This window comes from Convolutriloba macropyga, chromosome 1, assembly GCF_964194025.1.
Source record: "Convolutriloba macropyga chromosome 1, txConMacr16.3, whole genome shotgun sequence".
Lineage (NCBI taxonomy): Eukaryota > Metazoa > Xenacoelomorpha > Acoela > Convolutidae > Convolutriloba > Convolutriloba macropyga.
The window spans coordinates 16,449,872-16,577,511 of record NC_134468.1 but is presented as its reverse complement, the minus strand read 5'-3'; the positions used below and the strand labels follow the sequence as shown (position 1 = coordinate 16,577,511).

Here is a 127,640-nt window from a genome sequence, read left to right as displayed (position 1 = left end):
GCAATTAAGTTATTTACTTAAAGGGTTTTTTGTGCATTGGAGTGCGTAAAATAAAACAAAAACTTTTGTTTTGAAAAACATAGTAGTATTTCAAGTTAGATTACCTGCAATTTGAACGAAACCAGGGGGACATCCGGGTGGAAGGACATACATTGGGTACAGGCCAGAATCATCATCATCACCTGCTCAAAAAAACACAAACTTCGAGTAATACGAAAAGAGGGACTGAAAAATCAGAAAACCTCAAATGTTTGCGAATGAATCGGTTGATAATATTCATCTCATAACATTTCGGTACTTAATTAAACCATTTCGATTCTGTTTTTTTTCCTTATGCCATGAGTTGTCATCGTTTTTGTATTGTATTTCAATTCACATTCAGATCATTTCTTTTGGAAGAAAGTTTCAAACTCAAGATTAAAGGTAGCCTCGTAGTAAACTTTCGTTGCTTGTTTATATTTGTTTTGTTGGAGAAATTCAAGAATTAAAAAGCAACGAAATGATTGAAACTAGATGTTGTGAAAATAAAACTTCCTACTGGGTTTCCTTAACACCAACCTTAAATAACACCAAACTTAAATTATGAAAAAATAATGAGCTGCTATATACTACTTAATTCTAATCGCGTATATTTGCAACCAAAATTCCATCTGATTTGGTTATTTGATATCGAAAGAATTCAAAATGAACGTTAATTATATTTGATAAAAATAACAAAATCTTACCCAAAGACATGCATGACAAGAAGACAATGACCCCCACAGCCACACCTACAAATCGCTCGAATTGTCTCATTCTATCTCTATAATCAGTTGTTTTCACCGACCAACTGATTTTCACGACCAATTTCAATCGAATGAAAATTTAACCCAGTTCAAGCTTACCATAACTACCCTCAATGTGTTGCGTGGAACAGATTGGGAAATTGTATTGTTGTATCAAACATGTGTCGATTCACAAGTTGCGACACGCGATTTTCCGGCTCGAATCTTGACAATGGCACGAATGATGAACAGACACGGTAACGGATGTTAAAACATAGACAGTAACAAATGGCAGCAGAAAACCTAACTTTATTGAACTGTTGGTTTAGCTCAGATTCAATAGAAAAAGTTTACAGGAAAATCACTGCCTTTGGATTCAAAAAATAGTGATTAAAGTTTCCATATATGGAACTTAGAATTAATTACAGTGGGCTCTATTTACTATCCATAAACATTTTTTTTTACAGATGTACATAACTTTTATGTCCTTTTATATGACTGTACGCGGTCTTATTGGACAATTTTGGATAGTTGAGTTATTGGAAACGTTTTGTCATGTACGGCTGTGCAATTAAATTAATTAGACTGATTTTAGACACTCGATCCACAATAACTCGATACCCAAATAGCAGCAGTGTATTATACAATTAAGATGGTACCTACGAGTGTCTACAAGGCATCGTACGTTCCAACATTACTCAAAATTAATTCATTTACAGATGTGGTTAATTGTTCCGACCCCACTTGTGGGGGGAGGAACTATATACTCAAATGGGTTTTTTTTTTGTTCCGTGAATTTTGGCCGACCGATATATTCATCGTAGAGAAATGTGCGTGGTATCATTAAAAAGCTCGTCCAGCGTAGAATTCGAAATTAAAAAGATTTTTTTGAATTTCCTTTTTTTCGAGGAGTTATCGAGGTTTAAAGTTTCATGTGAACACTTGATATTTGGTTCACTTTTGTTCACTTTTACCGTAATTTTCGTTCGAATTAACGTTTTTTCTACGAAAAATTTAATTCAAAACTAGATTTCACGCCAAAAAGTAAATCAATTTTAGGTTTTTAATAGACGAAAAGAGATAATAAAGACTAGTTCTAGTCTTAGAGGGAAGTCTAATATATAAAAAAATTCGAATTAGGTTGGGAGCTCTTTTTTTAGAAAATTTTGCAAATTTTTTGTGTTCTCAAGTCACCCAGAGACTACTAGACACTTTTAATATCCAAGTTCGGTTAATGAAAAAACTCTTTTACGATCAAATGAAGCCCAATGAACAAAAAATTTGTTTCGAAGGGATCCCTCATTTTTTTTGGACTCGTATCTCAAATTTCGTAATTTCAAATGAAATTTGGATTTATTTTTTGAAGTTTTACTAAAATTTTATAATCCTATGGCATAAACTTGTTGACTAAAGGTGAAATAGATTTGCTAATGAGCCTGAAGTGAACCTATCTAGTGCTGTGAGTAGACAGCTAATGGCTGTTAAGACTTTGAAAATAAATTTTCGAAAGTTTTTTAAATTTAGTAAATCATAAACTTATTTTTGTGAACAGTAATTTCGTCTAAGTAAAAACAGGATTGAACTCCTTCATACCACTGCAACATAAGTTAATCTCATTGGCGGCTTTATCAAATAACTATTGGTTATACGTCTTCAATGCCACAAGATTTCAAATTTTTTAAAAAACTTTTTGGACATTTCGTTTTATTGGTTCATTTCGAAATCTTATCACGTCATCCTAATATTGATGGCCACATCTTCTTTTAGTGAAGACGTCCAAAGGATCATAGATAGAACTTTGTGAGAAAAAAATATGGTTTAAATGGCTTCAACACTTTCTTCTCCCATTTTTCTAAAGAAATTTTGGTTTTTGCCTGTATTTGTTGTTTTTTTTTCATAGCCATAAGACATATTGTGATGTCTTATTGATTACCTAGGCATCATAAACATCCTTGTATTCACATCGTGGCATAGCTGAGCGCTTTCATTGAATTCCTATGAAAGCTTTTGAGTTTATTGGCTGTTAAGACTTTAAAAACATTTTTTATTTTTTTTTTGAACATAAATCAATCTTAAGCTTATTTTCGTGGGTTATAAGTCAGTCTCGGTAACAACAGAACCGCTTTTTTTCGACATCAGCAACAATTTATCTAGTCAGCGGTTTTGTCTTCTAACTATTGGTTTTTTTTTACTTCGGTGCACGAGTTTTCATAATTTTTTTTAATTTTTGGATTTTTTTTAGTAATTTTGGTTCCTTTTGAAATCGTATTACATTATCCTAATATTGATAGCTCCCATTGGCTTAGTGAAGACGTTTAATGGATCGTTGAAAAAGTTTTCAGAGAAAAAAGCTTATGGTTTAAATAGCTTTGACGCTTTCTTCTCTCAATTTTCTACCGAACTTTTGGATTTTGCCTGTTTTTTGTTGTTGTTTTCATAGTCAATGACTTGTTGTAATGTCTTATTGATAAATTTTGAATGACAAACATCCTACTCGTCACATCATCTAGGCATAATTTAGCGTATTAAATGCCTTCCTTTGAAAGCTGTAGAATTTTTTGACTTTGATACTATGGGTTTTCTCAAAAATTTCGTGGTTTTGATGTATTTTTTTTGCCATACGACTTATTGTGATGAGTTCTTGATGTCACATGAATGAAATCTATGATTGCTATTTCATCAATTTAGTGTGTTTAATTAACTTAAAATGTAGCATTTTTTTTAAATTCAAACATCTATTTTTGTTATCTCTTCATTTGATTGACAATTAAGTCAAAAATGTAGATGAGCTCGGGTCGGAACATCATGTGCGAACGCACATTAACGAGCCGCCTTGTTTTTTATCACCTAATAAAGCGGTACTACAAACAAAACTGGTCATTGATACAAAATATTACGTCAGATATCCAGTAATACAGCTGCCTGTTACTTCAACTATCTAATGATGCTAGCTACTACCTAAATTGTCCGATAACAGATAGTAGTCGTAGTATTCTACGACAGTTGGCGTAGTCTTCATTATCATTGATTAGTTTCGTTCGTAGGACACATATGCTACCGCCTGCAAAAAACAACTTGTATATTAACCACATTGGACTACTGCTCTCAAAATTTGATACTAATGGTTTCACTCGGCATTCGGCTTTGTTTCAAAGAACTGTGGTCTCAATACGTCAAAAACAACCACTAGGCTAAAATACGTTTATAGTCAACAACTTATCTCATAAAAGCGTTGAGATTGACAATTCTACATGTAGAAAGTTGAATGACATATCAATGAAATCAAAAAATGTTTCATGCCATCAGATAAATCTTCAATTGATGAGAGCGAGTGTTCATGCATTGGAAAACGTATACCACATACAATGAAAATCTCATCGTTCCATCGATCTGACGAGCACTCGTTAAAAAGTGTAAAAAATGACGGAACTGAATAATATTTTGATAAAAAAAGGGTTTAAAGGAGCGAGTACAATAACAGCTTCAACAATTTTTCGATTAATATCTTTAAAAAATGCAGCTGACCGGTCAGGAAGCAAAAATGTAGTATTACCGAGAAATATTAAAAGCTCGATCAAAACAATTTAGCACAGTTTTTTAAATACCTTTGAAAAACAAGATTTGAGCCAATTAAAACAAAAAGAAGTAGTTCAAAGAGTTTTGCGTTGGTAGTTGATATGTTGAGATTCAAAAACTCCAGAAGACGAGTGATTTCAAACATTGAACGACTATTTTTGATCCACTTGATAAGCAAGGCGTTAGGTTGCTCAAAATGAAACGTGTTTAATTGTTTGAGTCTCGAAACCTTGTGCTAATATCATTGTACAAAAGTGTTAAAGATTGATTTCAATTTCGGCAAAGTAAATTTTGCAAAAAAACATCATTCAAAAACTCATAACCTTATTTCTAGGTTAATTGACACTAACGAAAGCAATTAACTTTTATTTAATTAATGCAATGTTTTTCTTCAGAAATTGAAATTACGGGAACATTTTCTCCTGCACGTGAAGTCAAAATGAGCATTGGAACACACCAAATAAAATCAAAAATACCTTAAGATCTTGATTTGTATATTGATGTTTTGTTTGTAAAAGCTTTCATCTGGAGTCAGGAACTGACTAGAATTTTTGGGGAGCCACAATGCTTAGCCATCAAATAATTAAAAACGTAAGCCCCACATATGCTCTGTGCCATATCATGAACAACAAAACTTAAATAAAACAAGAAAAGTGGATTAAAATTTGCAATTTTCATACTTAAAACAAAATACAAATTTGTTGACTGCTTGCTACTAAGAACGATATTAATGTAGATTTCCCGAATTTCAGTGATGTCTGTAAATTGAAAAATTATGTCGGAAACGCAGTTTACTGTTGCCTACATTTCTTCATTCTTCGCTGAGGACTTCAATTCAAAACCTGGGACATCATCAAAAAAGAACAAATTTTGTTATAATTTTTATTATAGTAGCAGCATTAAAATGTCTCCAAGCAACGAACGGGACGACCAATTGTTTGTCGGTGCTAAAAGGTTTTGTTATTTTAAAGAAAATTTAACAAAAAAGCAGTGGGAACATGATACATTGATAAAACCTATGCTACCGACTGAATGAGGATTTTCATTAAAATGCAAAATGTTTGAAATTTGTGCCTCAGTACAATGATAGTCCATTGTTGAGCATTGCGCTGAACATTACTCGCAGATGGGTAGACAGAGCAAAAAATGGATGGAAAACAGAAATTTAGATAACATTTTGCCACAAGTTCCGAAATACTGGTTTTAGTCTTTGAAGCAAGTCAGTATTGCCATTAAAGTTATTGAGTGATTAATAATTTCAACCTCAATATTTAAATTCTTGGTAATTGTGAAAAAAATCAATTGTGTTTGAAAACACCACAGAAGCGTGTGTGTACTTCATAACAAAGTTCAACTATATCATAACCTCAAAATCATCATGAGCATAAATGCGCCGTGATAACAGGAATATTTATGTAACAAGGCACGACAGAATGCTTTAATTTGGCACGAGAAATCAAATTAGAAAAACAAAACATATAACCAAAAATTTAAAAAAAATCTGTTTTCCAACCACTAAAAATAAGACACTAGATCCATTGCTGATGAAATGACGATAGCTTTGAGCTACGCCATCTAGTTGCATTTAGCCGAGTAAACTAGCTATTTAGTCTGCTTGTGAGAACTCATTGTTCCGACTCCACTTGTGGGGAGGAACTATGTATTCAAATGGGGTTTTTTGTTTATACAATTTTGGCCGATCGATATATTCATCATAGAGAAATGTGAGTGGTATCATTAAAAAGCTCGTCCAGCGTAGAATTCGAAACTAAAGAGATTTTTTCGAATTTCGTTTTTTTTGAGGAGTTATCGAGGATTGAAGTTTTGTGTGAACACCGGATGTTTACCAGCATTTTATTCACTTTCAGTGTAATTTTTCATTGAATTAAGATTTCTTTCAATAAAAACTGTTTATTCAAAAATATATTTCACACCACAAAATGAATTAATATTGAGTTTCTAATGGACGAAAGGCAATAAAAAACTAGTTCTGGTCTCATAGGGAAGTTTACTATAAAAAAATCGAATTCTATTTGAAAGCTCTTTTTTTAGAAAACTTTTCAAATTTTGTTTGTTTTCTTAAGTCATCCTAGAGACAAGTCACTTTTCATATCGAGGTTCGTTTGATGACAAACATGATTTGCAGTCTAATGAAGCCCAATAAAGAAAAAGTTCGTTTTCAAGGCACCGCTCGTGTTTTTTTTTGCTTCGACTCTGAGTTTTCGTAATTTTGATTTTTTTTGAAGTTATCCTAAATTTTGAAGTCCTATGGTATAAACTCGTTGATTAAAAGCGTTATAGGTTGCGTAATGAGCATTAGAATAACCTATCTAGAGTTTTGAGGGGACAGATAATGGCTGTTAAGACATATTAAAAAACATTTCGAGTAATTTTTTTTTATCTTTAACCGATCATAAATTATTTTGAAAAAATAAGTCAGTCATAGTAATAACAAGACCCCTTCCTCTCTATTGCAACCAGAATAACCTGGCTAGCCATTTTTTTCTTCTAACTATTTGTTATATGACTTCAATGCCATACGATTTCAAACTTTCTTAAAAAAAGTTTTGTAAATTTCTGCATTTTTGGTTTCTCTTGAAATCTTATCACTTTAACCTGATATTGATATCTCCCATTTGCTTAAAGAAGACTTTCAGTGAATCTTGGATAAAAAATTCAGGAAAAAGTTTATGGTTTAAGCGGTTTCGACACTTTCCTCTCGAACGTTTCTACCGAATTTTTTGTTTTTTCCCTGTATTTGTTGTTGTTTCCATAGTCATAGGACTTATTGTGATGTCCTATTGAAAATCTATGTATGAAAAATATCCTTGTACTCCAATTGAGACATAATTGAGCGTGTCTATTGACTTCCGTTGAATGCTATTGAATTTAATCGCTGTTGAAACAATAAAAATGATTTTTCGAGATTTTTTAACATCAACCGACCTCAAACTTATTCATGTGAAATGAAAATCAATCTGATTAAAGACTGGACCCTCTTCTTCAACTGAAATTAATCTGGTTAGCGGATTCAACTTCTAACTAATAGTGTTATGACTTCGATGCACGGTTCTTTTTTTTAAAAAAATTTTTTGATGTTTCTCCGTAATTTTGTTACCTTTGGTATAATAACACATTATCTTTATATTGACAGTTGCATTGGTTTAGAGAAGACGTTCAATGGATAATAAATAATGTTGTCAGAGAAAAGCTAATGGTTTAAATTTTTGGATTTTGCCTGTATTTGTTGGTTTTCATAGTTAATGACTTATTGTAATGTCATATTGATGACTTATGAGTGACAAACATCCTTTTTGTCTCATCTGGGCATAAATTCAGGTATTTATTAGCTTCCATTGAAAGCTATTGAATTTAATGTCGTTGTTACTAGGGTTTTCTCAAAAAATTTGGTTTCAATGTATTTGCTCAAATTTGTTGATTTATTAGAGCCGAATTGTTAAAAAGAACAATGGCGTTGCCGCTAGAAAAATGAACATAAACTAGAAAACATTTTACTGAAAAACTCATCTTTTAATAGCTTCCACACTTTTCTCGCTCAACTTCTTTTTTGAAATTGCTGTTTTTGCCTGTTTTTTTTGTTCTTTAGGTAGCCGTAAAATGCTGACCGAGCTGATACGCTTTTAATTGAGAAATTATTAAATGATATTACCCAAAGTAACCAGTTTATTACTAATAGTCTTGAAGTATATGATATTGTACAGTTTTACAATTTTTAAGGATTTTTCAATTTTTTCGGTTTTTGTTGTTCTGTTCGTCAACTTGTAACTTATTCTCATTGTTGATAGGTCCCATACAATTTCTTATATTTCAAAAATGAACAAATTTACTGATATTATGACGTAACTGATGTTTTGTTTGTTGAACAATATGCGTTTTTATGAAAAATTATGTGAGGGGTGTTTTTGTGTTTCTTTTCCTCGTTCTTTGGCATTCGCGTATTAACAGTTCCCAATGATTTTCAATTCTGGCCCAATTGAAACTATTTAGTCATTCAGTATAAATTTAGCTGAGTTAGTATAAATAGAAATTGAAATAAAAACACATAATTTTCAGATAATAGCTAAGGGTTTTAATGTCTTCGCTAATTTGCGTTTTCAAAATGTTTGTAATTTGTTGCTCGTAATTTGTTGAGTTTTTCTGCATCTTTAGTCCGCTCCTATGGCTTAGTCTAACCAAAAACAGGTCCTAATGGTTTCATTCTGACTTTTAATTTTATTTGATTTTCAAAACAATTTTGATTTTTGAATTTCGCCTCATTACTTCTACTTTTTGTTGACTTGATACTTAGTCCCATTACGCAAGATTTTCGTCTGCTGTATAGTTAGGAAAAAGTAATGTTGTGTTGTTAAGGTTTTATCTGATTGCTTTTTGACGTTGTTACTAGGTGCTTTTAAATTTAAATATTTTTAGAGTTTTTTGCCGCAAAAATTTTAGTTTTGTTTTTTTTTGGGATTGTTTTTTTTTCTCGTAGTCTTTTCAGTGGCACATCTCGTTGTAAGCAGGCATGGTATTATCTAATTCATTGTTAGTTTGGTTGTGTAACGATTTTTTAAAACTCAATCATCTTTTTTTGATTATCTTTTTGTCAAAAACGTAAATCAAAAGACAGTTAAGTCAAAAATGTAGAAGAGCATACGGGTCGAAACATCATGTACGGACGCACATTAACGAGCCTCCTTGTTTATCATAACAGATCGATTCGTTCGAGTTTTGTGGAACGAATTGTCAACCGTTTTGCTAAGTTTAACTGCGTACTGTAATGTTGATCTCAGTATTGCTCGTCGATGCTTGTGCATCCGAAGCGGAAAATGAGAAAAAACAACAAAAAAAACCAATCCGAAAAAATCAGTTCCTCGACTTATGGAAAACCAACGCTCGACTTTTATTGCCTATGAAAAGATCGATATCCACCTTAATTTGCTATGCAAAGACTCCGTCTCGACATTAATTAGGTGCTTGGATTTTTGAAAATCCTCCTCCTCCAATAAGTTTTTAAAGCCTTTTCTTACGCCAAAATTTAGACTTGAGATCGCTCCATTTCATTTCTTAGCCCATGAAAAAGATACAGAACAGTCAGCTGACTTGCAGTTTGTCAACACAGCAATTATATTTCCCGAGTTTTAAATTATCTTTACACAGATTACTGTTACGTACTGCCAATAACTGCTGTACCATTTTGCCGTAACGGTTATAATACTCAATTCAATTTAGTCTGATCACCAAAAAATTATTACAAACATGCATTTTTTCCACCAATATGATTTTCACATGACTTCAAAAGTATACATATGGAAAAAAAAACAAAATAAAAGCAATTTTTTACACCAAATGTGGCTAACCAACAACAGCATTTTGTCAGCAAGAGGATAAAAATTTGAGTTAAAGTTCCTTGTTGTTAAGTTTGAAAGCAGATTATTTTCCAGGGACTCGATGGAAAACATAATCCTTGGAACACATACGGATTAAACAAATAACGACTATATACACTCGGTAGTATATGAATAGTTTCGAGTTTTTTGTCAATGGAATTTCTCCAGTGAAATTTTATTTACAAACAACTCAATTTTGATGCGCCAAGTCAAACTCAAATAGTTATCTGGCAAAAATTAGTAGATGCTATGCGCAATGTTTCAACCCCGTTATTTAAAATTTGAGGCTTCGGATAAGTATAATCGTACATTGGGTTTATTTTTCGCTGTAAATTAAGACATGCAAAGAGAGTGAGAGCATTTGGTTTTTCAGTTGATCCAAAGCAAATCAAAATATTTACGCATTTAATGCAAAGACACCAATCTTAGTTTTCAGTGAAGATCAAATTTTCCCTGAGCAGCTGAGCAATATAATTGTTAAAATCAACTGGATGACAAAAGAAAACAAAGTTGGTTTTTTATTTTAACTTAAACGTCCTCAAGAAAAAATTTTTGGCAGAAGTTTTTTTGTTGTTCGAATTATATATTTTTTTCAATGCAGACGTAAAATGCAGCGTTTGCTCCAAATTTTTTAGACCCCTTAAGAGTAGGAGTTCGGGCCATCACTCAACAGGAACCGTAAGAATTTTTTGAAGAGCTGGCAGCTGGATTGTAATTGTCTGTTGCCGCTTGGTTAGATTAGCATTGCCTCCAAAATACTTCAAACAACTTGTTTTTGCCTTGTTTCTTTCTAAAGTACCAGTTATAACAAAATCTAATGCAATGAAGCTCTTTTTTCAATTTGAGAAGGAAATCTTTAAAAAATTTTTAAGAGCTTATAAAAACTGAACGTTATTGGATTCTGAAAATTTGAGTAAATAGGTTTTCAGCAGAACTCAAGAAAAAACAAAGAGGGACAAAAGCATAACTTTAAGCCCGCTGAGCAAAAAATAATTGCCAAAATTTTATATCCCTGTGAGATTCAAAGTTGAAAACTTGAAAGCAAATCGCCTTTCAAAATTTTCAGTGATCTTAGTAGGAGATCTATTCATTTAAATTTTATGACTGCCATTAGAAGTCCCACCACAAAGCCAAGAGATATTCAGTAAATCACATCTAATTACTGCACAGTTGCTTGAGCAATACAACACGTTTTCTTCTTTCATTTTATCAATGCTCTATTGCCATTTTTGTGTGTGTGTCTCTGTTTGTGTTTGTTTGTTTGTGTGTGTGTGTGTGTATTTGGTCGACCGGAAGCTCAGTTTGACAAAACGATGTTGCCCTCAACCTGTTCTTGGCTCATTTTTTTTGGTATGGAAACTGAAGGCGCCATTAACTCTTCATAAAACCCTCAAAGAGTCAGCTTGCTCCGTTGACGTTTTTTTCAATCAGTTTTTTTGGCTCCTTAATGAATTGGCTCAATATTGATCTACAGAAAAAATCTCACTGACAAACAATTAAATAAGAAAGGCAAAAAAATCTGAAAATAGTATGGAAACGTATCTAAAAAATTATCCCGGATTATATCTTTTCGTCACAATTAAACTCTCATTCCTTCCTTATTCTAAATGATTACTTCTATGAAACCCTTATATCAAAATGAGCTTATATCATTATGACAAAAAAGAAAGAAAAACTGAAGAAAAAAACTTCCAAAATTTGAAAAAGTTATTACAAAACAATTATCTAAAAAACTTGCAGCGTTGGAGTTATGCAGCTTTCTCTGTCCAAAAAGTGTGCGGGTTCTTATTGAATCAAGGAACAGAAAAATTCTTCAAACAATTGACTAGAGAATATGATAAAAAAAGTAACGTCTGATAAAACTTAGAAAAAAGATCAATCAAAAAAATACTTTTTATCTTTGATAATTACAATGTTGAAAAACGGAGCAGTTTAAATAATTTTATTTAGATTGTAGTTTGAACACTCTAAAATTTCATTATTCAAGCTGAATGACAGGAGAGAGATCTGTTAATAAAGTATCCTATAAAAAGATTCCAAACAGATTACAAAAATTTTTTAACAGGTTTCCCAAGATATTGACTTTTCACAATTGATCAATCAAACAGATCAATCAAAGAAAATGAGAGAGTGCTAAAAAATGATTAACAAACCAATTAATTTTTTTTTCAAACATTTCCCTCTACTCGTACTCTTAGAATTAAAAATTGACAGTAGTAGGTTTTTAGAGTGCCTATGATAATTAAGTCTGATCGAAAAAGAACATTTAAATAATTGTTTGGAAAAAATGGCCAAAAAGGCAGAAAAATGGCCAAAAATGTCACTGCCGTTCCTTAGAATTATTATAGTAGTACGAGCTCCACCTAAACTATTTTCAACCCGCCTTAGAATAAACGTAGTTGAGAACAGTCGAAGTACTTTATAAAATGAAAAACATCGCTATCGAAAATGAACAAATCATCTGAAAACATGACATTCTTGAGCTTTTTTTTCCAACAAAGAACAGTGGAGAATCAATTAGCTTCAAATAAATTTCTGCCAGTTAATTGAATATCCGTTAAAATATATTTAAAATCAAAAAGTCATCAACTCAAAGCAAGGCATCAAAAAAACTTCTCTCGCTAAGAAAAAATTTGTTCACTTTGGCATTTTTTCAGGTCAAAAAAAATTCTACATAAGGATAACTTCTCCCAGTGAAAACTTAAAACCGGGAGACGTCCAAAACGATGCCAAGAATCATAAAAGCAATCATTCAAGTAAGTTATTTCAGATGGTAGTAAATATTAGAGACTTGAAAGTCATGATCCTAATTGAATTTAAAGAAAATATTTAGATGAAAACTACGTTCAATGAAAACAATTACAAGCTCAGTTACGTTTTTAATCTTTGCAAGTAGGAATGTAATCCGAAACAAAATTTCATTTATATCAACAAGACCATGAAATTGATCCTTTAACTTTAGAAAAACAAAAATTAGTACATAAACAAATCTAATTTTGATAACATAGCAGGACAAGTCCTGACGTACAATTCAAAGAGGTTTCATTGACTAAACAGAAAATTAGACCTAAAATGGACTATGAATGGATTGGGAACCCCATTTAGAAAAATCCGATCCAAAAAACAAAAAAATCGAAAAAACAGTAAAAATCAAAGTGAAAGTGCCGCATGTGAACAAAAAACCACTAGCAAGAAAGTGAATTTTTGTTCAAACACCGTTTCCTAACTCTACTTTAAAATTAGAGCAAAAAAAATTCACGTCGCAAAACCACTCGTTTTTTCGCTTCCTGTTTCGGCGTGACCAAAATCGCTACTCCAACAGCGCCCCAATACAATTCAAATTCTTTGAATTCTAATAAAGCCAAAAAAACTGTAATCAATTCTCAGCCCTTCGAATTCGTTCACGAAAAAAAAACTTTTTCGAACTTGATTCACTCCATGAAGTTCCGGTTTTCTTGTTCGCTTACTTTTAAAACAAAACACAAAAAAACGTAACTCCTCTTCAAGTAGTAAAAACGGAAAACCAAAAATCTTCTTAGAGTCGCAAATAGACAGTTCCCAAGAACCAATATTGTTTTTTGAATTGTAGTAAACGCGTTATCTGAAGTTTACAAGTTCTTTCACTTTAACATCATCCACTCCAAATCTCACCCCTCTCAGAAAACACTTCTGTCTGAAAATGATAATAACCATCTTCCCACTGCCTGTTGACAGAATTAAGCAAATACGGGTCCCTATTTTGATTATCATAATGTCATACAGCTATAATTTGTTCATTTTCTGTGAGCTGCCATATATTACACTTTTCAGGAGGTTACCCTTTTTGGGTTCAGCTGGCCCATTTCAATGTAAACCATCTAAATTTAGAGAAAAACCGGCAGCCTCCTTAATGTGCGTTTGCACATGATGTTCCGACCAGAGCTCATCTACATTTTTGACTTAATTGTCAACCAAATGAAGAGACAATTAAAAATAGATGTTTGAGTTTAAAGAAATTGTTACACACACAAACTAATTAAATTGCATAACTACATGCCTCTTTAGAGCGCTCACAAAATCTACCATTAATAAGACTACGACGGAAAAAACAAAAAGAAAAAAGCAAAAACACAAAACATTTTTTACGACAAAAACTCATTATCTAAATTTAAAAGCACCTAGAAACAACGTCAAATTACAATCCGACAAAAACACTAACTACACAAAATTATTTTTTTTCTCTATTTGAAAGCAGATGGGGCATGTTAATTAATGAGACCAGGTAACAATTCGAAAACAAGAAGAAATAGTGAGGCGAAACTCAGAAACAAGTCAAAATTTTTTAAACCAAGTAACTTAAAGTCTTAAATTCCAGTTGTTTTAACAAATAAGTTCTAGGAGCTGTCTTTGGATAGACTAAGCCGTAGAAACGAACTTAAGGTGCAGAATAACGAAAGAAATACAAACAACTTCCGGAAAAATAATTTTTTAAAGTAATTCAAATGATCAAATATTATCTGAATATTATATTTTTTTAAATTCAATTGTTATTTATACTAATTCAGTTAAAATATATTGAAGGTTTAAATATTTTCGCTTGGGTCACCTGGGTTTCATTCGATAATCATTGAGAATTTCATTCGCGAATTTGATAAAAGAAGACAAAGAGAAACACAAACATTGACCACTCAAAAAATATTTATCAAAACGCTTAATGTCCAACGAACAAAGCAATAGTATGGACATAAGGTCAAGAAACACAAGAAAAATTGAACTACAAGGAAACGGATGGGACCTTTTAATGATGAGATTAGGTTTCATGTTGAAATAAAGAACATCAAAAACAGAAAAAGTTTTTAAAAATTTTGAAAAAAGTATCCGAAAACTTAGGATCGTTATTTATACACTGACTGCCTTGAGAAAGCTGATTCAAACCTCAAATAAAAGTTTATTAGAACTTTCAGCCGTTAGAAAAATTTCTACGCCTACATAAAGAATAAAGAAACCGGCAAAAACAGCAAACTCAAAAAACCAAAAAATCAAAAAATCAAAGTCGAGAGAGAAAATTGAGAGAAAATTGTCGAATAAGAAATGATCTATTCAGTGATTCCTATCAATTAAATCTGTAACAGAAATGGGATTTTTTTAAAAGATGGCTCAAAAAACAACAAATATGAATAAATATATTTGAAATCGCAAAATTTTTGAGAGAACCCGTCGCTTCAAGTCCATTAAAGTCAATAGCTTTCAACGGAATACAAAAAATACGCTAAGTTCTGCCCCGATGGGAAAGCAATGATTTCGATATCTCTCGTTGTGAAGTCATCCTTAAGGCATCACAATAAGTATTTTTCTCAATTAACTTCCTAACCTCACTTTGATTGCGATTGTTTTTCTAAAAGAAAATGACTAAAAAACAACAAATAAGAACAAATATGTTCAAAATCGCCAAATTTTTGAGAAAAATTGTCATTTTAAATCCATTAAAGTCAATAGTTTTCAACGGATTACAATAAATACGCTAAACTCTGCCTCAATTGGAAGGGAATGATATCGATATCTCTCATTCCTAAGTCATCATTAAGTCATCACAATCAATATTTTTTGTGATAATTTTTTAACATCAAAAAGATTGTTTTTTTTGTAGGAAAACAACTTCTAAAAACAACAAATACGAACAAAAATTTTCAGAACCACCTATTTTTTGGACAAAATATTCGCTTCAAGGCCATTAAAGTCAAAAGCTTTTAACGGAATACAATAAAGAGGCTAAGTTCTGCCTCGATGGTAAGGCAGTGACATCTCTCATTCAAGTCATCATTAAGTCATAATTGAACACAATAATTCATTTTTCAATTAACTTGTTAACGGTAACTTTTTAACAGCATTAGAATTGTTTTTCTGCAATAAAAAGACTTTAAAAACAAAAAAAATGTGAAGAAATATATTAAAACCACATTACTTTTGAGAAAACTCGTCCCTTTGAAGCCACTTAAGTCAACAGCTTTCAACAGAATACAGAGAATACGCAAAGTTCTGCCTCGACGTGAAGGCAATGATATATGTCTGTCGTCAATCATTGTTAAGTCATCACTATAAATCTTATGACTACGAAAACGACAACAAATACAAGCGAGAACAAAAATTTCATAAGAGAAGTGCGAGAAGAAAGTGCGGAAGTCAATAAAAACATAAGCTTTTCTCTGAAAATCTTTATCTATCTTTTTTGAACAATCGCATTCCTTCTCTAAGCTAATGGGAATTGTCTGTCAAATTTAGGATAAAATAATATTATTGCAAAAGGAACTGTGAAGGCCGAGCAATAATATTTTCCTCAAACATTTATTTTATTAAAGATTAGTTGAAGCATGCAAGGCACAGTTGAATCACGATATGTTGACCTATTTCGTTTCTAGATTTAAAAACACAGAGAACACTTTATCTTAACTTAGATTATTACGTCAATTCTACACCGAAATCCAAGACTAATTCCATGGATAATATACATGGTTAACAATCAACTCCTGACGTCATTTTTGCATGGAAAAAGTGACGTTTTGGATTTATGTCGACATAGTTTACCCAATCAACGGTTGACAACTGACATGTACAACAAAAATAGCAGGCTATAGAGAGAACTGAAAAACAAACGTAGAAAACTTTAAAGTTTGAATGTTAAATTGATAAAATTGCAGATTGTTGCGATCTCACTTGAGCAGTTAATACTGTGTCTTGTTAACGTGTACCCTGTAGTTTATCTGACAGTCGATTTCGTCTTGAAAACTTAAGAATCGAGAGAAAAATGAAATTGAAGATTCTGATAGCTAAACATTAGCGTGATAAAAATCTCCTTTTCTTTGAACAAACGAACTATTTATAATCATTTTTTATTAAAGTATCAGGCGGTGAAAAACAGATTTGTAGTTCAAATACTTGCGTTTTTCAAGCGAAAAATCTAGATGCTACGTCGTCTCTATGACTTCGGCCTCAGTGATTAACCAAGGACCTCTGTTTTGACCGATAAGTCAAGTCCTCTTATGGCAAAGGACGGGTTCTCCTTTGTGATCTGTATTCTATTCTGAAATTGAATGTAACCCTTAATCATTTTTAACTTTTACAATCAAATGTAACCCTAACAACAGAATGTAACCGAATGTAACCAGTTAAATTTGGTTACATTAAGGGTTACACGAATGTAACCCTTAATGTATCCCTTAATCCGAATTTGAATTATTGAGTTATTAACCAAAACTCGTAAAAATTATTTGATTAGTTGATTCGGACTTACTGAGTAGTTCCAGCATTCGAAAATATTATTCAGCAAAGCTGAACGATTAACTATTTGGACTAATATAACAACGTTTAATGCGACGAATATTTACAGTATAGCGAATATAAGGTTACAAAATCGGACTTCACAACTTAGTATCCCGACAGCTTGTAAACCACTAGTAACGAACTGAGCTGAGTAAAACTTTCCTTGTCATTGATATGAAAGCAGCCCTTACAAGAACCAAAAATATGACCAAATAATGGAAAACTTTTTAAAAAAAAAATTGAAAACTTGTGGCATCGAAGTCATAAAACCAATAGTTAGTAGAAAAACTCCGTGTCATTGATAGGAAAGCAGACGTTACATTTGGTCCGCCAACCCGGACAGTGGAATATAAACCGCTGCATAATGTTGGACAAAGCAAAAAGCCTACGAGGCGTTCGAGTTGCACATTGGAACGACTTTGAGGTGCCAACTTTGCCTAAAACAAAACCAAGGGACAAAAAGGCGTCAAAGTAAACAAATTGTGACTCGGTCACGTAGTCACAGCAATCTCGATAGACAAATCATCCACTGCATCAAGCAGATGGAGCTGAAGGAAAAGAAGGTTATAAACTGAACAAAAATAAGGATTGTCATCGCAAAGTTAAAACAGTGTATAACCAAATTTTGCAATTTGATATTAGCCTGGTGAAGCTGCTTCAAGTGATCTGATATCTTCAACAATTTGGAACCCTACCGACTACAGAAAATCTGACAACAAGAATGTATATTTCGCCAACTTAGACGCCGATTGGTTGCCATATTTTCGCAGTCAAACAACCATGGCTGATCAGCCTAATCAGACACCTCTCGAAAGCAAGGCCGCAGAGCCAAATAAAAAGGTTTCAAGATCTAATGGAGAAACTTCCCAAGGCAACCCAAGGGAAAAACCAGGACAACAAGTCCAAAGCGTCTTCCGACAAAAAACGCAAAGAAAGCAAAGAAGCTTGCAGCTCTGGGAAAAAGTTTAACTCCAAAACGTGTTTAAAAAAATTGATTATAAATGAAGCAAAAGGACCTTGTGATGGAATCGCATCGTTTGGAGGAAGAAGGTGCGCACAATCTGGAATACGAAAACGGAGCACTTGATGCAAGAGACTCTGGTTCTGTTGAGGGTGCCGCGCTTAGTATAAGAAGCCGATCGCCTTTCAATTGGAAATGTCCAAGAAGCAAGGACGTTTTTGGCTGGCTCCACAAATCAGAAGTTTGCAAACTTTAAAGAATTCAGTTTTAATTATGAAAAAACGGGCACAACAACTATCGAGTCAGTTCTGAACGAGAAAGCTTACTTGAATCCAGATAACAAAGTGGCGAGCGTTTCAAATTTAACCGTTTATCGGAACACTCTGAGCTCGACACACTGAGCAGTAGTAGTCAGCTACCAAAAATAAAGTTAAGTCATTTCGACGGAAATTCCCTTGAGTGGCCGGAATGGTCAAATATATTTGTGGCAACAGTTAATAATTGTGACATAACCAACACAGAAAAAATGAACCACTTGAAGACATTGTTGACTCTCAAGGCAAGAGGGGCTATAGCAAGGGATAAGGACAAGCAATCAACGATTGTAAAGTCAACTCTTGTGGTATAAATGGCTGTACTAAAAAGCACTACCGATTGCCGATCTCAGAAAACCAAATGGACGAGGGCAATTACGCTGTCAACGTAAGCGCAGCAACAATCAGGCAAAGTAAGGAAATCACGAGCTTTCTTCAGATAGTTCCAGTCTCGATACACAGCGTTAGCAACCAGTTAAACACATATGCTTTTCTCAGTAGTAGATCAACGGTATCATTCGTAGATAAACACGTTAAATAGAAGTTGTGAGCCAAAGGCACCGATGTTAGGCTTAACATAACTGGCATACACAGAACAAAAGATGCGGAGACAGAAAAATTGTCCATCAAAAAAAGAACCGCATTCAAAAGTGCAGTCAATTGAAGCGTTTGTACGCCCGTCAATTTCGTTGGGAACCACGAACTACGACTACAATAAACAAGCTGGAGCAAAGCTTCAACCACTTGAATATTCTCCACAACAAAACGCTAAATTTGATGGAAGTCGGAATCATTCTGGGTCAAGAAGCTTACGAGCTGCAGAGACCATTGGACTACAGGCTAGGAACACGAAGTTAATCTTCCGCCGTTCTAACAGATTTAGGATGGGTAGTCAGTGGACCCATGACGGGCAAAAGAAGACAAAATGTTTGTCATTTCGCCTTTGCAGTGGATACACATTTCCCATCGCAAACAACAGTTCTTTGTGGCCGATCGACTAGCTGAGATATTGGATACAACTAATGTTTCACAGTGCAAAATTGTGAGCGGTTTCATCAACCCAGCGGACATTGGCACGAGAGCAATCATCATTGAGGAACTCAGGAGTGAATGGCTCGCTGGACTGGCCTGGTTAAAGTGAACACAGAGTGAATAAACAGAGCAAGTCAATTTAGTCTTTGCCTCCATTGAAGTGAACATACCCTCATCAGCCTTCATGACACCAGCTGAAACAAAAAAGAAATCGGTTATGAAATGGGAGCAATTCAGTAACTTTAGTAGGCTAGTAAATACAATGGCGTAAGTACATCGAGCATTGAGCAAAAACAAACCAGCCACATTTCTAGTGGGCGTTGAAGAGAGAGAAAAAACAAAGGTATTCAACTTCAAGTTACTACAGCAAGTCATGAATAGTTCGGCAAAGAAACTAAATCTCGGAAAATTGGGAATTTCAAGAAAGCAAAATCCTACAGTTCTCACCTTTTTTTGATGAAAAAGGACTCGATCGCACCAAAAGCAGATTAGACAAAAGTCAAATGGACTTCAATGCAAAACATCTATTATTGCTACACTGGAAACATCATGCGGTTGAATTGTTCTTGCGAAACGAGCACAATAATTGTGGTTCCCAACGCTCAATTTCGTTGGGAACCACAAACTACGACTACAATAGGCTGAAGCAAAGCTTCAACCACTTGAATCTTCTCCCCAACAGTACGTTCAATTTGATGGAAGTCGGCATCGTTCTGGGTTAAGTTGCTTACGAGCTAGAGACTATTGAACTACAAGCTAGGAATACAAAGTGAACCTCTCACCGTTCTAACAGAATTGGGAAGGGTTATAGAAAGTTATTTCGCCTTCATAGATGATGTGAAAGTGGCTACAAATGTACAAAAACGGTGGGGCATAGAAACCTATGCTTCCAAAACCGACGTCGTCAATAAATCAAAGAAGGCAAAGCAGGCAGATAAAATGGTAGAGAGGACGACAAATTTTACAGGGGAGTTATACAAAGTGGGGATGCTATGGAGTGAACCAGAGCGAAACCTGCCGAACAGCTGCAGCTTAGCTTTGGGTCAAATTCATTCACTGGAGCGAAGATTCCAAAGAGATCCGAACTTCGGAAAGAACTGGTATTTGCTACACCATTCAGTGCTAAACCCAAACGAACCCGGCAAAGTGAGACGCGTTTGCGATGCTGCATCAAAGTTAAAAGAAGTATGCATAAGTGAAAAGCTACTAGCAAGACCTGATCTTCTGCACGTGTTGATTGAAACAGCTTTCAGATGTCGTGAAGGACTAATAGCCCTGGCAGCAGATATCGAAGCAATGTTTCTGCAAGTGCAAATTCCCGAGCAGGATAGAAGTTGCTTGAGGTTTTTACGGCGCCCAATAACTAATGAACTTGTTCAAATATACGAACATCAGCGTCATGTGTTTGGAGCTATGAGTTCTTCAACTTGCGCAAAATATGCTCTCAAACGAGTGGGAATCTATAACGAAGGGATGTATCAAACTGCAGCAAAACCAATACAAAACAACTATTACATGGACGATTTCATTAAATCAGTAGACACGCCTGAAGGAGTAATTGAGCCCTTCAGTCAGTTGCGACATCTTCTTTCGAACCAAAAACTTGAATTGAAAAAGGCTTTCAAAGCAATCCCTGCAGACTTGAAATCAATCAGCAATAAAAATTATGTAGAGATTGAACCCAATTTTGAGGGACCTTCAGTGCTTGGACTACAATAGACGGTTACTGATTATAGTCTTCAAGTTTGCAGAGGTAACAATAAGGAAGTTGAAACACCCATAACTCAGAGGAAGATTCTGTCATTGTTGTCTTCAGTGTTCGACCCGATCAGATTGTTCGCTCCGTTTTGTATTCACATGAGACGGCTTCTCAAATGCATCTGAAATATGGATGGTTAACATGGGGACAACGAAGTGGAGCTTGGTGAAGAAGCACAGTTCTTGATGTGGAAGGAGCAACTTCCAATTGTAGCTGAAACAAGCATCGATCAAGGATACTTCAATATAGCGAGGAACAAAACGGAACTTCATGTGTTTGCTGACCCATCTGAAGACACGATGTGTGCAGTAGCCTATCTGCGATCCCAGTCAAAAAAACACTCAGTCGACTTAGCATTTGTAATGGGAAAATGCAGAGTGGCACCGATGAGGCATTTTTCAATACCACGACTGAAACTGCAAGCGGCGGTCATTGCAATACGGTTGAAGGAACATATAGTCAAGGAACAGGAAAAAAAGATACAATACTGCAGTTTTTGATTTGGACCCAACAACAGTACTGCAGTACTACAGTTCCCATCGCGAACAACAGTTGTTTGTGGCCAATCGAGTGGCTGATATATTGGATTCAACTAATTTTTCACAGTGGAAACATGTGAGTGGTATCAACAACCCAGTGGACATTGGCTCGAGAGCAATCAACATTGAGGAACTCCGGAGGAGTGAGTGGCTCACTGAACCGGTCTGGCTAATGCGACCACAGAGTGAAAGGCCAGAGTAAATCAACTCAGTCTTTGCCTCAGATGAGGAGAAATTACTCTAATCAATCTAAGTGACACAGGCTGAGGAAAAGAAATCAGATATTTAATAGCAGCGATTCAGTAATTTTAGCAGGCTAAAAAAATTACAATGGCATAGTTATAGCAAGAATTGAGCAAATTCAAACCAGTCACAAGTGTAGTCAGCGTTGAAGAGCGAGCAAAAACAAAGGCAATCATCTACAAGTTACTACAGCAAGAACAGTTCGGTGAAGAGATGAAATCTCTGAGAGCTGAAATGGAAATTCAATAAAAAAAATCCTACAATTCTCACATTTTCTTGATGAACAAGGACTCAATCACGCCAAAGGTAGAATAGATAAAAGTCAATGGGATTTCACCGCAAAACATCCATTATTGTTTCATAAGAAACATCGTGAGGTTGAGTTGTTCTTGCAATACGAGCACAAAAACAAAAAACACGTAGGCACAGAGCATGTGAGAAATATTGTCCGGCAGAAAATATGAATCCTAGGCATATAAAACAACTTGCGATCAATGAAAAATAAGTTTGTCACCTGCAGAAAGAGCAGAGCACAACCGATAGCACCAAAGATGGCAGATCTACCCAAAAACTGGTTAGATACTTCAGCAGCCTTTACAAACGTTGGAGTTGACTACATTGACCCTTTCACTGTGAGGATTAGCGAAGAAACAAAAAACGATGGTGTTGTCTGTTCTCATGTCTAACTGTGGAAACGGTGCATGTAGAAGTGGTACCTAAGTTCAACACAGATAATTGTCTCAATGCAATTATGCCATTTTATTGCACGAAGAGGCAAATCGAGTACAATAATCAACGGCAATGGGACAAATTTTGTTGAAGCTGAACGAGAATTTGCCGAGTACGTTTCCGCACAGAACAAAGAACAGATCAAAGAACATCTAACTCAACAAGGAATCAGATGGAAGTTCAACCCAACCGCAGCACCTCAATTTGGAGGGTAATGGGAAAGGTTGGTGAGAAGTTGAAAAAAGCAATGTATGTAGTACTGAGGAACTGATCAGTCACAGAGGACATTCTTTCAAATACGATGTGTATTGTGCAATAAACATTGAAAGCGAGACTGTTGATTTCAGTTGACTTAGAAGTATTGACCCAAAATCGTTTTTTGATTGGCGACAAGAATGCTTGCTTACCCTACCTACCATGCAAAGGGGGGAGAATTCATCGATCATCAAAAGCTCTTTCAGCAAACTCATGCCTATGCAAATCCAATTTGAGACAGATTCCGCAAAAGAAATTTTTCCCAACGTTGAATTACTGACAAAAATGGCGCTCTACAGCGAACGAAAACTTTAAAAAAAGGCAACCTTTTTTTGATCAAAGACGGCGACAAACTATGATATTAAAAATTAGGTCGAGTCGCAGAGACAATAGAAAGATCCGACGGATTGATTCGGTCAGCGAAAACTCGAAGGAACGATAGAGTTTGCAGGAGACCAGTGGTGAAGCTGGCCCCTGTGTTACCAAACAAGACAGATCTTTTCGTGATGGAAAACAGGGCCGACGATGTGAAGGCCGAACAATAAAAATGTCTTCAAAAATTTGCTTTTTTAAAGGAACAATTGAAGCATGCAAGACAAAGTTGAGTCACCATATGTCGACATATTTGGTTTCTAACACTTGGTTATTAACATGGAGTACGCTTTTCATTAACTTAAATTATTACGTCAATTCTAAGCCAAAATCCATGGATAATTACATGGATATTCTACATGGTTAACCATCAACTCCTGACGTCATTTTTGCAAGGAAAAAATTAAGTTTTGTAGTTATGTCGATAAAGTTCACCCAATCAACGGCTGAGAACTGAAATGTACAACAAAAAAAGCAGGCTATAGATAGAACTGAAACAACAAACGCGGATAACTTTAAAGTCTGAATGTTAAATTGATAAAACTCCAGATTGTGGCAATCTCACTTGAGCATTAAAATAGTGTGCCTTGTTAACTTGAACATGGTAGTTTGTCTGACCATGGATTTGGTCTTGAAAGTTTAAATATCGTGAGAGATATGAAATTAAAGAGTGTCTGATAGCTAAACATTACGATGACGAAACTTTTCTTGTGACCAGACGAATGATTGATAATCAGTTCGTTGAAAGTAATAGGCGCTGAAAGATAGATTTGCAGTTCACAGACCTCAGTTGTGACCAATTTTTCAAGTCCGCTTATGGCAAAAGACGGGTTCTCCTCTGTGAATAGTTTTCTAACCTGAAGCCAAATTAACCCCTAAATTGATTTGAAAACTCAAACATTGAACAAACTATAACGATACAAAAGTTCAGGTTTCGATAACCGCAACTTGAATTATTGAGTTGAATCAAAACTCAGAAAAGTTATTTGATTAGTTAATTCGGAATTACCGAATATCTCCAGCATTCGAAATTAATATTCAGCAAAGCTGAACGATTAGCTATTTTATTTGGACTATTAAAACAACGTTTGATGCGACGGGAATTTTACAGTATAGCAGATATAAAGTTACAACAGCGAACTGCACAACTTAGTATCCCGACAGCTTGTAAACCACTAATAAAGAACTGGGCGGTGTAAAATTTTTCTTGTCATTGATAGAAAAGCAGCGGTTACAGGAACCAAAAAACTGATGTAAAATAGGAAAAATTTTAAAAAATTATGAAAACTTGTGGCATCGAAGTCAAATAACCAATAGTTAGAAGAGACTGCCAACCATTTTCATTTTGGTAGCAGTGGAAAAGAAATTAGTCCTTTCATTATCGAGATTGTCTTACAAGTACGCTTAAAAGAAAAATTTAAGATCGATAAATGTTCTTCGTCAAGTTAAATTTCGTCAAGTTGTTTTTGAAGTCTTAACATCCATTAGCTGTCCACTCAAAGCGCTAGATAGGTTTAATTGCGCTAATAAACGAGCCTACTTAAATTTTAGTCAACTCTACTGCCATTGGAATACAAAAAACTTTTAAAATCTCAAAAAAAAGTTTAGAAAAGAATCTCAAAAGGAATTTCATTAGAATTTACGAAAAGTCAGAGTTGACGACATAAAAAAATTGGCGATTCCTTCAAAACATTATTTTTGTTCATTGGACAGCGTTTTACTGCATATTAGGTTTATGTTTTTATCGGAACCTTGATATGAAAAGTTTCTAGTTTCTATGTGACTTGAAATAAAAAACTAAAAAAAAACGTTTTTAACAAACAGCACTCAAATACCAGTTGATTTTTTAATAGTAAAATTCCTAATAAGAATATAACTAGCTTTTTTAATGCCTTTTGTCTATTCAGACCCCAGAATAGAAAAATTTTAATTTGAACAAAAACTCCTCTAAAATTGAACAAAATCATGCCAAATATCACGTGGTATCATAAAAATTTAGACCTCGGTAACTCCTCGAAAAAAAAATGAAATTCAAAAAAACTTTAATTTTGAACTCTACGCTAGACGGGCTTTCTAATGGTACCACTCACATTTCTTTGCGGTGAATATATCGATCAGCCAAAATGGACTGGAGAAAAAAAACCCATTTGAGTGTATAATTCTTCCCCCACAAGAGGGGTCGGAACAACATGGGCTTTAATAGCAGCTTTTAATTGTTACTGTGACAAACTACTACAATTTTCAGACAATTTTTTCGAAAAAAAACAAGTTTTTTTTCCAATTCGATATAATTGAGTTTTAAAAGCGCTCAGTTAAGATTTTGTATTAAAAAATTATCAGAAAAAGTTTAATTAAAATAAAGTCCGCCACAACTAATACAGTTCAGTAGTTTTATTAATTTTAACAGCAGTCAATTCTGAAAATTTCCAAATTAGCAGAAAACACATTATTAGAAAAATGTGATAAGTAACAAATAAAGTTTTTTTTTCATTTTTTATTGCCATAGAGAGGCGCAAAATGAAGCTAACAAACGCTTTTTTCCTGCCATTTTTGCCTAATACAAAAACATTTAGCTGCCGGGTATTAATCCATCGGTCAAAATCGGCTCATCAAAAAAAATCAGGTCGGCGTAAAGTTGCTAGAGCTCAAGTTTGCTAGGCTGGAATAATGATTTGAGAAGTAGTTTACAAAAACACTGGGCCATCATAGCGCCTAAACTTGTTTTTAGTTCTTTGTGACCATTTGATATATACCTTCATCGTGATTTTATCGAATGTCAAAAGAAGTCTTTGACGAAAATTAGTAAAAGTAAGTGAAAAGTAGCAACACTTGATAAAAACTTTCAAAGCAGTCCAGCGTTTTCATCAAAATAATTTCGAAAAAACGTTATGGTTAGTTGTTCTTTTTTCCACACTTTGAGCAACGTTTTTAAGAGATCACACAGAGACTAAGCGCCTGTTGACTTTTGAACATCACTGGAAAATAGTACGTGTGCATTTTATAAAACCAGCCAAATTTTAGAAATGTATTGGAAAAATAGCTCGCTGGCTATAATACATGAGCCTGCTCTGATGTACTTTTCATTTCACATTTATTAAGATCCAAAATTTTTCCAGTATTTTCCAACACAAACAATGACAAATAATGAAGTCGAAAGAATGGATGCAAGCATATGTTAAAAAGAACAGATCTATGAAGAGATATGTGGAATTTACATACATGGACCACTTGACAATATGGTGTTGCTTATAGCCACACTTGAATAAACAGTTGAAGACATTAAACATTATGGGAATTTTGGAGAAATATAGTTTGCGGCAAAATTCTCTCGTTTTCCTTGACTAACTTCATTAAATTTGACATTTAAAGTTCTCGCTTTCAAGCGATTGCAGTTCATCAAAATCAAATTGAGCTCTCTGGGAGCAAATTTCGACAGTCAATTTTTACATAGAATGTGAAAGGAAGTTTCGTCACCTGTTTGAATCAAACATGGCCGAGAACACTAGCGATGACGAGTCACTTTGGGAGGCCACCAAAAAGGTTAGTGTGCCAGTAGAGGCACGTTCAATATCACAAAGTCAAAACTTCCACCAACTAAGTCATAATGTTGACCTATTTGAGTGAAATACTCCCCTGCAAGTTTCGAAGCGCCAGATCCCACTCTAATAGGCTCGACATTGGCAGTTTTTCCTATTTACAAAGCCGCATTTCAAACCTTCAAGATCGTGTTTCAAGCATTGTTACGTGACTCCCGCTAAAGTAAATTAGAAAATGAGGCTTGAATCTCAAGCCGCCGTAGGAGAATAGGAGACGTAGGGCACTGAGAAAAAATTAATATTAATATTAATCGTTTAAGCAAATTTTTGTGTTTCAGCATTGGGAATTCTTCAAACACAAGGTAAGTTTTTTCTTAATAATTAGTAGATTTCACAATAAACACCAGCCACTCCAACCGAGTTAATCAAAATCGCATGATCTCTCTGAAGCAATGATCTAGCTAAATTTATAGTTACCTGACAATTTACCCAATTCCATTTTACCCCATGCCGACTCACCCAATGCTCTTTGATCTTTTCGTTCAATCAGTTGTGATAGTTATATATCAAGTCTCACGGGCCGTTGAATTATATAATTTGTCCCGACACCAAATTTATGTCGAAGACAGTTCCCAATCTCCAGTTAGAACAATTCAACAACGAGTTTCAACAAAATTTCAGGCAAAAGAAGTAGGCACTACAATCCAAACCGAAACGCAGAAATTCAGTGATGAGGTCAATAAATTTGTGCTCACACCTACAAAACGTGACGACGATAACAACCAATCCAACACTGCCGATGATCAATCTACCCACGAAACCCAACTCGCCATACCCAAATTTCTACCAAAGTACAGTTCAACGGACCCAAAAGTTATAACGAAAGCTCTCGTGTTTCACTTGAAGAGAGAGCGGGTTTTGAAGCAGCTAAACATGTTCCGACTGGGCACGAAAGAGTTGAAACCTCACGTGTTTTCGGACATTTGTCCAGAAGAGAGAGCCGAGAAGTTCAAGTTGATGAGGCGGACTTCCCAGCCTTTGTTCATTATTGAGAAAATGAAAACAACTGAACAGAGGGATAAAGAGGTCAGTAATGTGTAGTTTATACTACAATTTGATATTTGATCAGATCATGTTTGAATATCGGATGGTTCAGTTTGAGCACATTTTGTAATACCATTCGTTTCTAATTGTACAGTAAGGGATAAGCGATTTTCCTTCAATTTTTTCATGCTTGTTTCCAAGCAGCAGCTGGGGAATTTTGTCGTTAAAAGTTTCTGTCATCGACAAACCAACTGCTATTGCAACTGTAGTCAATCGAATTTTTGGTATGTTCCGAGAAAATTATCCCAAAATCGGATTCCTGAAGACAGCAAATTTAAGAACGTGCTTTGCGTGAAAACTGCCGTTATATATGTCATTATGGATTTTTCTATTAATTCAAAACCCTCTCTGTTGGTATTTTTTCAATTATGTTACAAATAATAAATGAATTTCGTAGTAAACAAAATCATGATTAATCATGTAAAAAGAACAAGTTCAGAAGTTCAGACCATTTCAATTAACAGTTACATCACGCTTTCACACAAACTCGAGGCACCTATCTTCTTCAAAAAGGCATTGCTCTGAGTAAACTGTATGGTCATTTTTTGAACCACCGGTATGCCAAAACCGGTTTCGGATTGATTCCTGTATCCTGAACTTTGTCAACTTTTAGTTCAGAACAAGTGCTGTCCAGGATTTGAGTCTATTCAGTAAAATTTGTCAATGGTGTAGGTGAATATAAAACTGGTCAAAAAGTGAATTAGTAGATTGATGACGCCCTGTTTTCGCTGGTTTGAAATTACACTCATAAGTCTTCCAAAGTAACAAAGCTCACACTTTCTAGTTCTAAGAATGCTTTGTAGATAAAAAAATTCTATGTTGCTACCAGAAATTAGTCATAGTAAATACCGTCATGATTAATTAAGAAAGGCGCTATTAAAATTCCGATTGATTTTTCTGGATTTAAGCTTATTTGATCATTGAAGAAGTAAATTAATATTTGAATTATTTGTGAACGATCATTATAAAAAAATATTGCAATAAAAGCCTTAAAACACAAAAACCACTTGCCTTAAAAACTTAGATTATAAAAATTTCAATGCACTCTTTTCACCATCACTAGCAATTCAATTTAACCTAAAGTGAAACCCAATTACTTTCAACGGATTGCACTAAACGACAACCATGCGGTTGGTTTTGATAGCTTGCTTAAGAATAGGAGAACAGCTATATTGGGTAAGGATTGGGGATCGCAAATTGAACTTAAAATCATGATAATTAGACGTTATCAATTTTTTCGGTGGTAAACAATGACCAAGGAGACTAGAAAATACTAAGAGATAATTGTACAGCAGTTTAATGCCTGCAGATTTTACCAGTTGATCTCGTTTCTGAGCATGAAAAGTCAAATGGTCAGACAAAAAAATGATCAACCAAAAAATCGCACAAAAAGACCGACATTATCCAAATAATTGCTAGACATTGTTGGAGAGCATTAACAGTATTGACATCCCCTTTATAATTATTTTTCTTCATTTCAATTTCCTAAAATTAGAAGTGAACTATATCAAATCAGTTTTATGCTAGTTTTTGTCAAACAATTAAGCTTTCGAAAATTCACAAAACAAACGTGTTTCGACAAAACAACAGTTTTTCCCTTTCAGTGGTAAATGAGGTCTCCATAAGGGACTATTTATGGCAACAAGGCGGCTCGGTAATGAGCGTTCGCACATAAAGTTCCCTTCATCTACATTTTCCACCTACTTGTCTTCCAAATGAGGAGATCAAAAATTAATATATCGTTCAAGAAAACCATTAAATGAAAAAAATGGAAATACCTCAGAGAGCTGATGAGAATAGTCATTAATGTGACAACCAGAAAAGACAACGATATACATCAAATATGCACAAATATTAATTACGTCAGAAACTCCTTGTCTATTTTTCAAAACAAGTATTTACCAATCAAAATGGCATCAAATAAAACCTGTACATTACAAAGAAAAAAAATGGTACTTTTCCTCAATGCGACTTGATAACAAGTCGACAAGAAAAGAGCAAGAAGGCAAAGTTTAAAACACGTTGCCAATTTTTTGAAAAAACAACTTATGTCAAACTAATTAAAAAAACATTATGTATCAACTGAAAACATAGAGAAAGTCATCTTTGTCTCTATAGAAAGTGATTGACACATTTCATTATCCAGGATATGTCATACGACTACAAAAAGAACGAAAAAACAGGCAGAAATAAAATAAATTCAGAATTTGCACCAAAACAATGTCCCAGTCAATAAAACATTAAGCCTTTCACCAAGAAAACTAAAATGTTTTGGTCGCTTTTTTTTCAAATGAAAACAGAACCGGCCATTAATGTGAGACTGTGAAAAGAAAAAGGAAATAAAAAAAATTGAGCAAGAATCACGAATATGTTATGAAAACTCGTAGTACCAAGATCAAAGACCATTGAAGAACATAAAACAGTTAAGAAGAGCAAAGTGTAGTACACTAGACAGAGGATGTGACTTGTCTATAGAGAACCAAGCTGCAAATAAACAGAACTAAGATAGGCAAAGCTCAAAAATTCATTGTCCCTTTTGAAAAAAATAATTTCAAAGTTCATGAAAAACATAAGCTTTCAACTAAAAAAATAGACAGTTCAATTTGCAAAGGCATAAAAAACTAATTGCGCCTGTTATTATTGAGACCAAGTTTCAAGACTATAAAATAACTATAAATTCCAAAAGCACTAAATAATTTCACAAACAACTTTACGAAACGCCAGGATTGAAGCCGTTACATCCATCAGATAGTAATCTCGGCAAATTTGAATCATCACTTCGGTTTTCGATAAACACCATAAAATCTTTTAATTAAATGACGAACTCAAAACGAAAGCAACAAACCAAAAACACTAAAAAGTTTCTATAACTCAAATTTCTTCTAAAACAAATTGACTAAGCCCTAAAGACACCAGTCAAAAAGTTTAACAAACGAAGAAAGTATTTGGTTCTATAAAAGAAAGGAGATCTCTCAAAACTGAGGCTAAACTACGAAAATGATAAGAAAGTGTAAAATTCGAAAAACTTACGAAAACCAGAACAAAAAAGAAAAATTGAAGAATACTTTTTACATTCAAAAAAAATTTTTTGAAAGTAAAAAAAAAACCATTAGCTATATATACCAGTGTTACTCATTGAGTTTATTTATATGTCTACAGGTGGCTATTGAGACATCTCATTACCCAATATATGACATACGACAACAAAAAATAAGAATTACAGGGCAAATTTGAAAAAGACTACCAAATTCTCAGAGATAATGGAGTCACAACCCTTAAAACCCTATAATATAAAAGCAATAATTAGTTTCCATTGTATAATTTAAGCGCTTTTTTCCAATTGGATTGCTCAGTTTGGTGACAATGAACCAAGGAAAAAAAATTATAGCAAAAATGGGCAATTATTCACAAAAATCACAAAACTCTGTTTGAGAACTCGTATAACCAAAACCAAGAGGCCGTTATTTAAGAACAACTGCCATAAATAAAAGTTTTTCTCCTCTACGAGAAATATTTGAACTGTATTTTCTGAGAAAAAGCTAAAAATGACCGAAATCAGATAAAAAAAATCGAAAAGTTCTCAAAACCAACAAAATTTTTTTAGAACAATGTTATTCAATATCACAGGAGACAACAGGACATTAGATAACAAGCGAAAGGATTCTATAGGTTCACTTAATTCTCTTGAAGAAGCCATTTGGATATTTTGCTCAGAGATAAATAGCAATGAGACTGTAAACGGAATATCATATGAAGGCAAAAAAAAACAGAATTCACCTAAAGTTTACTAAAACTCTTCGTCAAATCCATTAGGTTGCCCCTGAATACAAACTATATCTACATTCGGCCATATTTTCACGTCAATTTTCATTATTTGAACCGTTATTTTCAAATATTTGGCACTAATTAACATTAAAGAAACAATGAACCAAAATATTTTGAAAAACAAGCAGCTCCCAAATGAAACTTAAAAATTTCTGGTTGTAAGAATCCATGATAAGATCACACCTATCCCTGACTTTGCTGGGCGCACAAAAAACCACCCAATTAATCCAAATGTTTGTGAAGTAGATCACGCGGCAAATTAAATATTTCAAAAATCAAAATAACAATGATGCTTTTTGTATTATTTTTGAGTTAAATTTGCAAAAACGGCAAAATTTTAATTGCGGAAGACTTTTAGCAACATTTTGGGGATTATAGAGTCTGTGTCAGCGGTTTTTTAGGTCACTAGGTCTGGCAAATTTTAATCAAGTGGACCAGAAATAGCATATTTTGTGCAATTTTTACTGAATAAAATTCGAAAACTTTAGTAACTTTATTTTTGCCAATCAAACTTCAATCAAACAACTTAGCAACGCCTTTCTATATTAAAAGAAAACAATAACACTATCATTAAAATTTCTGATATGTTTTCAATTATATTAGCAAAATTGAGCCGAATTTTAGTGAAACTTTCGCAGATGTTTATAAAAACTGTCGAATATTCACAAAACTTTAAACCTGGATAACTCCCTGTAAAAAATAAAATTTGAAAAATCTGTTTAATTCGATATTTTAGGATATACGTGCTTTCTAATGATACCACTCACAACTCTCTACGATGAATATATCGATCGGCCAAAACTGTGTGACTACAGTAGGGGTTTGAACAATATTTCTGTTTTGTATCACGCTTTTGCACAATAATACATACGTATTCTCTTACCAATTTACTTGACCAAGTTGCAAGAGTTGTTGGTGCAATTCAAATTTGCAATATCGAGAGATAAAATTCATGTTCCATGCACATAATTCAGTCTCGGTTGATTTCAGCTTCAGATGAGGAAGCTGAGTAGACGCGGAACACTATTAAAAATGGCTCTGAAAGAAACACCCACCGAACCTGAGAAAGAAAAGAAGTTCTTGATCTTCTGAAATCGCTACGATGCTGATTCGTCAATAAAATCCAATATAATTTATCGAGAAATAGATTAATTAAACACTATTTAAAACTAGCTTTTTTTAGCATGAGTCATTTAAGTATAGTTCGATAATCTCGAAATACTTGGTATGTTCAAAACTTTGAATCTTAAAATTGACATTAAAACCAAGTATTATGATTGAATCCACTCTAATTTTAACACCAACTCCAGAGAGAAAACTGGATGCTTTTATCTCAAAACTTTCCAAGTATTCCAAAATGTCTCGATTATTCTTTTGAGATTTCTTTTCTCGGAGACGGTGATAACAAATTTTTTTTGCATTAGTATAACAGATTCTATGGTTGCGTATATCAGAAAAGAATATTCCTTGATATTTGAATTGCGAAAGCAAATGAAAAAACCGAAAATAAATTCGTAATTCAAATTTCATCAGTTGCATTTTTGTATCACAGAACTAGTCAAAATCAATGTTCTATTACTGACACAGACACGAAAAAATCTTTTAAAGAATTTTGAAGAAAAAAGTAATAGAACTCAATCGCTTCAATTTTTCAAAGTTTTACATTGCTTTAGTCAGCTGCATTACACCGCATAGGCATACCCAAAAATTGCCGTCTTAGTAAAAATCGCTCGAAATTTAGATACATAAGTTGAACGAAATTAGGAGACATCCGTTGTATCTTACTTTTCGGAAAAGGGGTTTGGCCAATTTTGCGAAATAAAAGAACTTTCAAATCGTAAAATAGGTTACAAGTCTTGTAGCACATTTTAGCTCATTTTAGGCATACATTATTCGTATTAAAAGCATCTCTTATTCGGAATTGAGCCTAATTAAATGCGCGCAATTTCAGCATGCAAAGTGACTTAATACTTTGTAATAAGCACACTAATAGAGATTTAATTGAAGCTCTAAAAGCTTAAAGTGCTTTAAATACAAGCAACCACAAAAACTGATTTCTTTTCCGAAAAATCCTTCGCATATCAAAAGCTTTATATATCAATGTGGGACTGGCCAATTTTATTAAGTAGTAATAAATAGTACTAATAAAAAGTGATAAGTAGTAATAAAGTTCAATAAGTAGTAATAAAGTTGTACTAAGTAGTAATAGATTACTACTTGTAGTAATAAGTTAGGCTTAATTAAACAAGTAGTAATTAAGTTAGGCTTAATTGCGGATTATAGTGCCAAATCGAGATACTTTACTAGTGATTGATTTGAAATATATAACAAACTTACGTCGGACGAATTGTTCTCAAACGACCGGCGAGCAGTTGGCTTCGTCAATTGCTAGCTACGGTTTAGTGAGGCTCGATTTAGCTTTATGAAAAGGGCGTGCGGTGATCGCGGGGGGGGGGGGGTGTGCACGGGGGCAACAGTGGAGGTTGGGGAGGTTGCAACGGTGGGAGGGGTTTTTTGGCTGCACGGGGCAATTCCGGCCTGAACGATGTGATGTGCAGGTGTGGGGATTAGGGGGCTAAAGTGAGAGGGGGGTTGTGTGGGGAGCTGAGAGGCTCTAAGAGCACTTAATGCCCCCGCTGGGTGCCACCAGTTTATCACATTTTTGAGGACGAAAAGTCAAATGGGTCAGACGGAAAATCTGTCAAGCAAAAAATTGCAAAAAGACCGACAGTAGTAACATAATTGCTACAAACTTCGTTTGAGAGCAATTAATTAGGCAAGATATTATGCGTTACAGGATAGTCTTTCTTTTAAATATTTAGTTTCTCCCGATATTCTATGGCATTACGGTGACCAATACGATGGTTCTTACGGTCAGAGTGAATTTTTCTACGACATGTTCAATAACAGAATGTGTTCAATAAAAATGATCAATAAACGGTAGACAAAAATTATCAATTTTCTTCCAGCCGAGTTACGGTGACCCTTAATTTTTATGCCACACAAAACGAGCGTTAAAAATATTTGACAGTTGGGTTTCAAAATATTTGTAAAAAATAGACTTATAGGCGATATGCACCGAACTTACAAAAGGGTAGTAGAAGTTGGGCGACTCTCGCAGCTGTTTTGTCCTTATTCCCTACACTTTGGTATACCCACAAAAACTGCCCTGAGATCTGAAAGAGCAAAAATTGAAAAATTGAGGATAAACGGCTAAATGCTGCCAATAACGTCTTTGCTCCACTTAGTTTCGCGGCTCTTCAAAACGACAGAAGAGCACCAACTACCCGCAGGAATTAACCATCGAACAGATTGCTTCAAGCAGCGACAATAACAAACAGCTACTCTCAAAAGCGACACTAGATGTTACCTAGAAGCACTTTAAGGTGGGCTTTTGCATAAAACCGAGAAAAAAATAAATTAATATATGACACACATGTACAACATATTCACACAATTTACACAATGTACATTAATAAGAGAATGTATGAATTATTTAAAGTTTTCCACAGCTGTCTGTGATGTCGGAATGAAGCCAAAGTCACGCGGGTCAGATCCATTCCAGTCTACCTCAATGTCACTCCACCTGGAACGAATTCAATATTTTTAACATAGCCCAACGAGATTGTCGTAAATAGCTGCTGAATAGGCTTGCCTGGCCGCAACGTTTAGGGAGCAACTGATAAAGTTGCTGTAAATAAAAGCACTTCAGAAATTCAAATTACACTCGCTACCAAACAAACGGTCAAATCGTAGATTAACACGAAAACTTGTTTTCGAAGCTCAATTTTATAGACTAAACTAAAATTTTTCTCTGATTTTAAGGAAATCGACGCACGATCATCCGAACTTTAATACCTTAAACTCTGATTTAATGGAAACCGACAGTAGTAATAACAGGGCAAATTCAGACGAAAGGCAGCCAGTTTTACATGAGTAGCAACAAATTTAGTACCAGGTACAATCTTGACCATGGAATTCTCGAACTCACAATGAAAATTTTCACTTGAAATCACTAAATGCCATGATTAAGTTGTACAGTCTTTGTGACACTAAAAATTTAGCTCTGCTTTTTGAAAATTGGCAAAATTCTAAACACATCCTCTCTGTCGATACTTTCGCTATCTTTCTGAAAACTGAAGCTCTAATCATTATGCGTAGATTCATATAACAATATCGGAAAAAAGGAACGGATATCAGAATAGTTATGAGAACGCTCTTCAAAACATTTTACTATTCAAAATGGTTATTTAAGTAATTATTTTTGATAAAGAGGGGGCAATTCATTTCAAACAAGAAGCCTCACTAGTAGCAGCATTCATTTCATAGTGTCTTTTATTGACACCAAAACTGTTCAGAAGGTATTCAACTACTAATCTCAAAACATGATCTTAACTCGCATTTTAACTATATACTGCTTAAGCGTGAAAAAAGTGACATCATAAGTGATCAACATCATAAGATCTGCATAAGTGATCAAGTCAGACACTCTTTTTGCGCGTACTGATGTAAATTATTTACATCATGTACTACCGGAAACACCAAAATACGACTTCACGCGAACTGAACGTTTTAACATTACAGATACTATGCAAACACTAAAATAAAACCAAGTGCTAAATAAGACGATGCAGCAATTAATAGATTTGAGAACTCTGTTTACAAAACCTTACACAAAGAAAACCACTTGAATGTAATGAGAAAGTATATTAAACAAAAACCAAACAAAGGCATGAATTCGCAGGCGCAAAAGAAAACTCACAGCACAAAAATCACGAAAGCAAAAAATATTCACGGTGAAAAAGAAAAAAACTCTTCGGTCTAGGCAACATATCGGTATTGGCAACAGCTTTTAAAGTATTCTTTATACAAAATACATTACATTAAAACATAAACCGACCAACATCGGAAGAATTGCTCTCGAACGACAGGCGAGGCAATTTAAGTCAGGGGCTGTAGCCTAGATAACTTTTTCTTTGTGCGTGCAAAAATAGTTGCACTACGGACCTCCCGCTCTCTCATCAGAAGCAGTACCCACTCGTCTATCAGGCCCTTCTTTTTGCTTTGCTGCAATCGATTTTATTTAAGCAACAAGCTTTACTTCGAGTGAGAGCAAAAGAGATCACTCAAAAATGAAGAACGAAAGCGTAAAAAAAGTCACTTGAGAAGTCAAAGAATGTTAAAGAAGAAAAGCGCAAATTGGTGAAGCAAAAATTTGCATACAAAATACCAACACGTTTACAATAATTGCTATGAACTTTGTTCAAGAGCAACTAAAAACATAAACCACTAACTGCAGGCAAATTGCTCTCAAACAACCGGCGAGCGGTTGGCTTTGTAGTGGCCATCTGAGGCTTGTGGATGCTAACATTAGAGGGCGTATGAGCGGAGTGGGGTGCAAGCGATGGGGGAGGAGGGCAGGGTAGTGGGAGGACTGGAAGAGAGGCGGGTCCAAATAGCAACGTTTCACGTGTCGTGAAAGGGTTAAATTTTAATCTGAAGGCGTCAAATTTTAATACTAAGGACGGCCTTTTACACCCTGAAAATTTTTCCTTAAAACATTCGGTGAATCGCATACTTTGAGACTAGTAAGGCGTAAGGCACAGAGAGCTGCTCGGCGACTTAATGCCCTCCGAGCGCTAACTGTTTATCCCGTTTTGAGGACGAAAAGTCAGATGGGTCAGACGAAAAATCGGTTAAGCAAAAAATTGAAAAAGAATCGCAGAACTGATATAATTGCTACAAACTTCGTTTGACAGCAATTTAAAACTACAATATTTCAATTTATAAAGTAAGTCAATTAAAGAACAGAAAATAGGTTCCGCAATTTATTCGAATAAATTAGCTTTCAAAAAAAATTAGCTGTCGGGTTATAAAATTCACCTCTGGGTTATTTCTATCCAGAAATATCAATAGCGTATTCCATTTAAAACAGAAGCAAAAAAAGGAAAACACTCAACAAAACAGCTGAACGCACCCATTTATACAATTTTTAAACAGATGTACAATTTCATCAGTTAACGTCACTTTCTCGTCCAAATGTGGTCGGTTCTGGTGAAAGTACGAAACTAAACCGACTAACGACGAATGAATTGCTTTCAAACTACCGGCGGGTATCTAAACCCCGGACCTCCAGTATGTCTGTTACCCACCAAACTACACTGCCGTTGATTCTTTTTCGCTGACAATCGCTTTTATATTAGCAACATAATTATTTCAGAGTGAGGGCAACTTATATCGCTCAAAATGAAGCGCTCAAGCGCAAAACAAGTTACTCAAGAAGTCAAAGATTGTTCTATAACAAAAGCGTAAAATCGGTGCAGCAAAAATTTTGCATAAAAAAGACACGTTTAAAATAATTCCTTCAAACTTCGAGAGCAATTAGTAACCTACTTTTCCATAACAATGTACTACAGAACAGTCCATTCGCAACAACCAATTGACAGATAACATTGCACAATATTATACAAAACGGCTGAACTTTCGCCCATTTTTACAATTAAACAAGATAACAAATTTCGACTTAAGCACGCTGTAGACTTAATACAAGCAAAAAAAAAACTAGTTTAAAAATACTTCAACAGGTAGCCAAAATGGTGGAAAAGGGGTACACTTGATAGTCTGCACTAAATATTCCTAAAAGGAATAATTCAAATTCAGAAAATTATAGGTTCAGTGCCGCTCATAGAAAGATTGTGGCTAACAAAAAACACAATGTTTACCACCACTATTCGAGGGTGGTTTGTTGGAGCCTGACTGAGCGGTGGTTAACAAATTCACAAAGAGGCTGCTCCTACTTAGGTCACGGAGGCTATTATGAAGACAATCTCATGACGACAGATAAAATACATAATAATAACACAAAAATATACTTGAAAGCTTCCAGAATCAGAAGGCTTAAACGTGAGCAAAAAATTACAACATTTAAACTATTTAACGTTCTTTTTGTATCTTTATGCATTTTTCGGAATACAAAGTTGGTGTCTTCTGTTCGTAATATTTTGAAAAAATTAATATATATATTTTTTAAATAATGAGAGAGTTGCGAATCACATTTGAAAAGAAATCGTTGAAAAGAATCAGCACCGCTCAGTTCTATTTTATGAAGAAGAACAGCTAATCGCTGATAAAAAGCACTCAAAAGTGATTTTTTGTTGATTTCACTTTTTCACCTATGAAGTATGGGGGTCGAAACATACAAAAATTTCAAAATTTTTTTCAAAAACTTTTCAAAGTTTTTCAGAGTCCTAAAATGGTATGAATTGGATTTTGCGCTATGAAAGAGCACTCAAAAGTGATTTTTTGTGGACTTCACTTTGTTCAACGAAGTAGGACCGGAACAACTCAGTTTCTGAAATGGTCTGAAATAAGTCAAAGAGCAGTCAGAAGCAGTTTTTAATGAAAATACTTTTGCAAATGTACAGTATAATGTGGAAAGCATGTCTTTATTTTTTTATATACATGTGTAACTATGTATGTTCCTATCAAAACAAGTCCGTATATTTGCTTTAAGTGTTCCGTATAAGTGTTCGAAATTGTACTTTTTATGTATGATTGAACTTTTGAAAGAAAGGAAAGAATGAATATTTTATGTATAAAATTATGCGTATTCATGTATACAATAATGAAAGTATTCATGAAAGTGTATATTTGTTTAAAAATAAATATAACTGTGCTTAAGTTTATCAATATGTTTCCGTGAGTATAAGCTGAAATGTATGTTTGTGTGTAGAAATTTGTGTGTATATGTCAAGAGGTTCTTGGTTTTATGTGTGTATGTTTTTCTATATGTATACAGTGGAATGTATGTATATATGTCTGAATGTATTTAGGTATTTATGTATTTAAATGCTTGCAAGTCAGACGAGAGAGAGGGAGATAAGTCCCTGGAAGGCAATTTATTTGCCTAGAAGAATGTTATTATTTGTTTCCTTGATCCAATTATATTATATCTTGCAAACAGATTTTGACCTTCAGCGTTGATAAATTCTGTCCTTTAAACATTGGCAAGCAAAATGCACAACCGAAGACGACAACAATTTTTTTGATGTTCTGAGCATGCTTTTTTGAAAATTGAATTGCCTACACCTATCTAGCTACCATATTAAAAACTATCAAGATTTTTTACAGAAAAAAATTAAATTCATGCTCTTTGTCTTTTAATCCTTGGCAAGAGAATGGTAAGATGTTGGAACACAGAAGACAAAGACAACCTTTTGATGTTCTGACTATGCTTTTTTGCATATTTCTCTACACTTATTCAGTTACCTTTCTAGGAATGAGCAAGATTATTCACAGGAAAAATATATGAGATGAATTGTTGAGAGATAAACAATAATTTGAGCTAAGTAAAAAGAATAAACTCTGTAAAAATCCGAAAAAGTTGGTGGGAAAACTATGATATGTAGGAGCAGCTGAACTTTTTAGTTAAATAAAGTAGAATGATAGGAATTCATCAAGAGCTTGAATCAGACAAAAAGTGTAATGATGTACAAGAAGAGTAGTTTGCACTGGAACTGTAAAAAGCGCTAAAATTTTCAAAATTAATTAGCCACTTTATCAATTAAGCAAAAACAAACACAAACTATGGTGGGGGTTGCTAGAAACAGCTTCAGAAATGTATAGGTCTTGTTTGCCTATTGGTAATAGCAGTAATGGATATTGTGTGCTGGGACTGAAACATTAAACAAAAGCGAAACGCATCTTCAGTAAATGCTTCCGATAAATTCAACTATTGAACACTGAAAGTAAGGTACCAGAGCACCTCAAGCAACCAGAAATCAAAAACGTTCATTTTAGTGTCTTCTTGGATCAAATTGTCTGCGTTCAGTAACCCTGTGTTAATATTTTGGATTACTTATAGTTCTGTCCACGTTTTAAAATGAGATTACAGTAACGATAATTCATAGGGCATCGTAAAGAGGTAAATCCAAAAGAATCTAAAATTAAAAGGAGCAGAGTCGTTATAACATATAATTGGGCTAAGCAGTCTCGTGAACATATTGGAATTCAACACAACACTACTGCTACCTACTACTGCTACTGCCTAATACTACTACCTACAACTACTATCTACAATTAATACCTACTACTACTGCTACCTACTAGTACTACCTACAACTACTACTAGATACTATTACTAACTACTACAACTACTTATTGGTTCTAAGTTACACTAGTACGTAGTACTACATCATTTTAATACCTTCAAATATTACCTATTGTTTACCAACTATCTACAACAATGTGTTTCTGTTTTTCTAAAAAATGCGAATTTGTCTATCTCAAGGTAATGTGTCCAGACTGACACAGACCGATAGAATTTACCCGCCACTATTTTCAACAAATCACTAAGTGTTTGAAGTTTTTTCAAAGATAAAAAAAACGCTGAAGCTTTTTCGTATACATTAACTCAGTAATTTTCAACTCAATGATAATTTGTTAATTAACAATAAAAAAATCCATGGTATGATATATCAGGTTGATTTTTAATTAAATCAATGTACGGTTTTACTGTTTAGCGAACCAGTCTAATTTTTAGAACTTCAAATAAGTTTTATTGCTATGTTCTTTTTTAAGTGCAAATTTTGTTCACTTATTTCACTTATGAGGGATCAGTCATAAACTTAAGTCTTTTTGATCAAATGCTGTTTTTTAGTTTATTAAATATATGACGTGTGATTCCATTTGCAAATAATTGATAGATATGAAACGTAAACTTTTTAAAATTTCTAATATGAAGGATTATATAGCGTAAGCATTGACTGGTTCACAATGGCGTTGCACTATGTCTATTTGTAATATCAACTTTATAGAAACATGCTTGCTTCAAAAATTCCATAGTGTGTACCTTAATGGAAACAAACATTTTACAACGTACCTACATTATCCAAAAAAACTGAGGTTTTACTCTATAGTTGTTTTCGTATGAGTCACCTGTTGTTTCAGTTGTCAGTTTTTACACAACTTTTTCTGAATCCTTACATTTCAAAAATTTGTATAGACTGAAAACTGCTGGGATAGCTTGCCAGAAGGATATGTATTCATTGAGTTTTATATTAACCTTAGCTTCGGCTCAGGATGTGTTCACATCTATGACTGTGATTGTGAACTTGCTATTCATTTAAGTTTTAGCGCTACATGATTTTGCAATTTTTGTTATATTAACTTCTTCCTATTTTTATTGAATTTCATTTGGTCATTGTTTGTCGGAAGAAAATTAAAAATAAATCGACCTCATGAAACGTTTCTCAGCAAAATTAAGTGAAACAGTCTTGTTGGATTTGAGAGCTCAAACAAAAACCTTAATTTTAGGTGTTTAGGTGAACAAATTTTGTTTGTTTTCATCGTCTGCTTACTCTCAATGGGCACCAAATGGTTCCAGAGAAGTACTTTTCGCGGAATTTGAAACAAAATTCTTCTTTATTAGTGTTCAAAACTCAACAACCGGAGACGGTATGGCTTTGGATAAGCAAGTAAAAAAAATTGTGAATCATGGCCGATCACTTTAACTAAAAGTTGAACCATTGAGTTCGAATTCGGGTTTGTGATCTAAAAATAGTATTCAAGGATAATTGACTTTTTTAAAAAAGACTTCTTTTTTTAGTATTCAAAACTCAACAATCGGAGGCGGTATGGATTTCGATAAGCAAGTATAATAAAATGGTGATGCTTGGTCAATCGCTCTACATAAAAATGGAAGTTTTGGATTTGTGTCTGAATTTGCGATCTGAACACACTAATCAAGGATAATTGACTTTGAAAAAAGACTACTTTTAGTACTAAAAACACAATAATCGGTGACCGTGTAACTTTGAATTACAAAATATAATGAAATGTGAAAACTTGGTCTATCGCTCTATTTAAAAGTCAAAGTTCGAGTTTGAGTTTGTGATCTAAAAATAGTATTCAAGGGATAATTAGGTCATAATAGTTGAGTTGTTTTATAAAGTTGCGAACGCAAAACCATTGAAACACGTTCTCACAATCTATTTAAACTACAGCTATATATGTGTCAAAAAAGCGAAGGAGACCTTCTGGTTTTACAAAGCTTTTTGATATAGTTTACTATATTATATAGACTATATTCACTTGGTCTATTATGTAATCTTTACTGCACGAGTTCTACAAGCATTCCTGAAGACTATAATTTTGCTTTTTTTCTGTAGAAAAGAACAGAAAAAACGCATGATTTTCCAAAAATAGCAGTGTTGACATATTTTACTAGTAATTCTTGAAAAGAGCGGTCAGTTCAACTTTTTAAATAATTAATTTTTTCTGAAGAATGTTCGGCTAATGAACTTTAAATATTGCAAAATAACTAATATGGAGATACTTTTAAGTCATGGCCACAATAGGTAACAGTTAACTTAACTAACTGTGATTTTTTGCTACCATAAAAACCGTCAACACGGACAGTAGACTTCAGATTAGGCGCTTTGATGCCATCGTCAAACAAGTACATTTCTATATTTTTTTGGGTCAATTTGGAGAAGGTTCCAGTGTTAAAACACTGCTATCCATAGTACATTAAGTTCAAAGTTTAAAGTATTCAAAATTTTCGGAAATTAGTGTTTTACTTTTCTATGTGTTAATACGTATTCTTGGCTTTGTGTACCTCGTTTTGATGGTATCTTTCTGAAAGAGTTTCTATGTTTTCGAACGTTTGTTTGTTATGGATCCTATGAAGAGCTGATTTGACTTCTTTCAACTGAGTCAAAGACAAAAAACAACTGTCAAAAAAATCCTGATTATAGGGGCAATTAGGCTAATTTGATTTCCAGTTTTCTTAATGCAGTGTTTTGATTTTCTCTGAGCTTAAACAATGTGAGAAATATGTAAAACTGTCTCTTAGAAAAAAGTTCCAGGTGGAATTTTACTACTGTGTTTTGCTAAAGGCCACTATTGTCAAAAAAACCGTTGTAATTTAACATGATTTCTATCTTCATGTTTGTTTGTATCCTCTATAACAATAAATGGTAGAATCCTTATGCACAAGAAAAAATTTTTTTCACGAGTAATCATATAGCAAAACCTTAATCTTCAATAAAGCTTTATTGATCTGCAATTTACGCTATGAAAAACGAATCAGCGGTCTCACAGGTAGTATGAAAACATTTTTTTCGTTGTGCTCAAAAAAGGAAACCCCTAACGGAAATACAAAAATTAACAAAGGTAAGAAAAGAAACGTCTTCCACGTTAACTTGGTTTTTTATTTGAAAGACTTAAAACAATGCCTAGCTGACATAAAAAAGATTTAGATTATGAAAAACAAAGACAAACAAATGTTTATGAACAAGCTGATTTTTCATTACTACTTTAACAAATTTGTATTTTCAGAACCTCAATGGTTTGCCTGGAGGAAACTCATAAGAGAACGGACAAGTATTCACTTCCTGCATTTATTGGAAATTTCGTTCTGATACGTTAAATGCTTACTATTCTTGATACCATAGCTTTATGGAGTAATGAAGTTTTTCGTCCGCGTTAATGAATACTTAGGTTTTAAAATTTTATGAATTACTTAAATAACATACTGAAATACTTCATATTGACACATAGCTTCAAAAGCTACTGAGTGAATACTGTGAAAACCAAATGTTCCATGACAAACACAAGTTGTTGCACATGTATACAGAAAACACTAGTGCATACTTAAGTCTATGGTTCAGATTGAGCCTTTGAGCAAAACATGTTTGTTATCTACTAACAGAAAACGTGAGCAGAGGGTTTCTTATCGTTCCTCAGATTAAACCACGTCATAACTAAGCAAAATCAATACTATTGTACAAATAACTTGATATTAAACGTACGACTTAGAACCAGTTACTATATAACCTAGAAGCAATTGTAGCCATGAAAGTCAAACAATAAGGCCAATAGGTGAATTTAAATGAATTTGATTTGTCCTGTTTATTCAATTGCTTTATTTAAGTTAACCTTATTTTGCTTAACTGGAGCACACTGTGGGTCGAAATGTATTCGGTAATAAACAATTGCAAGCCTATGTACTAAGTCTCTTTTCATCTGAATGTTTGCTGCAACACAGTAGAGTACATTTATATGCGCCTTCTTGATCACAGACAAGAGAATACTTAAGCAAACTAATAAAAGGGCTTTTAGCCGAAAATATTATACAAGAATTTTGCAGAGCAGACTGAACTTCTCACACGCACAGTGCAATTCTGCTGTATGCGTAGCAATCAGATCAAAACCTTGAAATGTCAATGTCTGAGGTACTTAGGAGAAACTTCAATCCTTTTTACAAATGAAAACGAAAAAGAATGAGTCTAACAGGTTTAACAACTGAGGCCTCCTCGAAATGCTATAGGTGTTCATTGGAAACTATTTGGCTGATTAGGCTAATAGAACGAATGCAAACATCCCAGCCAACAGTTTGAATTTACTTTTAACTAAATGACTTGCTTCTCAAAGTAACATTTAAGCGTTTTCTTTCTTGACTTGTATTCCATTCAGTTAGTGTATGTCAAATCCCAAACTCAACTACCGGTTTATAACTTATAATGTATCATATCCTAACGCAATTTGGAAGCTCATTTCAGCGCACAATTATCTATCAAACTCGATATGAAAACAATATTGCCTTTATACAACAAAGGAAGGACAGTTCAATTTCAAGTTGGACTACCTTCGATCATTGCCTCATACCCAAAAAATTTATTGACTTTGTTACTACATTACCTAATATAACCAAAGAAAAAAAGACTATCAACAACTCAACCCCCTCGGAAACTGAAGTAACTTCTCAGCATATACCTAATCCTTTGACTTCTGACATTGGATCACTTCCGATGGACATCAAGAGGATTTTGCGCAGTTACGATTTCGAAAGTGTGCCCCTCTTCAGGAGCCAAGAAGAATACTTCGCTGCTTTAGAACATTTGGAAAATCTGTGGAAAAAGCTCGAACCATGCAGAATTGAAATTAAACTAACCACTATTCACGATAAAATTGATCATACTACATCATCCACATACGATGAAAACAGAAAGACTGTGATATCTTCCATCTTAGAACGGTTCCCTAGTCTTCTTGAAAACTCAAAAATTGAAAAAACTTCCAGAACTTTAGCACTGAGCCATCGTCTAACAATGCTCTACAAAAGAGGAGCCATTTTCGTGTAGTTCGAGGATGTGTACTTTACAGTGGAAATTTTCCAAAAAGAATGAGATTCAATGAAAATGTGAGGTGTTCATGCGACAATAACAACTAGAACTGAAAAATTCTTGTTGATATGAACTAGACGTTGGTTTTCAGTATTGAATTGTTTCCATTTATAACCTGTTATTTTGAAATGCTGTGCATTATTAAACTTCATTGTGTATGCTTTTTATCCCAAATTTAGAAGTGGCAAAACCACTCCTTTAAACTACAGTTTGTTGATTGAACATTATCCACGTCAGAGAAACAGGAAACAGTATTCGGCCTGTTCAAAGGAGTAGCAAGTCAGAAATTTGTTGTAGAGTAGGAACCCCAAACCGTAGATTATTGTTCTGAAAATGTTGAAACGGATACGCGCAAGAGAGTCGACGTTATAAAGAGCTGACGTTAAAAAACCCGCAACTTGTTTTGATTTAGGTAGAGCCGAAATCAAGAAATTGCTGTTATATACCCTAAATTGTTAGTTGATTACTACGAAAAGTACCCGAGTGGGTTTATTGGTCTCATGTTCGGTTATGATAGTTTCTTATCAAGTCCCAAGAGCCACTGAGGCATGGCCATGTTCCGCGATGATTTCAATATAATTATTTTTCAATTCGATTTCAGTGTCTATACTAGGAGATACTAAATTTTCTTTTCTCAAATACTCGATTATGATTTTTGAAAAATTAAGTAGTCTCATTTGAGAACCCAATTTAATTGGCCACAAAATTTATCTTAAATTATCAACTAATAATTTAAATAAAATGTCGGCTCTCTTTGAAATCGGCTCTTTTCACTTCGGCTCTCTTACAAGTCACCGGTTGAAACAAAAATTCAACCTAACCACTTGATTTTTTATGAATAAAAATATCTATATTGTGAGAAGTTAAGTCTGCTCTGCAAAATTCTTGCATAATATTTTCGGCTAAAAGCACTTTTATTAGTTTGCTTAAGTATTCTCTTGTCGGTGATCAAGAAGGCGTATATAAATGTACTCTACTGTGTTGCAGCAAACGTTGAGATAAAAAAGAGTGATTTCATTGGCTTGCAATTGTTTATTACGGAATACATTTCAACCTACAGTAAGCTCCAGTTAAGCAAAATAACGTTAACTTGAATAAAGCAATTGAATAAACAGGTCAAATCAAATTCATTTAAGTTCTCCTATTGGACTTATTGCTTGACTCTCATGGTTACAATTGCTTCTAGGTTATATAGTAACTGGTTCTAAGTCGTACGTTTAATATCAAGTTATTTGTACAATAGTTTTAATTTTGCTTAGTTATGACTTGGTTTAATTTGAGGAACGATAAGAAACCCTCTGCTCACGTTTTCTGTTAGTAGATAACAAACATGTTTTGCTCAAAGGCTCAATCTGAACCATAGACGTAAGAATGCACTAGTGTTTTCTGTATACATGTGCAACAACTTGTGTTTGTCATGGAACATTTGGTTTTCACAGTATTCACTCAGTAGCTTTTGAAGCTATGTGTCAATATGAAGTATTTCAGTATGTTATTTAAGTAATTCATATAATTTTAAAACCTAAGTATTCATTAACGCGGACGAAAAACTTCGTTACTCCATAAAGCTATGGTATCAAGAATAGTAAGCATTTAACTTATCAGAACGAAAAATCCAATAAATGCAAGAAGTGAATACTTGTCCGTTCTCTTATGAGTTACCTCCAGGCAAACATTGAGGTTCTAAAAGTACAAATTTGTTGAAGTAGTAATGAAAAAGCAGCTTGTTCATAAACATTTGTTTGTCAAGGAAGTCTTAGAAGACTTTGTTTTGCAAAATCTAAATCTTTTTTATGTCAGCTAGGCATTGTTTTAAGTCTTTCAAATAAAAAACAAAGTTAACGCGGAAAACGTTTCTTTTCTTACCTTTGTTAATTTTGTATTTCCGTTAGGGGTTTCCTTTTTTGAGCGCAACGAAAAAAATGTTTTCATACTACCTGTGAGACAGCTGATTCGTTTTTCATAGCGTAAATTGCAGATCAATAAAGCTTTATTGAAGATTAAGGTTTTGCTATATGATTACTCGTGAAAAAAATTTTTTCTTGTGCATAAGGATTCTACCATTTATTGTTATAGAGGATACAAACTTTCATGAAGATAGAAATCATGTTAAATTACAATGGTTTTTATTGACAATAGTGGCATTAAGCAAAACACATAGGAGTAAAATTCCACCTGGAACTTTTTTCTAAGAGACAGTTTTACATATTTCTCACATTGTTTAAGCTCAGAGAAAAAAATACTGCGTTAAAAAACCTGGAAATCAAATTAGCCTAATTGCCTCTGTAATCAAGATTTCTTTTTTGACAGTTGTTTTTTGTCTTTGACTCAGTTGAAAGAACTCAAATCAACTCTTCATAGTATCCATATCAAACAAACGTTTGAAAACATAAACTCTTTCGGAAAGATACCATCAAAACGAGGTACACAAAGCCAAGAGTACGTACTAACACATAGAAAAGTAAAACACTAATTTCCGAAAATTTTGAATACTTTGAACATAATGTACTATGGATAGCAGGGTTTTAACACTGGAACCTTCTCCAAATTGACCAAAAAATGTAGAAATGTACTTTTTTGACGATGGCATTAAAGCGCCTAATCTGATTTCCACTGTCCGTGTTGACGGTTTTTATGGTAGCAAAAAAATCACAGTTAGTTGTGTTAACTGTTACCTAATGTGGTCATGACTTAAAAGTATCTCCATATTAGTTATTTTGCAATATTTAAAGTTCATTAGCCGAACATTCTTCAGAGAAAATTAATTATTTAAGAAGTTGCACCGACCTGTCTTTTCAAGAATTACTGGTAAAATATGTCAACACTGCTGATTTTGGAAAATCACGCGTTTTTTCTGTTCTTTTCTACAGAAAAAAGCAAAATTATAGTATTCAGGAATGCTTGTAGAACTCGTGCAGTAAAGATTACATAATAGAACATGTGAATATAGTCCATATAATATAGTAAACTATATCAAAAAGCTTAGTAAAACCAGAAGTTCTCCATCGCTTCTTTGACACATATATAGATGTAGTTTAAATAGATTGTGAGAACGTGTTTCAATTGTTTTGCGTTTGCAACTTTATAAAACAACTCAACTATTATTACTTAATTATCCCTTGAATACTATTTTTAGATCACAAACTCAAACTCATTTGACTTTTAAATAGAGCGATAGACCAAGTTTTCACATTTCATTATATTTTGTAATTCAAAGTTACACGGTCACCGATTATTGTGTTTTTAGTACTAAAAGTAGTCTTTTTTCAAAGTCAATTATCCTTGAATAGTAGTTTAAGATCACAAATTCAGACACAAATCCAAAACTTCCATTTTTATGTAGAGCGATTGACCAAGCATCACCATTTTATTATACTTGCTTATCGAAATCCATACCGCCTCCGATTGTTGAGTTTTGAATACTAAAAAAAGAAGTCTTTTTTAAAAAAGTCAATTATCCTTGAATACTATTTTTAGATCACAAACCCGAATTCGAACTCAATGGTTCAACTTTTAGTTAAAGTGATCGGCCATGATTCACAATTTTTTTTACTTGCTTATCCAAAGCCATACCGTCTCCGGTTGTTGAGTTTTGAACACTAATAAAGAAGAATTTTGTTTCAAATTCCGCGAAAAGTACTTCTCTGGAACCATTTGGTGCCCATTGAGAGTAAGCAGACGATGAAAACAAACAAAATTTGTTCACCTAAACACCTAAAATTAAGGTTTTTGTTTGAGCTCTCAAATCCAACAAGACTGTTTCACTTAATTTTGCTGAGAAACGTTTCATGAGGTCGATTTATTTTTAATTTTCTTCCGACAAACAATGACCAAATGAAATTCAATAAAAATAGGAAGAAGTTAATATAACAAAAATTGCAAAATCATGTAGCGCTAAAACTTAAATGAATAGCAAGTTCACAATCACAGTCATAGATGTGAACACATCCTGAGCCGAAGCTAAGGTTAATATAAAACTCAATGAATACATATCCTTCTGGCAAGCTATCCCAGCAGTTTTCAGTCTATCCAAAATTTTGAAACGTAGGGATTCAGAAAAAGTTGTGTAAAAACTGACAACTGAAACAACAGGTGACTCATACGAAAACATACGAAAACAACTATATAGAGTAAAACCTAAGTTTTTTGGATAATGTAGGTACGTTGTAAAAAGTTTGTTTCCATTAAGGTACACACTATGGAATTTTTGAAGCAAGCATGTTTCTATAAAGTTGCTATTACAAATAGACATAGTGCAACGCCATTGTGAACCAGTCAATGCTTACGCTATATAATCCTTCATATTAGAAATTTTAAAAAGTTTACGTTTCATATCCATCAATTAATTGCAAATGGAATCAGACGTCATATATTGAATAAACTAAAACAGCATTTGAACAAAAAGATTAAGTTTATGACTGATCCCTCATAAGTGAAAAAGTGAACAAAATTTGCACTTAAAAAAACATAGCAATAAAACTTATGTGAAGTTCTAAAAATTAGACTGGTTCGCTTAACAGTAAAACCCTACATTGATTTAATTAATTTAAAATCAACCTGATATATCATACCATGGATTTTTTAATTGTTAATTAACAAATAATCATTGAGTTGAAAATTACTGAGTTAATGTATACGAAAAAGCTTCAGCGTTTTCTACATCTTTGAAAAAACTTCAAACACTTAATGATTTGTTGATAATATTGGCTGGTAAATTCTATCGGTCTGTGTCAGTCAGGACACATTACCTTGAGATAGACAAAATCTTTTGTTGTTTATAATCAACGAGTCTCTAGAGATAAGAATTGTTTGCATTTTTTAGAAAAACAGAAACACATTGTTGTAGATAGTTGGTAAACAATAGGTAATATTTGAAGGTATTAAAAGGAAGTAGTGGTACGTACTAGTGTAACTTAGAACCAATAAGAAGTTGTAGTAGTTAGTAATAGTATCTAGTAGTAGTTGTAGGTAGTACTAGTAGGTAGCAGTAGTAGTAGGTACTAATTGTAGATAGTAGTTGTAGGTAGTAGTAGTAGGCAGTAGCAGTACTACGTAGCAGTAGTGTTGTGTTGAATTCCAATATGTTCGAGACTGCTTACCCCAATTATATGTTATAACGAATCTGCTCCTTTTAGTTTTAGATTCCTTTGGATTTAACTGTTTCCGATGCTCTATGAAATATTTTTACTGTAATCTCATTTTAAAACGGACAGAATAATAAGTAATATAAAATATTAACACAGGGTTACTGAACGCAGAAAATTTGATTCAAGAAGACACTATAATGAACGTTTTTGATTTCTGGTTGCATGAGGTGCTCTGGTACCTTACTTGCAGTGTTCAATAGTTGAGTTTATCGGAAGCATTTACTGAAGATGGGTTTCGCTATTGTTTAATATTTCAGTCCAAGCAAACAATATCCATTATTGCTATTACCAATAGCCAAACAAGACCTATACATTTCTGAAGCTGTTTCTAGCAACCCCCCACCATAGTTTGTGTTTGTTCTTGCTTAATTGATAAAGTGGCTAATTAATTTTTGAAAATTTTAGCGCTTTTTACAGTTGCAGTGCAAACTACTCTTCTTGTACATCATTACATTTTTTGTCTGATTCAAGCTCTTGATGAATTCCTATCATTCTACTTTATTTAACTAAAAAGTTCAGCTGCTCCTACATATCATAGTTTTCCCACCAACTTTTTCGGTTTTTTACAGAGTTTATTCCTTTTACTTAGCTCAAATTATTGTTTATCTCTAAACAATTCATCTCATATATTTTTCCTGTGAATATTCTTGCTCATTCCTAGAAAGGTAACTGAATAAGTGTAGAGAAATCTGTTTTTAAAAAAGCATAGTCAGAACATCAAAACGTTGTTTTTGTCTTCTGTGTTCCAACATCTTACCATTTTCTTGCCAAGGACTAAAAGACAAAGAGCATGAATTTAAGTTTTTTCTGTAAAAAATCTTGATAGTTTTTAATATGGTAGCTAGATAGGTGTAGACAATTCAATTTTCAAAAAAGCATGCTCAGAACATCAAAAAAATTGTTGTCGTCTTCGGTTGTGCATTTTGCTTGCCAATGTTTAAAGGACAGAGTTTATCAACGCTGAAGGTCAAAATCTGTTTGCAAGATATAATATAATTGGATCAAGGAAACAAATAATAACATTCTTCTAGGCAAATAAATTGCCTTCCAGGGACTTATCTCCCTCTCTCTCGTCTGACTTGCAAGCATTTAAATACATAAATACCTAAATACATTCAGACATATATACATACATTCCACTGTATACATATAGAAAAACATACACACATAAAACCAAGAACCTCTTGACATATACACACAAATTTCTACACACAAACATACATTTCAGCTTATACTCACGGAAACATATTGATAAACTTAAGCACAGTTATATTTATTTTTAAACAAATATACACTTTCATGAATACTTTCATTATTGTATACATGAATACGCATAATTTTATACATAAAATATTCATTCTTTCCTTTCTTTCAAAAGTTCAATCATACATAAAAAGTACAATTTCGAACACTTATACGGAACACTTAAAGCAAATATACGGACTTGTTTTGATAGGAACATACATAGTTACACATGTATATAAAAAAATAAAGACATGCTTTCCACATTATACTGTACATTTGCAAAAGTATTTTCATTAAAAACTGCTTCTGACTGCTCTTTGACTTATTTCAGACCATTTCAGAAACTGAGTTGTTCCGGTCCTACTTCGTTGAACAAAGTGAAGTCCACAAAAAATCACTTTTGAGTGCTCTTTCATAGCGCAAAATCCAATTCATACCATTTTAGGACTTTGAAAAACTTTGAAAATTTTCGAAAAAATTTTTTCCAAGTTTGGGACCTTTAGTATATGTAATGCGAAATTTTTCCTATTACCACTAAAGTGATATAGTCAGGGCGTCCTACCAGCTCACAAGTGGTTTTTCTCTACAGTAACAATATCAACAAGTGTAAGTTGCCGGGGGGGTCCGGACCCCCTCCCTACAAGACTTCAAGTCGACCAAAATCCTGATTTCTTTCGAAATGAAAGTTTGTTCAAGTTTCAGCAGTCAGTATAGCACTAAGAGTCTACACGAGACTACTGAAACTTGAACAAACTTTCATTTCGAAAGAAATCAGGATTTTGGTCGACATGAAAGTCTTGTAGAGGGGGGGGGGGTTTCGGACCCCCCCCCCCTACAGTCACTAGGCAAATTACTATACTACTCACAGGGCTTAGTTATTTCTACGCTTGAATGACATACTTTTGAAATACTAAAGTTCGAACATAACCAATTACGGTTGGTCACATTCCTCAAACGAAATACGGGCGCCAAGTGTATTGATGGCGCCAAGAGGGTATTGGTGCTTATTATTTAAGACCTCGTCAAAGATGTAAATGAAAAATTAAACCGATTTCGGCGCACTTTTGATTTGGTTTTCAGTAGTTAACTGCCACGTATGAAGTTCGCGGCTCAAATTCTGAGTGAGTGCAATTGAGATCAGGCAAAACTCAAGATGTCAAACATGATCAAAGTCATTTCAAAAGTCAAAACGTCAAACAAAATCAAGCCAAAAAACTGCATAATGAAGAACAAAACTAATACTATTGAGACAAACTTCATTCGAGGGCAATTAATAATGCTATTTCACTATGCTAAATTGTGAAAAAAGAGCACAATTATCTGAGAGGAAAAATTAGGGAAATTTCTTCAGTTGCAATAATTGGCAGTTGCAGATGACAAGTTGAGCATACAAAATTGACCTCCCGATGGTTTCAATTTTGTAAACGGATTGTACGCGAAGTTCGAGGACTTCGAAAATTTAATCTGATTTCGTATTCACTACAATATAGCACGACCGAAAAGATTTTGGTTATCAGAATTCGGAAACGAGCAAAATTGGAAATAATTTCCATTGCAAAATTCACCAGCTTGTTGTCAAAAAGGGCTGGGCTCATCATTGCTTCGCGGCCCTGGGAACCAAGACAAAAAACACCCAAAAAGTCCAATTAATTGCATAAGAACATTCTCAAAGGTCAAAGATTCCTTAAATTTAATTCTTCACTTCCAAAATAAATTTCCATTGCAGTTTCCAAAATGTTTCCCCAAGGGGAAATCTAGATAAATTGCTGTCTTATTAACAATTTTCTTAAGCTGACAAACCGCAAACTAAATTTGCGGTATCACGTATCAAGTTCATTTTTATGAATATCAAATTCCAGCCTCGCATAAACAGCGGAAGCAGAATCACATTCGAGTGGAATACGTCAAAATCAAACATGCATATGCGCATATATATACCAACAACTTTCTTAATTTTTTTTAATTTTTCCCTTAAACATATTGGTGAATTATAATAACGTGCATAACGCATCATATCCCACAGCAATTTGTGGGCCTTTAAAACCAGCGAATTTCTCGTTTTTCCCTTTTTAAAGCCAACACCCTTAATTCTATCGTAACCAAGAGTGAAAGTGAGCACTGACTTTGTCCGAATGGCAGTTTCGATGGAGTGGAAGTCATCCTCTGTGAGATCTGCTCCCCAGGACACCATTGCACGTGCATCTGAACAAAACAAGACCCTCATACAAGTGATGATAAGTATTCTATATCTTGATCTATTAAAGCATGAACCCATTCCAGCACTGAAACTCATTATCTATTTTTATTCAAGTCTATACATTTACATTTGATTGTCAATTAATTAAAAATTGACAGTTGAAAAATAGAGTGAGCATGAAAATATAGCTGCTAGCAACTGGAAACTAAGTCAATATTATCAGGTCATCTTAGTTTCCTTCAAATGCTGTCAGTAAAGTCTGTAAGTTAACAGAAAACAAATTTATATTTGAACTAGTTTGTTGATTGACATGAAAATGCCAATATTTAAATTAGGAATATGCACAGCAAAACAAGGTCAACTTAGAGAACGTCAATTATAGAACAAAGTCAACAAAATTCCTGAAAATAGCTTCAGTAAGCACTATTCATTGATTTACTTGCGAAAGAGAATACTAAAGTTAAATCACCAAAATAAGAATTATTGGGCGACGATTTGCCTTGGTTTGAACATTTAAATTTTCATTTCAAGACTAATTTTCATCTCCAACCACGCAAAAAAGACATTCTAAAATCTACCATCAAAGAAGAGAATCGCACTTCACATCGTCAACACAATCACAAGCAGATCCCACGCATGAAACACAATTTAAAAACCAAAACACGCACTCATAGCCCCAACACACATTTCAGTTTACAAGAAGCACAAGCTACGGGCGTGTAGAGAAAACGCTAAAACAAAATGTTACAAACAAGCAATCACAGCCAGGAATAGCAGCAGCGCCTCTAAAAAAAGATGTGTGTCAATTAGAAATTCAGAGTGCTAAGTTCTTAATTGTTTCCGAAAAAGAACTTCAGAGCGGACCACAAAACTATAAACATAGCCGGCAGATTGCCGGAAAATAGCCACGACAGACGCTTGTGGCCTTCAAGAATTGAAACAGCTAAAGAAATAAGATGAGCTTTTACCTCAGAAATTAATGAACAGCTCGTGCTCTGGATTTATCGACAACTTTCTGAATAGACCATATTTAAAAACAAATTTTGTACATTCTGCAACTCTAGAACCCATACTAAAACCCCTTCCTTTTTGTCTTCGAAATTACATTGTGGGGTGGATGTGTGAAGGGAGATTATCCAGACTATCGAATTGAGGCTGAGGAAGGTCGTCAAAACCGGTTGGATCCAAACTTTACAGCCCACCCTCAGCCCCCCTCCTCCCTGTCGCCTTTCAGGTCATCGAAAAATACGATTCATGGAGCGGTTTGCTTGTTGAATGGTTATCGCCTTTTGACCATGAAATACAACCTAAGAGCTAAAGCTCTCATCCAGTCTGAAGCAAACCACGATAAAACCAACAATTCATCCCACCTACTCAATGTTCTTTGAATATCATCATTGAAAAAGTGCCAGTTTCTATGTCTCCGTCAAAAGTTACTCACAGGAACAAACCAACAGCAGTTGAGTAAAACACGTTATGTCAGACACCTCAACTGGTTTAACACAGCAGATAAGTGAACTGACAATAAACGACGAAATATCTCGTTTCCTGATTCCAGTTGGAACTCTCCTTTTTTATCCCGACAGAAAAGATAACCTATATAAAGTCTCCATCTTGGAGCACGACATGGTCAGGTCCAAGGTGAGGTTTTTGCAGTGGGGTCCAAACTACGATGAATGGGTGTGCTCGAAATCAATTTGGGCGTATTCACAATTCACTCAATTTTTATCAAAAGTGAACAAGATACCGAGAGATCTATCTGCCCGCACAGACGAGTTGGTTCAATCTGCAACATTGGGAAGTGGCTCATCAGGCCCCAGTGACAATCCAAGCGAATTACCAGATTTGAAAACTAATTGCAGTAAAAATATTCCAACGATCCGCTATATCCGCGTGAAGTTCTGTATGCCATGGTCCGGGATTATTACGTCAATCATAGAGGATTGCATCTCAAATCCTGACTGTGTTGATAACTGGAAGAAATTTTTCGCAGTTAGCAAATGTGTTTTGCGTGCTTCAAACAGAGGGGGTAAAAACATCAGCAGCAGCAGGAAAACTCAATGATTAATAGATTTGAGCGATGGAGATCGGAGTATGCTGCCCTTTGGTACGAAGCGGCTTAAATGAAGCAAGCGAAAAATAAAAGCAACAGCACAGTGGAAGCGCTTGCCTCACGAACGAAAACACTTTGTCCTCAGGGACAGTTTGGTCGTGCGGCAAAGATTTTATCATCGGAGGGAATAGCACCCGACAATAAAAAAAACCCTCACTGAACTCAAACAACTGCATCCAGTGGAAAACAAAATTCCTGAGCCGACGGAAGACTATAGCTGCGAAGCTTATCAATTCGATGAAGGAAAGGTCCTATTGCAGCTCCAGTCTTTTTCGAATTTCACAGCAGCTGGGCCGTCTAAAATGTATCCGGAGCATCTTCACGCAATCAATTGTTCAATTTCCGATCAATCCAAGCGGGCAATGAATATCCTAATCAAATTAGTGAACTTGGCCAGCAGGGGCCAGATCCAAATCCTCGTGGTTCCAGCTTTTTGTAGTGCTATATTAACAGCATTGAATAAAAAGAAAACCGGCATTAGACCTATTGCTGTGGGTGAAGTTATTCGGCACCTTGTTACCAAGTGCATTGCAGAAGAAGCAGCCATCGAAGCGGTTTACTTGTTTGGTGCAAAGCAGTTGGGAGTTGCTGCCAGGGGAGGTGCCGAGAGCATAATGCACGCCAAAAAAATAACCTTCGAAAGAATGAAGATAGTAAAAAGTGGGGGCATACTCCAAATTGATTTCAGAAACGCATTTGATTCAGTGAAGCGCAGTCATCTCCTCGGCTCAACCAAAGTTTTGATGCCTAGTATAATGTCATTTGCATCCTTTTGTTACTCAAAGCATAGTGATTTGTTCTTCAATAGCTCAACTGTTGACTGTCAGACAGGAGTGCAACAAGGTGATCCACTAGGTCCACTTTCGTTTTCATTGGCCTTCTCGCCTCTTATTGACGAAATCGAAAGCAAATTACCAAATCTCTAGCAACATTGCTGGTAACTCGATGACGGAATTAATGCATGAACCGAGATCAAACTTTGTTAAGCGTTAGAAATTCTCTCATAATCGGGAGAAACATTTGGTTTAGAACTCAGGAAGGATAAGTGCGAGCTATGGTCAATCAAAAGCATGACGAAAGTTGACAATTTGATCAAGATGAACTGTGTAAATGAAATTGAAAGTTTAGGAGCTGCTATAGGATCTGATGCTTTTGTTTCCTCTTGTTTACTCAAACGCGTTAAAAAATTAGAGGCACTTCTACACCGTTTAGCATATGTAGACGATCCTCAATGTGCTCTTGGTATTTTGTGTTTTTGCCTTGGTGATCCCAAAATGGTCTACTCTTTGCGATGCAATTCTCCTTCTGACGAACCAAATAAAATCCTTCAAAAATTTGATTCGGTTCAGCGTGCAAGCTTTGAAGGTATTCTTGGAGTTTTGTTGTCAGACACCCCTTGGGACCAAGCATGCCTTCCAATCAATAAAACCGGTGTAGGAATAAAAAGATCAGCAGATCAAGTTCAGACTGCATACGTTGGATCTGTTTTTCAATCCTCCGTTATTGTAGAAAAATAAACAGGCCATAATCCAACTGAAGACATCTCATTTGTTAAGGCAGTTGAAGAATTAAGCGAAATTACGAAGACATATCCCTCTCAAAGAAAAATTCAAGAGGAACTCGATAACTAAGCCTTCGACGACTTGTTAGGAAAACAAAGTTCCATAAGAGAAAAGGCTCGTTTACAATCTCTTTCTTTACCGCAGTCTGGTCCCTGGTTATTCGCAGCCCCCATTCCAGCTCTGGGACTACACCTATCTTCCAATGAGTTCCGTGTTGCTCTCAAATAACGACGGGGTGTAAAATTGTACGAGAACGAGAGAATTTGACCTTTTTGTAAACCTGAAACTCTAGATATAATGGGCGACCATGCGGTGTCATGCTATGATCTCTCTTCACGATCGTATACGAGACAAAATTATATCAACTTGCTCGGGAGCTCTTTTGTCTCCCATCTGTGAACAGAAAAGTTTACTACCCGACAATAACTCCAGACCGGGCGAAATTTTCTTACCTGCATGGAATGCCCGTCAACCAGCAGCTTTAGACGTTACCGTCACTTTTCCCTTGCAGTCAAGCCTCATTATAAATGCGTCGGAGAAGAGTGGTTTCGCACTGTCAGCTGCTGAGGACAGAAGTAGAAACAGTACGCCCAGAAGTGTAGTGAAGTTGGCATTCAATTCCTCTGGCTTTCAAAACGTTTGGAGGATTTTCAGAGACAGTTCGTAAGACCCTCAAACGAATCACTACTCTCGCTGATAACAAAAATTTGCAGCCGGCGGGGCTGTCGATAGCCTTCAGTAGGTTATCTCAATCAGTCTCTGTTACAGCAATTCGGGGGTCTGCAACCATATCCTTGAAAGGGATGCTAGATTATAGACACAAGAAACGGGAGCAAATCTTTGAATCCTTGTTGCAGAAGTAAAGAGGCAAGTCGATCTTGAATAGCTTGTCATCCATGAGCGGGGACAATATGACTCACCCAATGAGTGGGGAGCTCAAAATTTAATGCATTATCATACTAGTTGTAACTCCGTGGCGGGTGAAATGTGATTGCACAGAACAGGAAGTTTTACCACAAACAATTTTTCCAAGAAGGAAACGAGTGTGATTGCATGGGTTGAACTGATAACAATGATCGTTTATGAACCAAGATTTTCTAATTAAAGAGTTATTAGATAGACAGACTGACCACCAGACTTTTTGGTTACATTCGGACTGTCATACCCGCTGTAAGGAAGAGCACATTTACTCTATAAGGAAAAAGCCCTAATGGAGCTTTTTCAAAAGTAATATTCGAAATCAAAAACTCAAGACTCTAATATTCAAGAATTGGGGCATTACGTTTGGCACTACTTAGAAGCACACTATTGACCTTTAACTAGTTAATGTTCATAAAATTTAAAGTTCATTAAGCGAGTTCAGAAGTCATTTTTTTGAGTGAGGTAAGTCACAGAATTGAGCTAAAAGCAGAACAAATCACGTCACGCACCCAAATTTTAACTGCAAAGCAGTAGAAATATCTGAAATTGAAAAAGTCAACTCCAAGAAGTCAGGTCGGAAGAATATTCGATGGAGACGACGAATTAAAAAAAACATAGCAGGACAAATCCTGACGTACAATTCAAAGAATTTGCGTTGACTTAACAAAAAACTAGACCTAGAACGTACTATGAGCGAATTGGGAAAAACACTTCTAAAAAAATCAATGTCAAAATGCCGCTAGCGAGAACAAAAATCCACTAGAAAAAACTCCGATCCAAAAAATTGAGAAAACAGTAAAAAACAAAGTGAAATTGCCGCATGTGAATTAAAACAGTGACAGTACCACGAAATAAACTTCCATTTTATCAAGACTTAAAAAAATTATTTTATTTCGAGAGCAGGTTTCCGGAAAAAAGATGCAATTAATTCCACTGCATTTGGAACATAAATATAAACCGACTAACGTCGGAAAAATTTCTCTCGAGTACAAATTGCTCTCGAACGCAGGGCAGGTCAATTTAATTCAGAGGGGCTGTAGCAATGAGAAATTTTTCTATATGGATACAAATAAACTACTAGAGAAGGATTAGACCCCGCAACCTCCGGCCTCCTCGTGCCATCCTATATTACAATCAGATTTGCTTTTGCAACAGACTCAATTGCCGGATAAGATCAAATTATATTGAACGCACAAATAAAGTCAAGCGTGAAAAAGTCACTCAGAAATGAAATCGAAAGAATTATCTATAAGAAAACGATGCAGCGAAAATTCAGCAAAAACCAAACACCTTTACAATAATGGCATCAAAAAATTTGTTTGAGAGCAATTAAATATAAACAATTCAACAGAAAGTAGTAGAATTCGAAAACTTTAGACTGAGTCAAAGCAGTGAAAGTTTTATTCCTCAGACGAAAATTTTCTGAATTAGTTTCTAAATTAAATTTAACGGCATTACTCGTCTTTTGCTCTAATGAAATCTGATAACCCGATAGAATAAGTCTAGATTGTTGTGATTTATCAGAAGTTAACCAGATTGTTTACTTCGCTCTTACTCTTCCACGATTTACTCTACTCTCCAGTTAATAGAAACGGAGGTTTGTGAAAGGTCACGCAAAAAATCTGGGAAAAGTCTATTAAGCAATGAAATAATGTAAACTAATGCGGCCCAATTTGAACACGCTTTAAATTAGTCATACAGACAAGGTATCAAAACGATAATATGGCAGTTTTTTTATATTTTAATTAAAAAACTTCCTTCAAATTCTTTTTGAAATGATACGCGATAACCTCTGAGAATAGTAGTACTAACCAACTGTTAATTTGACTTTCTCCACTTGGAATGGACATGCTAACAGCCAATGTAGCTCAAAGTGTCTCTCAACTTTCCAGTCTGATATCAGTCGCTTATTACTGCAGAACACAACCGAGAATCGCGTTCGCTGCCGATTTGCTCCTCTTGCTCTGGTCGACGACAGAGGTGCTTTTGGATCAGGCCAAGCTTTTACTTCGGCAATCCAAATAGGAAATTTTGGGGTCATCATATTGCTTTCCACCTGAACAAAAATTCAAACAGCAAATTTTCACGAGACACGAGATGATATTATTTTTATAATATACCAGGTGCCTTGTAACCAGGAAAGCTCTGTTAACTTCCACGAATTCCAAAACATTGTCATTTATATTAAAAAAATCTTCTGAGAAGGATATTCCTCATTGCCAAATGTTTTCAACATAGATATCAAACTAAGAACGAACTGAAGCAACAAATGAAATCGTAATTCTCAAACAAAGCAACAAAATACAATGCACTGCAATGCTAGGTCACTACGAAAAGGCCAGATTGATTTGGAATCTTTCGCTTATGGTCCTGGAAATCTTCCAAATTTTTATTTTGGCATAACTGACCGTGAAACAGGTTTGTCGTATCTGGGTATTCAAATGTATTTGTAAAAAACGAACAAATTGAAACGGAGGCAGACAAATTCAGAATTATCAATCGCAGAAAATGGGCTATTGGAAGCTGAACAGAACTTTTAAATCTTGAGTTTGAGTTTCTCGAATTTACATTTAGTTTTTTAATTAATCATATAAATTCAAACTTTAAAAAACTCAATGTTGAGACTTCAGCTATCTTATCACAGAGAACCAATTCCGCCTTAGCTATTCAACATCCATCCCGATAAGAACATTGATGTGCTAATTAAAACACAGACAAGTGACAACAAATCCTGCATTAACTCATTTCTCCCCCAGGAGTAGTTGAAAAAAATGCATTTGAATCTATCACTAAATCGGCCAAAATTTGGGCCAAAATAAGACAAAAGTAATTATGTACCAACCAGATCACTAATTTGTGTCAGTTGTAAACAAGAAAGAAACAGCTCTTCAATAAATGCTTGAAACCGACTACACTCTCTTCGACATGGCTTCAATGCCAACTAAGGACACTTAAAGCAGACAGAACTTCTCATGCCAACGGCAGTTGCATCGCAAATCATCTTAGTCGTGAATCATTTTGCCCTTATAAAAATTTAAAAAAAAACCCGAGTTAGTCTAAAACTGTCTTAAGAAATTCGAAAAACAAACAGAAAAACTCCGAGTTGCCCCAACCTTTTCAAATTGATAAAAACTGGAGATGTGGTGTCAAAATTGAAATGAGTACAACCGCAATTGGATCACAAAACATAATAATTAGTAAGCAAGGCTAAAATAAGAATAAAAATAGAAATCGTTACATTGATTCAATGGAACTAGATCATTAACTTAAAAATCTATATCGGCAATCATTTTTTCCCGACAGATCCCGCATTTAAACTGAACAACAAAAAGACAACCTTTACGGGCACAAAAATTGATCTGTAAAGGACAAACCACTATCCCACTTCATCTCGCATTCTGGGGAGCAAGATTTAGAAAACAATAATCAATAAAAAAAAAACAGAATTATTTGAGTATTTTCAATGGTTTCCTGATAGACAGTTTGGCTTCACAAACAAACAAAACACCCGACTACCGTCGGAACTCTGGGGAGGGATAGCTTTTAGGAGGAGGAAACTAAGTTCACTAAGGGTGGGCATTATGATCACAATTAAGATTTAAAGTGAAACAAACATTGACGCTAATTTTGGCCCGCTATTTATTTGATTGTTAAGTAAACTGCCACCACTTGTTCGGCTGTTTAAAACAGTAAACGCGAGAAAATTTTAGGTCAAGCAAAACGCAAAAGGTCGGGCGTAAAGTCACTATAAAAGTTAGGAGCCAAGCAAAACTTTGCATAAAAAAGACACGTTTACAATAATTGCTTCCAAACTCGTTCGAGAGCTATTAAACATATTTGCTTGTTTAACTAAGGGAGAAGTAAGCTGTTGAAAGTTGTGCTCAAATCACAAAAATGTGTACATAATGAAAATTTCTGCAATGAAGTGACAGGTCAAAGTGCGTATTGAGTCGTCTTTTAAGACAGATTCACGTTGATATACTGAGCAAAAATATGTTTAAAACCAGGTGGTATAAAAAATCAGCGTGTACTTACTCCAAATTCTTCAGGACAATCATGAGAGTGCCGTTAAATAGTCGCCATTGATTCCCATAAGACAAATTGCCATTGAAAGAACAATAAAAAAATGAAATTTGCTCTTTGCACAAGAACATTTTTACAAGGCAAACTAATTTGATGTCATTTCGTAGTTTGACAAACTTCTGTTCCCTAATGAGACGATACAAGGGCTAGTATTAACTAACATCAATAAGCATTAGCGATAGCAACTAAAGCTTATTAGAACAAACTTATAGCGGGCATCTAAAATTGGGATTTTACAGTTTATCCCCGTGTCTATTTCTGATTTTGTTTTCCGATACTGACTCTGCCGATTATAGCTCACTTTGTTGAGCACCTGCTGCTTAAAAACCCTTTGAGTAGAATGAAAGAGTGAAACTAGCCTAAAAGATAGCAACAAATATCACAAACTGTTGAACGATCTGTGACCTAACGTAAAGCGAAACAAATTCTAGTTCGACGAAGAAAAAACAAAGAGGAACAAATTTATATTGACTAAACAAACAACTAGACCCAGAATATACTTTGAATGGAATGGAAAACTCATTTAAGAAAACAATCCGATCAATAAAAATGAGGAAAGAAAAAACAGCGAAAATCAAGGCGAATTACCACATTAAGCGACTTTCGAAACAACTCGCTTTTACGCTCCATTTATTTTTTCGACGTGACCAAAATCAACTGGAATTTCAAATCGAAAAACATCAAAATGTGTAAGAAGATCTTAGAAAACAGCCGTAATAATTCTGGAAACAAGTTGAAAACAGGCATTGAAAACATAGCCTTTAAATTGTCGGAAAACAACCACAGTCGACCCATTTGATCAACGTTGGGATTAAAACAGTTACAGAAAAAAACAATTGACGACAGCCTCATTTTTCTGTTATGTCAAAAAGGATTCTAATTTGGTTCAAATCTGTTTCATTGGACTCGAAAATTATTGTATATTCAGCCTCCAAATAGCGGGACAATAAAGCTAAAATCAATATAAGCTAGCATTATACTCTAAAGAGCGCTGATTAGTCAAAATTCAAACATTAAGCTTTAGTCTCCGGGCTTTATTAGTTTATCCCAATTCTTTTGATTTCGCTTCCTGGCCTTAAACGTATTCGCGTAATATTGGTGAAAAAAAAACAGTCTATTCAGTTGAAGCAGTGAGTGACGCTACTTGAAGGTAGCGACTCAGGTGAAAACGGATAAAAGTGATCCAAAGGTCAAGCGAATATCGTAGAACACCATCAGATAACTAGAACAAAGCTGAAGCCAAATAACAATAGAAGTTAGCCAAAACAAACAAAATAATTTTGAAAAAATTTGATTACTTCACTTCCTCTACAATAATGCACAAATTAAAAACCTGCAATTGTGCACTTGGTGTCATTCAAGGACATACCAAACAATAGGCAGGTCATAATATTCTAACAAATTTCTCTCTTTTTGAAAAAAAGAGAAAAAGGACAAAAAATAACATGAGGTGTCTATTCAGTTCCCAATAGAAGAAACAAAAAGGAACAATATGATAAAAATTCGTAAACATAAATAAAAATCAGTCAAAAAATTTGCTTAGAACTCATCGATTTTTTTAAAAAATAATTCAACTTCCAGATAAAGCAACCCTAAAAATATGACGCTAGCCTATTCGAACCATTAAAGCAGAAAACAATAGGTAAAACCTATAGAAAACAAACACCGCCGAAAACGTGTAGGAAAATAGTCCCCTTTGACAAACACTGGGAAAGATAAAAAGCAACAAAAATTGACCGAATTTATTTCAAAGTACTCTAACCTGGTGTGCAGTTTATATTAGATTCCAAAATTCACTTAAGTCAGCTTCTAAGCTGAATGCTAACAAGCTTTATAATAATGCCAGCTATAAAAACAATACCAGCTAGCAATCACTCTAATCAACTTTGATAACCTAATACACTTTAACTTTATGACCAGGCTTTATCGGCTTATCCTGTTTGTTTTGATTTTACTCTCTTAAAATTGACCGTATCCACTAAATTGCGTGATTTAATGAAAGAAAGAATATTAAATCCAATCGAATAAAAGTGCTTGAGGTATGCCAGGAGTGAAAGTCGTGACTTATATTAAACGAAAAACGAGAACGAAAGGTAAACGGAAACAAAACAAAACGTAGCAGGACGAGCCCTGACACACACAAACGAATTTTCATTGACTAAAACAATTAGACTTAGAATGGACAAAAAATCCGATCCAATAATCGAGCCAATAAAACTCAAAGTGAAATAAGTTATTAAAAAACAATAAGCGAGACAGCGTTGTTTTTTCTTCAAACACCATTTTTTCACTTTGGAAATTAGTCAAAAATTTCATTTAGCAAAGCCACTCGATTCTTTGTTCAACTTCGTTTCGGAGTGACCAAAATCATAATTGCAAGGCTTTAAAAATTCATAAAAATTTGTCACGTCTTCAAAAACCATAGCCGGAAGAACTCCTGAAACGACTCAAAGTGGATTTAACCATCCTCACAGACTCAATTTTCCTCCTATATAATTATACTGAGGATTTTGCAACAACAACAAGAATATGAAGAAAAGTAATTTCCAAAAACTATTGTAATTTATCAAAATTTAAAAGCTCTAATTCCAAAAAAAATTTGTTTATGTAGCTGTCGCACAGATATGCAATTCGCAGGTAAATTTGGCGGAAAACAGGCACCTATTGCCATTTTTAACAGAGTGAAACTAGCCTAAAAGATAGCAACAAATATCACAAACTGTTGAACGATCTGTGACCTAACGTAAAGCGAAAAAAATTCTAGTTCGACGAAGAAAAAACAAAGAGGAACAAATTTATATTGACTAAACAAACAACTAGACCCAGAATATACTTTGAATGGAATGGAAAACTCATTTAAGAAAACAATCCGATCAATAAAAATGAGGAAAGAAAAAACAGCGAAAATCAAGGCGAATTACCACATTAAGCGACTTTCGAAACAACTCGCTTTTACGCTCCATTTATTTTTTCGACGTGACCAAAATCAACTGGAATTTCAAATCGAAAAACATCAAAATGTGTAAGAAGATCTTAGAAAACAGCCGTAATAATTCTGGAAACAAGTTGAAAACAGGCATTGAAAACATAGCCTTTAAATTGTCGGAAAACAACCACAGTCGACCCATTTGATCAACGTTGGGATTAAAACAGTTACAGAAAAAAACAATTGACGACAGCCTCATTTTTCTGTTATGTCAAAAAGGATTCTAATTTGGTTCAAATCTGTTTCATTGGACTCGAAAATTATTGTATATTCAGCCTCCAAATAGCGGGACAATAAAGTTAAAATCAATATAAGCTAGCATTATACTCTAAAGAGCGCTGATTAGTCAAAATTCAAACATTAAGCTTTAGTCTCCGGGCTTTATTAGTTTATCCCAATTCTTTTGATTTCGCTTCCTGGCCTTAAACGTATTCGCGTAATATTGGTGAAAAAAAAAAAACAGTCTATTCAGTTGAAGCAGTGAGTGACGCTACTTGAAGGTAGCGACTTAGGTGAAAACGGATAAAAGTGATCCAAAGGTCAAGCGAATATCGTAGAACACCATCAGATAACTAGAACAAAGCTGAAGCCAAATAACAATAGAAGTTAGCCAAAACAAACAAAATAATTTTGAAAAAATTTGATTACTTCACTTCCTCTACAATAATGCACAAATTAAAAACCTGCAATTGTGCACTTGGTGTCATTCAAGGACATACCAAACAATAGGCAGGTCATAATATTCTAACAAATTTCTCTCTTTTTGAAAAAAAGAGAAAAAGGACAAAAAATAACATGAGGTGTCTATTCAGTTCCCAATAGAAGAAACAAAAAGGAACAATATGATAAAAATTCGTAAACATAAATAAAAATCAGTCAAAAAATTTGCTTAGAACTCATCGATTTTTTTAAAAAATAATTCAACTTCCAGATAAAGCAACCCTAAAAATATGACGCTAGCCTATTCGAACCATTAAAGCAGAAAACAATAGGTAAAACCTATAGAAAACAAACACCGCCGAAAACGTGTAGGAAAATAGTCCCCTTTGACAAACACTGGGAAAGATAAAAAGCAACAAAAATTGACCGAATTTATTTCAAAGTACTCTAACCTGGTGTGCAGTTTATATTAGATTCCAAAATTCACTTAAGTCAGCTTCTAAGCTGAATGCTAACAAGCTTTATAATAATGCCAGCTATAAAAACAATACCAGCTAGCAATCACTCTAATCAACTTTGATAACCTAATACACTTTAACTTTATGACCAGGCTTTATCGGCTTATCCTGTTTGTTTTGATTTTACTCTCTTAAAATTGACCGTATCCACTAAATTGCGTGATTTAATGAAAGAAAGAATATTAAATCCAATCGAATAAAAGTGCTTGAGGTATGCCAGGAGTGAAAGTCGTGACTTATATTAAACGAAAAACGAGAACGAAAGGTAAACGGAAACAAAACAAAACGTAGCAGGACGAGCCCTGACACACACAAACGAATTTTCATTGACTAAAACAATTAGACTTAGAATGGACAAAAAATCCGATCCAATAATCGAGCCAATAAAACTCAAAGTGAAATAAGTTATTAAAAAACAATAAGCGAGACAGCGTTGTTTTTTCTTCAAACACCATTTTTTCACTTTGGAAATTAGTCAAAAATTTCATTTAGCAAAGCCACTCGATTCTTTGTTCAACTTCGTTTCGGAGTGACCAAAATCATACTTGCAAGGCTTTAAAAATTCATAAAAATTTGTCACGTCTTCAAAAACCATAGCCGGAAGAACTCCTGAAACGACTCAAAGTGGATTTAACCATCCTCACAGACTCAATTTTCCTCCTATATAATTATACTGAGGATTTTGCAACAACAACAAGAATATGAAGAAAAGTAATTTCCAAAAACTATTGTAATTTATCAAAATTTAAAAGCTCTAATTCCAAAAAAAATTTGTTTATGTAGCTGTCGCACAGATATGCAATTCGCAGGTAAATTTGGCGGAAAACAGGCACCTATTGCCATTTTTAACAGAGTGAAACTAGCCTAAAAGATAGCAACAAATATCACAAACTGTTGAACGATCTGTGACCTAACGTAAAGCGAAAAACATTCTAGTTCGACGAAGAAAAAACAAAGAGGAACAAATTTATATTGACTAAACAAACAACTAGACCCAGAAAAGACTTTGAATGGAATGGAAAACTCATTTGAGAAAACAATCCGATCAATAAAAATGAGGAAAGAAAAAACAGCGAAAATCAAGGCGAATTACCACATTAAGCGACTTTCGAAACAACTCGCTTTTACGCTCCATTTATTTTTTCGACGTGACCAAAATCAACTGGAATTTCAAATCGAAAAACATCAAAATGTGTAAGAAGATCTTAGAAAACAGCCGTAATAATTCTGGAAACAAGTTGAAAAGAGGCATTGAAAACATAGCCTTTAAATTGTCGGAAAACAACCACAGTCGACCCATTTGATCAACGTTGGGATTAAAACAGTTACAGAAAAAAACAATTGACGACAGCCTCATTTTTCTGTTATGTCAAAAAGGATTCTAATTTGGTTCAAATCTGTTTCATTGGACTCGAAAATTATTGTATATTCAGCCTCCAAATAGCGGGACAATAAAGTTAAAATCAATATAAGCTAGCATTATACTCTAAAGAGCGCTGATTAGTCAAAATTCAAACATTAAGCTTTAGTCTCCGGGCTTTATTAGTTTATCCCAATTCTTTTGATTTCGCTTCCTGGCCTTAAACGTATTCGCGTAATATTGGTGAAAAAAAAACAGTCTATTCAGTTGAAGCAGTGAGTGACGCTACTTGAAGGTAGCGACTTAGGTGAAAACGGATAAAAGTGATCCAAAGGTCAAGCGAATATCGTAGAACACCATCAGATAACTAGAACAAAGCTGAAGCCAAATAACAATAGAAGTTAGCCAAAACAAACAAAATAATTTTGAAAAAATTTGATTACTTCACTTCCTCTACAATAATGCACAAATTAAAAACCTGCAATTGTGCACTTGGTGTCATTCAAGGACATACCAAACAATAGGCAGGTCATAATATTCTAACAAATTTCTCTCTTTTTGAAAAAAAGAGAAAAAGGATAAAAAATAACATGAGGTGTCTATTCAGTTCCCAATAGAAGAAACAAAAAGGAACAATATGATAAAAATTCGTAAACATAAATAAAAATCAGTCAACAAATTTGCTTAGAACTCATCGATTTTTTTAAAAAATAATTCAACTTCCAGATAAAGCAACCCTAAAAATATGACGCTAGCCTATTCGAACCATTAAAGCAGAAAACAATAGGTAAAACCTATAGAAAACAAACACCGCCGAAAACGTGTAGGAAAATAGTCCCCTTTGACAAACACAGGGAAAGATAAAAAGCAACAAAAATTGACAGAATTTATTTCAAAGTACTCTAACCTGGTGTGCAGTTTATATTAGATTCCAAAATTCACTTAAGTCAGCTTCTAAGCTGAATGCTAACAAGCTTTATAATAATGCCAGCTATAAAAACAATACCAGCTAGCAATCACTCTAATCAACTTTGATAACCTAATACACTTTAACTTTATGACCAGGCTTTATCGGCTTATCCTGTTTGTTTTGATTTTACTCTCTTAAAATTGACCGTATCCACTAAATTGCGTGATTTAATGAAAGAAAGAATATTAAATCCAATCGAATAAAAGTGCTTGAGGTATGCCAGGAGTGAAAGTCGTGACTTATATTAAACGAAAAACGAGAACGAAAGGTAAACGGAAACAAAACAAAACGTAGCAGGACGAGCCCTGACACACACAAACGAATTTTCTTACCTAAAACAATTAGACTTAGAATGGACAAAAAATCCGATCCAATAATCGAGCCAATAAAACTCAAAGTGAAATAAGTTATTAAAAAACAATAAGCGAGACAGCGTTGTTTTTTCTTCAAACACCATTTTTTCACTTTGGAAATTAGTCAAAAATTTCATTTAGCAAAGCCACTCGATTCTTTGTTCAACTTCGTTTCGGAGTGACCAAAATCATACTTGCAAGGCTTTAAAAATTCATAAAATTTGTCACGTCTTCAAAAACCATAGCCGGAAGAACTCCTGAAACGCCTCAAAGTGGATTTAACCATCCTCACAGACTCAATTTTCCTCCTATATAATTATACTGAGGATTTTGCAACAACAACAAGAAAAATATGAAAAGTAATTTCCAAAAACTATTGTAATTTATCAAAATTTAAAAGCTCTAATTCCAAAAAAATTTGTTTATGTAGCTGTCGCACAGATATGCAATTCGCAGGTAAATTTGGCGGAAAACAGGCACCTATTGCCATTTTTAACTGGTACCCTAGTGCATTTGTATCATAATAATAGATATATCAAGACAGATTAGTAGAAGTGTGTAACTGCCTATCCACAACTTGCTTGTGGTGCGGCGACATTTCTTTATTTACGCCATGGTGAATGACATGCGGCCTCTGGGTTAGGGGGACCAGGAGGGGCATCGTCAACATCAGGGGAAAAGGGCAAGGAAGGCGGATTATTCTGTGCAGTGTGGTCGTGTAGGACTGATGGTATTACGTCCAGCCATTTGGCTACCTCTACTGTTCTTTCCCATAGGTCAATTACTTTCAGGTCCTTGGTGTTCTTATTGCAGTTCAAAAAGTGATTTACGTCACGTGGTGCTACATCACATTTGATACAGCGGTAATCAATATTGTCACAGATCCCACTCAAGTAAGAGTTTAGCAGGGGACAGTATCCAGTTCTCAGTCGTGCTAATCGGTTACGTGAAATTCGTGTCAGCGTTTGCTTGCTGTCTTTGTTCAACTGAGTATGGACCGTGTGTCGGTGGATACTATTGTGCACATTTTTGTATTTGCGATTTAATTGCTCTATTGTTTGTGTGTTGTTTCACGCGGTCCCTATAAGTATCATTTAGTGTCAGTATCAGGGGACGAAAACTGGTTGAAGAGGCTGCTTTATGATCAGCCCGATAGTTCTGATAACTGCCGGCTAGAAATGGCTCTGCAAACATTTCTGTGTGAGCTTCGACAGGCAGCATTTTAGCCTCATTGTGAACGTCCTTGATGTCAAACAATTTTACACAGCCAGTAATTGAGAGAAGAGCAATGTTTTGTTGCACTTGCAGGTGGTTCCACTTTGTATTGCTGATTGTGCAAGCCTCAATAGCACCGCAGTTCAGGACGCTCCGACCGATAGCATTTTAAGTCACTGAGATTGTCTCTTTTGGGCAGTCCCAATCGCTACCAGCAATCTTGTTCAGTATCTTATTGCGCTTTTGTAATTTCTCTTTGGTGCTTCTTCCATGTTCTCCAAAATTAAGCATACTATCGATGGTTAGACCCAGTACTTAGACTTTATACTTTACTGGTATTGGTGAATTGTTCATAGTGAGGTGTGGGTCAAACTTCTCCTCCTTGTTCCAGGTTGTGAACACAGTTGCATTTGATTTTTCAGCTGATAACATAAGTTTTCTTGATTCTAGCCAGTCGTGTAAAGTATTCAAGTATGGAGTTATCGTGTCACCTAATTTTTCAACCTGTGGGTGAGATGTGGTTAAAGTTATATCATCAGTGTAAGACGTGACGTTTATATCTTTCGGGGGTAGAGGCAGCTTGCTCAGGTAAATGTTGAAAAGCATTGGCGATAATACACCACCTTGGGTGACACCCTGTTTGACTTTTCTCCACATTGATTTTTCATTATTGTATGATACGTAAGAAAACCTGCCCTGTAAGAATGAAGCGACCCATCTTTTAGTGCTATTCGGTAGTGGTGCCCCGAACATGTCTCTTAGTAGTAGGTTGTGATCAACCGTGTCGAAAACGGCGGTGAGGTCTAAGGCTACTAGTAGAGTACGATTGAAGGGTTTCTTTTGATTAACATCTTTTTGTAAATAATTCTACAAAAAAGATTCTCAAGTATGGACGCTTCTACGCAGCAGCAGAACTACGAGCGGGCAACCGATTCCAGGATCCCAGTACACATACACACTGTACAGACTGCAAGAGACGGGTTTTTGCGACGGGATCAGGTCCCTCTGGTCCCTAGTTTTCATTTGATTGAATTCTAAAAAATAGTCCGGTCTAAAGACCTTGTAATACAAGTATTCTTAAAACAATGATACAATTTGACAGATAATCTAACAAAAAATATAAAGAGAAAAACCGAGGAAAGAGAAGGGAGGTGACGAAGGACAAAATCAGAAAAAATATTCGCTACGAAAATCTGTAACAAAATTCTTTACAAATTTGACATTAATTTCACCTTCAAATAATGAAAACGTGCAAAGATATCTTTAAAAAAATTGCCCGAAGAATTCCGGAAACGACTCGAAGCAGAAAATTGCCTATCCTCACTGTCCAGAAGCAACTCCAAATTGATTATTCTAAACATTTTGAAACAGCAAAAATACATACAGAAATTAGCTGAAAAAAACTGAAAACGGACTTGATACCAATAACCTGTAGAATTGCTCTTAATTAGGAATTGATAAACAAAAACCCCGCAGAGGACCACAAAACTTGACGAAATAAAAAAACAGGCAAAATTGACAAAAATTTACCTAAATTACTCGATTTCCTTTAATAAACATACCCAGCAATTTGCCGGAAAACATCCACTAGTTGTTCCCGTTTGGAAAAACTGATTGATGTAGGCAACCCTTTTTGAAGTGCGAACTATTTTGATTTTAATTTGTTGTTAGACATACTAATGTTAATTAATGAGAAGCAACAGGGGCTATGCTAAATACCAAACAGCATTTGGGATGGTAATTGTAAATTATTAGCGGGCATCTAAATTAGCGGGCATCTAAATTTGATCTCTATGGGTTTATGTTTATCCTCAATTTTTGATTTTCTTTTTAAACCATTCCGTTCATTTCAAATTGCTTCGCTGAGCAAGTGCTGTTCAAAAAAAATTGAGCAGAATGAGTGAAGAACAAAACTATCCTGAAGAATTCGAAGACCTCTCGCAAAATGTCGAAGAGGCAAAATGAGGTAAAGCGAAACTATTGGACGAAAAAAACATAGCAGGACAAGTCGTGAAATGCAATCCAAAAAAATGAAATAAAATCTTAGAACTACTGTGCCTGACCAGCAGACCAGTTAACAATGCAAGCCAAACAGTCTCACACGTTTAGAGAAATTAAAATTATCAAACCAAAATAAACAAAAATCTTATCATTGCCGAAATTCTCAAAACTTTTACAAGGCCAAGCTTGATCAATATAAATATACTCATTAACCCACGCTTAAGCCTTGAAAGGGGTTTATTGGCAAAGGGGTTTATCTAAATTTTGCAATATTAATATTTTCAAAACGACTTATTTTATCTCGGAAATCTGACAGGTAGCCCATCTGCAAAAGCCGGAAAAAGTTTGATAGTCCCTTAAAGATTGCTAAACTCAAAAAACAAACTACAAAATTTGAAAATAATTGCGAAAGATGAAGCTAAAATTCGTGATAATAACAACTTCAGAACCATTTGAATGTCACCCGAAATCATCCAGTAACCCAATCTCAAGCCTATAAAGTCTCACTGGCGTATAAAGATTAATAAATTCGGAACATGATAATAATGTTCAGAAAAATTGAAAAATGCAAATTTTATCAAAGAACTGCAAAAATTCGTAATTTTGAAACGCTAAAACCATTGCAATGCCCCTAGCAGCTAGGCAGTAAATTATGATTAAGCCTTGAAGAAGTTTTGTTTTCTGGCTATTGGAGTTTTAAAAACAACACACAAATTTTAAAAACGTGAAAAAAAATGCAAAAATTAGTATCATTTTGCTTGTTTATGTTAACAGTACCAAAACATATAGCTCAAACCAAAGGCCATTCAAAGTATTTTGGTCTTTCAAAAGACCTTTACCGACGTTGACAAACGTCATTTCAAGACTCATCAGACAAACATAAACCGACAAATGTCGGAAGAATTGCTCTTGAACGACAGGCGAGGCAATTTAATGAATGGTATTTAGTATAGATCAATTTTTCTTTATGGGTGCAAAAAACCTTGACCCCACGGGGATTCAAACCACTGATCTCCAGATCCATGACCACACGCACTAACCACTGCGCTACGCGTCACGTATTTCTCCTGTGCTACAACCGAATTTATATTAGCAACAAGCTTTACTTTGGAGCACTAGATATCACTCAAAAATGATGATAGAAAGCGTGAAAAAGTCACTTCAGAAGTCAAAGAATGTTCTAGAAGAAAAGCGCTAAATTGTCAAACGAAAAATTTGCATAAAAAAGACACACATACGTTAACAATAATTGCTATGAACTGCGTTCAAGAGCAATTAAAAAACCCGAACACTGACGAAAAACCGTGAAAATTTGCACCATTTTGGGCAAGAAGCCCTTACATAACCGACTAACGTCAGGCGAATTGCTCAAACGGCCAGTTGGCTTCGTCAGTAGCTAGTCACGGTTTAGTGAGGCCAGCTCTGGCTTAATTGAAGGGGCATGAGGCGAGCGCAGCGCGGGGGTGATTGGCAACAGTGGGCGGGGGGGGTAACGGGTTTAGGGGGGCCATTGGCTGCAAGGTGCGGGGCCCTTACAGCCTGAACGATGTGCAAGGTTAGAGATTGGGTGAGGGGTAGTGGGGGTCATTTTCTAAGAACCGCGCCTCCATAAGTAAGTCTCAAAAAGAGTTTCTGAGAATCGCATACTCGGAGAATAGTGAGCGTAAAGGCTCTAAAAGCACTTAATGCCCACTGGGCGCTACCTGTTTATCCTGCTTTTGAGGACGAAAAGTCAAATGGTTCAGACGATAAATTAGTCAAGCAAAAAATCGCATAAAAAGACCGACAGGACTAATATAATTGGTACAAACTTCGTTTGAGAACAATTTAAAACGACGTTTTAACATTGAATAAAGGTCTTCGCAGCAGCTGGACAACTCTACGCACTTAATGGAATACTAATACCAGCTATGAGCATCTAATGAAACTCAATAACGACTGAGTGCTACCTGTTTATCCCGTTTCGACAGGTCAAAGTCATTGGAAAATGTGTGCAAACATCTTACAAAAAAAGAAAACCAATACCATCCAAATTCTTTGGATTGTAAAAAATAGGAGGGCAAAAATAGCCTGCTGGCAGCTATGAAACATAACCGGCAGATTGCCGGAAAATAGCCGCGACAGAGGCTTGTGGCGTTACATGAAGTGAAACAAGTATAGAAATAAAATAGACAGATCGACCACCAGTCCTTTAATAGACCACTAGACTTTTTGGGGTAGCTTCGGACTGTCATTTTTATGAGACACATAAGCTCTATAAAGAGAAAGCTCTAATAGGGCTTTTCAAAATTAGGATCTTTTCCGTTTATGCCCACTCAACTTAGTGGGCGCATATTATTTGCACCCCCCAGATGCACGTGCAATATTTGGGGGGGGGTCACAAACGGAAAAGATCCCAAATTAATAATCGAAATCAAAAACTCAAGACTCTAATATTCAAGGATTAGGGCATAAGTTTGGCACTACTTAGATGCACACTATTGACCTGTAATAAGTAAATGTTCATAAAATTTAAAGTTTCATAAGTGAGCTCTGAAGTCATTTTTTGGGGTGAGGTAAATCATTGAAAAAGTAAATTCCAAGAAGTCACGGTAAGACGAAACAAAAATCTGTTAGACGAAGTAAAAAAAACATAGCAGGACGAGTCCTGAAATACAATTCAAAGAATTGAATGAAACACTCAGACGTATTCTACCTCACCAGCAGATCAATTGAACAATGCCAGCCAGAACGCAAAAATCATCAAAGAATTGAGAAACTAAAAGAATCAAAACTAAACAAAAACAAACTCATTGCTAAAACTCTCGAAGCTTTTAAAGCTAAGGCAAAATTTTTTTCCTTTAAAAACACCTATTACAAAAATATGTTCAAATCCAATTTTTGTTTCTGAAATTGGTCCAGTATTATATCTGCAAGACCTGAAAAATATTCATTGGCCTTTGAAGATCGATTAACTCGAAAATGACCATTTGAAAAAAAGAAATCAATTGCAGATCATTGAAATGTTGCTGAAAATCGTGATATAAATATCTTCAGAATCATTTCTGTGTCTCTAGAGGCTATCCAGTAACCCAATTCTAAGCTTTAAAAAACTCATTGGCTCATAGATCGATGGGCAACTTTTAGAAAAAATTTCAAACTTCAAAAAATAGAAATTCGTTCCATTAAAATGTTGAAAGCCATTCAATTGCCCCCTAGCATCTTTTTAATAACATAATGTCAAAAGCTGGATGCGGTTACCTGGCTACTGAGGCAAGAAAAAATAAATAAAATACAAATGTTTTAAAAAAAACTTGAAATTGCAAATTCTATCAAAAAGTTTCTAAAAGTCGAAAGGTTAAATTGTTGAAAACAAATCCATTGACACTAAAATTCATGCAATAATTTTTTATCAGAACGTGAAATAGGTTTTCTTGCAAATGAGAATGGACGAATATCAAAAACTGACAAACTTTAGGAAACATTAAAAAAAATTGCAGATCATGCTCAAAAAAATGCTAAAATTCGAGACATTAAAAAGTGAAAAAGCATTCCATTGATACTAGAAACTATGCAGTGCCCTATTAACAAACCTCAAAGGAGATTGCCTGGTCCCTGAAACTGGAAGAATTGAGAAAAATGATGAAAATTTTCAAAAACCTGAAAAAAATGAATTTGTTCTAAAATTTGTGATATTCAAAAGTTGAAAACTATTCCATGGCAAGTAAAAGTTTTTCAGTACTTATTATCAAACCCCTAATGAGGTTGTCTTGCCCCTGGGACTCAAATAACTTGAATGATGACAATAAACATGTCAAAAAAATTGAAAAATTTGCAACTTTTGTCAAAAAATGCTAAAATTCACGATGTCAAAAAGTTGAAAACCGTTATAATTACCATTACCACTACAAACTGTGCAGTATTCTATCATCCAACCCTTTAATAAACCCTAGAGGAGGTTTCGTGACACCTAGGGCTAAAAAACTCAAAAAATGTCAAAAGATTTTCAAAAAACCTGAAAAAAAATCGCAAAAATTAGTATCATTTTGTGTGTTTGTGTTTGTAGTACCACGACATATAGCTCATAAAATGGTCATAACAAGCAATTTTGTCTCGCAAAAGGACTTCATCAGCTTTTAAAAACTTCAACCTAAGACTAATCAAACAAAAATCTCAAAAAAATCACAAAAAATATGAAAAATTGCACCATTTTGAGCCGAAAAACTCCTAAAAATGACCTTTTTAACTTTAAATTAAGGCCATCCCAGCAGCTGCACCACTATACGCACTTGAAGGACTACTAAAGCCCACTTTGGGCCTCTAATGAAACTTAATGCCCGCTGGGTTTTACCTGTTTATCCCGTTTTGAAAGATCAAAGTCATTGAAAAATGTGTGAACACATCTTAAAAAAAAACACAGCGCACCAATACAATTCAAATTCTTTGAATTGTAAACAAAAGTAGGAGCGCTATAATAGCCGCTGAGAATTGAGGAAGGGGCTATTAAAAAACAACTGAAAATCAAATTCAATCAATTTGAGAGACAACCAAAAGTGCTAGAATAAGTGATTTTAACCAGAAAAGTCAAAATGCTATCAAAAATTTAAGACTAAAAGTTCCGAAAAGGCAAAATGGTTTTAAAAAATAGCTGGAAGAAGTCGCTTAATATGGTCAAATATGTTTCCAAACGCATTACTGTGGGTTTAGATAATTGAGAAACACCTTGGACTGAAAAAATTGGCGTTATAACTAAAAAACTGCATTCAAAAAGCAGCACGTTATCAAAAAAATATTGCTCGCTCAGTGAAATTTTAATACACCTACTTTCTTCGCTTTCTCTCTCTCTCTCTCAAATAAGCAACAACAACACAGCACCTCTCTTTCCCTCTCTCTCTCTCTCTCTCTCTCTCTTCTCTCAGCTCTTCAGGAATCTATCCTTAACACTTTTACACGCATTTCACTTCCTGTTTCAAATACACTCCCAAACACCAAACAACATTATCACCAGAAAAGACGCTCCGCCAGCAATACTCTTCGAGTCATAAAAAAGACAGCGCCCCAATACCATTCAAATTCTTTGTATTATAAAAAGAGAGCACACAAGAAATATCCGTAGAGAGGCTGACAGCTGCTATTAACAAACAAAAAACTGTATGAAAAAACTGTACGCTCGTTTAAAAATTTGTTCACACCTCAAACTCGCGCTATCTCAAAACTAACGGTACGAAAAAAAATCAGTCTCATTTGGTTTTGCGCTTTACGATAGATCAGCATGAAGAATGTTTTTTACTCGTATCACTTCATGCATCAATTTAACTCCTGAGATTTATTCATTAAAAAAGACATTTTTGAGGGCGGCTATTAAAGTAACTTTAAACTAAAGGAGATTTCAATGTCTAAATGAGGTGCAGATTGAGAAGCAGATTTGTATCGATCTTATATCTGTCTATCTGTCCGCCTATTCATTAGTGTCCTTGTAAAACGCTCTAAACAAAATCTTGATCATAATATTAAATCCTGTTGATTAGCAACCTCATTGTTCAAACAATTGCGATGAACAATTTGAATTCGTACCAGACTCTTTCTTTTCGTTTGTCTGCAAGATAATATTCCGTAGTTGACTCTGTTAGCGATTCCTCTGCGCGTGTCTGTCTCGTTCCTCAAATCCACACTGTCATTCAGCCAGCACGGCGCAGCCACCCCAGTCAGAAGCAGGGACATCAGTGGGCGAGAACAGCGACCTTCCAGCAACAGCGGCTCGTCTTTGTTCAGCATGTCTTGTCTCACACTAAAAAATCCACCCAATAAATGTTATTGCAACAGATTACATCTGTTTTTTTTGTAGTAGTCATAAGAATTGTGTACCATAATTCAACTTGAATCTTAATTATATCAAAATTTGAGCTGAAGGAACGAAAACTATCTCCAAAACTAAACCGCTTTCAATATATTGTTGCAACTGACAATTCTCGGAAACAATCTCTGAACCCATTGCGAATGAAGTCATTCGAAAACAGGTGAATTTTGATGAAGTAATCGTTGAGGTACAATGTCAAAAATTTTGGGGTTCTAACCTCCAAGGTCCTTTATGCTACCCTAGCTTTTTCGTAAGTGAATTTTGGCCACTGGATATCTTTGGCGGGGAGATAAAAATGGTACCATCACAGGGCTCTAGAAAACTGCACAGATCCTTGATGAGACTTTTCGAATTTTTAATTTACCGAAGACATTGTGGTCAAGTTTTTCAAACTTGGACTTTTCAAGCTATCTATATAGTTATTTGACTGATGTGAACTGCACCCATTATAAATTACGTGACCACATCTCCTAAAACTGAAAAAACTTAAGGTAGAGGTTAACCCTGAGGTCAATACTTTTAACAATTAGCAGAGTGAACTCTGATATTTTTTACACCCACTAAACTAAAACCGTATGAACCCAAAGTACTGGAAAGCAATTTGACACTACTGTAAAGCAAGCGTCTGTCCTGCAAGTAAGTGTGCGCTCCTTAAAGAAAACCTATCGGGAAATGGAAGCACTTGTAACAAGTCTTAGAGTCTTCATCTGAAATTTTGTCTTACATAGACATGGTCCTCCGACTCTGAAGAAAAAGAAAATTACCTCAAGTGTGTAGCTATAAAGAATATATCCCAAAAAAATTGCGCATATACTAGTGGTGGTGTTACGATCCAGCTGCGGGACAGCTTGCCAATACTAAGAGAAATACCAACAAAATTTAAAGAAGCGTTGTTATTAGACATTGAAATCAACAGTTTTAAGTTTAAATTACTCACTATTTATGTTGCTCCCAGAGTCAACAAAATTGAGTTTGTTGACACATTGGATGATTTCCTCGAATCATTTACTAAGTCTAATGATCCCATTGTAATTTACGGTGATATAAATATTGACATCCTCAAAGAAAATAAACTCACAAAGAATTACAAACGCTCTGTCGCAAGTAATGGGTTTGCAATAAATGAATCAATACCCACAAGCGTTGTTGACAAATATTCAACTTATCTTGATCATTTCATTTTCAAAAATATTAAATAACCTGAATTTTCCGTTTTGGATCACAATAATTTTACACACCATTATCCGATCCAATTTAAATGGTACTACGGTTCAGTGAATCATTAACTAAAAAAACATTATAGAGAAAAAAATTGTTTTGAAATGCATTACAAAAATTCATGAATTTTACCATCAAATCTAAACGGAAATTCAAACATTGTTGGAGTTAATAAACGGCGACATTGAATCATCCTATGAATTCTTTGAAAATACTTTCCTGACAATCCTAAACAAATGTGCAGCAATCAGAACTGGCAGTCTTTAACAAAAACAATCAAATTCCTTGGTTATCAAACAGTATCAAGAACTTGAAAAAAAAACAAAGCACATCGGTAATGGAAGTCATCCCAACTAGGAGCGGAAATTAAAACTTTGAAACATCTAAGCGTGAAATTAAATGCCCTGATTACTAAGACCAAGCGAAACAACTACAGAGATAAATTTAACCAAAACATTGGAGACCCAAAATAAATATAAAAATCAGTAAACGAGATAAAAGAGGTATCAATAATAAATCTGAAGTCGCTCCGAAGCTGAAAGACTCAAGCGACAATGACCTACCAGCGAATGAAATTGTTGAAAAATTCAACAAGCACACTACGAATACCGGATATGAGATTCAGAAGAGCGCTAAAATAGTGAATTACAAACATTCGAGTCTGAAAGTCAGTCCATGCTTTTGTTTGAAGTTATAGAAACAGAAATTTCTGATCTCATTAATTCGATTGATAACAAAAATAGCACAGGTGATGATTTCATTAGCAACGTGATAGTAAAGACGCTTAGAAAACTATGACCTCCTCTCATAGCTGCTCTTGTTAAACAGTCTTTCGAACAAGGTAAATTTTCGTCACAATTATCGCGTGCAAGAATTAGTAACTTTCTTCCTTGATCTGAAAAAGGCTTTGAATACGGTAGACCATGAAACTCCGTTACTAAGTTAGAATGTTGCGGAGTTAGAGGACCATGTTACAATTGGCTCCGGATATATCTTAGTGATAGGAAAAGAACGGGTGGAAGATTGTGGTATGTCATCAACATGGCTTCTGATCAAGTGTGGAGTGCCACAGGCCTCGATTTTAGGTCCCTTATTGTTCCTAGTATAAATTAATGATTTTCCCTATCTTTGTGACAGTTCTGAAATCTACATGTTTGCAGATGATACAAACGAGACATCATTTGCCTGTCTGCCGAATGAAATTGAAGAGGACCTTAGCAAAATAGGTCAATGGCTAAATGCTAAAAAATTAGCGCAAAACTTAGGCAAAACAGTTCAATTGACTTGGTAAAAAGTGCTACTATTCCCAGTTCAATGTTAGCGTTTAATAATATTGTTATCAAAAAAAATCATCATGTAAATATCATGGTACTTTTACTGATACAAAGCTCTGCTTTCATACCCATATAACAAAAACAACGGAAAGTTATCGAGGCTTTGTGGCATTATATCGAAGCTTAGGCATCATACCCCAAGAAAACAACTTCTAAGATATTATCTCAGCAATATTAGTCCTGTTTTACAGTATTGAGTACTAGTAATAAATGACGGGTGCTGTAGCTATTGCTCACTTACATCATTGTTCCTGCTTCAAAAGGAAATTCTCAAGTTAATTTACTTCCGATAACGAATAGACAATACTGAAAATATATTCTCCGATAAAAAAAATCTGTCTTTCAACTGTAAACATTTATGAGTTATTATAATTTGTCTTAAAATCTATCGACAATTTCCATTCAGTTGAGTGTTTAAACATTATATTCACTTTACCAAAAAAAACTTTGCAACACGCTCTTCTTCATTTGCCAAAAGTGCCATCTTTCAAAAGAAAAATTCAATGTTCATCTATTCAATATCAAGAAAAATGATATAATGCCTGACCTGATCGGTTGCTTATATGAGGAAGTGAACGACTTTTATCACACATTCAAAACTACTTTCGTTGTAAATAACCTTAAGTTAGTACGGTACGTATTTAGTGTTTGAGTTGCGGGTATTTTTCTGACTTCTACTTACTTCTGGCCTTGCTGCTTGTGCTCAATCAAATGCTCCCTGACCGTTTGACTTGCCCAGTTGAATCCAAAGGCTCATTCCACCGCCAGTAGAGGCAAGTTCGCTAAGGGAGTAATTAGGGGGGCTCAATCGTACAAAATCGCCAGCCTGATATTTAAGCTCCGATCTTTTTAAAGATTTTCAAATTGAAAAATTAAATTTGAGACTAAATTAATAAACATAGGACACCAGCATTTATAGCAACCACTGACAGTTTTATACAATCTCATTTGTGCAATCTTTATGTTAAAGTTTGTTACGACTACAATTAAACTTTCCAAATTATTGAATTAATTCTAATGTGATGTTTTGCTATTCATCAATCCTGGGCAGATCATTGTAGACCATCTGGTTTTGTTAGCTGTTCCCTTCATGTTACAGTTTCTATAGTGCCAATCTGTTCTACTTATCTATCTAATTTTTTGTTAAATTCTAAACATTTGAACTTTAAAATGTTCACTTTACAAGAAGAAATCATTTTTTTCTTTCTTTCTTGATAACTTAATAGACAATGGCACACATCAGAGGGAGAATTAGGCAGCAAAAAACTACGAATGCAAAAACTATTTAGAAGTTCGTTTACTAACATAAAAGCCTAACATACATTCAGCTATCGCCTCTTAGTGACAAATAACAAACTTTAACTACGGAAAAAATGTGTTATCAATGATGTCAGAAGAACAAAAAAAGACAGGCAGAAAGAACAGAAAAGGGTTTTTTAAGAAATTTCTTTAAACATAGCTGGCAGATTGCTAGAAAATAGTCGCAATAGATTCGTAGATCGGCAGTCTAAAAAAACAGTAAAAAAGACAGACAAAAAAAATTCGTCTTTTCATTGAAGGCTATCTGTTATATTTTGATTAAAAATTTGTAGAAGTTATTGCTGCCTCTATTAGCTGATCTCAAATAACCTTCATTTAGAGTGACACACACCCGTTTGACCTTATCTCTTTGAATTAAAGTAAATAAAAGTCAGTTTCAAAGTGAGGAAGTCATTTTTGAGAGTGAGGTAAGTCAAGTGTGACCAAAAATTTAATCACGCGCATGAACAAAAAAACTCGCTCCACTAAGAGCGAAAAATGACGTCACACATGCAATTCAATTGAAATTGCATGAACGAATGAACAAAAAGTGGCTGTGACGTCATATGGTCGTAACAAAAATCATGACGACGAAATAAAAAACATAGCCGGAACAATTCCGGAAGTGACTCGAAGCCTTAGAACTTCAATAACAAAACCGTAATTGCAACGAAGCCACTACCTTTTGTATCAAACCATTAACTCACTACCTCTCCAGGTCTGATCTAAAAATTGGTGAAACTCAAACCACTGTCAACAAAAACAAAATGCAGCAAAATTTTATATTATTGAAAACGTTGGTAACGTTAACAAATCCAAAATAACTAAGGTGGTCAAAAACCTGATAGTCTGAAAAATCTGACAAGGTTACCAATAGCCCTCAAATAATTCATGATGCTGATCTGAAAAAGATCGCGAAAGCAAACGGCAGATGATAATCTTAGAAACTAAGTTAAATTTTTTCAAAAAAGAAAGCTCAAATTTAAGAATCAGAGAACACCTATGGTTACACTTCTAATCACTGCGATTAAGACAAAAAACAACACACATTTGTTTCTTGTTGTACATAAGCTAGACAACAAGATTTCATACCAAATCAAAAACAAAACTGATGATAAGAAAAGCCGCAGAAGAATATTCAAAGGCAAAAATTCGTTTAAATTAATACCAAGGCCGGAAGAAAGCTGTAGTAATTAGCCGTAAGTAAAAATTTTGGAAAAAGCTTGCTATCAAACTCTCAGTACTGCCTTATGTTGAATGAAATCAATTGCAAACCAAAGAAATGACGAAAATCTAAGAAAAAGCTGAAATCATTCATTTTTTACAACTGAAAAAATCAATATACCGAAAATAAATGTAGGTGCCAGGACAAAGCTAGAATGATACTAACTAGAATGCAAATATGGGCACAATGTAAGGAACACCGTAACAAAAAGACAATCTTGATTTTTAAAGTTAAAAATCAATTTAAAAAATTCAAGAAAAACGAATACATTTTATTGTTCAGCATTCAAGACATAGAAAAGATAACTAGTCATCTGATACAAACTCTATCCTCCTGAAGAGAACAAAAAAATAGGAAAAAGCAGAATTTATAAATACGAAACATTAAAAAGTTTTCCAAAAAAAAATGGTCAAAGAACTTTTATGTAAAGACTGCATTAATGAAAGTTTTAACTGTTTTTTCCAAAACTCAACGGCAAAAAAGATAGATTTTTTATTGAAACAAAATTAAAGTCCCTCATGTTGCACAAAAAATTATTTCTAGCAATTACAACCAAAATACAAACGAAAAACTGACTAAAATCAGAAAAAAACTACCAAAATCGGATTAGCATATGTACAATTTTATGAAACAAAATTACATCCAGGTAGAAAGAGGCGTTGAGTAAATGAATTATAAAAAAGAGTTGCCAAATTAACTGATTTTTGACAAAAAGACGGCTGAAGGTATTAAAGACAAAAATGAAGATATTAATAGAAAAAGGCCAAAAAAAACTAAAAAATAAAGATATGTGCCAATTTTGAAATTGAAACGCATTTTCAGGCTCTGCAAAACACTGTGGTATCAATTTCCGAGGTTTACATTTAAATATAGCATCGAATAAATTTTATTTCTACAAGAAACCCAATTAATAGCAAAAAATTGGGCCACTTAGACGAAAAAACGGCTACAAACGGTTATCTGTATGTGCAATTCAGTCAAAAACTACTTTTCAAAGTCAAAACGTCATTCACTAAACGCAGCGCATGATCAAGAAACTTCTCTCGCTTAGCGAAAATCTGTTCACCAATACAGCTTTTCTCACTTTCGCTTTTAGGTAAAATGCCGCGTGAACAAATCTACTTCCTGTAAAAAAAAACGAGAGAAAACCAATACTCCTCTTCGAGTCCTAAAAACCGAGAGAAAACCAATACTCTTCTTCGAGTCGTAAAAAACCAAGAGAAGGCCAATAATAGCCCCAGCTATTGCTGTGCGGCTATTAACAAGAAAAATAATCCCAAATTTTTTAATTTGTTTAAAATTCAGCCTATTTTCTTTAACTAACACAATTTTCAAACTTTTTTTTAAATCTGCAAACATGTAAATTAAACTAACCACTTGGTTAATGTTACATGTTAGAAATTTATTAATCAAACATTATTTTTTTCTAATTTATAACAAACTAAGGTTCGGTTTTCGTAAAATAATTTAACAAAAAATATGTTTAAATCCTGCAACCCTTCTGTCTATTGGAACTCTTTCGTGTCGTTTAAGCATTTCCGCTGTAACTTTTTGCTTAAATTTGGTCTTCGACGTTTCATTTCTAATTGTAATTGGAAGTGTGTTCCATTTTCGAAGAAAGTTACGAACAATTGAACCATTACTCCATTTTGGCTTACATTTTTGTTCTAAGAAAAGGGTATGGGTTCGTTTGTTTACAATAATAGGCACGTTTTCTAAAAATCTGAAATGTTTATTAGAGCGATTTCTTGTTTGTTGGAGAATATTGAAAAACCTATTTAAAGACACCCGTGTTATTTGGAGCTCTGCTGGAAGAATTTTAGTCTCCAGAAGTAGATCTCTGGCAGTATCGTATTTGGTTTTCATAAAGCAAACTTTTATTCCCCAGTTTATCTGTTTGTTAATTCTGTCAATAGAGTAAGATGGTAAATTTTGAAAAAAAATTGCGCTAAAATCTAAATGAGACAAAACTAGTGATTTAAAAAGATTTATTCTTGTTTTTAGCGGTACCTGATAACGAACCAAATATAATGATCTGATTGCTGAAGCCATTTTACTGATAACCTTATTTAGTTGATTTTGGTATGTCAGTTCCCTATCAATTATTACACCTAAAATACTACATTTTTCAGATGCTTCCAATCGGTGTCCCTTGAAATCGACAGTTTCAATGATCGGCAATTTTTCATTCCTGAACACCATTAACTCCGTTTTTTCCTCATTCAAAGTTAACCTGTTTTGTTTCATATATTGATCTGTCTTGTTTAATGTATCTTCAGCTATTAGCTGCAAATTTGCTTCATTCTTTGCATGACATAGAATTGCTGTGTCATCGGCAAACTGTAATACATCACAATTCGTTGATACAGCTTCACTGAAATCGTTGACATAAAGTATAAAAATTAGAGGCCCTAAGACAGTTCCCTGAGGAACACCGTGATTTATGACAACCCAATCTGATTTTGCTATCCCATTTTTTACACACTGTTTTCTATCACAAAGGAAAGAGTTTAATAAGATTCTTGCATTTTCTCCAATTCCATACCTTTTTATTTTGTTCATAAAAACATCTATAGATATTGAGTTGAAAGCCTTTGCTAAGTCTAAAAAGAGTGTGACAACAATTTCGTTTTCGTCAACGCATTGGTTTATCTTTTCAGTTAATGAAATGATAGTATCGAGACAGGACTTTTGCTTTTGAAAGCCGAATTGATTCTTGTTAATCAGACCATTAAGAGTTAGGTGGTGAGTTAGTTGTTCAAGTAGTAATCGCTCAAAAACTTTTGCTAGAGTTGGTGTGACTGATATGGGTCGATAGTTTTCTGGTTCTAGTCGGTCTCCCTTCTTATAGACAGGTGTAACATGCGCTGTTTTCAAAATATTAGGAAACGTGTTTTTGTTTATACATTCATTGACGACAAATTGTAAATGAGTTCCAATAGACAGTTTACTATCTTTTAGCGCCCATGCTGGTATATGGCCCAGTCCGGGAGATTTATGCTTAGGTAGATTATCAATAACATACTATTCTTTTCTGGTGAATGGTCGGAAGCTAAATTCCGGTCCATCAAATGTTAGGGAAGAACAATTTGGAGCAACGTCTTTGCCTTTGTATAATCCTAGTCTCGCAAAACAATTATTAAGAACATTGGCAACCTCTCTGTCATCCTCAACAAAATGACTATCTTCCCTTAATTTGTCAATTTTTCTATTTGGCTGTTGGAATTGATCCTGTTTTTGATGAATTTCCATTGTTCTCTTGAAGTTGGTAGCTGGAAAAAATTCTTTGTGTAATCATCTGCAGCTTTGTCAGTTTTCTATTCACTGAATTGCGTAAAGATTTGTAAATGTTATAAATCTCTGATTTTGGGTTTTTCTTCCACGCATTAAAGAGACGGTGTTTTTCATTTATGAGACCACGTAATTCTTTTGTCAACCATTGCTTTTGTTGTTTTTTGGTACTACTTTCTACCAACTTCAAGGGTGCATAATAACAAAATTAAAATGCCATGAAAACTCACAGGAAAAGTAGTTTTAAACAATAAAATTACCCCAGTCACTATAAAAGCTCACGGTAATTCCAAAAAATTATCGATAAAAAAGACACTCCACCAATACTCCTCTTCGAGTCGTAAAAACCAAGCTCGCCGCAATATAGCTCCACTCAGCTTACAGCTTTAAAAAGAAAACCGACATGATCGAAATAATTCAAAATGACCAAAAATGCTTAGTTAGATAGCTTCTAAAAGGGCGCTGTTAATTTTTTGTGCGTGTGATTCGAAGAGTAGTTTGAAGTGTGCATCGAGGTATTTACTTGTATGGAGATCGGGACAGAAGAAGGGAATAGAGGAGTAGCACCAGGAAGTATTTGCATCCACTCAGCTAAACAAACAAATAAACAAACTATCAATCATGCAAACAAGACAGTCAGTCAGAACAACTGCATCTATTCAGATTTAGATAGATGTTAATTGATGACAGTTACGGAATCAGTTTCCGTCGAAGAATCGAAAAATTTAAAAGTAAGCTCACCTTTTCGATGAAAAGGTCCAGGAATTCAGTCAGCTCTTCCGACTTCGAGAACATGTATTTCTCAATCTAAAACATAACCGACAAAACTTCGGAAGAATTGCTCTCGAACGACTAGTGGGAGCTCTAAACAATTGCAGCCTGCTTCAGTCAGGCGGGGGGAGGAGGGAGGGGGAGCCTAAATGGGACCAAGAAGTTCAATAGTGGGCTTCAAATAACCTCATTAGAGGTTAACGTATACCACTATTAAGATTTAAAGTAAAAAATGGAACCAGTTTTGGCGCACTTTTCATCTGACTTTTAGTATTAAATTGCCCCCAATTGAGCTCAGCAGCATCAAATTGTGATTGAGAGAACTTTAGATCACGCGAAACGCAAAAAGTCAAGGTCGTAAAAGTCACTCGAAAAGTTAAAATTGCCAAGCGACAATTTTGCATTAAAAAAGACCCACATGTTTACAATAATTGCTATGAACTTCGTTCAAGAGCAATTAAACAACAAATGCTGAACCATAGCCGACTAACGTCGGGCGAATTAATTTAGTTAGGCTATCATTAGATTTAGTTTAGTTAGGCGGTTTAGTTAGGCTATCATTTAGTTAGGCTATCATTTAGTTAGGCTATCATTAGGTTTAGTTAGGCTATCATTAGATTAATTGAAGGGCTTAATCCCTCTTTATACCTCTTTATCCCGTTTCTGAAGACGAAAGTCAAATGGGTGAGACGAAACATCGCCCAAGCAAAAATTGCATATAAGAGACAAACATGATTAATTTATTTACAAATTGCTTTTGAGAGCTATTAACAAAGATTTTCTAAAAAATTCCTGTTAAGTCATTTATGATTAAAACATTTCTACTATAACTCATTGTTAATGAGGATCAGAGATGATATTACGCCAAAAAACAGCAGCTGAAGTGCGGCAGCAACAAAAAGATAGAGATAGAGAAAAAAAACTTGAACGAAGAGAACGAAAGAAACCCTAACCGACACAGAGAGAGAGAGAGAGAGACAGGAATCTTTTCCATTATGGGATTCTACTCTGCAACTTATAATTTTCTAGCCATGTTAGTACGTAAATCATAAAGAAAAAAACTGAAAAAAGGAAAATTTAAAAAGAAAGGAAAAAAGGAAAATTTTACTGCTGATTTTACAAATTAGCAGTAAAAAAAGTTCAAAACCATTTTTTGTCACAAATTCTGCCAAGTAAACCATCTCCTAGACTTCAAAAGTTTCGTTGGTCAGTAATGGTCGTTAAACTCAGAAAAAGACAAAAAAGATTGAAAAACTTTGGATTAAATACAAATTTTTACAAAATTTTGAAATTGAAAAATTGAAAAAAGTTCAAATTTTATCTAAAAATTAGTAAAACAGGAGTAAAAAAAATGATCAGCATTTCATTAACACTAGAAACTATGCAACAGCTTATTATCAAACCATGGAGGAGGTCCCAGGGCCCCTGGTGCTCGAAAAAATTCAAAAACATGAAAAAAATGCAAATATTTTAAAAAATTGACTTATCTCGTGATAATAACATTCCATTACATCTATGAATTATGGAGTTAAAAATTATCAGACCCTAGAGGAAGTTCCATGGTACTTGAGGCTAGAGAAACCTAAAAACCCCAACACATTTCAAAAAACTTAAAAAAATGCAAGTTTTAATGAAAAAAAACTGCTAAAACTTGTGATATTAAAAAGTTGAAAATTAATCCATGACCAACAGAAATTTTCCACTATCTTAATATCAAACCCTAACGGAGGCTTTCTGACCCTTGAGACTCAAAAAATCTGAATTATGACTATAAATGTCAAAAATGTCAATGTCAAAAATTGTTTAAGAAAAATGCTAAAATTCGTGATGTTTAAATGTTGAAACCATTCCATTACCCCTAAAAATATGCAGTAACCTATTATTAAAAAGAGGAGGTTCCTTGACACCTAAGGCTAATAGAAATTAAAAAATGACAAAAAATTCCAAACAGCTTGAAATAATTGTGCAAAATAGTATAAATTTGCGTGTTTTTAGCGAGTTGTTCTTCAATAGCTAGAAACGGGGGGTGGGGGGGTGCACCGAGGGCTGCTGGGCTGGGGGGGGGGGCAACAATGGGGTTGGGGTAACAGCGCGCGGGGGGTGGGGCAATAGTGGGGGGGGGGGTCAACAGTGGAGGGGTCTTCAACCTCTAAGAACAGCCCTTCACACCATAAGTATAAGTCTCCAAAACAGTTTGTGTTGAAACACAGCTGAAAAGCTCTAAGTGCACTTAATGCCCGCTGGGGGCTACCTGTTTACCCCTTTTTGAGGACGAAAAGTCGGTCAAGCGAAAAATCCGACATTAAAAAAAGACCGACAGGACTAATATAATTGCTACAAACTTCGTTTGAGAGCAATTAAACAATCAAGCTGCTATGTAATTGGCAAAACAATATTGACAGCGAAAAAGATCCAAGATCCATTTTGAGAAGGAAATGCTTTATTGCTCGCGAGCAGAAATATTTCACACTTTCACCGATGTTAATTTTCAAAGCAGATTCATATCAGAAACTTTATCAAAATATTTGACTTACTCGCTCAGTTATTCCATCGTGAGGAATCGTGGCATTTGACTTGTACTGCACTGATGTTGAGGCACTAAAAATTCAAGACAGCATTCAAGTATATACATGGAAATTAATGTTGCTGTCATTTACCTGCAAAATATTAACGCAGTGTTTTGACCACTATTGGTGCACTGCAACAGCATATTGGATACCGCGTGTGACAGATTGCGCTGTTTCTGCTGCTGTGTCGGTCTCCACACAGAAGAAGGGTCCTTAAAATAATGTGTGACAGATCTGCTGCATTTGAAGTAAGCAGTAGTTCAGCAGGCAATTCAGTTCAATTTTAACAATTTCAATTACCACATAAGACAGCAAATAATTAGACCTTCAGCGCCAATCAAAACGTCTCTACGACAATAAAGTGAAACAAATAGTTCTCAAAGGACAGGCTGAGAGAGAAGATTGGTTTGAGAAAACCTTGGCTTAATTCGGCTCGCTTAAATAGGTGTGGGAGCAAGATATATGGGGACAAGATAAATGAGGGACATTGGGACACTTCACAAATTGTCCTAGTTTGAGTTTTTTGCTTCTAAAAACTGTCGAGCGTTAAACTTCTTAGAGAACAGTAAACATTTAAGACAACTTCACTGCAACTTATAGGCCTCGATGATTCACCAGTTTATCTAGTTTTTTACGGAGAAAAACAAATACTCAAATGAAAAATCGTTTGTCAACAGATATGTAGCCTATATTCTTCGCATTAAATTCTTATTAAAGTGAGGCAAAGTATTTACGAACGCTTCCAAAACAGTGCATATGACATAAAAAAGCTGGCATATTGCCGTGGAAAAATTCCAAGAAGCAAAAAATACCGATGGAGAAATTTTTTAAAAACCAATTGCTGAGATTTCATTTAGATTTTTATTTAGAAATTGTGCGAGTTATGCGTTGTTTCCACCACTGCCCTCAAATAGCCTTCAATTAGAGTGACATATACCCAGCTGACCATATTTCTTTCAATTAATGTGAGCAAAACACAATTTGAGAGAGGATATGTCATTTTGAGGGAGATGTAGGTCATGCATGACCAAATTTAAATCAAGCGCAAGAGCCGAGCAACCACTCCAATAAGAGTGAAAAGTGACGTCCGTCAACCAGGCAGTTCAGTCGAAATTGATGAATAAAGGAACAAAAAAAGATGAGCGTCTGATGTCCTATAGTTGTAAAAAATTCTGATAATTAAATGAAAAAAAAGGAAAAAGGGGGGAAAATGGGAGATCATTAAAAAAAATAGATACAATCAAGATACTTCGGATTACAAAAAAGCATAGCCGCAGAAGTTCCGAAAAACGGTCCAAAATTTCAAGTAATTTATGCACTGAGAATACACATTTTTCCAGCAAAGTCAAATTTTCACAGTCAACAAAGCAGTCGATCCTTAAAGGCACGAAAAAAGGCAAACACCAAAATCAAACAAAACTTCATTCAAAAACTGTAAAACTTATCGACGAGAACAACACTCATTATAACTATTAATACTGCTAGTCCTTAGGAAGCGTATAACATGGAACAACTGGGGATAACTGAGGAGATACTTCTATCTACATATTTCTACACACCTACATCTTTAACATGATCAAATCATAACACTTTAGAAGTCGCAAAACATCTCTTATAAAGTCCACGAGGCTGAAAAGTTTTAAAACAACTTTCAAAAAGAAAAAGCATATAAGAAAATATTTTTGAAACTTGAAATTTCTGCTCAACTGATCGAAAATACTCCAAACTAGAAGACCAATGATAACTGTTATTAGAGAGAATAACAGACATTACAAAAAGAACAAAACATAAGCAAAACTGTTTTTTTGAAAACTACCGAAGTCAAAGCCACGTAAACAGCTACAGTAAACTCAGGTCACAAAATGGATTAATTTATGCCAGTTATAACCTAGCATACAATTTCAGACAACCATACAACGACTCGTGTTGATTGCCTTTGAATAAAAAAGAATGGAGACTAGATTCAAAAACCTCTAAATCCTTCAAATGGTGATAGAAAATTTAAAAAACAAAAAATGGGAGGCCCAATCAGTTCCTTCATTACTGAGACTAAGCGACACGACCACAGAAATAGCCATAACAACGAGCAAAAGAAGTAAATTTTCATGAAAAAAATACCGTTAGTTATCATTTCAAAGACCACATAGACCTCATAAGCCAACAACAAAGGATGTTATTGACTAGAACAAATGACAACACAACAAAAAAACAGCAAAAACAAGAATTCACAGTAACATTTCAACCAAAAAATTTACATTGGTTAAACCTCAATACCAAACGATGAGATGTTTTCAATGAGAATTAAAGATTAGGCAAGAAAAATGACAAATAAAAGTGAAAGTCAAAAAGTAACTGAAAATTAATGAAAACACATGGACTCAAAGTCATAGCAACCAGCAGATATCAACCGGAGACGTTTTAATACCTAATTAGAACACCAATGTAACCTGTGCGTAATGAGAGCAACTATTAACAAAGCAAAAAGCGATAAAACACGAAAACTCAGAAAATTTATAAAATCTATACATCTCGACAAAACAAATTATCAGCAATCAACACAAACAACCCCTTAGAAAAATTTAAGCTTCATTAGCAACCCATGGCAGCAGTTATTAACATGATCGATCAATACGAAAAAAAATAACATTTAACCCGGACAAAAATTTAAAAAATTATCAATATAATATGACCACAAATAACGTCAAAGTAAAAAAGCATTAGCTGTACACTGAGGGATGCAGACAATTATAAAAAATTAGAACATACGTGTTACTTCTTAAGTGCAATTAAGTGACAACACAGAAAAGACGAAATCAAATTACCTCACGTGAAAAACCTGACGGGAAAAAATACCAACTTCTCACTCCTCTTTAAAAACTGTTTTTAAAAATCTTAAAAATCGCTCCTCCTATCTGCTAACGTTATTACTCCCTTACTAAAGCGTGAATGCCAACAATGCTCTACTTGCATTATCATTTGCATCAAAAAGTGTCGAGAGATCTCAAAAAACAGGCAGCGCATCAATACAATCTAAATCCTTTGATTGCAAAAAAAAAACAAGTGAAGGTCAATAATACCCTCAGCTACCGCGTTGCAGTTCTTATAACTAACTTCTACACACCAGTGTTCTCCTCGCAATTTTATAAAGCGCAAGGAAATTAGTAACGATGTAGAGCAAGAAAATCACTAACGATGTACTGAAGGCTCATAGGAAATTACAGGTCATTTGAAAATAGACTGCAGTGAATGATGGGTCGCAGGTATCCATTATTACTGACATGGATATGTCACAAACAATTAGATATGAAAAGAGATGATAAAATAACATTTAAGCAGAGAGCCAATGAGAACTGTCATTAATGACACTAGGTGACAGAACGACATCAAGAACATTGAGAACGGGCAAAATCCAAAGAACTCAAAAATTATTTAAAAAACAATGAAAGTCAAAGTCCTATAACCATTTTTAGCTTCCAGGGGGTCTTTAAAAATGCAACTAGCAGACCTTGAAAAATGTAGATACAATCCAGATTCTTCGGATTATAAAGAGCATAGCAGCAGAAGTTCTGAACAACAGTCCAAAGAATTCAAGTAACTAATGCACTGAGAATAAACATTTTTCCCGCAAAGTCAAATATTCACAGCCAACAAAGCAGACGATCCTGAAAGGCACAAAACACGCAAACAGCAAAATCAAACAAAATTTCATTTGAAACCTGTAAAGCTACATACTTAAATCTATAACATTATCATACCATACAAATTTAGAGGTCGAACAACATCTTTCAATAATTCCATTAGATTGAAAAGTTTGAAAAAAACTTTTTAAAAAAGCATATATAAGTTAAAAACTATCAAACATAAATTTTCTGCTCAACTGATCAAAATAACAACTAGAAAACCAAAGAGAACTATTATTAGTGAGAACAGGAGACATTACAAAAAAGAACAAAACATAAGCAAAACCCTTTTTTTTGAAAACTAGCAGAGTCAAAGTCATGTAAACCGCTACAGTACTCAGGCCACGAAGTGAATTAATTTATGCTATTTATAGCATAGCATACAACTTCAGAAAATCATGCATCTCTTGTTGATTCCGTTAGGTCAAAAAATGACAAAAAAAGAATTAAGACTAGATTCCAAAAATCTCTAAAATCTTCCAAATGGTGACAGAGACAATAAAAAACAAGGAAGAACTGAAAAGGACTAAACTATTCGATAACGCCAAATCAGAGGGCTAATCAGTCCCATCATTATTGAGACTAACAATAGCAATAACAACGAGCAGAACAAAACATACCCGGCAGGTTGCTGGAAAACAGTTGATTCCGCCAACCAAGATGGGGATTGAAAGATGGGAAAAATCTAATGACAAAAAATGATTCTTGTACACCAACAATTTAAAAGTGAGTACAATTTTGATGTCATTTTGGAGCTTAAAACACTCCTGTATCGTAGAGAGACGACAAAGGGCTAGTATCAATACCAATAAGCATTAGAGATGGTAACTAAGAACAAAGTTCGAGTAACGGCCGTCTCAAATTGAGCTTTATGGGTTTATCCCGTATCTATTTCTGATTTCGGTTTTTGAGACTAGATTGACTAGAACACGTGGTAACACATCAAAAAACAGCAAAAAATGAATTCATTACAACCTTTCAACTCCAAAAAATTTACCATGGTTAAACCTCAATAGCTAACGATGAGAGGTTTTTAATAAAACTAAAGGATTAGGCAAGAAAAAAGCAAACAAATAAAAACGAAAGTCAAAAAGTAACTGAAAATTTATGAAAACACATAGACTCAAAGTCATAGCAACCAGCAGATATCAACCCGAGACAAAAAAACAAACGTTCCAATACCTAATTAGAACGCCAATGTAACCTGTGCGTAATGAGAGCAACTATTAACACAGCAAAAAACGACAGAACTTAAACAACTCAGAACATTCATGAAATCTATAAATCTCAAAGTCATATAAACTATCAACTGAAACAATCCCTTAGGAAAATTTATGCTTCAATAGCAACCCATGAGACCAGTAATTAACATGATCGAGCAATACGAAAAAAATAACACCAAATACGGATAAAACTAAAAATTACCAACATAATATGACCACAAACATCGAAGCAAAAAGCATTAGCTGTACATTGAGGGAAGCAGACAACATAAAAAATTAGAACACATGTGTTACTTTTTAATTGCACTCAGTTGAAAAACAAAAAATACGAAATCAAATTACCTCACATGAAAAAAACACTAACTTCTCACTCCACTTTAAAAACTGTTCGGAAAAAAATCACTCCTCCGAAGCAAAAAGCATTAGCTGTACATTGAGGGAAGCAGACAACATAAAAATTAGAACACATGTGTTACTTTTTAATTGCACTCAGTTGAAAAACAAAAAATACGAAATCAAATTACCTCACGTGAAAAAAACACTAACTTCTCACTCCACTTTAAAAACTGTTCGGAAAAAAATCACTCCTCCGAAGCAAAAAGCATTAGCTGTACATTGAGGGAAGCAGACAACATAAAAAATTAGAACACATGTGTTACTTTTTAATTGCACTCAGTTGAAAAACAAAAAATACGAAATCAAATTACCTCTCGTGAAAAAAAACACTAACTTCTCACTCCACTTTAAAAACTGTTCGGAAAAAAATCACTCCTCCTATCTGCCAACTTTATTTCTTCTTTCACTACTAAAACTTGAATATAATTAACTCTAAATTGACTGCTCATTTGCATCCAAAAGTGAAAAAGGGTCAGATATCTCAAAAAACAGGCAGTGCACCAATACAATCCAAATCCTTTGGATTTTAAAAACCAAGAGAAGGTCTATAATAGTCTCAGCTAGCGATTTGCGGTTGTTATAACTAACTTCTACAGAGCAGTGGTCTCCGCGCGATTTTTTATAGCACAAGAAAATCAGTAACGATATACAGCAAGAAAATCATCAAAGATGTACAAAAGGCTTATAAAAAATTCCAGAATTTGAAAATAACTTCCGTAAATGATGGTTGGCATGTATGATTTAACTATGACTCATATGAGAACCAATGAGACCTCTCATTAATGACACTAGGTGATAGAACGACAACAAAAACTTATTTGAAAACGCACAAAATCCACAAAAAAAGTCCGAAAAATATTGAGAAAACAATTAAAGTCCTAAAACCATTTTTCGCTTGCTGATGAGTCTTAAAACTGCAGCTATGCATTATTAGAACAGAAGTATCACTTTATAAAATCACTTGTGCACAAATCCAGAGAGAAACAGAGAAAATTGAAGTCGAAATGCCGAAGTGGACGAAAATGGCTCCCAAAAAGAAAAAATCCGTTCAAACACCAATTTCTCATTCCACTTTAAAATCAGTTTGTATAATTTTACGTCCTAATGTTGTTCGCTTTCCACTCTGTTTACTACTTCGGTCAAGTTAAAATAAATACAAGTTTGAATTTTCATCGACATAGAAGTCGAAAAGTTGGAACAGATCTTTAAAAAACAGCGCACCAATACAATCCAAATCCTTTGGATAGTAAAAAAAACAAGAGAAGGCCAATAGTGGCTCTATTCGGTTATCACTCTCGCAAATATCGATTGGTATTTACCTGCCCCGGATTGGCGAAGAAATGCTGATGAATATAGTGGGCTTGTAAAGCAGCCACTATACCAGATGTCGAGAAGTGACACAGATCAATGGAAAACGCCCCACTCATAGTGGCAGGGTGATTTAGCCACGATTTGACCCAGGCACCAGTTACCTCTCCAAACACAAGTCTTTTCAAGCTCTGAAACAAAAATAGCTTGATAAATCTAGAACATAAAATTTTATAGTTATCTATAATGTAGGTTTGCTTTGTAGGTTTTGATAACTTAAAAATTGCGGAAATGGAAACTGAAGATGAGAAACCTTCAAAAGGCCACAATATTTGTTACGACTTTGAAATCTGCTTGAAATGAATTTCACTGTGAACTAAATATACAAGCCACGCATTGTTAGAACGTTGAGAGAGAGAGAATAACCTGTTAATTGTGTTAACCATTAGATAAGTTTGACATAGCTTGACAAGATGCTCGATTTGTTTCATGTAAACTTGGCTAGAAAGATGACGCCTCAAGGAACGAGAAAGAACAAGGGAATGGGTCATGCAATGGCCGATTTCGAGAGTTTAAGAACAATTGGTATAATAGTTAATACGCTAGGCTTGCAAGCAAAAGATGCTGGTTCTGATCTAGTACTGATCCATTCTTAGAGTAGTTGCGCCTCCTTAGACCCCCTAACAAGGACAATTAGATCAGCGTAGAACATGTGGCTCATTTTTAAATAAAACAATAACAATGACGTCAAAATGTGTCTACTGTTTTCTCCAAAGCAGTAAAACAACGATTTGAAACCTTCCAGACAATCCTTCATATAGTTTTTGTAACTAGAACAACAAAACCTAAAGAAAAAAGTTCCTGTTAACTTCGGAATTTTATCTCCTATTGTTCAATGAATGTTGCTTTCATTTCATAGCTGAGAATTACTTATTCAAATTAAAACTCTGCCGCGTTTGAATAGGAACACTTCGTGTTCAGAGAAACTTCGCAAGGTCCTGAGGTTGAATGATCGGTAATTATGCAAAAAAAACATTCTACCGACTAACGTCGGACGAACTGCTCTCGAACGACTGGCGAGGCAAGCAATTAAGAAGGGGCATTGGCTTATGGCGAAGCTTTTATGTTGCAAAAACTTCTGACTAGGGAGGGGTTTGAACCGCTGACCATTAGATGAGGGTTGTGGACATTAACACCTACGCTACATAGGCTACGTACGGTCATCGCTAAAACTTCTAGAAATGAACGGTCATCGCTCTATTGAACGATCGAGCAAAAATTTTGCATTAAGAGACGCAAGTTTGTTTTAATTCTCGATGCTCATAAGGTTTCCTAATCAGGTTTTACCAATTGTTTCATCTAGATTCTCAATACTAACAGAGGACAAAGTAATTGAAACTAAAACATAAAGTTTTAGTTTCAATTACTTTGAAATAAAACATTTCTCTTCAGTATATACCAGACAATTCAGCAACTTTTTCCTAACAATTTTAAAATTCATTGATGGCAGAATCAAACAATTAGATATTGAGCATTATGTTAAGTTCCAACAATTAATTACTTAGAATGTTCAGAAGAAAAAAAATACAGCCACAAAATGTAATAAGTCAAAGATCATCTCAGTAAAATGAGATTTTATCAAGCGCGGAAAAAACGGGAGTTTTAATCCTGAAACTAATAGGGACAAGATTGTGCTGGTAGTTGAGTCTCTCTCTGCTAGTTTCAAACCCGTGGAAACATGATCTCCAGTTTCCAATATGTTAGAATAATAGAACATCTTTCGATTTCACTTCTCGAGTGACCTTTTCACGCTTTTCTCAGTGATTTGAATTGCGCACATTCAGATATTATGTCTGTTGCTTAAAAAACCGACTATGAGCGAATACAGAATAAAGCCCGTGTAGGCTTTCAACCAAGGTCGCGGGTCCGAAACCGTTAGTCGGTTCATACTCTTCTCTTGGCAACTTGAATTTTTCAAAACTTGATGAAACCGAAATTGCAAATTGAACTATTATTCAATTTGCAATTTCTGTTTAATCTTTAAGTCGTTAAAAAGACAGCCTCCCATACAACTCAACTCCCTTGGATGGTAAAGAACCAAGAATACCACCCTATAGCTACGATCAGTCAACAACTTTAAATGTAGAATAGCGTAGCTATTAGAAATTTATTTTCTTTACCAAAACGTTATTAACATTTGTTTCATTATAGATATTACAGATAGAATAAACAACTCCACCAGTTCATTTTTGTATTTTTCGCATGTGGAAAAATTTATCCGGGTTTCCTTGAAAATAAAAATCGAAAAAAATGCCAACAGATTCGTTTTTAAAATAATTTTTACTTCAAATTTTATCCTTAAACTTAAAACGGGTGGAAACTAATCAAGTAAAATCAAGCAGTCGCATTGAAAATTGATGAAGGCAAAGAATTCATAGAATCAACTTTAAATTCAAAATTTAATATCTCTCGCTGTTCAACTATTGATAAAAAAATAGACTTGAAAACGAGTAGCATAACTAGTTTTGGCAAGCTGTTCATTTAAGTTTGGCTTGCTACACCTTCCGTATCAATTAGTTGGCACCATACATTTCAAGTTCCTAAATCCCAAAAAGTCCTATCAAAAAGAAGTTGAATCTGTCAAACGAAACAGCATAAAATTAACAGGGCCAAAATAACTGCTTTAAGCTTTGCTTTCAATCACTTGAGACATAAAATCTCCAATCAGCAAATCATTAAAACGTCAACGATTGTGCTTGTTAGTTACATTATCAATATTTTCAAATAGTGCCTTAAAACAATGCTAACTTATTCCACACAATTTCCTCTTAAACAACGCTCAGTGTGTAGCAACGAGTTCGGTCTTAGTGGAATAAAACGATTAGAATTTAGGCCACCTGATACTCGGAGATTTAATTTTGAAGCCAATGAAGTCTTTCTTGAGCACTGATATTAAAGAGTCCTCACTAAAACAATTTTTGTAAGGCTTGCCTAAGGTTCAGAGCTTCAAATCTTGCCAAAGGTTCAGAGCGAATTTCTGAAACATTACCCGACAGATTGCCGGAAAATAGCCGCCGTTGATTCCAATAAGCATGATTGGGATTGAAAGAATAGAAAATATTGAAAAAAAAAATTTTGTACAAAAACATTTTTTAAGTCCGATTTATTTTGATGGCATTTCGTAGTTGAACATACTTCTATTTCTTAGAGAGAGGCTACAGGGGCTACTATCAACACCAATAAGCATTAGAGATGGTAACTAAGACTTATAGGAACGACGTTCAAATAGCGGGCATCTAAAATTGGGCTTTATGGGTTTATCCCGTTTCTATTTCTGACTTCAATTTTTAATACTGAATCTGTTCATTTTGAATTGCTTTGCTGAGCAACTGATATTCAAAATCAATTTTATCAGAATGAGAGAAAAGAGAAACTAGCCTAGAGAAGTCAAAAAGATTTCACGCAAAATGTTGAAAAAACGGCAAAATGAGGTAAAGCGAAACATTTTTTTGTTCGACGAAGTAAAAAACATAGCAGGACAAGTCCTGACGTACAATTCAAAGATTTTTTATTGATTAAACAGATAACTAAACCTAGAACAGACTATGAATGGATTGGGAAAACCATTTAGAAAAAAATCCGATCCCAAAAAAGGAAAAAACAGTAAAAATCAAAGTGAAATTGCCGCATGAGAACAAAAAACCACTAGCACAAAAGAAAAACTTGGTTCACGCAAAAACCTAGGCCTAGAATGAACTATGAATAGATTGGGAAAACCATTTATAAATCCTATCCAAAAATTCAAAAAAACAGTAAAAATTAGAGTGAAATTGCCGCATGTGAACAAAAAACAACAAGCGAGAAACCGAATTTTTGTTCAAACACCGTTTTCTCACTCTACTTTAAATTTAGTGCAAAAAAATTTCAAGCCGCAAAACCACTCGCTTTTTCGCTCAATCTCTTGTTTCGGCGTGACCAAAATCACTACTCCAATTTGGCTTCAAAAATCATGAAATTGTGTGAACAGATCTCAAAAAATGACGCCCCAATACAATTCAAATTCTTTGAATTGTAAAAAAAAATTAGGAGCGCTATAATAGCCGGCTGAGAAGATGAGGGCGGCTATTAATAATGAGCCAATCCAAGCAGGATATTGAAAACAGAAGAGCCGAAATTTATACTATGCCCCTGATGTCTGAAGAATTTAACTAACGTTAATTTTGATGACGGACAATAGTAACTGTTATGATAACCAAAAACTATTAAGAGAGCTTAGTTTTCAGAGTTCAGCCAGAGAAATTATACAAAAGTTTACAATGATGGAAAATTTTTGTCCAAAAACTGAGAAAGAGGCAACAGCTTTCTTCATTTTCAGCTCATTTGATTTCCTCTACAAGATTCCTCTGCAAGAAAGAGCTTTCCTCTTCAAGAATTAATATTTCAATATGTGGAATTGGTGATAACATATAGTGCCATATTAAATATTCAAGATTTACTGATTTAAACTATTTTTTAGTTATCGTCACGTTTTCTGAAATTTAAAGACTTTTCTAAATGTTATCAAACAACAGAAGTGCTTGGCAAGTTACTGCTGCGTGCTATACTGGAAACATAGTTATCACTGTACATAGCAGATGCGCTTGGGTGCATGTTTTTCAACGACGATTTCGTTTTGCCCTTTTTACTCTTTCCAGTGGGAGCTGCAGATTGCTTTTTAGTCGCCTTGGCTTCTTTATTTCGCAGCAATGCCATCTTGTGGCTCTCGAACTCTGGCGATTTTTTATACAGATCCGGGAATAGTTCGTATGTAAACTTCATAATTCTGAGCCAGACTTCGGAGAACTCGTAGATGTTGTTATGGTCGGCACCCTCTACCCATGCTGGTTCCGTGGTATTTTTCAGTAGCCTGAACAGCTCAATAGAGTGTCCGATTCCTACTAGTTGATCCTCTTTCCCATGTATTAACAGGGTCTTTGTTTCAACATCTTTGGAAAAAGAATGGACGTCAGATTTTTTTAAATCATCGAAGATAGCTATAAAATTATGGCAGAATGGTTTATTGAATTTTTTTTAAAAAAATACTTGAGGCAGGAGAATAGATAGTACAATAAGCCTCCCATTATCTATGCGAAAACAATTCTCATTATGAACTTTTTAATTTTACTATTGGGACGGGTGACTTTTAAGCAACTTTTGTCATTGATATTCAATGCACATTGTAAATTGGTAAAAAATCACATTCTATTAAACAGATGTCATTACGAGCCTCTACCGGTACCAAAAAACAAATAGTTACAACGAATATCATGGCACTTCCTCTCCTTTTGACGCCCAACGTGGAAAGCGCTGAAATTTCGCGCTGAAAGCAGTTTCAACACGGCAATTACTAGGCCTAAAATGGAAAATACTTCCAAAATATGCGATTAGTAGTTACGTTCGGCATTTCACAAAATTTAAATCCTTTTTGAAGTGAAGCGCTACCGAAGTGCAGCGAAGTGTACCGGCAGATAAGACTGACACTTATTATCAACATTGATTACTACAAAGAGGGATTATACTGCAAATTAGTGAAATCTATTTAAGCAATTTTGTGGAATGCGCTTCCGCAAAAAGTAGTTAGCGGCGGAAAGTAGATTCCACTTTTGAACTTCCAGTGACTGAAATTGCCATATAGGGCACGGCCTTTTCATCCGCAAAGTTTGCAAGTAAGTATGTACAATGTATTTAAGATAGAAAAAGTGAAATCTGGATACAAAAGTGAGTAAATTTACTCAAAAATTTGGTACCGGTACGCTTGTTATAGTTATCAGGTTGACAAGATCATGGTGCTCTATAATTATTAACAATGGTTTTGCTGTCCATTCCTTTGGCTCTAGAAACGCTTTTGAAGAAATCGCAGCAGAAACATTTTCTCTTGGGACAGACAACCTTTCCTAAGGACATGATAGCGCTGATAAGAATAACTCCTTTAACTTCAGAATGTAGAACTGCTAAGTGAACTGTAGGAGCTGCACTTAACAAAACAAGCAAAACAAATGATCGCAAAACCATAGAGAAGCTTCAACTGTTTCCCTGGAAAAATTTCAGTGAATTTCAGTGATTTCAACCCATGCCTCGCATTTTAAAATCTTAAATAGCAGCAATTGACTCTAATGAGAAAAACAATCATTAAAAACTCATCTGAATGGTTAAAAAGGCGTGAAATCTGTGGTTTGTTATCACAACAAATACTTGGTTATGGATGGAAAAAAATATGTACTTATGTATATTCTTTGTGCTATGAAAAAAAAGCTAAGCAAACGCGGAAAATTGCAAAGACAGTTTTGTAATTTTGCCGTTTCCGAAGCAACCGGCCAAAATTTGAAGCACTGAAATAATAAACAAACAAAAAATCAAACATAGTGAGCAGATCGCTGGAAAATAGCCACCAGATTGCCGGAATAGCCGCCGTTGACGCACATCGGGATTGAAACAGAAAAAAGGATATAAAAATTGTCAGACTTTTTTCCTAAGGTTCAAAAATAATGTGTTCTTATTCGGTGTCCAGTTTCAGTTAGATACTTAAACTAGACTTAATTCAGCTTCTGAATTTAAGGCTATTTAGCTTAATAATAATGTCAGCTAGCCATGTACTATGACTTAAATCACAGGGATTAATCGGTTTATCCCCCTTCTTTTGATTTGCTCTTTTCACTTGGACTGTATTCACCAAATTGCGTAATTCAAAGGGTAAAAGAATTTCAAATCCATTCAGTTGGAACAGTGAGTGAGGTAAGTCAGAACTCAGGAAGTGTGAAAATCGTGACTTATGTAAAAACGAAAATCGTAATCAAAAGGTAAAGCGAAAGTCCTGACGTACAACTCAAAGAATTTTCATTGACTAGACAAAAAACTTTGAACGGTCTAAGAATTGGGAGGAAAACCAGTTAGAAAAAAGGTCAGTTCAAAAAATTGAAAAAAAAAACAGTAAAAATTAACGTCAAAATGCCTTGTGAACAAAAAAAAAACTAGCGAGAAAGCTAATTATTGTTCGGATTTTCTTACTCTACTCTTAAAATCGAGTGAAACATTTCGAACCGCAAAACTACTCGCTCTACAGCCTGTTTCGGCATGACCAAAATCACAACTCCAAATATCATGAAGATGTGTGAACAGATCTTTAAAAAAATGGCCGGAAGACTTCCGCAAACGACTCGGAGTAGCAATATTGACTACTCCAGCTAGCATAATGTGCCTGCTAATTGATTATACGGATCAAGTTGAAATAATAATAGGCAAATTAGCAATATAACATTAACTGACAACAATAACTGATAAAGGATCTGATGAAAATTTCAGTACGAATATTTGCTCCAAACAACTACTAGCAAAAAGCATTCGACACAGTTAGTTCTCATTCAAAAAACGACTGCAATTGACAGTCAATAAAACAGATCATATAGAGAAAGCCAAGGAAAGGAAAAAGAAATGAAGGACACTGTGGAAAAAATATTTTGGTGAGACATTTGAAAAATGTATCTACAAAATGCTTAAATGATATTTCCCAACAATTATTTGCAAATAAGTTTGTCACAGCTACTGTTCATTCACTTTATCACCCAACGCTTGCAAAAAACTTACTAAAACACAAAAAATTTAAAGAGCGAGAAAAAAGATGCCAAAAAAATAGCAATTTGCATTATATATTTCAGTGAGAGTGCCTACACCGACTCACGATGGCACCATTAGGCGAAAAACCTACAAATAGCTCTTAATTAAAGACTGAACAATAAAATAATAGCGATAACCTTAAAATGAGCAAAACATTCAAAAAATATTTTTTAAAACAGACCTAAATTGTTCACAAATTGTTCACATTTACTCAATTATTGTTAAAAAAAACAACGCAAAATCACAAAGAAATATATCACCAGCCAAACCAACCCACTAAAACAGCTAATTTCAACCATGGAACTCCCCACATGCTAGGAATAGTCGAAGAAGAATACCAAACCTGCTACAAAGAAAGCTTACATGGCAAAATGGTAAAACTAGCTCAATATTGAATCTGAAACATCATGTTTTGATTCACATGGTCAAAAAAGCTTCAAAAATATATTATTTCTAGTTTGCGTAAAGAAAACGAAAATCGTTGACCGAACAAATTGGAGTTTAAACTATACAGAACTGCTTTGAAAATGCAGCACGTGATCAAAACAACTCGCTCGCTTAACGAACATTTTTTCCTACTATCTTCGAGTCGAAAAAGACAACGCCCCATTACAATTCAAATTATTTGAATTCAAAAAGGAGAGCGCCTAAATAATAGCCGCTGAGAGGCTGACAGCGGCTAATAAAAACATTTAACTATGACTAGGACGTTGCCCTCAGGAAGAAATGGTTTTGATAGCATGTTTTCAAAACATTGCTGGCAGATGGCCAGAAAATAGCCACAATAACTTCGTAGACCTTCAGTCTCAAAAAGATAAAAGAAACCGACAAAAAAACGTTTCAAACCTTTCTATGCTATATTTTGATTCAGAATATATTGAACTCATTTCTACTTCTAATATATGCCCTCAAATATCCTTCATTTAGAGTGAAACACACTCATTTGACCTTATCTCTCTGAGTTATAGTAAATAAGTCAATTTCAGAGAGAGGAACTCATTTTTAAGAGTGAGGTAAGTCACGTGAGACTAAAAACTTCTTCACAAAAATGAACAAACAACTCGCTCCACTGAGAGTGAAAAATGACTTCACACACGCAATTCAGTTGAAATTGCATGAACAAATGAACAAAAAGCAGATTTGAAGTGATTGTGACGTCATATGGTCGTAACAAAAATCTTGACAACGAAATAAAAAAAACAAGAGAAGGCCAATAGTAGCCTGAGCTATTGCTTCTCGGCTATTAATAAAATTCCTGATCTATTCTTTTTCATCCTCTACCCCCAGTGTCTTTTATGCTACTCAAACACACTTTATGCGTTGTCGTATAGCACATTGCTATGTTAAAAACAGCACGTGCGCCTGGGGAACTTAAAAGTTATATGCCAACTAAGCTGGGGGCAAAACAGAATAGATCCAAATTTCCTCTAATATCTATCCACTAGAGCTGAATATGTGATCCAGCGCAAATATTATGTTCCAGGACTGGACATTTATAATTGCGCTCTATCGTTGATGTATGTTTCCATTCCGAGAAAAAGTCGGTTGGATCAGAAGGATTTCTTAAGTTAAACTCAGCTGAGTCTCGACTAAAACTAGATTTCCTTAGCTTGAAATAAAAACTGAATAATAAATTGTGACGGTAGCGTAATTCAAGCGAGACGTTGTGACTCGCGGCAGCAACTATGAAGCTTCACTTATTGTTCCGACCTCACTTGTGGGGGGAGGAACTATATACTCAAACGGTTTTTTTTGTTCAGTCAATTTTGGACGATCGATATATTCATCGTCGAGAAATGTGAGTGGTATTATTAAAAAGCTCGTCCAGCGTAGAGTTAGGAATTAAAAAGATTTTTTTGAAATTCGCTTTTTCCGAGGATTTATCGTGGTTTAAAGTTTTGTGTGAACACCCGACATTTGGACAACTTTGTTCACTTTTTAGCTAAATTTTCGTTCAAATTAAGATTTTTTTCTGCGGAAATATCAATTCAAGATTTCATTTCACGCTACTAAATTGAACATTTTTTCATTCCTAAAAGAGGAAAGGCGACCAAATTGCTAGTTTGAGTCTCATGGTTAAATTTACTATAAAACATAAAACTCGAAATCTCGTTGAGAGCTGTTTTTTTAAGAATATTTTTGATTTATTTTTTTGTTTTTTAAAGTCACTTATAGACTAGTCAATTTCCATAACGAGATTCTTGACGAACGTCACTTACCGTCAAATGAAGCCCAATGAACAAAATATTCGTTTTCGAGTAATCACACTTGTTTTCTTTTGGCTTCTCGGACTTTTCGTAATTTTTAAGGAAACTTTGAGTTTTTTGCTAAGATTTTATTAAATTTTTGAAATCCTATAGCATAAAATTGTTGACAAAAATTGCAAGAGGCTCCCTAATCCGCATATCTGAACCTATCTAGTGCTTTGAGGGACAGCTTTTAGCTATTAAGACATTAAAAAAAGTTTTTTGAATTTTCTTTGAACATTAACTCCATTGACGTTAAACCTGTTGTTTTAAATTTATGTCATTTTCAGTAAAAATAGGACCTCCATCTCTTCTACTGCAAACAAAAAATCTGGATACCAATTTTGACTACTAATTATTGGTTTTATGACTTAAATGCCACCAGTTTTCGTTTTTTTTAATTTTTGATACTTTCTTATTAGTTTGGTTCCCTTTGAAATCTTAAAAGATTATTATAACACTGATAATTCTCAATTGCTTAGAAAAAACGTTCAAAGGATCATAGATAATTTTTTAGAGAAAGGCTTCTGGTTTAAATGACTTGAGTTTTTGGTTTTTGCCTGTATTTGTTGTAGTTTTCATAACCATAAGACTTATTATGATATCTTGTTATTGACCTAGGGATGACAAAAATCATAGTATTCCAATCGCGGCATAACTTAGCTTATTTATTGATTTCCTTTGAAATCTATTGAATTTAATGGCGTTGAAATTACGTGTCTTTCATAAAAATTGCATGGTTTTCATAAACTTGTTCATATTTGTTGATATTCTGAAGCATCCCATTGTTGTTAGCAAATAATTGAAGATAGAAAGTTTTTACATTAAAAGTTTACTTTTTAATGGCTTCGTCAATTTTCTCTCTTTTTTTACTTTGCTGTTTTTGACTTTTTTATTCTTTCTGTAGTCGTAAAACGCAGAGAGGTCTCATAGGCTTCTAATTGAAGATTGACTAAATAATGCTACGCAATGCGGTCAGTTTAAAGAAAACAGCTCTAAAATTTACGATTTATTCGTTCTCAATAAAATTTTTACATTTTACAGTTTTTGTTGTTGTTTTCTAGAATGATGTTTTTTAGCATATTCGCGTAGTAGCCGATCCGAATGATTCTCAAATAAAGACCGAGTAAACTAATTTAATCAATCAGTATAGTTTTAGCTAAATTAGTATAGATAATAATTGAATTAGGAGAAACAATATTTCAATAAAGCCAATGATTTTAATGGGTTCAAAGATTTGTGTTTTCGCAATTTGTTTGTCTTTTTTTTGTTAGTTTTTCTACAACTTTAGTTCGTTTGTATGGCTTAGTCAAAAGAAATACAAATCCTATCGATTTCGCACTGACTTTGATACGTTATCACGAATTATTTTGTCAAAGGCTAAGGGTTTTTGAGACGTACGAAGTTATGGAACGTTTTTAAAAATAATGACTGATTTTTGATTTTGCCTCATTATTTCTTTTTGTCGACTTTTTATTTGGTCCCATTGGAAAAAAATCACATCTGCCGTGTAGTTAAGCAAAAGTAAGTTTGTGTAGCTAAGGTTTCATCTGATTGCATTTTGACGTTATTACAACTTAGATATTGAGTTTTTGCAGTTAAATTTGTTTTTGCTGATTTTGTTGTTTTATTTTTCTCTCATAGTCTTTTTAATGGCAGATCGTGAGCGCTTTAATGAGGCACGGCATTATGTAATTCAATTATAAGCTTGGGTGTGTAAATATTTTTTTAACTCAAACATTTAATTTTGATTATTTCTTGACTTGCTGACATTTAAGTCAAAAATGTAGATGAGCTCGGGTCGGAACATCATGTGCGAACGCACATTAACGAGCCGCCTTGTTAATCTTTTACCTCCATAGTAAAGTTATGATTATGCGAAAGACCATTTCAAAAATTTGTCAAATATTTCGAAAATTTTTTCTACTGTATCTGAAGAAACATAAAAAAATATTTGAACCAAATTCATCTTTCCATGTTGTAGTATTGTCCAAATCTACCAAAATGCAAATTTCCCCACAAACAATGTTCTAGTTCCTCGGCAGCTTTTGTGATCCGCACACTTGAGCCTAAAAAGGCTCAAAGAGACAAATTTACGTACACGAACCTTAATGGCCTTGGTCTTTACCAGTTTAGTTCGTTTCTCAGGGCCAAAAGTCAAATTGCTCAAACGAGCGAAAAAATGTTCTAGACCAAATTATCAAAACGGTCAAGCGAAAATTATCAAAACGGTCAAGCGACCAAATTATCAAAACGGTCAAGCGAAAACGGTCAAGCAAAAACTATTACTTCTGCTGTTACAGTGCTCAATTTACAACCATTTCAGGATTGATAGCCCAAACGGTATGCGAAGCGCAGACTAGGTCGATCTCAATTTCATCAATTTTTAGTAGAATAGATTTTTAGTACAGAATATTTAGCATTAATGTAAAATGCAAATAGTTTTGCCTGTTCCTAAGCTCTGCCCAATCAGGATAATTTGATCTGGCTTCAATTGGTACTTCTTCAGAAGCATTTCGTACACTGCCTCGATATCTGCATACACGTTTGTCTCTGATGGTCTGCCTGTGCTTATTCCGTAACCAGAGTAGTCGTACGTCAATACGTTGCAGTCAAGTAACGTCGAAAGTGCAAATGCCACGTGGCAAGCTATGGAGAAAGGATTTTCACACTCGTTTTTATGGCTCCTCCCCGCAAATATATACCGTCTACTGTGCTACAATTATGAGTGGCGGCTGGGGCTTAATTTTCTAACGGATTTAGCCCCATACGACCGTTATCCCGATGACCCTATATGTGACACCCGAGGTCTCCTCTCCGCTATAACCCCGGCCCCCATACCGTAAACATATGATGGGTGTGGCAAATAATTTCAAGGGGGGTACTATCAGAAAGACCCGTATTTCAAAGTATTCCTTTCTCCGACATCCTCGGCGTTGCCATGCGAGTAAAGAAAGACAAACTTTGGTTTTCTCACAAAATTCACATACAAACAAGCTATCGAGTTGTTTCTACGAGAGGTGACGTAAAACAAATCCAAGTTCAAAAATTTCCCAATTCCCAGTCCAAATCGTGCAGATGTTGTAATCTGCAACTCGAACTCGTTTGTCTCGGAATTTTTCTTGAATTCGTACGTGCTAGGGTACGGCGGTCTGAATGCACAGCGATCTAGGCAGGGTCTGGGGCACCATATTCGACAGCACCATGATTGAAGACAACTTCTCTTTTGCTCAGTTTGCTGTGCCATTTGATCAATTTCAATGCCATATAAAGCTATTTATAATAGATTCATATTCAAATAATTCGAAAAAATCCTCACGTGCGAAATTCAAGTGCAGTCTATTTTGCTACCACGTGGCGAAATAAATGTCATGTACCTACGCGGCTCTTTTCTGTTCGTTCAAACATGAGATCTGGATCCCCCCAGATTAGTGCATATAATTTGCACCCCAACACGCACGTGCCTTATTTTTACATAACGATTTACGGATCTTGGACCTATTCTGTTTCGGCCCCCCAGTGTTTTTTATGACCCCCAGTTACAAATTTTATGTTGTTATATAGCACGTTACTATGTAAGAAAAAAGCACGTGCGCCTGGGGGTCATAAAAAATTTGTGCTCACTAAGCTGGGGGGGGGGGGGGGGGGGGGAACAGAATAGATCCCGGATCTTTTCCGTTTGTTCCCAACCCCAGCTTAGTGGGTGCATATTATTTGCACCCCAGACGCACGTGCTTTCTTTTTACATAATGATTTACCATGTACTGACACGTGCTTTGTAACTTGGCGCTGCATAAAGTACTGGGGGGGGGGGCACAAACGGAAAAGATCCCGATTTACTATGTAATGACGTAATGACATGTGCTCTCTAACTGGGGGAGGGGGGTGCATAACTACTGGGTGGGCACAAACGATGCAGAGAAAAAGATCCGAAAAATTAGTTGTAAAAACGAAAACCGTGAACAAAGCGTACAGAAGCTTTAAAACAATAGGACAAATCCTGACACAAAAAATTTTCAGTGAAAAAAAAAGGAAAAACTGGATCATTTCCGTTTGTGTTCCCCAGTACGTTATGCTCCCCCCAGTTACAGAGCACGTGTCATTACACAGTAAATCATTATGTAAAAACATGGCATGTGCTTCTGGCGGTGCTAATAATATGCAACCACTAAGATGGGGGGCACAAACGGAAAAGATCCCAAAATAGATTTTTAAAAAAGATCTAGAATGGACTATGAACGGATTGGGAAAACCATTTAGAAAAAAAATAAAACGAAAGAAGAGTAAAAATCAATGTCAAAACGCAGCATGTGAAAAAACCACTAGTGAAAAATCCTTATTCTACTTAAACAATAAAGGGCTTTCCCATAATAGCCCCCCCCAGTATGGGGGGCTATAATTTACTGACCACTAAGCTGGTCGCGCTATAATGGGAAAGACCCAAATAAATTTAAAACATGCACGCCCCAAAACCTCTTGCTTTTTCACTCCACGTCCTGTTTCGGGGTCACCAAAGTCATCACTTCAAATTGCTTAAAAAATCAAAATGTCTGAACAGATCTTAAAGAAAACATAGCCAAAGGTTTCCGGAAACTAATCGAAAAGAAAAACTTACTTCATGTATCTGCCTGCTATCATCATGATTACACTAAATAATCAAAACCAATAACCTGAAAATTTACCTGCAAACTAACTGACAAAAACTGATAAGGCATCTGATAAAAATTACCTTGAGTTGCGGCTCAAGAAAACTGTTCACAAAAGACCTCGTAAAACAGTAATAAAAGTAATTTGCATTAAAATATTTCCAATTGACAGACAATGTAGAGAGCTCATTAAAAACCGAGGAACGGGGAAGTTGATGACGTAGGACAAAAAAAATATTCTCTAAAAACTCAAGAAATGTCCTATAAAACGATTAAATAGAACTTCCGAACCATTACTTCGAGAAAAATTTAATTACATATGCTCGATCAGTCAGCCACCCAACACTTTTTGGAGAAAAAAACTGAAATATCAATATTTGTATAATTTGATTCAGTAAAAAGTGACCTATCCAGCTAAAGTGTCACAACACCTATAGTAACAACAACTATTGAATTGCTCTAAATCAAAAATTGATAAATAAAAACTGCAGCGGGAAGCATAAAATCAGAAGAAACAAGCGTAAAGCTTAAAATCCAAAAATCGGCGAAAAACAGCTTAAATTAAAAAAATTTTCATGAAATAAAATCAAAAATAAAATCAACCAAAATTAAATTAGAGACAACCAAAAACTGATTTCAACCAGCAAAATTTTCAATGCTATCAAAAATTGAAGACTGCAAAAATTAATGAAAAACTCTAAAACAGGGCAGAAAAAAGCTAAAAAATTGACACTTGATGTGTAATATTTGCTTTAGATGGTCAAAATGCTTCCAAACCTAACATTACGAGGTTAGGTAATTGACGAAAACACTTGACTACAACAGTTAGAACTAAAAAAATTGCATTAAAAAAGCTGCACTTGATCAAAAAAATTCACTCGCTTAGTGGACATTTTTTCGTACATTTTTTTCTCGCTCTCTCTCAAGAAAGCGACATGAACAGAAAACCAGTATCTTCTCTCTGATCCTTAGATTTTTTCAGCGGTTTAACCTAAACTCTTGAATTACAACATGGCAGAACCGTTTTTCAAATACATAAAGAACTGAACAAACTACAGCTCTGTTTATCAACTGATTGGAAAGAGAGCCTTTAATAGTCAACGCAGCAACTGACCCTACATAAACGAAAATAAACAAAGAAAAACTTCAGAAACAACACTTTTAAATTATTTTTTTAGCTATGTTGAAGTAATCAAAACCAACATGAATTGAAGTTGAATAATTATTCACACTATGCATCATCATCATTGGACAGGATACACCAACTTCTAACAAAAATTAATGAGAGAAATAAACAAAGACATTAAGAAAATTTGCGAAAAAGGACATTTCACCGCAGTTTTTGCATATAAATAAAATCAAATAAAAAAACGGATAACTCTAAGCTAATGAACGTTAGATGCCATAAACTGTTTAATAACACCACTAAGGAAAGAAGTGACAACAATAAAAACAAATGCCGGCAAAATCCAATAGATGCTTCGCAAAAACAAATGGTTTCAAATTGAAAAGAATCGGCTAAGTGCAAAGCGCTTAAACCGCGCTTTACAACAAAAACAAGAAATCTGTCATCTTTGACACTCTTACGATGCAAGAAAAATAGAACACAAACTGGCAAACATCAAAAAAACATTAAAAACTAATGTTGTGCAAGTAATAATCCCATTATTTCCGTTTATCGAGAGCACTTAGTTACACCTCATCGGACAGTCGATGAGACCGACCATTAGAGAGACTAAATGACAAAGCAACAAAAGCAACAAGATGCGATAAACCAATTGTTTCTCAAAAAAAATTTATGAACGTAAAGGGTAAGTCCTCAAAACCATTAGCAGCTTAAACCGAAACCAAAGAACAAATTCACTTCAAACTCATTAGAAAACCGACGAGGCCAAACTCAAACATAGCTGGCAGATTGCCAGAAAATAGCCGCAATAGCTTCGTAGACCTGCATTCTAAAAAACAGTAAAAAAGACACACCAAAAAATTCGTCTTTTCATTGAAGGCTGATATGTTATTTTCTGATTAAAAATCTGAATAAGTTTTTGCTGCCTCTATTAGCTACTCTCAAATAACCATCATTTAGAGTGATAAACAGCCATTTGACCTTATCTCTTTGAATTAAAGTAAACAAAAGTCAATTTCAAAGTGAGGAAGTCATTTTTGAGTCATAATCACGCGAATGAACAAAAAACTCGCGTCACTGAAGGAGAAAAATAACGTCACGCACGCAATTCAGTTGAAATTGCATGAACGAATGAATTAAAAGTGGCTGTGACGTCATACGATCGTAATAAAAATCCTGACGAAATAAAAAGAAACCAAGAGAAGGCCAATAATAGCACCAGCTATCGCTGTGCGGCTATTAAAAATCAATCAAAATTTTATGCAAACGAGTACTTAAAGAGCTATTTAAACAAAATGGAACTCAGTGTTCAAGCTCCAAACTATTGTGACAAGGCATAAAACCAATAGCAAAAAATAGCTTCGTTGTCACTTCACGGCTATTAACAAATCTTTTTAGACTTAAAAAATTAAACATATCCGGCAGATTGCCGGCAAAAAGCTGCCGTTGATTTCCATAACCAAAATTGTGATTGACAGAAGACAAAACTAGAGAAAAACATGATGTCATTTGGGAGCTGAATATACTCCTGTTTCGTAGTGAGACCACACAGGGACTAGTATCAATACCAATAAGCATTAGAGCCGGTAACTAAGAACCGAGTTCGAGTAACGCGCATCTAAAATCGTTTTTTGATACTAACTCTGTTCATTTTGAATTGCTTTGATGAGCAACTGCTGTCTAAAACCACTTTTACCAGAATGAGAGAAGAGTGAAACTAGCCTAGAGAAATCATAAAGATTTCACACAAAATGTTGAACAAACTGTGAACAAAGGTAAAGCCAAAAATTTTTATTCGACGTAGTGAAAAAAACATAGCCGGAAGAATTCCGGAAGCGACTCGAAGCGTCAAAACTTCAAAAAAAACGTACTTGAAGCTGATGCCATTACCTTTTGTATTAAACCATTAACTCATTATGTCCCTAGGTCTGATCTTAAAATTGGTGAAATTTAAACCACTGTCACCCAGAGAAACAAAATGCAGCAACATTTTATATTATTGAAAACGTTAAAAGAGTCCAAAATAAATAAAATACTGTTAGGCTCAAAAATGCTGACAGAGCTATCAATTTCAATCAAAAAATTTATGATTCTAGTCTCAAAAAGATCGCTAATGCAAACGGCAGATAAAAATCTTAAAACTAAATTAAATTTTTCAAAGAAGAATGCTCAAGTTTACGAATCATAAAACCACTACAGTTAGACTTCTAATCACCGCAATTAAAACAAAAACAACGCCTACTTTTCCTTTGTTCTATATATTCTAGACATTACTTCATACTAATTCAAAAATTAAAATAATTATACAAAAGACAAGCAACAGAATAAAATTCAAAGGCAAAAAATCGTCTCAGAACAATACCGAGAACGGAAAAAATTGCAATAAATGGTAAAAAGTGAAGATTTTGGAAAAAGCTTTCTAGTAAACTCTCAGTACTGCCTTATGTTAAATGGAACCAATTGCAAACCAAAGCAATGACGAAAATCTTAGAAAAAGTTGAAAACGTTCCATTTTTTAATAGCTGAAAAAATCAATAAAACGTTTATAAATGTGGGTGCCACGACAAAGCTAGAAAGATACAAATTAGAAGTAAAAGAATATGGACAAAATGTAAGGAACATCGTAAAAAAAGACTAATCCTTGATTTTTGAAAGTTAAAAATCAAACTTAAAAAATCAAGAAAAACGAATAGATTTCATTGTTCAGCATTCGAGACATAGAAAAGACAAAGAGTCATCCGAGACAAAGATCCATCCTCCGGAACAGAACAAAAACAAAGAAATCAGAATTCAAACAACATAGCTGGCAGATTGCCAGAAAATAGCCGCAATAGCTTCGTAGACCCGCAGTCTAAAATAAAGTAAAAAAGACGGACCCAAAAAATCGTCTTTTCATTGAAGGCTGATGTTATACTTTGATTAAAAATCTGTATAAGTTTTTGCTGTCTCTATTAGCTGATCTCAAATAACCTTCATTTAGAGTGACACACACCCATTTGACCATATCTCTTTGAATTAAAGTAAATAGTCAATTTCAAATTGAGGAAGTCATTTTTGAGAGTGAGGTAAGTCAAGTGTAACCAAAAAATTAATCACGCGCATGAACAAAAACAACTCGCTCTACTAAGAGCGAAGAATGACGTCACATACGCACTTCTGTTGAAATTGCATGAAAGAATGAACAAAAGGTAGATTTGCAGTGGTTGTGACATCATATGGTCGTAACAAAAATAAACCAATAAAAAAACCAAGAGAAGGCCAATAATAGCCCCAGCTATCGCTGTGCGGCTATTAATAAGAGACATTGAAACAATTTGGAAAAAAGGTCAAAAAATTTTGGAGACTTCATTTATGAAAAAAAATTTAACCGTTTTTTCAAAAACATAATGCCAAAAATGATTGATTTTTATTAAAGTCCCTCGTGTTGCACAAAAAGACTATTTCTAGTAACTAAAACCAAAATACAAAAAACTGGAAAAAATGAAAACAAACTACCAAAATCGGATTAGCATATGTACAATTTGATAAAACAAATTTACATCGAGGTAGAAAGAGGCGTTGAGTATACGAATTATCAAAAGTAAGTTGCCATATTAACTGATTTTTGAAATAAAAGGCTGAAAGATGCAAAAATGCAGAAATTAATAGATAAAAAGCCAAAATTAACCAAAAATCAAAACGTATGTGTCAATTTTGAGCTTCAAACGCATTTTCAGGCTCTGCAAAGCACTGTGGTATCAATTTCCGAGGTTTACATTTCATTATAGCATGGAATAAATTATTTCTACAAAAAACAAAATTACAAGCAAAAAATGGGCCACTTAGACGAAAAAAGGCCAAAAAACTTATCTATATATGCCATTCAGTCAAAAACTACTTTTCAAAGTCAAAATCACTAAACGCAGCGCATGATAAAAAACCGCTCTCGCTCAGAATAAATTAGTTCAAACGGCAATTTTACTCACTTTCGATTTAGGTTCAAAAAACCGTCTGAACGAATAGTACTTCCGGTAAAAAAACCTTAAGAAATCCAATACTCGTCTTCGAGTCGTAAAAAAATTAGGAGCGCTATAATAGGCGGCTGAGAAGCTGAGGCGGCTATTACACATAAATCAACTAAACTCGGACAAATAGCTCTCGAATGACTTGCGGCGACTAGATTCATTTTTGCGTACTTCCGTAGGGAGGGAGAAGTAGTAGTCTGATTAACTGAGATTTAAAGTTAAAAATCTAACCAATTCCAACGCACTTTTGAAATCACCTTGAATCATAAATTGTCATAAATTAAGCAAGCGGTTTAAATACCGAATGAGAATAATTTTTGACCAAGCCAATATGAAAATTAAAGGGCGAAAAACTCACTTCAAAAGGTCAAAATGCTCGAGCGCACATATTCTGCAACACAAACACTCAAAAGAGAAAACTTTTTTGTAGAAGCAGACATATACGACTACAGCAGTTGCTTAAAACTTCGATCGAGAGCAATTAACGAATATTAGTAGTCGAAGTCATTCCCCCGGCTAAAAAGTGCCGTGGATAAATACTTTGACTCTCACATGCCCATTCATTTGCACTGTACCAAAGTAGCCAATAGACTTCAAGCTATTTTGCACTCTTTAAGCTACTATAACAAAAAAGTCTTTTTACTTAATTTAACTTGCTACTCACAATAGCTTCCTGGACTGTGAGAGGACTGGATTCATACTTCTTGGCTTCCGGCAAGCTTAACCCCAAAATGAAAATATCGTCCGGCTGTACAACTTCATCCTCTTCATACTTCTGGTAAAATGCTGTAGCTGATGAGATGATAGGTTGTAGTGCAGGCGATTCTGTTGCTGTCGGTTGAGGAGAATCTTGACTTACTCCTTCATCCGATTTAGCGTCCTGAGAAGTTTCATCTGGTTTATTTTCCGCCGTTAAGGGATCCATTTCCACTTTGTCGCTAACCGAGGAAGGTTCTCCCTCCTAAAACAGCGCACGGTTAGATTAATGGACAGTACTTGATAAATTTTGATATCATTTACCAGAAAAAGTTTTAACGTAAAATAGGGTGACAAAAATATTGTCAAAAACCTTGCACTTGACATTGACAAAAAACATTCCATCCGCCCTCCATCTTTTCCCATTAACCATATATCTTCCGACAATTTTCTGACTTGGTACTTACAACTTTCGATCAATTATACAGGTCAAATTCTAATTACCTTTGTGAGAACTGTCCTTTCTTCTTCAGTGTTAACCACAGTATCTCTGGCATGTTCACTTCTGATATCAGCATTCTTATCCGGTATCTCACTTTCTAAAATAAAGCATTTATCTGATACACAATGATACTTTTCAGCGCGAAACTACTCGTGAACACGGCCGCATTTCATAAACCAGGCCACCACAGACCAGGAAATATTGCTCAAATGACAGAAAAAAAACAGAATAACGTCAGGTAAGCGGTTGGAGTTGTCATTAGCTAGCCGGGGGAGAGAGGGGACGGATCGAACGTGGGGGTCAAAGTCAGTCCCTAGAAGTGCCCTCCCCCCTCCGTGCTCGCATCTCCCGTCCCCAGCTTAGTGAGAGCAAAATATATACCCCCCCCCCCCCTAACAAGGCAAGTACCTTACAGCAACCGCGGTTAATAGCTATAATGTCTTAATATCAAGTAACACAGAGTCAGCAACGAAGGATCACATTTGTCTGTGCACAGGGAATTAAAAAATTCTTCGACAATTTCGGAGAATTAGGGAGCTTTATTACTAGCAGAAAATCTCACTTGTATTTTCAGGCCGAAGTTGAACATCATCATTGATTACTGTTTTTGTGGGTCCACCAGCATTGTTGAGGTATATCTCCACAACGAAGTCCTCTCCCTCTTTCTGTTGTTGCTTATACTTCCGCTTTGCTGTAATACACCTCTGAAGAGGAGTTAAGTTTGAATTCTGATCACTGGCGGACTCTTTAGTGACGTCGTTTCCATTAGTATTCGAAGAGTTCTTACGTGACAATTCTGTCTGTGGTGTCTCACTCGCCCTTAAATCTGCTCCATTTTCAGTTTGAGCAGATAAATTTGACTGTAATGGAGCATATTTTGCTATTCTAAACTTTTCTTCCGTTGCTGAGGAGTCTGGAGGCTTCCGACTCTTAGCTGACCGCAGAGGTTCCACAACTGTTTTGAAGCCAAGTGGCTTGCGTTGCGCAATTTCATCTTTCTGCAAAATAAAGACAACATTAATTGTTATGATGAAGCCAATTAGTTGTAATAAAAATCAAATAGAGACTACATGGAAACGACGGACGAAAAATGATGGGGTAGGAAAAATTGGGTAAGCATTGCATCACAAATTATGAAATTTATTTATCGCATGACAATTTATGTATATTGAAACAAAACAGAAAGAGTGCACGATTAGATCATCAGTTGATCCGAGGAGGGCGTGTGAGGGGGGGGGGGGGGGGCGGTCAAGTGATGGAAGGTAGGGTTGTTGGAGAGCTGGACGAGAGGGGAGTCCAAATCGCCAGGTTGAAAGCTGGTGGACGGGGTGGGTTGAAGGTGGTAGGAGTCAAACTTTTAAAACTAAGAACCACCCTTCATACCCTGAAATTGTCTCCCCAAAACAATTCCGGTGAGCCGCATACTTAGAAACTAGTAAGGCGTAAGGCTCTAGTAGAGCTGCTCGGCCACTCAATTCCCTCAGAGCGCTACGTGTTTTTCCCGTTTTTGAGGACGAAAGGTCAAATCGGTCAAAATCGGTCACGGGAAAAATCGCATAAAAAAGACCACAGGACTAATACAATTGCTACAAACTTCGTTTAAGAGCAATTTAAAAGTAGCAAATAATTCGGAAAAGTTGATTAAATTGTAAACAATGGCGCTGTTACAGATGATATTTTTATTGCAATTAATCAACAGTGATTCACGCAATAGTTGCAGAAGTTCCGGAAGATAAGGCGAAAACTGGAGTAGACGATAGCAAGCAATATTTGTAGACATTATGCGAAAAATTGAGCAAACTTTTTGGAAATTAGGCGAAGAACAATTAAATTGAAACAATTAAAAGGGGCACTTGAATATCCATTTCACAATATAAAATAGGTCAAGTTCCTTTAAAAGTGCCTTCAATGAGCTAAACTGATGCAAAAAGGTTTTGGAAAAACTTAGATAGTGGTTTTCAGCTCATTTGGGAGGAGAAAAACGTGAAGCGAAAACTGCACCACACATTTGATTATTATATATTATTTACCGAATTTTCATGTGTGAAAAATTAGATTTGATCTGAGGAGTTGAAGTTCTAGAAAGCTGATGGGTGTAGGATATTAGTTGAAAACTTGAAGCAAGTTTTTGTAGACTCTAGGCAAAATTTTTAATTCAACCACTGATTTGAAGAGGCACTTGAAAAGTCGTCGAGTGTCCGGTCAACCAATGATTAAAAAGTTGAAAAGAACTATTGAAAAATTTTTAAAGTTCCACTGTGAAAAATAAACGCAAGAAAAACCGTAAAATTATGTATCCATTAGTTTTTAAAATTTTAAAACATAGCTGGCAGATAGCCAGAAAATACCCGCAATAGCTTTGTAGATCTACAGTCTCAAAAAACAGTAGACAGACAAAAAAAACGTCTTTTCATTGAAGGCTGATATGTTACTTTCTGATTAACAATCTGAATAAGTTTTTGCTGCCTCTATTAGCTGCTGTCAAATAACCATCATTTAGAGTGAAAAACACCCATTTGACCTTATGTCTTTGAATTAAAGTAAACAAAAGTCAATTTCAAAGTGAGGAAGTCATTTTTGAGAGTGAGGTAAGTCAAGTGCGACCAAAAATATAATCACGCAAAGAAAAAAGTCGCGTCACTGAGAGAGAGAAAAATAACATGACGCGCGCACTTCAGTTGAAATTGCATGAACGAATGAATAAAAAGTGGCTGTGACGTCATATGATCGTAATAAAAATGACAAAAAATTAAACCTGACGACGAAATAAAAAAGAACCAACAGAAGGCCAATAATAGCCCCAGCTATCGCTGTGCGGCTATAAAAAACGATAGAGAAAAATGCAAGATGGATTTAAACTGAATAGGTGCACATGCTTAGCAGTTGAAAAAACTGAATTGGAAACGACTCGATATATGAACCTCGACACACCAATTTTGGCGTGGCCAACTTACAACCCAACGTCAGCATAAAAGGGACACTACTGCAATCTTTCAACACATTGAAAAATTGGAGCAGTTCCCAACATTTATCAAGAAAGGACATACAATTTCCAAGTTTCTAAATTATATTTCGGCAATAACAAAATCTGCTGCGAGACCCTTTTACAATGTCATTTTTGAGCGCTTTATAAAACAGTGAGAGCTATTTAAAACGTCTCATTATAAGCTCTATATACCTGTCTTTCGGTAGGTTTCTTGGCAAATGAGTTGTGCGATGATCTTCTGTCAATAGCATTGGACGGATATTTCCCAATCTGTTTACAGCTATCAGCCAGTGAAGTGAGATTCTTCGCTGACCTCTCAGATTTCTGACCTCCATTTGTTGAAATGGAATACTCAACATCATCGGCATCTTCTAGGATTAACCCTGAAAAATAAACTTTTACCAAATATTAAGATTGCCCTCCACCCCCCCCCCCCCCCACCCCGGAGTTCCAAATATTATTCGGCAAGCTATTTGATCTAATAATCTTAATTGATAGGTTGATAAATTCAAAAAGTTACCTAACTGATGCGCTTTTGCAATAAGTATTGATTTTCAGTTTTTCAATTATTCAAAAATAAATTTAAGAAACATCTGAAAACAAGGCCAATGACTCCGGACAAATGTATCTAAAGACGCGACTTTAGAATATTAAGGCACATTGCTGAACATTTGGAGGCTGTCGAAATAATAAACTTCCATCGTTATCTTTTTGGAAAATTTTGACTACGAACGAAAGCAATTCATAAGTTGACTCATTACGGGAAAAACCGTACATCACTCTATTCAGGAAAAACCCAACTTTACGAATTTGACTAATTCTTACCAGTTTTAGATATGGGAGGTAGCTCAACTGATGACTGTTTCGGAGGTGTGAGGTTCGATTCCCGATAGGACCTTCTCCTGTCACGCTGGACCATTTCAAAATCAGTTTGATTACTCTTGACATTTACATTGCTGTAACGCTTCAGGTTTTCCCGTTCTGCGCTTCTTGGGGGACGGTTAAAACTTCGTGTACCACTGGATGGCCTACTCTTTTGTGAATCGATGCACGAAACATTTCGGTGCCACTTTAGTGGGCTGCGATGTGCATCTGAAGACAGTGAGTTGATGAGAGATGGCTTTCGGTTTTTAACTGGAGTCTGATTTTCATCGCGCGCTCGCACTACTTGTGAGAGAAGACGATCTGGATCGCGGCTTTGTCTGTTCATACATCTGCAATTTAATTTATTATAGTAAGGTACAATGATTTGATAAATTGGATCGCTATATCGATTATTCAATCAACTTCAATGAAAACAATTCAGGATTCAGGGAATTAACGAGTTCTGATTGCATCAAAATACCACATATACATGCAAGCATGCGTGGCTGTTACTTGATTATAATTTTAGATGAAATCAAGGAAAAGATGAACCGAGTATCTGTTCATGCCTTCGGTGAACACCATCAAGAGACCAGAGATAGCTGCTTTTATAATTAAAGCAAGAGCCAAAAACGAGGACATGAAACCTCGAAATGCTGTCAAAACAAAAATGTGGAGCCGTCTATTTGATTTTAATTCCATCTATACACGAAGAAAATAAAGCAAGAGAATTACAACCGATTATATGAGCTCCATAACTATATCATATATAACAAGGAGGGCCGGCGATATCCGGGTTCGAATCATTCCTGGTCAATGAAAAGTCAGAACATTAAAGTTCAGAATAATTGTTGCATTCTATTTATAATAAAAATATTAAATTGTTTACTGGGGTCTTTACAGAATCAATAGAGCACTTACACACTTGATCAATACACTTAAAGAAACGAGCACCAGAAAGATCGCCATTAGACCATAAGGTCCGCTTTCAGGCGTCTCATAGTCGGAAAAGAAATTTCATGATATTTATTTCAAAAATTATTCAGTGGAGATCAAAAATAATGTGATAGCGAGAAAAAAAACAAGGAAGATTATTTTAAAAAAGATTTCACATTGGCCAGATTTTTGATGAACAACGTTTCTAATCTGAGCCATAAATTGACCTAGTGAGTTGTTCATTCAGTAAAAAATAGTTTTCTAGCTTTTTGTGAGCATTTTTAACTGTGGACCGCTCAAATTTTTCACTTTTGTTACAAAATTAGAATCCAGTTGGAGAAAAACGTTTGAGTTTTCGGATTTTATTTGTTAGACTGTTTTCGGAAAAAAATGAATTAAGGGGGACAGATTTACCACGTTTTTCGCATGAGCACAGATTTGACAGTTCATTTGGTGTAATGAAGAGAATTATGTCCATGATACAATTTTCACGTCTTATGCATTTTGTCATCAGTTTAAAAACTTCGTACAGGTGAAGCTCCTATGCTGAAAAAACTTTGTATTTCTCTCTGATGAGAGAAACTGAGTCAAACTTTCGATTAAAGATTAATCTCAGTATTCTATTAATTTTTGCGTCAACGTTCTGTATCGTAGCTCTACTGGCTGTCCCAGAGATTAGAATCCCGTATTGAACCACTGGTTTTACATAAGTGTTGAATATTTTGATCAATTGGCTGTGATTTAAAATTTTTCCCAATTTATAGAAAAGTCTGCAAAATTGTACCAATTTCTTTTCTACGCGTTTCGAGTGTTCTCTAAAATCAATTTTTTTGTTGATCCTTATGCCCAAGTAACTTTAAAAATTTAGATTTTCAAGGGGCTTTCCGTTCATTGTACAAACATCACTAATGTTGTACTCAGTCTTAAAGGTTATGGTCTTACTTTTATCCGTGTTCAGTGTAAGTTTGCTCATTTTTAGCCAGTTTTCTGTTTGGGATAAGATCTGTTGATGTTCGTGACGAGCATTTGCTTTATTTGATTTAGTGTAAACTGCAGTATCATCGGCATAGAAAAAGAAGTTCGAGTATGGGTTGTTCGTTTTCAAATCATTTATGTAAACAATGAAAAGAAGTGGGCCTAATATAGACCCTTGTGATACCCCGTATTTGACTTCTGTCATTTGCGACTTCATTTGTCCAGACTGTACGAATTGTTTCCTATTTCTCAAATAGGACTCCAAAATTGTATATACAGGACCCCTTAATCCATACATTTCACACTTTTGAAGCAAAATTTTTCTGTCAATAGTGTCGAAAGCTTTACGTAAATCTAAAAATGTGCAATAGGTGTGCTCCGTACTAGAATGTTTTGATGTTCGTATTAACTCAACCAAATTGCTGACTGCGTCGACAGTTCCTCTTTTTTCCCTAAAGCCGACTTGTTTGTTATTTAAAATTTCAAACTCTTTGACGTTTGGCGACTGGTATCTTACTATAATTAAATACCCATAACATTCTACAAAAATTGTCATTGTAGACACAATTAGCAGATGGATGGAAACCTTTTCCAAACTGTGTTAAATTTTGCAACTGATTATTAAAATACTCCGATATTTGTTTAAGGAACCTTGTAAATCATTCAACCTGATATAAGTAAAAACCAAATCAGCAGGTCAACCAAAAACCTTGCTATCGGAAAAATTGTTCTATTCAAATTTCAACTTTTATGAATTTCGCTGGAATATATTTCAGCCTGGGGCAGACAAGCAAACATGAGTGCGCAAAGTTCAAACGTTACAATCTACAGACGGCAATGAAAATCAATTTTCAAACAAGTCGGCAACGCCTAATTAATAGGAGTGCTATTTGTTAAATCACACTTACCAGGACTATATAAAAAGTAACGCAGATTGAATCCCAGCATAGAGAATAAAAAGAAATTTCCTATGATCTAAGATTTAAGATTCCTAAAAATTCCTTTAATGAGCACATGAAGAGTATATGGCCGGGAAAAGGTCAGAATTGTAAGAAAAATTCAAGCCTTTTTTCAAGGGAAAATTAAAAAACCAACTGATTTCAAATATTTCCAATTTTTAAAACATAGCTGGCAGATTGCCAGAAAATAGTCGCAATAGCTTCTTAGACCTGCAGTCTCAATAAGAAAATAAAAGAAACAGACCAAAAAAACTTTTTTAAACCTTTCTATGTTATATTTTGATTAAGAATCTGTTGAACTTATTGCTAATTCTATTAGCTGCTCTCAAATAACCTTCAATTACAGTGAAATACACTCATTTGACCTTTTCTCTTTGAGTTAAATTTAAAAAAGTCAATTTCAGAGTGAGGAAGTCATTTTTGAGAGTGAGGTAACTCACGTGTGACCAAAATTTAATCACGCGAATGAACAAAAAATCTCTCTCCACTAAGAGTGAAAAATGACGTCACAAACGCAATTCAGTTGAAATCGCATGAACGAATGAACAAAAAGCAGATTTTAAGTGGTTATGACGTCATATGGTCGTAATCATGAACTTCAGAAATTGCTTTTTTAATGCAACCGAAGCTCAGGGGTGTACGCTCTGCTCTTCAATGCAACTTTAAGCACTGCTTGCACTTCAGCGATTGAATATTAATAACAAGAATTTGAACAATTTTTATTAAAATGTATCTTATATCAACTTAAATAAGGTTTTTCATTGGAGCAAATTCGGGCTTGCTTTCATATCATTTTAGATTCTCAGCTGATAGAGTTCTAGTTCCCTTGACTAGGTCCACCATCTATTCTTACGTTTTCGATAAAACTTCCCCCATTGATAGATCAGACTATCAAAGAAAACCTGCATCAAGAGTATACATAGTTAATTTGGAAAACCATAGTTAAAATATGGCCGGTAATATAGGTATCAAAATGGAATAAAATTTATATGAACGCTGCACATTAATTTGATTCTCAGCGTGAGACTTAATTAGGAAAACAGGTAGACCCATTTTTTTCCAACCTGTTCACGTGAATAAATACAGTTTTACCTGATATAGGAAACCTTATGTTTAAGCATCAATCTATAGCGTTCGAAAAAATGTTGTTTTCTTTGTAACTTAACATTAACAAAAAAGGCCATATGAAAAAAGCCAGAGCTTTAAGCTTTAAGACCCGTACATTGCAGTTAACAAAGCTTAAATGTACAGGTCACAAAGCTTAAATTTCGAGCACTTTAGTCAATTCCACATTAAGTGGCAAATGTCGGATTTCTGGAGTAAACTTACTAATTTTGTCACTATTTTACGGCCATGTTTTAAGAACACAGGTGTGTGGAAATGCGCCAGTAAGCGAATTTAGATCAAAGTTGACCATAGTTTGGATACATCCGTCACAATTTTTCACTAGACTTGTTTTTGGGCGAGCATGGCAAACAGTGACAAGACTTTTTCACTTTTTTCCAAGCTATAAGTAGCTCATTTCCACGCCACACTGTTGCAGCATCTAATAATTACGATAATATCGATTAGACCTAAATGAAATCTAATTGGTAATTATTTAATTAATTACAGAAATTTCCCTCGCAATACTAACCGTGGATTAAGAGGACAATTAGCAATTTTTCAATAACCCATACCACGGTTGATTGTAACTAATTCTTTGAATCCTGTCACAAGTAATTGCTAACAAATTTCGAGTAGCAATGTTTCGAGCTAATTATAAGCTCAAAATCCTGGACATGGGCTACGTTCATCGGTGAACAATAATGATAAGCGATAAAATTCACACTATTTCCGTCACTTATCCACGACTTTAAAAACTGATTTTCAACATGATTAAAAGTTTCGAAAAATGACACAGGGTGACCAGATATTGTCAAGCTTTCTCACAAAACGCTCACAAAAAATTATAAAGAACAGTAATTTGGACTTTTGAACGTCAGGTAGTTATAGAAAAAGTTCACTTTTTTATCTCGAAATATTGTTAGAAACTTCTTTCAAATTCTGAACACAATCTACCTGGCTATCAGAACGAAGCAACAGAGACAAATGAAGCAAGAAGTACAGACAGTTTTTTCTGAAGGAAAATTTTTTGATACATTATTGGGGCGAAATAAGTTTGAAAAGAATGCAATAATAAATGAAAAATATCAACATACTAGAAAACAAACAATTTATGATCACACTGCGATAAAACAAACAAGCGCTACTGCCAAACGCATCTGTTAAATAAAAACTTAAAACTTTCATTATTGAATTTGTCATCACTAAAACTCGTTTCATTTTCCAGATAATTCGACGTTCATGCAGATCCTTTCCTTTTCTCTGATCTGCCGTTATCATCAATTGCATGTGTCTCAGAAAATATAAATAATCAGAAATCAAATTTGCTACTCCATCCTGTCGATATGCTGTCAAATTAATAATCTGTCCTTAGTAAGTTTTTGGTTCTTCATTCAGTTGTGTGTTTCATATAGACAATAAAAAGTTGGAGATTCTCGTTGTCATTTTTGACCTCCTATCTTCCTCTGAAGAGTTCCAAAAACTTTTTAAACAACCTAGCCTTTAAAAGATTCCATTCAAGCCAATTGTTTTAACTTTACGTAATGCGGAAACGAACTCTATGCTGGCCTGTCTTTAGTTTTGTA

General features: G+C 34.7%; 4 protein-coding genes across 4 annotated transcripts; 2 read left to right on the top strand and 2 right to left on the bottom strand.

Annotated features, from left to right (window-relative positions):
- Window positions 1-20,272: 20,272 nt before the first annotated feature.
- Window positions 20,273-21,052, top strand: LOC142358697 (uncharacterized). Its single transcript, XM_075410263.1, has one exon. The coding sequence runs from the start codon at window positions 20,273-20,275 to the stop codon at window positions 21,050-21,052; it is 780 nt and encodes a 259-aa protein (XP_075266378.1).
- Window positions 21,053-26,487: 5,435 nt separating this feature from the next.
- LOC142345997 (uncharacterized) lies at window positions 26,488-32,864 on the top strand. Its single transcript, XM_075398470.1, has 4 exons — window positions 26,488-26,770; window positions 27,105-27,128; window positions 27,448-27,852; window positions 32,686-32,864. Exons 1-4 carry the CDS (start codon window positions 26,720-26,722, stop codon window positions 32,785-32,787), a joined length of 582 nt encoding a protein of 193 aa, XP_075254585.1. The 5' UTR covers window positions 26,488-26,719; the 3' UTR covers window positions 32,788-32,864.
- Window positions 32,865-35,094: 2,230 nt separating this feature from the next.
- Window positions 35,095-122,426, bottom strand: LOC142345987 (uncharacterized). Its single transcript, XM_075398460.1, has 14 exons — window positions 122,042-122,426; window positions 121,409-121,599; window positions 118,793-119,228; window positions 118,233-118,327; window positions 117,697-117,993; window positions 97,372-97,551; window positions 90,844-90,965; window positions 90,721-90,784; window positions 88,157-88,222; window positions 87,939-88,006; window positions 78,766-78,979; window positions 60,879-61,122; window positions 54,397-54,475; window positions 35,095-35,281 (listed from the first exon to the last, which is right to left on the bottom strand). The coding sequence occupies exons 1-14, from the start codon at window positions 122,424-122,426 to the stop codon at window positions 35,188-35,190; spliced, it is 2,535 nt and encodes an 844-aa protein (XP_075254575.1). The 3' UTR covers window positions 35,095-35,187.
- Window positions 101,778-110,691, bottom strand: LOC142345977 (alpha/beta hydrolase domain-containing protein 17C-like). Its single transcript, XM_075398453.1, has 4 exons — window positions 110,174-110,691; window positions 109,705-109,907; window positions 103,231-103,368; window positions 101,778-102,351 (listed from the first exon to the last, which is right to left on the bottom strand). The coding sequence occupies exons 1-4, from the start codon at window positions 110,197-110,199 to the stop codon at window positions 101,921-101,923; spliced, it is 798 nt and encodes a 265-aa protein (XP_075254568.1). The 5' UTR covers window positions 110,200-110,691; the 3' UTR covers window positions 101,778-101,920.
- Window positions 122,427-127,640: the final 5,214 nt, after the last annotated feature.

What these genes read in the sequence shown, in the direction of transcription:
- LOC142345997 (XM_075398470.1), top strand. Translation starts at nt 26,720, where the DNA reads ATGGCCGAGAACACTAGCGATGACGAGTCACTTTGGGAGGCCACCAAA. An exon ending in TTTGGGAGGCCACCAAAAAG is followed by an intron (nt 26,771 to 27,104) that starts GTTAGTGTGCCA and finishes TTTGTGTTTCAG; the next exon opens with CATTGGGAATTCTTCAAACA. An exon ending in CTGAACAGAGGGATAAAGAG is followed by an intron (nt 27,853 to 32,685) that starts GTCAGTAATGTG and finishes GGTTGATTTCAG; the next exon opens with CTTCAGATGAGGAAGCTGAG.
- LOC142345987 (XM_075398460.1), bottom strand. Translation starts at nt 122,426, where the DNA reads ATGAACAGACAAAGCCGCGATCCAGATCGTCTTCTCTCACAAGTAGTG. An exon ending in AGAAACCTACCGAAAGACAG is followed by an intron (nt 119,229 to 121,408) that starts GTATATAGAGCT and finishes TTTATTTTGCAG; the next exon opens with AAAGATGAAATTGCGCAACG. An exon ending in GAAAGTCAAATTAACAGTTG is followed by an intron (nt 54,476 to 60,878) that starts GTTAGTACTACT and finishes TGTTTTGTTCAG; the next exon opens with ATGCACGTGCAATGGTGTCC.
- LOC142358697 (XM_075410263.1), top strand. Translation starts at nt 20,273, where the DNA reads ATGGTAGAGAGGACGACAAATTTTACAGGGGAGTTATACAAAGTGGGG.
- LOC142345977 (XM_075398453.1), bottom strand. Translation starts at nt 110,199, where the DNA reads ATGGCAACGCCGAGGATGTCGGAGAA. An exon ending in ACGCCGAGGATGTCGGAGAA is followed by an intron (nt 109,908 to 110,173) that starts AGGAATACTTTG and finishes TCCTTTCTCCAT; the next exon opens with AGCTTGCCACGTGGCATTTG. An exon ending in CTTCAAAAGCGTTTCTAGAG is followed by an intron (nt 102,352 to 103,230) that starts CCAAAGGAATGG and finishes TCCATTCTTTTT; the next exon opens with CCAAAGATGTTGAAACAAAG.